We start from the raw sequence: 121,825 nt of genomic DNA, 5'->3' as shown, positions 1-121,825 counted from the left end.
ATTCCTTTATTGTATTGGCTAGCTAACGTCCTGTCCTTGTTAGTTAGATCTACGAAATGCTGTGGTGTTTGTCAAAGAAAAAACTAAAAGTATTTTCATTTAAAATGATGGTTAGAAGGAATGTTGACCAGCGTAATAATTTGAGTTTACAGCTTGTCCAAAGTCATTCATTTTTAATACTATTAGTAATATCTTCAGTAAAGACTTTGATGCATAAAATATTTGTATAATTCAAATATTTATGATAAAGGTAGGTTGTGTACTTTTGTCCAATTGAGCAATCTTGCTTTCATAAAATACACCAACTTTTTAATGACTGATGATTAACATGCTGTAATACACAGTTTATATTTAAAAGCTCAAATGCTGTACATGAGAGGTTAAGCTGTATTGGCTCCTCCTGGTGGTTTTATAAGGTGATTCCGGATACTTTCCGGCATGACGTCAAATTACGCGATATACCGCGTGATACTGCGTTTTGATGCGACAGGCCCACCGGGGTAAATCGCAAAATATTGAATGGCTGCATCTGCAAGATGGCAGAAATGGAAGGGAGGGAGGCTCCAATGATGTCTTCAGCTTTTTTCATAGTTGCAGGGCCTTGCTGTCTAAAGCCTTGCAATTCCTAAACCAAACAGTGATACAGCTGGTCAAGGTGCTCTCAGTGGTGCTTCTGTAGAATGTGGTAGGAATGAGCAGTAGAAGGTTTGCCCTCCTCAGTCACCGCAGGAAATAGAGAATCTGCTGTGCTTTCTTGGAGGTGGTAGTGAGTTACCAAGTGAAGTCATCTGTAATGTGTACATCAAGAAACTTGGTGGTTCTAACTGTCTCCACAGGGGAGCTGTTGATGTACAGTGGGGAGTGATCAGCACAGGCTCTCCTGAAGTCAATGATTATCAACCTATCTTTATTTACATTCAAATAGGTTGTTGTTTGTGCACGAATCCACTAGTTGCTTCACCTCCTCTCTGTATGTTGCCTCACCGTTGTTGCTAATGAGGCCCACCACTGTCGTGTCATCAGCAAATCTGATGATGTGATTTGAACTGTGCTTGGCAGTGCAGTCATGAGTCATCAATTTGAACAGCAGAGGGCTGAGCACACAGCCCCAGGGGGTCCTGGTGCTCATTGTGATGGTGCTGGAGATGTTATTACCAATCCAGACTTTCTGAGGTCTCCCGGTCAGAAAGTCCAGAATCCAGATACAGAGGGAGGTCTTGAGGTTCAGCAAGCTCAATTTTTCTATCAGCTTCTGCAGAATGATTGTATTAATGCTGAACTGAAGTCAATGAAAAACACTCTTAAATAAGAATCTTTCTTATCCAGGTGGGACAGGGCCAGGTGAAGGGCAAGAGATACGGCATCATTATTAGACCGGTTGGGGTGGTATGCAAACTGAAGGGGGTCCAGAGGGGTAGGGAGTCGGACTTTATGTGGCTCATGACTAACCTCTCTAAGTACTTCATGATAATTGGTGTGAGTGCCACAGGGTGTCAATTGTTGAGGCAGGACATGGTTGACTTCTTTGGCACTTGTATAAAAGTGGTGAATTTGATTTGAAGCATACAGGGATGACCACCTGTTACAAGGAGATATTAAACATATCTGTGAGTTGTTCTGCGCATTCCTGGAGCACACGACCAGATAGATGATCAGGTCCAGCAGCCTTACATGGATTAACTTTGGCTAGTGTCCTCCTCACATCAGCTGCGGGCAGGCAAAGCACCTGATCATCGGGAGGAGGTGTGGTTTTCCTCACAGACACAACGTTCATTGCTTCAAACCGTCCATAGAAGTTATTCAGCACATCCGGGAGGGAGGCATCACCGTCGCTGCGACATGGGGTGTTCCTGTAATCAGTAATGGTCTGGATGCCCTGCCACATGCGCCCGTATCTCTGGGGTCCAGGAAGTGGCCATAGATTTTCATAGGTGAAACCTATCACCTGATCTGAATGCAGCATCACGGGTTCTTAGCAGTGTACGGACCTCTGCAGTCAGCCATGGCTTCTGGTTGGCCTGTGTGATGGTGGGTTTGGAGACGACGGTGAGGTCGTCTATACGCTTACTGATGTAGCCAGTCACAGATGCTGCATACTCCTCTAAGTTGATGAAATAATCATAGGTAGCAGCCTCCCTGAACATATTCCAGTCTGTGAGCTCCAAAAAGTCCTGCAATGCTAAGATGGCTCCATTTGGCCATATTCTGATCTGTTTCAGAACTGGTTTGGCACGTTTGAGCAGTGGTCTGTATGCTGGGATTAGCATAACAGAGATGTGGTCAAAGTAGCCCATGTGGGGGCAGGGAACAGCCTTGTCTGCATCATGGATGTTTGTATTAAGCAAGTCTGGTGTGTTCAACCCTTTGGTTGCAAAGGTAACATATTGATTAAATTTAGGGAAAACTGACTTAAGTGCGCGTGATTGAAGTCGCCGGCAACAATGACAAAGCCATTGGGATGAGAAGTTTGCAGATCGTTGATGGTCCCGTAAAGGACTCGTAGCGCCTCTTTGGAGTCAGCACTGGGCGGGATGTACTTAGCCACAATAATAACCATATTAAATTCCCTTGGTAAATAGTAGTGCTGTTTACCATAGTGTTTAATATCATAAATAGTAAAATATTGCATGCTGCTAACAACATAACATAAAATCAAATTCCATTAGTGATGAGCAGAAACTAGAGACAACAACAGCATTTTTGCACCATTTTTTGTTTAAATAAACACACAAACCACCTCCGTGAGACTTGCCGGTCACTGAAACTTTCTTGTCCACGTGGAAGGAGGTCAGTCCATCTAGCTGAATGGACGTATCCAAAATATTGTAATTTAGCCATGTTTCAGTAAAAATAAAAATGCAGCGCTCCTTAAACTCTCACTGAGCAGCCAATTGCAATATTATATAATCCATCTTGTTTTCCAGGGAACAGACATTGGTAAGAAAAATTGATGGGAGAGCCAGTCTGTTAGGGTTAGCTTTTAACCTGGCATGGATCCCAGACCTCCTGCCTCGTTTGTGTCTCCTTTCATACTGATTTTAGCGCCTCCTCATTCGGACACCTGCAACAGGTTGCACTGCTCTCCCAGGACCTGATTCTCACAGTAAGCCAAGGCTACTTAGCTTCTCTGTCAGCTTCTTCATCAGAATACTAAGTGGGTAGTCCTTGCATCATTTTTCAATTTCCAGCATGGTCAGGCAATCGGAAACGTTTGAAAAAATTGGACAAGAGACAACATTTCCTCACCAACAAATAAATAAGGCACTTTAATGTGCCAGGCCAGATACTTGCATGTGAATAAAGTTCACCAATGTCCATTCTCTGTCCATACAGTAACTACAGTATACCTGCTGTATATGCTACCATCCATTGTTAATTACCCCTGGTCCTGGAGGGCCTCTTATGGCTTTTTTTATCTTTGATTCCTATTGACTGATGATAAGATGCTCTTCCACTTAATTATGACTAAAGACACTCAATAAACAGCGCTTTTCTCATTAAGATTTATGTGTTCACTATAAATTAACTGCAGCCCTCCTAGACCATGAGAGAATATCACTGCCTCCATCACTTTGACCACTGGGTGTTTCATATCATGAATAGTAAAATATTGAATGCTGCTAACAACATAAGATAAAATCATCTTTGTAATTGAGACAGGTTGGACCAGCATCTATAGGATCATCCATAATAAAATGCTTTCCATCTAAACTCCATCGCAGTTTCAAATCTTCAAAAAGAGGTATGCCACCATTTGCACAGCCTAAGAAGGTGCAGACCCATAATCTCTAATGCATTCCCTAAAACAACAAAATTAAACAAATAACCTACATAAACTATGATTAGGAGCTCAGTGACTGTAATATAATAAAAGTAATTGGATTCCAATAAAAGTGACAATGTATCAGTTTTCTTTCCTTGCAAGCTTATGCAATCTATATAATAGTGTAAGTCAGTAATACAGTAGTAAGTCTGTCTGTGGTAGTGGGTGCAGGAAGATTAAAGTATATCCCAGCCTTTTGAAATATATTTTGCAATGATGATGTATAAATGAATAAGAAGAAAAAAACAAAGGACACACAATACATATACCAGAAGGAGAAGAATATAAGAACCCCCTGGAAAACTTCCTTTTTTTGATAACACATCACATCCACTTTAGCTTAAGGTGAAAGTCAAACTCCATTTTTCAACTGTTGGAATGCCATGTCTACACAGTGTTCAGAAGATATGATATACTGTATTGTAATCTGTATTTTATTTCCTACAAAACAGTTGGAATCATGCAAATGATACTGGTACATTTTGATTAAGAAAACGGTTGGAATGGTAATATCTGGAGATTTGAATATGTCTTCAGGGAACATAGCCATACTGCCAGGCTACGACAACAGAGTGATTCACATAAAAGAGGTAAGGAATGACAGGGTAGAGACAACCTTACAGGTTGTCTGACAGTTTTTACTGCCTGTTTCATTACAATGTGGCATGATAATCACAGAGGCAGAGAAAGAAAGTGCAGGCATCCACTGGATGCAGGGGAGAGATTCATATTAATTTTATCAGATTACTAAAGGTTTGTGATTACTTGATTATTATCATTTAAATTAACTGAAAGTAAATGAATTAGTACTTTAATTATCATACTTATCTTTTAACCATACATATGTAGCGGTGAGGCTTATTAATAAGGCAGAATTAAGTGTTTCTGAGCTTTCCCAAATGAGGCCCCATTTCTCTGTTCATCTCTGTGGTGCAGCCACAGAGAAACTATTCATGCAGGCTGATTTAAGGTTTGATCAGGACAGCTCCCAAAGGGGGATGCACTTAGCTAAGCCTGGCTATCATGATCAATTGTCATCCATTGGCGCCTATCTGTCTAGGGAGTGCCAGATGGACATCTGGACTGCATTCCTAAGTGTCAGGAGTAAGTGACTCATATCTCACCTTGATCAACCAATCAGGGACTGGTAGGGCCGAGTAACCCACGTGGGACTCTGATGCCCATGGAACTTTCAGCCAATAAACGAGCTGAAGTTCCTCCAGGTAAAAACAGGCAACACAGAGAGCCTGGGAGATTCAGAAAGGGAGATTCAGTAAGATTCAGTAAGATTCTGGAGAGGATTCTGTGGACTGTTCTAAAGGGAATTCAAAGGAGAATTCCAGGGCAGGACGGCCCAGGAGCAGAAGGCTCCCAAGGGCAGGACATTCTCGCAGCGCGCCTCCTGACCATCCTGAGACTCAGCCCGGACAACCACGGAACGGCCAGTGTGTCCGAGTGCCAGAACTTTCCTTTGTTCTAAGAGTCGAGAGCGGAGGTTGCCAGAGAGTAACCAGAGGATCCACCCGAGGTTAGCACCAGCAGCAGGCCTCGTGAACAGGTCGGAACTGTGGACAGCTGAATCACTATTCAGAACTAGCTCTTCACCAGGAATGAACCGGTCCTCTTCCTGACTTGCTGGGACCCACAGTCATCTTTTCTCCTGTGCACAAACTTTGCTAGTTAAAGCCAACACTAACTAGCCGGTCAGTGACCATCAGCAGCGCACCGTTGCAAACCGCACAGCACAGCCTGGCACCGAGCCAGAGAGCACGGATTGGACAGCAACAGCCTGCAACTGTTTCTTTGTGTCCGCAGGAGATCTGAATCCCCAGAGATTGGATGAGTATTCAACTTCAATGCATTACTGCTCGAGAATTCAATTGTTATCCCAACCAGTTGATATCAATTTAATTCCTAAGAGTTATGTACTTGTTTTGAGTATCTAATGTAGAAGTTATAACCAGTAACGGTCTTAATGAATGATATACTGAACGTATGTCCTCTTGATGTGTAACTCTTTGTAACTGACTAAATATATACCTTTTGTATTCTGATAACCCTCTCGATAAGATCTGTTAGGTTTATATGCATATTTTATTTATTTATAAATGTATCCTCGCGTATTAGTACCTGTGTGTGTGCGTTGTTTGAGTTATGTCGCATGGTTGGATTCTAAAGCCATCAAAAGAATCAACTTTGTGATTTACTGTTACAATTAATAATTGTAAACCCTACAGAACTGGTGCCTTCAGAGAGCCACTACATTTACATTTTGGCTACGGCAACATTACAACTGTTATCATCTAGGTTAAAGTATTTTTTCTTTCAGGAAATCAATGTGATGCACAGATGTACAGAAGAAAACAGATGAAAAATGCAGTCCAATCCTTGTAAAAATATATGTTTAGTACTCCCCTTGAGAATATATTGTTTTCAGAAGAGAACAGGGAGCTCATCAATCCTTCAAATACACTCTGCTGCAAGGAACATCTGTGCCATGCAAATACAAACTACAACACAAAATTAAAAACTAATACATTTCTGAATACATTTTAATAAATAATACATTATATTTATTGAAAAACATAAGAAAAATGTTTATGATTTAGTCACATTTAATGTTAATTTACAATAATATTTGACTTTCTACTGCCAATTCTTGTTGAAACAACATGTACAGAGTGAGGGGCAAAATAATAGACATATAATAATAGAGATATGGGCCCAAGGTATGGAAAAGTTTATACCTTTTGCATCTGTGTTGTATCTTGGTACCAAAAATAAAAGTACCAAGAAACTATGGGGCAGTTGATAATGGCACAATTGATAAGGTCACTGAGTTGATTCAGTACAACTGTTTTCCATTTTCACTAAGGGCCTGTACATAAAATGTTAAATTGTATTAAATAAATGATTTAAAAAAAATTAAATAAATGATAATTATTATTAATAATAATTGCTTACTCTTATACAGCACTTTTCTTGATACTACACTCAAAGTGCTTTACAAGTAATGGGGACTCCCCTCCTCCACCACCAATGTGCAGCCCCACCTGTATGATGCGGCAGAAGCTATAGTGCACCAGAAGGCTCACCACACATCAGCTACTAGTGTAGAGGAGAAGAGAATAATGAAGCCAATTCATAGATGAGGTTTATTAGGAGGCCATGATTGGTATGGGCCAATGGGAAATTTGGCCAAATAATAAGAAAACCCTGGGTGTCTGGTTAAGTAGGACTTGCAGAGCATGCCATGAAGAAACTTCACTGGGAGTCAGGCATTTGTTTTTCCCTTTTGTTCAATTACTATTTCCAGTCTGGTATTTTGTTGAATTAAATGTCGTGAAGAAACCTCAGAGACTTGAGTCCTACTGTAATTCTTCTTTTGTGTTCAAGGACAAGTGAAAGAACGTGCCTGCAGTAACGAGCTACCTCAAGTCAACAGATACTTTATACATACATGTAAATGCAATAATAACATTTTAATAACTGATGGAGCAATACACAAATAAGAAATGCTGTGACTAAAGTTTTGTCAGTTTTAAAAACTTTGCTGACCTCAGTATGTGATTTTCAGATGAAAGAATCACCTTTAAAAAAGTTATTGCAAGCTTTGTTCAGTATTATATACAAAATGTCAGTGAAATATATTTGCCTACTTCTTCATAAACAAACAATAATATGAAAGTGTTCTATGATCAGTATTTGAAGACATTAATCCAAAAACTGTATATAAAACAGAGACTCACAAAACAAATAAGCAAACATTACAGTTGCATTCAACAATATTTTTAATGCTACATGTAATACACAGAAGCATGAGGACATTTTTATCCATACTTGCCAAAAATGCCATTAATAATGTCCTCAAAAAAATTCAATTCACCAATAGTAATACCTTTGTATAAAATACAATTACTGAGGGCAACCAAATGCCTTGATTTCCAATGTAACTTCTTTAATGTTTTCACATGTGGATTGAAATTGTGCCTTTTGACACTCATCATCGGATGGCCACCACTCCAACCACGTTCCACCACCAAGAAGGTAGAGCCACCTGTGACAAAGGGGAGAACAGAAACAGACTTTTGTTTTGACTTTAAATTGAACAATTCTACTAGAAATGCTCCCCTGGGTCTGATTGTTTTTTTTTATATTCATCTGTAGTATAAAATACCAAGTTAAAAACATAATACATCTCAAAGGAGTGCAGGTATAGAACCTTTTCACTTTTTTCCCATATTGCTCTGAAGAAGAGTTCAACAAAAAAAATACCCAGTAGATGTAAGACGTACATTGAAAACAGCTTGTGTTAGGATGCTTCTCTGACCATTCTATTTAGAATGCCAATATTTTAGACCTCTATTTGGGTTTCCAAATTCTTCCCATTTGCAGAGAAGTGAAAGTATTTTAATTTTGGCAAAGCAAACTGAAAAACACACTTTATCCCTTCTGCAGAAAGGAAACTTCATATGTATAATCATGTAAGGTGTGAAGGTCTAACATACATTATATACATGCAAACTTCCCATTAACTATGCTACTTTGGTCCAGAGCTATAAGAAAATATTGCATCTCTTTGTTTACTGTAAGGAAGCCATACACCTTTTTCTTCGACCATTAAATCCAGGAGGATGTGACTTAATAAAGCTGGTTGCACAACCCATTTGACATTGAAGTATTGCTTGAAGGCATTTCAAACATAACCTTTACTTATCAAGTTCCAAAACAATTAGACACTGCACTACAATTTTCAAAATCAAACAGGATCCATACTGTATGTGTGTTCTAGAAAAAGCAATTAGTCAAAAATAGGCAGTGAAAAGTTTTACTATCCTGAAGTAAGAGACAAGATGTAAAAAGGGTTAACTTAAGTCAGTTCTGCCTGAAAATTAGACTTCTAAGCAACAGGGGTTTATGGCAGGAAAGGGGGTTAACTGATAAGGATTCCAGATGCGAGCTAGGAACCCCGTGGGGGCGTAATCTTAAACTGACCATTTGGCCAGGGTCTTTTAACTGGCCAAATCCCATGACTCCCCCCCCCTACCATAATACCGAATGATGTCTGAAGCAGCACGCAAGGACTATATAACCTAAAAGTTTGTACCGGCACATCGAACAATACTTTGGTTTTGTTGTTTCTTGCGGGAAACAAGACTTCGGCTTTATTGTTCCTTGCATGCAATAAACTCATCTGTTTTACTTCATCTCGGGATCCAGAACCTTATTCTTTCTGTTACAACAATCCTTTTCTGCATCTTACTTGTGAAATAGATTTTTATAGCAGTGTCATCACAAAAATTAATCTTTGATGCCAACTACAACCAGAGCATGTCTTAAGATGCAGGTTTGTACAAACACAACAAATGCACAACCATGGTTTGAACAACTTTTAAAGATTGTGCAAAGTCAAATGAATATTTACATGAATACATTGATTACTGCTTTAGTATTCTGCTTTTTGTTCTAATATTTGTGCTTTTACAGTACAAAACTATTGTATACCATCAACTAATAAACTGATTATTAATACAATGTTTATTATTATTGATTATTTCCCTAGTGATTATATTCAAATATTCATAGTCAAAATAATATACTTACATTTTAGACAACAGTAAAGTAAAAGAAAATTATTTGAAAACTGACCAGCTGCTGCCTCCCAAACTTAATCTGGGTCCAGACTGAAAAGGGTTAATATTACAACCAAAATTGTTAAGCACCTCATTACAACAAGGAAAAAAGGAAAACTCTCTGTATTGAACCTGTACTGTACTGTATATGACCCCTTGAGAAACTCACCCATTTGATGTTTTCATTAGGTCATTAATTTTTCCCATGATAAGATATGTTTTACTCTTTTCAAAACTTGAGGATCTTCTGCAGTTGGAAGGGGCAACAAATTGCCTCCTCTTTCCTTGGACTCCTTCGTCTGTTCCTAAAAAACGAACATCTCAGGGGTAGTGGAGTAAACTGCTAAGTTGTGAGGATGACATAGCACTACATACAGTACTTGAAAAAAATACTACATTAACTCAGGTAAAGAATACTTCCCTTTAATTACTATGGCTAATTTAACTACAGTTTAATCATTAATATTAAAGTCTTATTACAGTGACTAAATAATTGTTTAGAAAAAAGTGATAAGAGATACAACCTTAAAAATCAAAACTGCCAGAATACTTAAAAGAGCACTCTCAAATTTGTGTCTAGGTCCACACCAGCTCATAGATAATGCAAAAGCTAGAAAGATTGACTCATCAATTATGTATTGTCTTTGATGTCCTTTAGAATAAGATTTCTACCTAGAAAAAGTTAAAAGGATTTTGAATTCAGAAATTATCATAGAAACAGCTGGTAGAGAGCTACAAACACATTTACAGATTAATCTTGAGAAGCATTATTCAAAACATAATTGCAAAGCGAGGCTCAGGTTTTATAAATATAAAGCATAATGTAAAATCTTAATTATGTTACACTTATGTTAGTGACAATCTTTAAAGTGTCACTAAAAAGTTAATAAAAATTAAAGGACATTTTTACCTTCTTTGATCACATCCTCAATGAGCATGGTGTACTGGTCATAAACAGCAGTTAGGGAAGAATCAATCAGCTTGGCTTTATAAACTACAGGAAAAAAAATCCAGTCAATAGAGAACAGGATTATTCCAAGACTTGCTTTTTGATCAGGATGTGATTAAAAAGCAAAGATCATTCTAAAATACCCATAGTAAATTCCTTTGTTTTTAAAAGTTGATTATTTCCAAATTTTCCCTTTCAATCAGTTTTAGTTAGTTGTACAATATTAGCTATTTTAAATTGAAAATATATTTACCATAATCCATGCCAGCCTCACATGCTTTCTCAAAGCGAATATTTTGGTCTATATCAGGATTGTTTTGTTTCAGGATATAGCAGTTGTCTGTGAATGAAAAACAAATTATTAGGTTTTTATTATCTACTTGTATATTTTACAGTAGACTACAGGGTAACAGGTAACAGATCTTTAGTCCAGGCCCAGACCCTAGGTAACGTTATGCATTTTCTATAGATCATCCGATTTCCTTCCACTGTCCAAAGACATGCTGTCTAGTCTGTCATCTCTACAATGTCTCCCATGTGTGTGCCTGAGTGAATGTGTGTGTTATGTGTAATGTACTGAGGTTTTTTTCAGGGGAGTGTCTTGCCTTGTGCCAATTGTGTGAGGCTCCAACTTTCAACAACAAGAAAAGAGCATGTCCAAATGTCAGAGGTGCTTCCGAAGAAAACAAAACATACAAAATATTGTACTGGTCGATTGGTCGTAGTCCATATACAGCCAAAATGTTTCAGCACAAAAGTTTTGACAAATGTACTTGGATCACTAAGAATCCACTTTATATAGAAATTCCACAAGCATCAACATTTCATGTGAGAGGGGAATGCCCCCTTTTTAAATTTAAACAACCATAATGAATAAATAGACCTACAGATACTGCCATTCAAAGTGCGCGGCACAAACAGGTACCACAGGCATTTGGCTACGTCATAACGCGTCATACCGCGGTATGTGATTGGTTGACACATAGGGGCACTCGTGGTGCGTTGGTCGGTCGTGGAGAGATTTAAATGTCTTTATTGTGCACATTTTAGTATTGAATATTTATATGGAATTTTACTACTGAAGGGAAATTTTAGTAGCTGAGCATAAAAAGAATAGGAGCATAACGCGTGTGAAAGCCAAAAACGATATTAATTTTGGAACATAAACAAACAGTGTTATGTAAACTGTATATGGCTGGTCTCGGTACTTTAAAGAAAAAATACACACCAGTATTCCATTTCTCCCTAAACATTTTAAGCATCAATGTCTATAACCAACATGTGAAATAACATGTGTATAAAAAGTGGTAGTTTTAAGCTTTTCTGCGAATAGGCTTGATACCGGAGTAAACAAGCATACTTTTAGAATTTGATTAATAGGGAATATAATATGGAATCGCGTATCTAAAGAAATTAATAACGATATAATTATATTCATGTACTGCAACACAAACAGTAGTAAACAGTAGTAAAACAGTAGTAAAAGAGAATTAGCTCACTGATACTATAGTTTTCTGTTGAGGCTGTGAACATTCTCACAAGTTGTGGTCTGCACCAAGCACATGTTTTAAAGAAGATGGGACTTTTTTAAATACATTTCAGAAAAGTGTAATCTATACTGAAAAGCTGTATTTATTCAATTCAAGCATGGTAAAAAAAAGTGGCTTAAAAACGACAGTGGAGGCTGAGATGTAATTGAGATGTACTTGTCACATGACTGCCTCCGTGGCATGCTCACTTAAGTGACTGACTTATATACCTGAGGCTGAGCATTCAAACCCAGCTATCGCCATCAGTTTTCTTTTAACAAATAAACTTAAAAAAATAAAATAGCTAATATTATTGGCATTATATTGACATTTTTTATATTTCTAAATATCACAACATGTTATTGTTGTTTTTATCCTGTAAAGTGCTTTGGGAAGCCACCTTTAAAGGTGCTATATAAAGGTGCTGATTCTTATGGAATGTGTTTTCTTTCTTTTTTTTTTCAGCATTGAATAAACCTATTACTTGATTCTTATGGAAACCCGGTTCCGCCAGGGATTTAAAAAAACACCACATCTCCTCCCGTTAAAAAGAGGAAACACTAACTCTTCGGTTCACAGCGAAATTTCACCAGAGCCACCCACTAATAGTTTATGCTAACACCTAACTTTCTTAACACATGGTGCCCCCAGGGGGGGTTCCAATTAGTGCTTGATTATGCATCAGTGAAAAACCGGAGGTTTAAAAAAGAGAACTAGCTCACTGATAGTTTTCAGTGAGGTTTCGTGAAAAAGCTACAGGCAAAGTCATCTATACAAAAAAGTTGCACTTAATACCACTCAACAGCCGGCTGGCTGTGCCAAAAAAAGATAAAAATTGGTTTAACAGCTCTGTTGTTTTTATCCCGTAAAGCGCTTTGAGAATCAATCTTTAAAGGAGCTATATAAAGGCATGTATGGCTGATCATGGTACTGTATTTTAAAGAAAAAATACACACCAGTATTCCATTCCTCCCTAAACATTTCTTACATGTGGTTATTTTGGAAACGTTTTACATGCCCCTTGCTCCTTCTGACCATGTCACTGCGCATTTAAAAGCATACTTTTAGAATTTGATTAATAGGGAATATAATATAAAAATAAAATACTAAAAATAAGATACACTCTACAGACATTCACAACAGCGACTGTCAGAAGACAGGACTCAGCGACTCAGACACCCGTTGAATGGAAAAGGGCACTTTAATTTTCTGTACAGCTAGTACAGCACCCCACCATGCCCGCACGCCAGCAGAGAGAGACACACACACAGTTTTTCATTAATACGGTATTATATGGTAACTTGAGTTACACCGCGACAAGCACTTGTCAAAAAGTGATTGTTTTTACTTTGTCAGCACCCAGACAAATCCAAACGCGTTTTTAATAAAATGCTTTTATTCATTCTTAATTTGATTCACATAACTCACATTCCCGAAGTTATGTGAGTTAGATTATGAATGAATAAAAGCATTTGATTAAAAACACATTTGCGTTTGTTTGGGTGCTAAAAGGTAAGACGTAAAGGTCTTAGTCTCCATACTATGGTCGCTTAACGCAAGCTTTTTTAAACCTTTTCACTGATGCGTACAGTGTGCGTATACAGTACTACTGTTTCTGTTGCAGTACATGAATATAATTATATCGTTATTAATTTCTTTAGATACGCGATTCCATATTATATTCCCTATTAATCAAATTCTAAAAGTATGCTTGTTTACTCTGGTATCGAGCGTATTTGCAGAAAAGCTTAAAACTACCACTTTTTATACACGTTATTTCACATGTTAGTTAAAGACATTGATGCTTAAAATGTTTAGGGAGAAATGGAATACTGGTGTGTATTTTTTCTTTAAAGTACCGAGACCAGCTATATACAGCTTACATAACATTGTTTGTTTATGTTCCAAAATTAATATCGTTTATGGCCTTCACACGTGTTATGCTCCTATTCTTTTTATGCTCAGTTAGTAAAATTTCCCTTCAGTGGTAAAATTCCATATAAATATTCAATAATAAAACATGCACAATAAGGAGCTATATAAAAAATAAAATATTTTTGTTTACAAAGACGGTTACAAAGAATGTGGACCAGGGCAATACTAGTTTACAGCTTGTCCAGGGTCATTCATTATTAATACTATTAGTAATATCTTCAGTAAAGACTTTGATGGCGACAGCTCAAACATGAGGGGTTGAGCTTTAATAGCTCCACCTTGCGGTAATTCTGAATACTATTATTTTACTTGCGGTACCATGCGGTATTATGCGAGAATATACGGTATTAATACGGTATTATATGGTAACTTGAGTTACACCGCGACAAGCACACCGCATAATAACACGGTATCGCCCGCTTGTTTTGAATGGCTGCATCTGTATCTCCTTTCCATCCACCCGTTTTCTATCCACTTTTTCCAATACAGGGTCACAGGGGTGCCAGGAGCCACGAATGCCCTGGATGAGATGCCAGTCCATCACAAAACAGATGGACAGAAACACAAACATGCACTGACACCAAGGACAATTTCTCCAGAATCCAATTAATATATCAGTCTTTGAACTGCCGAGGAAATTGGAGAACCCAACAGAAACTGACATGAACATGAGACAATATTTAAATCCCATGGAAATAGTATCTCAGTAACTGAATCCAGCATTGCAGTACTATTAGACAGCAATGCTAACCAGTGCACCACTATGCCATCCAGTACAAATTCATCCGTCCATTTTATAACCTCTTTTTCTAATTTAGGAACTAGAGCCTATCGCAGCAAGCACTGGATAGAAGGGACACCCTGAACGGGACACCAGTCTATCACAGGGCAGACACACATACATGCACAATTTCCCAGAAGTCAATTAACCAACCAGTATGATTTTGAACTGTGGAAGGAAACTGGAGCACCTAAAGGAAACCCATGGGAACACAGGGAGAATATACAAACTCAACACAAATAGCACCTTAGGTCCAAAATTGTTTTATTAAGATGTTAAATGAATGGATAGTGATTGAATTTCTCATTCAGGGAACCAAGGGTTTGTTTGTTTTTTGGTTTATTGTTGTCTTGCAGTGTGCTGAACTCTGTAAAACAAAAATGGATGCTATTTTTGTTTTTTTGACTATTTGCTGTGAATGGCACTACTGTATATGGAAATACATCAAATTAAATTGATTTTTTTGTTTGCTAGAAAGACGTACGTGTGCACATAGGTTCATGTAAAATGTATGTATAGCAAATAGACATCCATCAGCATCAATGTCATGAAATTGATTTAACCTAACAGTTTGGGAACTGTTAAAATTGGTACATTTTTAATTTACCAATAATGTAAACAAATTTGTTTAATTTGTAAATATTCAAGTGAAGAATACATAAAGAAACTGTTACTTCAGTTATAAATAATATTGTAGCACCCTCGCCAAGTGCCTTAGCGGAAGCGCACCCAGAAAATGAATACATCACAATGCATGCTGGGAATCGCCACCAGGCCACTAGCTGACCCTGGTTATGTAAATGTAAACAGCGTGTTGTTGTTGGCCCTGTTTTTCCTGAGGGTTGTGTCCACCCTAAACCTGTGTACAGGTTCCTATTGCTGCCAATATTGCTGCCAATAGTGTAATCAAGCCTCTGTTGGTTGGAGATAATTTGATTATTGCTGCCTCGTTGTGGCTGGACTGAGTGCTGGGAATAAAGAGGATGTGTGTAACTGGTCGTGGTCCTTTTTTTTTTCCTGTAGAACCCCCATGGCTGGTTAATAGGTAACATACTAATGTATAGTAAACAGATAAAAAAAGTATGGTAAAAAGTAAATGGATTACTATGAGTATATTTTTATAACAAACTGCAGATATTGCAAATGATCTGTGGTTTTTAACATTGAGCCTCAATGTCAAAATCAGGTATGAATGATCTATTTTGTGTTTTCAGGGCATTTAAAAAAAATTAAATTCTTGTTAGTGTACGTGTTATGCCAATGTGTGTTGGTAATATGTGTTATATGTTCATGTATATGCACTCTGTAAATGTGGTTTATTAAAAGAACATTTCAAGTTTTGTGGTATAATGCAAGTTTGGAAGGGGATTGTCTTAAATAATAGAGCTAGAATGTGATAGACACTTGAAGTGATGTCATTTCCTGCCATCCAGTGAGGCTTTCCATTGGTCAGTTGGCTGGTAGATTTCTTGTTTAAAGCTACATAATTGTTGTTGGAATCTGACAAAATATGCATTGTGTACTACTTGTACAGTCTTTCAGTTTAAAAGACAGCAAAATTTGACACTGAACCCTGCTTGCTGGGTCATTGAAAAGGAAACTAGGGCCAATTATACGACTAGAAAGTGTCCTCTATATAATATTACACAAAAATGCTTTGGAAGAATGAAAAAAAGAACTAATAATGACAGAAATGTTTTCTTTCTATAAAACCTTTTGAAATGATGATCATGATTAACACAATATTTTGTTGAAAAGAAGCTTGCTGTATTTGAGTGAATGCATTATGAACGCAGCCTTTTTGTAAATACAAACTGTTTCACAGTATATACGTACCTTCTGCACATTTGCACACATCCCCATGGCAGATTTTATTGAGCGTTCCAGTTTCTTTTTCTGGATGGTAGAATTTCACACAGTGGTTCTCTGGAAGTACAAGAGATTTTGATAATTAAAGATGACAACCTCACACCATAGAAATAGGACAGGAGACATATTAAGACATCCAAGAAAAAACAGATCATATTTTTGTTACCAGATAGAAGTTGATGTGACCTTAGATAGAACATATCAAATCCATTGCTTGGTTCAACTTATCTATTAAAAAGAGTAGAATAAGAAACCAAAATCCACACTGACATGGATAAGCTGTAAGATATGTATCACTTTTCATGAAATCATGTTGGGCTTAACTAGTAGTAAGTGTGACCACCTTGCCCCATGGCACATGAATCAAGTATGATGGTCTAGTATGTTGCTGTTGAACATGCTAACCAAACCTTTTTGAATGTTCATTTGGGTTCCTATTTGGTGAATGTGAAAATCTATGCAACACTGAAGGAATGCCCATATGATCCCATATGTAGACAATAGTACCTATAGTGTGTATGACTAAAGGTAGAGCATTGTTCTTTTTTAGCCATTAGTCAGCAGCCATATCACCCTGCAACTCACTGCAACTGGCAACCTGCTAAAGCTAAGCAAGTGTGAGCCTGGTCCAGTACCTTGATGGGAGATCTCCTGGGAAAAACTAAGGTTGGTGCTGGAAGAGGTGTTAGTGAGGCCAGTAGGGGGAACTCACTCTGCAGTCAATCAATCACAGTTTAGTTATCAAACGTACAACAATACAATATGCAGCTGTAATTGCTGGCCATGAAATGACTTTTCTGCAAGCTCACCAGGGGGAAATAAAATTAAAAATCACAAAATTAAAAGTTACAGAATAAAGTTACATAAAAACAGTCCAGAAAATGAATAAAAAAAAACTCAATATAAATAGAACTGCTACAGATCCAGGGTGTTTGCAATACATTATGTTCAAATAGTGCAATATGCACTGTGCCACATATAATGGAAAACTGTACGTCCATGTAACCTGAACGTTTAACAAGGACCATTAGGTTGGTTGCTGAAGGTAACTGCAGTCTGTGTAGGTCCTAATGCTCCAGTATGGGACAGGGACACTATACTGTAAAAAGGTGTCATTCTTCGAATGAAACGTAAAAACCAAGGTCCTGACTCTCTGAGGTCATTAAAAATCCCAGGGGGTTTCTCGAAAAGAATAGGGGTGTTACCCCGGTGTCCTGGCCAAATTTCCCATCACCAATCATGGCCACCTAATAATTCCCATCTATGAATTGAATTAATTTCTCTTTTCTCCTCCCAATAGACAGCTGGTACTTGTGCACTATGACTGCCTCCACATTGTCCAGGTGGATGCTGCACTTTAGTGGTGGTGGAGGAGAGTCCCCATTACCTGTTCAATGGAGTGTCCCAAAAAGCGCTTATAAGTGTAAGGAATTATTATTATTAATACATAATCAATGTATCCACCAGGCTTCACAGTGGAAAAGGGACTGGTTGCAAGTTTTTGATCACATAGTACAAGATCTGATTGGAATTTGTCGAGTGCAGAAAACTCAACTACTTGTCCGTCACTAAAATTATCATTTGCCGTAATGCAGTTATTTGCACATAAATCTCCATTGAAATTGTAGACCCAGCAGGAGGTGTCTGATTCTAAGTATTATCTTGCTATAGAAGATAGGGCTGTAATGGAGTGGTATGTGGGACCTCCAAAGTCTGCCATAACAGTTCTTATTTGCACAGTATCTGTAACCATAAACCAGCTGACACTCTTTCCATTACCTGAACAGGAATTGAAGTGACAGAGCATTGACATTTTAACCTTTGTTAATTTAAAGCCAAAACAGTGAATCCCAGAGTTAAATCTGTTTATGGCATCAAATCATCTTATAGCCTTGTTTCACATATTAACAACTAAGTCTTTTCATTCTTCAAAAAATTACAAAAGATTAGTGTAACAATATTTGTTACTCTTGAACTGAAAACTAGTCTAAATTAGACAATTATTTTGTATGTTGAGCAGCATACAGTAGTTAATTAGCATTTAGTTCAATAAACAAACTGTAAAAAAAAAACTTTAGAAAGTAACTTTTCTAAAATGCATTTCTTAAAGACTATAATGTTTGGAAAATGTCAACAGACATTGTGTTAGGTAAGGTAAATCTGCTCTTCCAGCCTAATACTGTCTAACAGTCTAATACTGTCCAAATTGTTGACTATGCCTTTTTGCAAATTAAATATATTTAAGTGTTCCTTTTTTATTGGTTTTATTTATTTTATTTAATATTGTACCATTACCATTTGCATAGTATTCATAGATTGTCACAGCAGCAGGCTGCATTAAACCAACTTCATTGATCTTGTGGACTTTGAAAGCAATTCTATCGGGGATCTTGTGAGAGACCTGCACAAAGAGAAAACATTTCATGAGAAAATATTGTAACTCAAAAGACTTAAATGGTTATAACTTTAAACTTTAATTTACATTCCTGTTTACATTTGTAATTTTAGGTTATTTCATCCTAGTCTTAAAATATAACATAGAACTTCAAAAGAGCCTTTGGAGGCTATAAAATATGTTAAGACTGAGGAGACAGTAAAGATGCTAATCATGTATTTTTGTCAAAATGGCTTGTCGGTAGAAGTAAGTTTCACTAAGCATTTACTAATGTTACATCCATTCTCATAAGACTCTGAAAGCCACGTCTCTTTAACACCTATGATGACATAGTGTTACAGTATATCAGCTTCCAATTTGTTAGTGGCCATTTTGGGGAGATTAGTCATCCTGTCTACTCTGTTCCAAAAAACATGCATCAAAGTTCAGCAGCTAGCCTCTACTGTGTTGCAATACTTGATTGTTTTCTACAAGACTGTTGTGATACATTTTGCTCTCATTCTTTATTATGGAAGCTGTCTAATAGAGTGTAAAAACTAACTTTACCCAAGACACTGAGTTCAGAATGGTTGAGACCTTTCAAAAGAACTCAGGAAGCAGTGAGAGCTGAATGTCAAAAGGTGAAAGCAGACTGTGTGGACTAGTCTAGGTCCTAAGGGGAGTTATGTCAAACCAGCAACATTGAAGTTGTATAATCTGGTGTATGTATATCATAAGGCTATTGTGCCATTGTATAGGCATTGTGTAGTGTGCCTCAAACACTTCAGGAACATTAAAGAGGCCATCTCGGTGGTGTCTATGACCAAGTGAGCTGTGCTACTTTGACAGTTCTTCTCGGTGCGTGTACTCCTGGCGAAATTTCCAAATTTGGCATCCTGGCCAAATTTCCCATTAGCCCTTACCAATCATGGCTTCCTAGTAATCCCCATCTATGAATTGGCTTCATTACTCTGCTCCCCACTGATAGCTGATGTATGGTGAGCGTTCTGGTGCACTATGGCTGCCATTGCATCATCCAGGTGGATGCTGCACATTGGTGGTGGTGGAGGGGAGTCCCCATTACCTGTAGAGCGCTTTGAGTGGAGTGTCCAGAAAAGTGCTATATTAGTGTAAGCAATTATTATTATTATTATTAGTAGTAGTAGTAGTAGTAGTAGTAGTAGTAGTAGTAGTAGTAGTAGTAGTAGTAGTAGTAGTAGTAGTAGTAGTAGTAATACTATAAAGCAGATAAACAGGTCTCAGGTGGAGATACGGGGAGTGTAGAAGCTCTCCGCAAGTTGGCACTACAAGAGTGCCACATTCCTTTTTCCAACTGACTCCCCAGCTGGACATGGAGACATGTGCTTAGTGGTGCACAAGGCACATCTCCTGTGAGCGATATAGAATTTTCCTCCTTTTGGTGAGTTTCAAGGTGTGATGATGGTGCTCTGTACTCTGACTGCAGAAACCGTAGCTCAGTTACACCTATAATCAACAGTTAATAGCAGACCCAGCAGAATTATATACAGTATGAGCCAGCTACTCTTGTATATATTGAATATACAGTATGCCCTTAGTATTCTACAATAAGTGTACAAAAAATGTATAATAATATGTAATAATTTGTCTACAAAAATAAAATTAATGCTATCTTATTACTGGAAATGTTTTGCACTTGTAAAACCTTCTGTAATTTGTTTATCAAATCAAGAATGATTTGTTTATTGGAAATCAAGAATATACCTTGTCTAGGTAAAGTATGAGGGAGCCTTTATCAGACAGTGCTTTATCCATCTCGTACTTCTGAATGTACTGGTCCACTCCATTGGATAACTATTGAAATAAAAATACAAGATTATAATGAAAATTAACAAAACTCCTGCAAATGTTACTTAGGAATTTTCAAAATAGTCTTCATATTACCCTTTTAAGATCACCTGCATCAGGGATAAATCCACTTAGCATGGTAATGTCGAGTATGGACATGGTTGCATCTCTGTCACTTAAATATCTGAAAAGACATTTAGGTTTCCAGTACACTTATTAATAAAAACAACTGAGTGGATACATCAAGGATGCCAATGTAAGAAAGGCTCATTTAGTCAGGGTAACAGCTTCAACAACATGACTGGACAGCTTGTTCAAAATTCCTACAACCCTCCTGTTCTTAAGTATTAAATGCACATCAATGTGGTCTGGTTCATGTTTCACTTGAACTTGAACTTTATTGCCATATGTAACCGGTACTGGTACAATGGAATTCTTACTTACAGAAAGTCTCTCGATTGTAAAACAAGTGTAAAAAACAAAACAAAGTGCAAACAGTGCATCAAGACAATGTACAAAAAAACAATAGACAATGTGCAAGTAAACATGTAGACAGTTTGAATGTAAACAATACAGACGTGTAAACAATGACTGGAGATGTGCAATAGATAAGAAATCATAAAGAGGTAGATGGTGATGGTGTAGGTGTGGTCCGAGGGGGATGGCTAAATGTGTTCGCCAGTCTCACTGCTTGTGGATAGAAGCTATTGAAGAATCTAGTGGTAAGTGTCCGTATGCTCTTATATCTCTTGCCTGAGGGCAGTGGGGTGAAGAGCTCATGCCCGGGGTGATGACTGTCCTCTGTGATGGCCAGAATTCTACCATGGCAGCAGTCCTCATAGAGCTGTTTAATCTCGGTGAGACCGCAGCCGATGATCTTCTGGGCCATATTGACCATTCTCTGCAGTGCCTTTATTTCTCGCGAAGAGGTGTTGCCATACCACACGGTGATCCCGTTGGTGAGGACGCTCTCGATAGTGCAGCGGTAGAAGTTCACCAACATATGTATTGGCATCCCCCATTGCTTGAGGCACCACAAGAAATAAAGGTGCTGCTGAGCCTTCTTAATGATAGAGTCAGTGTTCACAGTCCAGGTTAGATCTTTAGAGATGTGAATTCCCAAAAACCTAAAGGTGACTGTTTCCACTTACGTTCCATCAATACTGAGTGGGCTGTGAGTGTATGGCCTGTGTCTCCAAAAGTCCACTATTAGCTCTTTCTTTTTTTTTATGTTCAAGTCCAGGTTATTGCTATGACACCACCTAAGCAGCTGTACAACTTCATCCCTGTCGGTGGACTCGTCATCATTACTGATCAGTCCTATTATAGTGGTGTCATCGGCAAACTTAATGATGCGGTTGTTGCTGTGTCTTGCTGTGCAGTCGTGAGTAAATAGGGAGTACAACCTCGGACTCAGACAGCAGCCTTGTGGGGTTCCAGTGCTTTCACTGCTGATCAACAGCTATCCATATGGTATCTATTTTGAATTCATGTATGAGATTCTCTAATAGTATTCTCTGCTTAAGATTTAAAAAGGTCTTTTAACTTGTGTGTGTAGGATATTCCTTTGAGTACTGCTTTCTAGACTGATTACAGAGTGAGAAGATTTAATTTATGGTGTAACAACAACTTTTGTGTAATCTAAATGGAGTCTTATTAGTGCATAGCAATTCTAACATAGCATCCCTTGATTTAAATTCAAGGGATGCTTTTAACTGTAAGTTCTAATGTTACTTTCCTTTTTACTTACTACCTCACATTGTCTAAAAGATGTTAATTTAGAAAAACGTGTATAGTATTTTTTTCATTATCTTCGTCAAACTTAGTGTTTTGTATTTTGTATCTACAGTTTATTACCATCTGCATGTACTGTATCATGCTGCACCTGTCTTGAACAATAAATGTCATCTAAAAATTGATTCTGTCTTGAAGATTGAGTCTTGAAGTCTAAATTATTTTGATTTTTAATTGCTGCTTCTATAGTGTTTGACACATTTTTGTATTTTCTTCATAGTTCCTAAATTTAAAAACTGTACCAGGATATAGATCATTGATATGAATTAGGCACAACAGTTTCGTATCCATTACCAAGAGATCAATACATGTGCATACATTATTTTATATATCTACATATACAGTATTTTATACAGTATTTCCTTAGATATGATTGGTAGAATACCACCAAGCCCTGAATAATTGTTAATCTGAATTGCTCCTAGTATCTGCTTTTGTCCTGCTACTATGGTAATATTAATAAAAATGTATTTTTTAATACTGCTATATCCCTTTCTACACATTTCTCAATAGTATCCCAAATACATTTCTTTATTATTTACTATACTTTTCCTGTTGTAACACTAAAATAAGGCTTTATTTTGAATTTTAGTCCCTTTAATCTCAATATTACCTTCTATCTCTCGCTTAGCTTTTCTGATATCCTTTTTATACCTATGCTGGTGATTCATCATATTCTTTAACTGTATCCTGTTCTTTTTAAGCATTTAAAATTAACTTTGATTTAAAACAAGTAAAAGTAAAAGAATGTAAATTATGTCCTGAAGTTTATTTTAAATGTTTCTGCCTGTGTATGTGGCTTTGAGCTGGATTTCTTATGTGTAGGTATAATTGGACAAATAAATATTTTACAGCAAAACTGTTGTATTTTTAGTTGATTTTAACTTTATCCATCATTAATTTGGAAAATTATGTTCTTAGATACATTATTTAATTTCACATGTGAGGCCAGTAATGTGCTAGAGAATTAAAATGTTTGATGATTTATAACACTTTCTTATTTCTTATGATTCATTTGGTGTTTTTGAAAACCACCACAAACTTCAACCTAACATAACAATATGCAGTTTAATGGCAGGAATTAAGATCCAATAAACCATGTTGATATAACAGTAAGTTTTACTTACTTTGTTTCAATTGTGATTTTAAATGTGTCTTGTGCACCTAGAGGCCTCCTGACTAGAAAACATGATAAAGCAATATGTTAAAAATTGTCCACTTTTTCAATTAAGACCATAAATTGCAGATACAGAAAAAAATGCTACAGGAGTGTGTAAAATTAAAAAGAGAATTTTCTATTGATTCAGCTCTTATTTTATAGAAAAAAATCAATAACATTTTAAGAGTCACAATCTCAAATACAACTAACACAATCACAAACATGCATATGTTAACACTGGGGCCAATTTTCTGAGAAGCCAATTAACCCCCTAGTATATCTTTGGACTGTAGGAGAAAACCCACGCAAACATTCAAACTCCATACAGATAGCACCCTAGGAATTGAACCCAGGGCTACAGTGCTTCAAGGTAGCAATGCTTTATGCTTCCCAAAAAGAACGAATGTGTTTCTTTAATATCTAACAGTTAAACTTGTTGTATTATTATTAATAAACTATCTGTAAAATGCAGCAAAACAATATTTACTTGGTCTTAATTACCACCAAAATATTATGCAAAGTTTCATTAATTAATCCCATTTCTTTCAGCCAAAATTGACAAAACTCTTTTTTTTGTCCTCCTCCTAAAAACAAAAGAGACATTAGAAGTTATTATTTAAAACACATACCGACTGGCACCCTCTCGATTTTCACATCCAACGTAAAGGTCTTACACTCTCCATTCTCCTCTGGCAGAACATTATACAGAGCCATTATCTAAGAAACAGTAACAAACAGTTAAATGTAAGATGAAGTGAGTCAAACATTTTTTCCTGTTTAAGGTAGGTTTTAAACATGTTGGAGATTTTTTTCTTTTGATTACTGCAATTGATAAATATCCCCAGCTTTTGGGAAGAAAAAAATATCTTCAAATGTTCAATTCAATCAGCTTGTTAGACCAATTAAGATGTTCAATTAAGCTGCTAAATTAAGTACCAAATGTTGTTTCAGGCTAACAATCTTAATTATGAGGCTGTTTACTGCCAGCTGAGGCATATTATATTTCAATACATGTTTGCTGATGTCTTGTGGTTTTAACATACAGTGTGAAATTCAACTTTTGTCCTTTTGCTTTAATAGCCATTTGGAAGCTGTACTTTCTGAAGTGACATTACCCAGGTCAGTTGTTACCTTAAGCAATGCAGCAGATGTATATGTCTTCTTGCTTTTCACAATCTTGCTTTTGTGAAGCTACTCATTTTCAGATACTGTACTGCAGGAAAATACTATAGTATACTATAAAGCATAAAATGTATTTAAAATGTATACTTCTGATTCTCATTAGCAACATTGTGACACAATGTTTTGGCTGTGGAGCCTTCTTTGGGTGTCACGTTGGGAGCCAGGGAGAATACACCCTGGACAGGATTCCATCACAGGAAACTCACAGACATGCACACACTATCACACCAGGGCCAATTTTCCAAGAAGCTCATTAACCTATTGGTATGTCTTTGGACTGTGGTAGGAAATCAGATCAAATGGCAAGTACCCATACAAACATAGCAAGAACATGCAAACTCCAAACAGATAGCATGCCAAGTCTAGAACTGAACCCAGGGACCCAGTGCTGCAAGGCAGCGATGTTAATCAGTGTATCACTGCACCACCCTTTAATTCATAATCTACCATTACAATATCATATAATGTGTTTTAGATTTTTGTAAGGTTCAATTATAGGGACAAAATGCTTAAATTGGCTTTCTTGTTAATACTGAGGGAATATAATAATAATAATTGCTTACACTTATATAGCACTTTTCTGGACACTCCACTCAAAGCGCTTTACAGGTAATGGGGACTCCCCTGCACCTGGATGATGCAACGGCAGCCAAAGTGCGCCAGAACGCTCATCATACATCAGTGGGGAGGAGAGCAGAGTAATGAAGCCAATTCAAAGAGGGGATTATTAGGAGGCCATGATTGATAAAGGCCGATGGGAAATTTGGCCAGGACACCGGGGTACACCCCTACTCTTTTCGAGAAACACCCTGCGATTTTTAATGACCACAGAGAGTCAGGACCTCGGTTTTACATCTCATCCGGAGGACAGCGCCTGTTTACAGTATAGTGTCCCCGTCATTACACTGGGGCATTAGGACCCACATGGACCGCAGGGTGAGCGCCCCCTGCTGGCCCCACTAACACCTCTTACAGCAGCAACCTTAGTTTTACCCAGGAGGTCTCCCATCCAGGTACTGACCAGGCTCACACCTGCTTAGCTTCATATACTAAAATGTTTCACTAAAGGTTTGTATTATATCTTGTAAAACTATATCTTTTCACTTATATTTCACTAAATCTGTCCCAGGATGTCTGGTCTCCAAAAATAACATAGCCACATAGGGTGCATAGTTCTCAGGGAAATGACCGAGTGACCTCTCCTGGAATAAATGGTCTATTCAGCAGAAGGGGCTGCTTGTCACGCAAGCTGGCAGTAAAGAATATATATGTATTTGTCAGCTTTCTAGAATGACCATATATAGCCACAATGCAAGTAAAGAGTCATGTGGGAGTGTATCTTGTATCGTTTGTTTAACTGTATAAAAGAGCACTGTAAGCATTGTCTTTTAAGTCTTGTGTTCAAAAGCAAGACTTCCACATGCATATGAAATAAAGACAGCTTTCAACACACAAACTCTCAGCTGATGCCTTTTGTTCGGCACAACAATTTAATACATCAATGTGTTCTGAGTTATCGTAAAAATAATTATTTTGTGCCATAATGGAAATAAAATATTTATTTTCCAATAAAAAACTAAATTTATAATTAAAATTTTAATTGCATTTAAAAGTTTTATTTTTTGTACAGACAAGTTTAAAAAAGATTCTTTCCTCACTAATTTAAAAATTATTTCCTGTGTAGATATAGAAATGCATTCATGTCAGTCAGCTTTTAAGACTGAAGCAGATCTGTGAAACTGAAGTTAATGAGAAATGCAAAACCAATATTCTTAATGAATGCAAAACTAGAAGAAGTAACAAGAGTACATCAGCCGTCTGTCCTATGGAAAAATCTTTTACTGTCCTACAGGCTTCTTGAATTATAAGACACAGCACATGAGCTTGTCCATTTCTATTTTTTTGGATTTGAAGGGTTACTTTTATGGAACAAACTGTACAAGTCTCTAATGTTAATAAAACACACACAACATTTTTAGGAATAACATCCTAAAAGTGTGCCATAATGATACATATGTCTATAGTTCACTTATAGCCATTCACTTATGATTATTTTTAATATAGGAGGTATATTAGACTACTAGCAAAGGCTCACAGCAAATAAAATCAAGTTTCTGGTTTGATCGGTTCTGTACTTTCAGAAAAGCTATCAGCTTTTATGTCTAGAAATATTTTGAATTCTGAAGTGTGAAGTCCAGATCAAAACACTTACCGACAAAGTGCCCTGGCCTTTTCCTCTAGCAATGACTGTAAAGTTATTATTAATTGAGCCCTGTAGCAATGAAAAAGAAACATGAGTGCCTCAAATGAACATAATATAACAAACTGCAAAAAGTGTCACTTAAAGGCTTTTTTTGTGGTTAGATGGGGACAAAAATGTTCTTTTTGTCAAAATGCAAGTTGTTGCGACTGGCACAAACCTAGTAAAGTGTATAAGCCAGTGAACATCACATCTACTGTAAGGCATGGTGGTAGCAGCATTATGTTAATAGGGAGCTTTGTATCCGTAAGAATTGTTTTGATCAGGGAAAATGGCTGGAGCCATTTTGGAGCCAATATTGGCAGGTATTAGAAATCCTGCCTCCATCTGGTAATGACCTAAAACTGGGAAATAAATTTTACTTTCTAACATGACAATATTCCAAAGATAAAGGTCAAAGCTAAAATGGGCTGATTTAAGAATAAGAAAGTGAATGCCCACCATTGCCCAAAAACTTAAATCCTATTGAGAATCTGACAACTGGTGTCCATAAGTAATCCCCAACATGAAAGTGCTTAAGCAAATCTACAAATAAGAACTGGCAAAATTTGCACCAGGTGAGCAATGTTAGTAGACGTTTACCAAAATAGACTTGCAGCTGTAATTGTTGACAGAAAGAATTCCACCAAGTACTGTACATTGATTACACATATGTCTTCAACATGATTCTGTTTTGTTTTTGCTGGCTTTAACTGTAGCTTATCTTACACTTATATGTCTTCAGTCTGAATGTTCAGGTTTTTAATAATATATTAATTAATGTTCATTGATCATTTGTAATTTCTCAAAATGGAAAGGAACGCACTGCATACTTTTGCAATACACTCAGCAGCAGAATTCTTAGCAGTCATGCTAAGACAGAAGATAGTCTGCATTACTTACCCTTTCTGATCTGCTAACATAGGCATTACTGGTGTCAAACCTCCACTTAATTGGATTTCTACGACCAGACAGAGAGATTTCTACATCCAGATCTATTTCATTTAAAACAGATGCTTGTATCATGTATTCTGCCAATGCCTGGAACACCATGATCGTGGCCTAAAAGAGCAACACAATTTTTAGGGAATATTTTCAGTTACAGATAACAACAAAATGTATTCATATCTACAATGTCAAAAAGAAATCCTGAATGTTGTCACCTGTGTAGATCCGTAACCTCCTCCATAGAACCTTTGCTCAATCAGCCATTTTGCTGTAGCTCTAGATTTGTCAATGTCTTTGTATTTCAACAGGGACAAAAGTGCATAAGCTGTAGCTTCCAAGGTAAATAGATTAGATCTGGGCACTGGCCAGTGGGTTTTGTCTAAAAAATAAAAAAGAGCCAAAATACTGTACATACAATGTATACATACAGTGTACTTCAACAATAGTGTATTAACTGAGTTCAACAAAACTGACAAAGCTGAACAACTCATTTTATAGTAACCTTTGTACATGGATTGACAGTTTAGACTGCTCTCCTCTTACAATTTAATCAGATTGTGTGTCAAATATCTAAAATGATCAACTCTAGTCACAGGTTTCTCCGAAATTAGGCATGTCTCATTTTTTAGCATTAATTGTGTGGCTTCAGACAGCCCTATCAGCTTCAAGAGTTTGGAGTTTGTTTTCCATAATAATAGTATAGCATTTTCCTGGTTGTGTGAGGAAATGATTGTCTGGCCCTGGGGATGAGGGTATCAGGAAGAAGACCAAAGCAGTGATTGCAGGGAAATTGAGAGTTTACTAATTGTGTTTGTAGCTGGGTGCTGCCAACACTTGAGTGTTGGATTTTTTTTAACTTCTTTGAATTTCTTTATACCATTAATTTATCAATAACAACTTGGCATAATTTTATGTGTATATTTCTCTCTAGACAATCTGGTTAATCTTTTCCTGCTTTTTCACCCTATAAAAAGGTGGGTACCCTGCTATTTCTTTTTTGTTTTGTGATTCCTGAAGTACAGTACCTAACTCTTTCTTCTCACCCCTTTGCTGTTCAACCTTCATGATTAGCATGCCCAGACACCAGAAATAAGGCCAATACAATTTCCCCTATGAGCCAGTCAAATAGTCAAGCTTGACTCCATGCTTCCAAAAACTGTTACAGAGACCCTCATAACAACATATTATGACAAATATTGAGAAAATGATTCATTAAGACTTTTTATATGTTCTATAAGTTAATAAACATACCAGATACAAAAGAATTGTGATATCTTAAATTGATTTAGTGGAATGTCAAACCATTGAATGATTAGAATAAGTTGTTTGTTTCAAACCAACCTTTAAAATAAACACAAGTATAAATCCTTCTAACTCATCAAGATCTGGAAAAAAGAACTAAGTGACATTTCTGTAAACCAATAAATCTCTGGATTTTTGGTATCCAGGATCAACAAAAGCAATTACCACTAACCTGCAGAAGCAAATTTCAGTAGAGTTTCTATGTGATTTTTGTGTTCCACGGATAAAGCATAGGCTGTCAGTACCGCTGCATAGGGATTTTTCAGAGTAGCAATGCGCTTGTCGAGGAACCTAACTGCTTTATCTTTACTGTCTTGCAAGCTCTGGAAAAAAAAATATTACAAAAAGTCCAAATTAAAGGTGTTACAAAAGAAGTATATATACTGATGGAAAAAAGAAACGCAACACCTCATCCTCCACACTCTGGCCCTCCCGTCTGCACGGAACAGGCTGAAGAGTGACTCATCCATGAAGAGGACCTGATGACACTGCTGATGAGTCCATCCCAGCCTTTGTCTGGCCCAAGTCAGTCGGTTGTGACATCTAGGAGGTGTGAGCAGAGGGCCTTTGACAGGTCGCCTTGCTCTACGGCCAGTAGCATGGACCCTCACTGTCCTGTCACGGATGCAGGCATTGTGTCTACAGCAGTAAAGGTGGCAGATCTGAAATGATCTCTCAAATGGACCAGTCTGATGCTCTGGTGTGGTCACTGGAGGGTGACCAGATCTTGGACATTCATATGTCCTGCAGGTCTGCTTAAACCTTCTCTGCAGTTGGAACACAGTGGAGCTGCTCACTCCATAATGTCTGGCAACACTAGCACATGAGATGCCTGCCTGCAACATGCCAATGGCCCTCTCAATTGTTTTTGGTGACATTTGAAGCATTGTGGAATGCACAGAAAACTGATTAAGTGTGGCCTTTTTCTTGCACTGACCTGATCTTTGAATAAAGGCCTTTTTAAAGGTGACCGATCAGCCATTGTTCCACCTGGACCTCGTTGGGTAACCTGCACCTAACAAGCTTTTGTGTCATTGCCAAGTTGCAATGCCTCACTGCACAAGCTGTATTGCTAGTCAGAGGTCTTAAAACAAATTGACAACTTTTTGTGAAAGTACGTAAGCTATAATTCACGAGGAATGACAACGCCCCAAAATCAAAGCGTGGCAAACTATTGTGGAGTGAATATTTGGCTTAACCCGCTTGCCTGAGGGCTGACCTCCTGGCCATAGGACAAGGAGGCCAGGACCCCCATGCAAGGTAACCAAGGGGCAGCTGCAGAGGTGGAGTTGGGGTGGAGGTGGGATGCAAAAGTCACACGCGAGGGAGAGGGAGATATCGCATTTGGTATTTATAGCATTCGGTGGAGCTGGGGATGAATGAGCGTGGTTGTTATCATCCCTCCCAAACTTTAGTTAAATAAACTCCATTTCATGAGGAATGACAACGCCCCAAAATCAAAGCGTGGCGAACTATTGTGGACTGAATATTTGGCTTAACCCGCTTGGCTGAGGGCCAACCTCCTGGCCATAGGATGAGGATGCCAGGACCCCCAAAAGAACCAAGCGGGACCCCAAACCACCAATACAGAATTTGGAAGAGCTTGAAGAAGGAAAAAAAGCGTGACCTGTGGCGCATAGATTGAGCAGCAGTTGGGCAGTCGGAGTGCCTGTCTGCGTTCTGTATAGGACCCTGGGGCAAGGAGATGGCCACGGTAGCAGCAGAAATGAATCTAATAGGTCCGGGGCCAAATTGGAGGCCGGGGATAGGGAAAACGAGACGCGGATTTGGGAACACACGCTTTCGAGACAAAGGACCGACTTCATGGAACACTGGAGGATTCGGACAACAAGACAAGGACACGAAACATAAGGGTTGGGTTGGACGGAACACGAATAGGACAAGGACGCAAGACACAGGACAACTGCTGGCTGGGCCGGAGATAGGACGGTGGGCAGGCGCGTCACCGAGGAGGTGGCTGCAGTAGCAGCGGAGGGGGGAACCCAGGGCTAGATTGAACGCCGGGTGCAGGGAGCAGGGACATGAGACAGGGCGACTGCTGGCTGGGCCGGAGGTAGGACGCCGGACAGGATGGCGGGGTGCTGCGGGGGATGGTGGAGATGTAGCAGGGCGGCGCCCGAGTTTAGAGAGGAAGGTGGGTAAGAGCGGGGTGTGGGCCTGACTAGCACTCTCCCAGTGTTCGTCCTGGGGGAGGAGGCAGTGGTGGCTGTCGTGAGTGATGAGGAGGGCTCCCTGTAAAAGCTGTGTAAGATGGAGGGCAAGGGCAACGGCCGGGGGGTAGACAATGAGCTGGAGCGCCTCTCCCTGGATTCATATGCTTCCGATGAGTGATCCAAAGAGGATGGGTACCCGACGGTGTGTTTGGGCTTGGACGCCGTTGACAGCAGGTTTGCAGGATCGGACTGCCATTGCCTGGTGAAGGCGGGACACAGACGGCAGTGTAGCGGGACGAGATGATGGACGAGAGGCATGGGCAGCTTAGATTTTTTTTTGCGTATTAACGTTTCGTTCTCTTTCCTCCCCCTTTCTGTTGTGAAAGCGGGTGTTTTTAAATGGCTGCGAACCCTTTCATTGATGAACCCATATAAAACTGGGTTAATGAAAGAAGCCAACTAGCTGTCTCCAGTCTGGGCTAGACAACGGTTGCGCGGATGATGTCAGCAGGGGGCGCTGGAAAATTTGGAAGCCTTTCTTTTAACCGGACTGTCATAAGCCTTCAGATCGCAACATCAGGTCTGTAATCTGAAAAGGAGGAGTGGATATGCGCGACTGTGGTGGTAACGTTTACATATGAGGCAGGGGCTGCTTGGAGAATTCGCTGCGGAGGAAGGAGAGCTGGCTTCATGGTGAGGCTGGGGCGATAATTGCAGAATGTGAACTGGAGCGAGGAGTTGAGTCTTGAGAGAGCTGGCTGGAGATGAGAGCTGCTGGTAGGAAGGCAGGCTGGTCGAGGAGTGTAGGGGAATCCTCTGTGCTGCCGAAGTTTCTTAGTTGGAGCAGAAAATCTGCGGGACCAAGGGCGATTGAAACGCAAGAGAAAAAGTACGGGCTTGTGCAACGCGAAAGACGCGCCCAAATTGTCATCCCTCCCGAACTTTAGTTAAATAAACTCCATCTATAGTTTTTCATTCCAGAAAATGTTGTCTTTCTGTTTTCCATCAGTATATATTGAGGTGTTAATAATAAAATATATATTAACGATTCAAGGGCTTTAGGCTACTTTGAATATTGAATGACTTTGTGTATGTTTAAACCATTTGACTGAGAAAATAAGTGATGCAGGAGGGATTAGAGAGACGAACACAAGAGAAGCTCTATGGCTTTATTTTATAAACAACTGATTGTGCCGGGGTTTAGTTCTCCACCTTCAGTAATAAACTCTGTCTGAATGTTTAGGGCTAAACCTAGACCTCAAAGTTTTGTGTGAGCAATCTGATTCATATTTTTCTTTGATCTTGTAACATTTAAATACAATTTCTGATATATATATATAAAGAATAATGCTTTGAACTTATTTGAGAAAAAAAACTAAATTAAAACAAGGAAACAAGGACACTGAATCATTTACAATGGTTAAAAAAGACAAACTACTGTAAATTCATATGGAAAGATAATTCTGCCACTGCAGGAAAATTAATTTAAATAATTTAACTCACAGTTATTTGTCGATTGCATATTTCCTCTGATTCCTGCATTGCTATCAAGACAAAAGCTGTTAGTGAGGCATCTGAATCATTTCCCTTCACACCTCCCTGAAAAATTAAAATTTTAAAATTAAAATTCACAACTTTTAAAACATTACAGAGTAAAGGTACACCTGTACTGCAGTGTCAAGGCAGAAACTCAGTAACTAATACTAAATTAATTATCAAGTACAGCCTTCATTTAATAATACTGTATTTTTGTTTTGGGAGCTTTGTGAAACCCTTCATATTAACAAAAATATATTTTTTCAAGAGAAAGAATAAATATCATTTTAATGAAAGTAATGTAATGACATTACAGTCGAATAAGGAGACAGTTTCTAGTGCTATGACACAAAGAGAGCTATCTTTCACATTTTCATGAAAGTTAGAACTTAAGAACATTTCCAAATTGAGGAGACATTTTGACCTCTCAGACTTGTTTGTTTTACAGAGTATCTTTTTCGATATTCCCAATTAGAGGGTAGAGATATGTTTGCAAGTGTAAAGGAAGCCATAACACAGAAAAGTGTTTCTTAAAAATGCACATAATAGCTAACCATTCTGCTAGCATTCAATTTTAATTGTTTTCAACTTCTCTCAGTACAGTAGTTATTTCTAAGAAAAGCACTATTCTTTTAACAGTGCTTTTCTACATTTTCTGTATTATAAGAAGTTGAATATTTAAGTGAATTGTTAAGGGGTTTGAATAAAATGTCAATTCTGCAAAAATCAGGTCACATTAGAGCAATTACAACAGTGTACAATATCATATTTACTAACTGAAATTAAAATGAAACATATTACTAAAAATTATTCATACCATCATCTCTCCATGATAAACTGGGGCATCTTCTTTAAAGATTCCATTAGGCTGTTGCTTGTTAAGAATCAGCCATTTTATTGCTCCACACAGCACACTGTCATTCATATCAATAAGACTGTAAGCCATTGCAAAAACTTTGGCCACATATGCTGTTAGCCTGGACATAGAAAAATATAGTGCGTCATGGTAATGAATTCATTGTGTCACAAATTCATCTCAGCAATTACAGATGAGGGTCCTTGACCTTTAAGGTTCAAGAATTAATGATAATAATAGGTAGATTTTAAAAAAGATGTCTTATAATAATTCAAGTAGATAGCTACATCAGCATGCAAACAGTAGGCTGCAAAGGAACAATTAAAGGTTTATTACACAGCTTCACAGACAAAACTTTGTGTTTCTTTTCTTCTTTTCAGCGTGGAATTAAACCTTTATTTGTTCCTTTGCATATTAATGTATGCCATTGTCTCATAACATAAAAACTGGTGAGTTGGAGAGCTGTAATGATTTGTAGTGGGTTTACAAATCAATTTTAAAAGTAAACCTAAGGTATAAATGACAATTGGGGGTTATGAATTGTACCATGGCTACAGTAAAATGTCCTGCAAGTATAATGGGTGCAAATGGGTGCAAATGTATCAATATTGAAAAGCCTATATAATCTAATTTCACTACAATATAGAGAAACAAAGTAAACTGGTGCTAAAAGTCATACCAGGTACTGCTTGGTCTATTTTTCCAGGCTGCAAACGAACCATCTGTTTTGCGGAAGGCTAGTTGCTGAGTATAACCTGGAAATATAGCCAAATATTAAACTTTAAATTAAGAACAGCAATAGCAAAACTTAAAAAGCAAAAATAACAAAAAAAAGAGATTCAAATTATTAGTAAAAAGCAAGACATTTAACCAATATTGAGCACCTCAAATCTCAGTAAAGCAAATGTTGGTCATTATGATCATGTCTTAGTAATAGCAACCTCTGACATGGTTTGAAATTCCTGCATACCATCTTAATAACCCTTGTGAAAGTGTTGGCTCTGAGAAGGAGCTGCCTGAGTACCGGCAGAAAGAGTTATTTCTGTGGGGTGTGCCGGTGTGTACTCGTCTGCAGATGTTTCTGTTCTCCGGTAAAGGAGAGATTCCTTTCTTGAATGAGGAGAACAGATCCTCTTTTAGATCGGAGCAATTGTTTGTGTCGCCGGATTGGGAACACCGTCTGCGGGCGAGTGGGGATCTTAAAATGCAGCCCTGATTAGTGTCAGGTGTAGTAGCTGCGCAGTCCCACGAGCTGCAGAGCGGGGAGTGCAGTGGGAGGTGTGTTCCACAGTCACACCATCTTAAATTTACTCAGGCATACACAAATTATTCTTGTATTTCATTACTGTGATCCATCCACGCATTTTTCAACAGTTTCTTCCAATAGAGGTCTGAGGTGGAGCCGGAGTCTATCCCAGGAAGCAATGGGCGCAAGGCAAGGTACACACTGGATGAGGTGTCAGTCCATTGCAGGGCTGACACAGACACAAGTCTCAGAGACCAATTAACCTGCCAATATGTCTTTGGACTGTGGCAGGAAACTGGAAACACCTGGAGGAAGCACATGCGATATCTGGAGTACATGCAGACTCCATGCAGATAGCACTATAGGCCAGGAATTGAACCCAGGGCTCAAGCATGGAGAGGCAGCAATGCTAATCACTGCGCCAGAGTGTCACCTATTACTGTAATAAAATCACTTATTGTGCCATTAGTGTATTTTGTCTTGTGTGACAATATTGCAACAAAAACAGAAAAAGCAATGAATTAAAGATATTTTCAGTGCTCTAAATTTCTTACCTAACTTAATGTATTTAATTGCCTCAGACCGACGGTGCAATCCCAATTTTTCCCACTGCCCAGAGGTGTCCAAGTAGTGGGTGGCGATAAAAGAGGTGGTCATATGAATCATATTCTGTTCTCCACACCCCTTAGGTTGTTTAATGAGCTTTCCCAGGGGATCAGCACTAATGGCACTCTCAATAGTTTCACTCAAAGGCTCACCTGTTCGGATAAATCAATTACATACTGTATATCAGACCCATAGTAGTGATTCTTAACATTACTAGACAAATAATTCACAGACGCCCTTTAGTGCCACTAGAGTATTAATCAATTTTACAACTTTGAAACCATTAAATACTGTAAGTTGTCCCACTGTAATTTATTTACAGTAAATACATACAAACAGAGCCGGATGAATAATCCTTTCAGTGAAGTGCTAGTTTTGTTAATTGTTCATTAAAGTAAGATCAAACTATTAATTTTCCTAGACTTTTAACTCTCACCACACTATTAAACCAGTTTTTCTCCAAGCAAAATATTAAAAGTTTCTTGATGTCTATTTTAAAATGCTGATTTGTTGGTTCAAAAGATTTTATAAGTTAAATAAATTTAAAAGCAAAACGTTTTTTTTTTTAAAACTTGTAACCAGGAAAGTGCCTAAGTGACATGTAGCAACTGTCACCTTTTTACAAGGTTATGGATGACCTTTTATTCTTTAAAACAATCAATAACCACATAAGATGAGGTGGGAGCTGGGCAGAATAGCCTACTCTACATTGTACCCTTTCTTGTGTTCTTTCAAAACAAGCCTGGCTGGTCCTCGAGTCATTTGATTACTAACTTCCTTACCTTGAAGAGCTCTTACAGGCCCAACAGATAAAAATGAAAACACTGTAATTGCACCCATAATGCAGTGAACTTGTGGTGAAAGTATGTAGATGTACATTAATTACTATGCTGAACAATAAAACAATCTATTGAAGAAAGAGACAAGATGTAAAAAGGGTTAACTTAAGTCAGTTCTTCCTGAAAATTAGACTTCTAAGCAACAGGGGTTTATGCAGGAAAGGGGGTTAACTGATAAGGATTCCAGATGCGAGCTAGGAACCCCCTGGGGGCGTAATCTTAAACTGACCATTTGGCCAGGGTCTTTTAACTGGCCAAATACCATGACCCCCTCCCCTTACCATAACACTGAATGACATCTGAAGCAGCAAGCAAGGACTACATAACCTAAAAGTTTGTACCAGCACATCGAACAATACTTCGGTTTTGTTGTTTCTTGCGGGAAACAAGACTTCGGCTTTATTGTTCCTTGCATGCAATAAACACATCTGTTTTACTTCATCTCTGGATCCAGAACCTTATTCTTTCTGTTACAACACTATCTTAATTGAGTAGTATGCTCACTAGAAAATTATATTAATATTATACTTATTATAATTATAATGCAATTATATACCATTTATATTTTTTATTATATATGCATATTTAATGTTTTTGTAAGAGCAGACGCAGTCCTGTTATTTCATACCTGTCACAGTGATGAAAACATGAGCATCTGTGTTTGGTACAATGGATTTTGGGTAAATATTCTCAACCCTTTCAGCTTGATAACCACCTGCAAGGAAAACATTAAAATAATTATATGTGGAAATATTTTATGAAACTGTGCTTCATTTAAAAGCATTTTCCTAAGACCCTATAATCAGCTTGCCATTGGTTGATGTCATTAGAATTCTTGATATAACCTGGGATGTAAGTCCCCAATCAGAAACCAATTAATGAAAATAAATATAGGAATTTTATGATGCTTATAGATAGTAATTCTCAGAACACTTCCTTTTTAATTACCTCTGAGAATTCAGGTTATCTTTTTGCTTGAATTGCCGGTAAAAGTAGTGAGAAGCAAAGCTCAACAAAACCTTAAAGAAAAGCCCAAAAAGAACAAAACTGGCTAGGCTCTAAAAACTCTAAACTTTTGATTCAGAATGTTTCCATTTCTGAATTACGTATATCAGTGAATGTTGCAATATAGTAGCGAAACTCTACAATCATGATGTAGTTAAAATTTTGAATTACTTTAAATATTGAATTGCCTATTTTTAGTTTTATTGCCCTCAGGTTGGACCTGTCTTTCTCATCAATCATTTGCATCCTGGCTTTACAGATGCAATGTCTCTACAAAATGGAAATAATAAAGAGTCTAAGACAAGCCCATATGTCAGTGCCATTCATTTTTTGACAAGCGCCCAGGATAAAAAAGTGCCTTACAGGAGAGTTACTGTTGTAACTCACTCTAACGTTACTGTATTTCTAGTTTGAAGGCACCTTGTAGCATGTCTCAGCAGAGTCAGTAGACAGCAATGTGGAATGCTGAATGAACCTTGCTCATTTAATATCCATCCTACAGGAGTGGTAGCACTAAATGAACAGTGTTTCAATATTTGAGGTGTTCATGTAAAAGCTGGCTCATGTTATTTCTTTTAGATAATATTTAAATCTGTGATCATATGTTGATGGCTGCAGTACTACAATTCTAAACCTGTACAGGCATCAGGTACATTTGTTTTTCAATTAGACTTTTAATGTTACTTTTGACTCAGTACCATAAACCTTGAGAGAAAAAAACAACAACAACAACAACAATCGAACAAGATAGATGGATATTCTAACAGCTTTTTCCAATTCAGAGTCAAAGGAGAGCCAGAGCCAAAAGGCAGAGTATACCCTGGACAGGATGCCAGTTCTTCACAGGGCAGACAACCTCAAACATAGACACACAAACTCACACCATAAATAATTTAGTAGTAGTCAATTAACCTATGAGTATGGTTTGTAAGAAAAAGAAGAAGAAAAGGGTAGATGGGTGATGTGATTAATGCTATGATGTGATATGGATCTGATTTGTTATGCTTATGTTGATAATTGGAGGGAATTGGTATTAGTATAATGTTGTTATTGTATAAGTTAACATTTTGATTATTGAATTGTGTGCTTGAGGGGAGAAGTTGTGATGAGGGTGGGTTTGTGTTTGCATAAGGGGTGGGGCTATGCTAAGAAGGTCACTCTGAGAAGAGAAATTGTTGATTAAGCTGTGTAATGGTTTTGTTTTTTGTTCTGTTATTTAAGTTTTGAGAATTATGGATTTTTTTGTATTATTGTAATAAAATAAAAAAATAAAAAAATGAGTATGCTTTGTACTGTGGTATGAAACCTGAACACCCTGCAGAAACCCAGACAAGCACACAGAGAACATAAAAACTCAGCACAGGTAGCAACCCAGATCTGGCCTTGGACCCAGTGCTGCGAGGCAGAAATCCTAACCTCTTTGGATGTTGATCATGGATAAAAATACACTACTTACCTTTAGTAGTTTTATTAGTAATTTAAAATGATGAAAGGAAAAAGTCTACAAACATCAGAAAAACTGATGTTTTAAGAGTTTTTAAAAACTATGATAAAGCTGTAGTGAAAATTGCATTGCAATTGTGTACTGTTTGTGTCCTAGCAAACTGTAGGAGGCATTTCCAGAAGGAATCTCACCGTGAGCAGCTGGATTCAATAATGCAGTTTTTATAGTCTTGCTTATTTTCACACCCTCTGCCTGTGGAAACAAACCCATCACAATGCATGAGCCTCTGCCATTCAGAACTGTGCAGGGGAGTAAGGCCAGAACTTTCATAATATTGTAGGATCCTCATCATGTCCAGGACGTGAAAAGTTACAGATTTCTATTAATCTTATGAGAATTAGCTTTCATACTGTAGCTTGTCAGTAAAAGGCTTCTTATTTGAGTTTTTCTAAAATGACTCTATACATGGTACCTAATTGCAGTGATCAGCCTTAAGACTAAATTTTGACAATTTTTATTTAATGTTAAACAAATAATCAAACTTTATTTAATAACCATTTAATTACCATTATACATTTTTATGTGAAGGTTACCAATTTCTCTGCATTTTCTTAGACTGATACAATCTAACCTAGCACAACAGTAAACATTTAAAAAATGGCCTTTTGTCTCCAATCATTTGTGTCAAAACCATTGCATGTATCAGCGGTTGGCTATTTTTTGTCATCAAAATATGTTTTGTATTTTTCTTTAGATAGTCTTTCATTTCGCTCACTTGAAGAATGGGGCTCTCAGCTGATGTCAGGTATTTATTATAAATTGTTTTGTTGTTAAATAAACTGCAGTATATCTTTACCTATCATAATATTTTTACAGATGCTATGATGTAAATGTTTTTTTAATCTTCTTTCCCAGTGCAAATAATGTCTTCTTCTGTACTAAAATTGTCAACCTGAAATTCCACAAAGAGGAGCAAAAAAAGTTAATTGTTTTCTAGTCAGAAGTCCTATTTGCATCTTACCAAAACATGCACATGCAACATAGTAATAAAAGTATCATGCATCAAAGGACTAACATATAAAAACATATGTAACTACAGTACATGTAACGTGTAGCTACATATTTTCCCTGGTTACGTACAATTTAAAAGTTAATTTTATTGCTTAAAAAAACAACAATTACAGCTCTAAAAAATATTCAAATGTTCTATTACTTTTCACACCAGTTACTTACCACAACTCGAAGCCGTTTCTTTACACCGTCAGAAAGTGACAACCCAAATACTGCAGCTTTAACTTCGACATCCAGCTCTCCTGTGTGCATGGGGATGATGACAAAGGGCACGGCTCGAGATGATAACGGATCTACCATCACTTCCACTCTGTGTTTTCTCTTCTTACTGGCTGCGCTGCATATCTGCTCATTCTCCATCAGCTCCACACGAACCTTAGACATACAGTTATGAGTGATGAGTTACTTTCTTGAGAATTCTGAAGAAAACTGATGCTCACTTTCAAATACTTAGTTGATGCACACACTTAGACATGAAGAACTGAAAAAATATATAAACAAAAGGAGTCCATTCAGCTAGAACAGTAGGTCAATGATTCAAACGTCTTATCAAATAATTTTTAAAAGGATCCCATTGTATCCTTCACCTTCAAGAACATGTTCTGAAACAGATCCGCATAGTTTTGTAGACTGTGATGTTATTCATTTCTTTCATTGTTTTTAACTCTCTCCAAATGTTAATCATTTAAATGTACTAAATGGTTCTGTCTATAATTTAAAAAGTATCTTTTTGACTACAGGTTGCCAGCTCTAGTACTCATGCTCTACAATCCATCAATATTCTCTTTAACAGAACTTTACAGGTGGAATTAGGGTTAAGATGATCTCAATGAAAGTTTAAGGTGACAATTGTATACTGTACCTTTTCCACAGTTTTGAGCTCTTTACTATTAAAGGTTAGTTGCATAAGAACATAACAATTAACTAACAAGTCCCTTAATCCAATTTAGCTCATTTGGTTTGCTAATAGCTAAATAATATGAATATATCATTTAGCAGTTTTTTGTAACAAGATAAGGTTTGAGATTTGACATCATGGCTTGGTTCAGAGGTCCCTGCTATTCTTGGTTTTAAATGCACTTCAAGATAGTTTTTACTATCTTCTCTATGTCTCATGCCTGATTCTGAAAACATCCACTAGAGTGACTTTGTCAATGTCTTTGAGCAGTTCAAAAATTAAATTATTATTTTTTTTTCTGTTGTTAAAATGGTTTTCAGTTCTTAAATCTTTCAGAGTGTCATGTAGAAAAGAGAAGGGAGGTGTGGCTCTGAACAGGTTGGAAAGCCAAGATGTACGTTATGAGCTCTTGACAAATAATTCCATGAAAAAGTAAGTGAATAACCTGATGCTAATAAAAGGAAAATCTATATTAAGAACATGAAAATTCTATATGGATGTTAATCCACTCACTTGTGATACAGGAAATGTGATACAGGAAAAAGTTGTATTGGGATTGAAATTGTAGTATATTTGTTTCTACCAAAAGGAACTGGGAGATCTTAAGGAATCAGACTATCTTTGGATGAGTCCAGATCCTCTCTCTCTCCTTAAGATTCTTCTGAGTGCATTCTGAAAGCCTTAGTGAAAGCCACTAAATCAACACTGTGTGTCCTGACTCTGGTATTACTGCAATACCCACTCCACCCCCACCTCCTGTTTATACAGGTACCATCCATTCCAGAATAAAGCTCCATATTACATAAACTACATTGTTTGACATACATATTTAATTACATACAGTTTAGCTCAGTTGTTTCAGGGGACAAGTTTAAATTTTACTCATTGTCATTAATTATTTGTCATTTCATTCATCTTGCTCTTTTAGAAATGAATTAAGCACATGTGCTTGAAGAAAGTTTGTTAAAAGAATCTCTACTGGATTATTGATCATCATGTAGCAATGTAACCCATTTAAGTATTATGTACTAATGAGCTTTTATGAAGATTTTTTACTTGAAATGTCCTTCATAGGAAACTTAAATGGCACTTGTGATGCAATAGTGGTATCACCATTATAAATTATGATCTCCTTATAAGTGTGAGGAACATGTTCAGCAGTCAAATGCAGCATATTATTTTAAATCTTGACTTTACACTTAATAGTGCAGTTCATTTTATAGACAACAGATGTAACACTACCACAAGTAATTTGTATTTTATATCATGGTTTGTCTCTGTTTGCAGAATTACTTCAAATTCTGTATATTTGCAAACAGTATATATAAAGTGTCAAACATGAACTTACTTGTCTTTTCACATTTTCATAGTTGTACAACACAGCCTTGATCTCCACTTGTTCATTTCGCACTACAGAGTAAGGCAGCTTCAGGTCAATAAAGAAATCCTTCAACACTGTAATCTCATAGGGTTCAGCCACGCAGATACCTACTCACATCAAAATAATAAATTCCTCTGTTAGTACAATGATGTTGAATGTCATGGATAGTCTAAACATTTGAGTGATAATTTAAAAACAAAATTCTGCATTGATTTTACTTTTTTGTACTGCCAGTCACTCACATAACTTTTAAATAACATTAGAACAGTAAAATATGCATTTTGAATGTTTGCACATTGTTGTTATTAGCACTTTAACTTTTTGTTTTTTTAGAGCTTGTAGGTCCATTATTGTTCATTATGGTAAGAATTTAAAAAAATAAATAAAAGAACTGTTAAGCAAGAATTCACTTGTTCAGTACAACACAGATAAATTAGCTTGAAAGTGATGTCTTTGGGAACTGACTTACAGAAGATACAAAAGACCTTACCCTTCTCTGGAGACAGACTGATAGCTGTAATTTCCCATGTGGTAATTGAGTCTTTGAGGAAGCTCTGGACATCTTTTGTAACAAGCCTGGTAGTTAAAAAGAAGGGAACCTGCCATGAAAATAGAAATCCTAGAATCCTACAGCATCAGGTGTATTATTAATAACTTTCTGAATGTAGGACCTCATCAATATTCAACCGCTAACAATGTTGAAACATTGGCAACAGATTTATAATAATAATAATAATAATAATAATAATAATAATAATAATAATAATAAACTTTATTTTATATAGTGCCTATATAGGTGGCTTCTCAAAGTGCTTTACAGAATGAGAACAACAATAAACAAAAAGAAAACACAAGATAAAACACAACTACAATATACAGAGGAGACCGTGGACGGTGGTACTAGGAAAAGCAGAGGGGTGAAGAATGGAACCAGTTAAGTAAAGGCTCTTCTAAAGAAGAAGGTTTTGAGTCTGGATTTGAAGGAGTTTAGAGAAGGTGACTCTCTGATATCCTTGGGCAGAGAGTTCCAGAGCTTGGGGGCATAACAGGAGAAGGCCATGGCACCCATGCAATATAGACGGGCTTGGGTGACAGTTAGGAGACCAGAACTAGAAGGTTGTGAGGTGGGGAGTAAGGCGATAATAGTTCAGACAGGTACTGAGGTGCCAAGCCATGCAAAGCCTTGTAGGTTGGCATGACGATTTTAAAGTCCACACGGAATTTGACAGGAAGCCAGAGCACGGACTCCAGGATAGGAGTAATGTGATCACTTGCACTAGACCTGGTCAGGATCCTGCCTGCTGAATTTTGGACATACTGCAGTTTGTTCAAAGTAGCTGTAGATACTCCAATGAGTAGATCATTACAGTAGTCAATTCGAGAGAACACAGATGTGTTGATCAGCTTTTCAGCCAGTTAGTGATAGCATAGGGCGTAGTCTAGCAATATTTCTGAGGTGGAAAAAAAAGACAATATTTTGACAATATGCTGCACATGTGGGTCGAAAGTTAAGCCAGAACCGAACATCACCCCAAGGTTTTTCAATTTAAACTGAAGCTCAAGTGCAGAACCATCTACAGATAGGGTTACAGGACTGGCTTTACGAAGTTGATGGGGGGTGCCAATAAGCATGACTCTTCACAGTCTTGTCACAGTTAAGATGAAGGACATTTTGAGTCATCCAAGTTTTAATGTCAGAGATGGAATTAGATAGAATAGAGACAGCCACATCAGTGTCAGGTTTGGGATGGATGTATATTTGAGTATCATCAGCTGAGGCCATGTGATCTTAAAAGCTGACCAAGTGGAAACATATAAATGCTGAAGAGCAAGGGGCCCAGTATTGAGCCAGTATTGAGCCCTGAGGAACACCAGACTTAACAAGACCAATGTCAGACCTATTAAGAGACAAAGTGACAGTGATCAGTGAGATAAGACTTGAACCATTTGAGAGCAGTGTCAGAAACTCCAAACAGAAATGAGAAACGAGACGAGAAAGTAAGATGTCATGGTCAACAGTGTCAAAAGTAGCACTGAGATCAAGAAGGATGAGTATAGAAAGAGAACCAGAATCAGAAGGTATTAGAAGATCGTTAGTGACTTTGATCAGGGCAGTTTCTGTGCTGTGAAGTTGATGGAAGCCAGATTGGAGTGGTGTGAAATTATTATTTGTCATGAGGTGGTTATGTAACTGAAATGTGACAACACGTTCTAGAATTTTTGCAATAAAGGGTAAGTTGGAGATGGGGCAAAAATTGTTAAGATTGTTAAGAGCCATGTTAGGTTTTCTTGGCACTTGCCAGTGCTCAAGGATTCATTTATAATATTGAGGACAATGGGACAGAGAGAAGAGAAACAGGACTGGAATAAAGTGGTGGGAATGGGATCTAAAGTAGATGTGGAGGGTTTCATGTGTTTAACTAGTTTATTGAGGGATGCTGTGTCAAGAAGAGAGAAGCTGGAGAGAAGGGAACCAGAAATCTTTGATAAGGAGGTACGGAAATGATATGCGTAGTGGAGAGAATGTGATGCCGGATGTTGTTGATCTTGGAGCTAAAGAAATCTAAGAATGTGTTGCACAGTTGCGATGAGGCAGGTAATTTGGTGGGGCACTTTGGCTTTAGCAAGCTGTTGATGGTGGAGAAAAGATGTCTGGGGGTGTTATGGTGATTTTTAATGGTGTGAGAGAAGTAGTTGGATCTAGAAGACTCTATTGTAACCTTATATTCAAACAAGTAATCTCTCCAAGCCTGATAATGTACATTTAGGCCAGAAAGACACCACCTACACTCAAGTTTGCAGGAGGCTACCTTCATAGACCGCAGATGGTCATTGTACCAGGGGCCAGGACGAGAGAATGACATGTTTTGAGTTTTTAAAGGAGCAAAGGTGTCGAGGGTAGATAAAAGAGCACTATCAAGTAACTGTATTTTGTCCTCTAGAGGGTCAGAGGTAGAGAAACAAGACAAGGAGGACAAAACAGAGTTTGCAAACCTTGGGTGATCAATTGATCGCCAGTTGCAGAAATTTACAGAGCATGAGGGTGAAGTGTTAGAAACAGGTAATTCCAGATTGAAAAGAATAGCTGGTCAGAGAGGCTTAGATCAAGGGAAGAGCAGTGGGAGACAAAAGAATAATTGGCAATGAATACATCTAGGGTGTGTCCTTTGTTATGTGTAAAGGGGTAAAGACAAACTGAGTAAGATCAAAGCATCCCAATAAAGAAATGAAGTCTTTAGCCAGACTACAAGACCTTGAGTCAATGTGTATATTAAAAACCCCTAGAATAAGGATTCTTTTAAACTTAAGACTGTAGCGGCGAGGCTTATTAATAAGGCAGAATTAAGTGTTTCTGAGCTTTCCCAAATTAGGCCTCATTTCTCTGTTCATCTCTGTGGTGCAGTCACAGAGAAACCATTCATGCAAGGTGATTTAAGGTCCAAGGACAGCTCCCAAAGGGGGATGCACTTAGCTAAGCCTGGCTATCATGATCAATGGTCATCCATTGGTGCCTATCTGTCTAGGGAGTGCGAGTTGGACATCTGGATTGCATTCCTAAGTGTCAGGACTAAGTGACTCATATCTCACCTTGATCAACCAATCAGGGACTGGTAGGGCCGAGTAACCCACGTGGGACTCTGATGCCCATGGAACTTTCAGCCAATCAATGAGCTGAAGTTCCTCCAGGTAAAAACAGGCAACACAGAGAGCCTGGGAGATTCAACGAGATTCAGATTCAGATTCAACAAGATTCAGACAAGATTCTAAAGGGAATTCAAAGGAGAATTCCAGGGCAGGACGGCCCAGGAGCAGAAGGCTCCCAAGGGCAGGACATTCTCGCAGCGCGCCTCCTGACCATCCTGAGACTCAGCCCGGACAACCACGGAACGGCCAGTGTGTCCGAGTGCCAGAACTTTCCTTTGTTCTAAGAGTCTAGAGTGGAGGTTGCCAGAGAGTAACCAGCAGCAGGCCTCGTGAACAGGTCGGAACTGTGGACAGCTGAATCACTATTCAGAACTAGCTCTTCATCAGGAACGAACCGGTCCTCTTCCTGACTTGCTGGGACCCACAGTCATCTTTTCTCCTGTGCACAAACTTTGCTAGTTAAAGCCAACAATGAGCATCAGCAGCGCACCGTCGCAAGCCGCACAGCACAGCCTGGCACCGAGCCAGAGAGCGCGGATTGGACAGCAACAGCCTGCAACTGTTTCTTTGTGCCCGCAGGAGATCTGAATCCCCAGAGATTGGATGAGTATTCAACTTCAATGCATTACAGCTCGAGAATTCAATTGTTATCCCAACCAGTTGATATCAATTTAATTCCTAAGAGTTATGTACTTGTTTGAGTATCTAATGTAGAAGTTGTAACCAAGTTCACTTTACGAAACGGTCTTAATGAATGATATACTGAACGTATGTCCTCTTGATGTGTAACTCTTTGTAACTGATTGAATATATATCTTTTGTATTCTGATAACCCTCTCGATAAGATCTGTTAGGTTTATATGCATATTCTATGTATTAATAAATGTATCCTCGTGTATTAGTACCTGTGTGTGCGCGTTGTTTGAGTCATGTCGCATGGTTGGATTCTAAAGCCATCAAAAGAATCAACTTTGTGATTTACTGCTACAATTAATAATTGTCTCAGTAAATGCCCAAACCCTACAGAACTGGTGCCTTCAGAGAGCCACTATAATCTACGTTATTTGGCGTCCCTGAACCGGTTTTCTCTACAAGACATATAAATGAGAGTTAATCAGCAAACTCACATAAGAAGGCTTCTCTGGGTTTGGGTGGTCTATAAACTGTGGCAATGATAGTAGATTGGGGGATAGAGACATTTAAAACAAGGCACTCAAAAGAAGATGGAGGAGGTATAGTAATAGGACTTAAATTGTAAAAAAGGTTGTAAATAACAATGATGCCCCCACCTCTGCCTGAGAGATCACGCACTGAAACTAAGCAGGTGTGAGCCTGGTCAGTAACTGGATGGGAGACCTCCTGGGGAAAAAGGTTACTGCTGGAAGAGGTGTTAGTGGGGCCAGCAGGGGGTGTTCACCCTGCAGTCCATGTGGGTCCTAATGCCCCAGTATAGTGATAGGGACACTATACTGTAAAAACAGGCAGCGCCCTTCAGATGAGATGTAAAACCAAGGTCCTGACTCTGTGGTCATTAAAAATCCCAGGGCGTTTCTCGAAAAAGAGCAGTGGTATAACCGCGGTGTCCTGGCCAAATTTCAAATTGGCCCTTACCAATCATGGCCTCCTAATAATCCTTTGAATAATCTATGAATTGGCTTCATTACTCTGCTCTCCTCCCCACTGATAGCTGATGTATGGTGAGCGTTCTGGCGCACTATGGCTGCTGTTGCATCATCCAGGTGGATGCTGCACATTGGTGGTGGTAGTGGAGGGGAGTCCCCATTACCTGTAAAGCGCTTTGAGTGGAGTTTCCAGAAAAAAGTGTTTTATAAGTGTAAGCAATTATTATTAAGTACAAAAGGTCCAGTTTTTTTTCTTTGATAATGTCACGTAAAAGAAGAGCCTTGTTGTTTATGGAGCGGGTATTGAGTAGCACTGATCTGGCGATCTCAGTGAGAAAAGATTTTTTAGGTCAGTGCCTGTACGGGATGGACTTAGGGTCGTGCGCAGAAAGGTAGGGATAGAGACTCCGCTGACAGACGAATGAAAGAAACAGCATCCTGTCGTAAAATCCCAGTAATGCGGCAATAAACAAATGTGTCTTTTCCCAGAAAGTAGTTTTGTTGTAGTTAAAGAAGTTGCAGTGCGGTATACCTCAGAGACATGATCGATGAATCCAAGATGGTGCAACAAGATGGGAAGGAAAACCAGAGTAGCAGGTGGTGAGCAATTTCACAATGCAAGTGGAAGTCACATATGTAAATTGCAATGTGGAGCGGATAACATGAAGTGGATACAAATAAATAATTAGAAACCAGAGTTGCTGAGAAAAAAAAAGGAATAAATACGTAGATAAAAAATGAAAAACTGGTGAGAGGAGTGGCAGCCAAACGTGCTAGCTTTCCCTTTTGACTGGAACCGGAACATTTGGTTATGTAAACATAAATTGAGCCCTACATACAAATTACCAACCCCTTGCTATACAGTGTAGAAATATGTAGAGTACATGAGTAGTAATGCATTTGAAAATTTGCTGTACCCATCATTGTTTACAGGTTCTATTGGCAAGTCCTCCATTTGCCACAGCCAGCTTTCTGGAAATTCAGTTCGTATTACAATGTCATCGTCACCTAAGAAATCATTATCTTCTTCACCTAAAAAGAAGACAAGGAATAGTGAAACTTACAATTTCTACATTTCAATAACATGTTTAGTTATTCTGCTTAGACAAATATTAGCTCTTTACAGACATTTACTCCATACTGGGAAAGACCTTGGATTAAAGGCACAGAATGAGTGACAGCAGAGTTTCTCTCTCAGCAGTACACTCTGAAGTGTTCTGTTGAAAATGTCCAGCCCATTAAAGCTGACCTTTGGTACATTTGGCAGCACTGTTTTGACTATACATTTCTATACAGTGTTCTACTGTTGTAGCCTGCCAGATGGAACTGTGTAATATTCAAATTCAAGTTCAAGAATATTGGAGAGCAATCACTTTAACTCGACCACTTCTTTAATATCCTGAATTATGTATTTAGTTTGTCTCAGTAATCAGAACATGCATGAAATGTGGGCACCATCTGACCAGGCTGCTCCTGTCATGTCAAACAAATGCACAGTACTCACAGACAGCAATTTTATTTAAATGGATAAATGGAAAGTAATATTTTTGGATTCTTTTTCTATTCAATATGGTTGAATCAGTGGAGTCATATAGAGTTATTGATCATAGCTTGTTTAAATAAAATTGATATTTTTACTTGTGACAAGAATTAAAGAATTGATGTTTTTCACCTGTGCATTGTTTTCAAAAATAAATAAAAAAAACTCACTCCGTGCAAGAATTAACATTTCCTCCTGTCTTTCTTTGTGCTTTTTGGAAATCTCTGTACAGCAGTGCAGGAAAGCAGCAATACATTCTTTGCTTTCAATTATGTATTGGGACCTCCTTTCACAGGTATAATCCATACTATTTTCAACCATTCCATCCCTGCAACACTTTCGTAGGGGTCCCGTGTAATTGCTTGCTAGATCAGAATAAAGAAATATTATCACAGTCTGAACTCCTAATTAAACAAATTCACAGTCCACCAATAGATCATAGTGTGAATTAGGAATTACAATTTTACAATCACAATTACAAAGATATAAAACTCCATCCACCATTATATTTTACGTTAAACACATGTTGATAATGTATTACTATAGTGACTGGTTTAGCTTCATAAGAATGCATGATTTGCAGATTTAGCAATAATGCTTACAGGATTGTCTAAAAAATAATTAATCTATCTATTATGGATACACCAGAAGTTCAATTAAAATCTCACCCAAAGTTGTCCTGATCTCACTCAAGTTCAATGAGCGGCTTCTTCTCTGTGGAGGCTCTGGACATTTGGGATCTGGAATACAATTTTGGATGTGTTACACACAGCAGATGGAAAGGATATGTTATCTAAGATGTAAAATAATTCTCAGAAGAACCTTGGTTTGTTTGTATGCAATAAAGGTACCAGTGATTTTAACAATACAGCTCTGCAATAAAGTGCTGACTGCAAAACATACATTTAGCTTTGGATTTCTAAAATGTATTCCATGTTCATTGTGCAACTCCATACTTATTTTTGGCTAAAATCATACATCACTGCAGCTAACATCTACATAAGCACCACACACACACTCATCTGTGGTATTTCATACCAGACAAAGACTAGAAGACTTTCACTAAACAGCATTATTATACTATTGCGTGGTATTTACAAGTTATACAATATGCAAAAAATAAGTAATTTTTACTATATTCACTAAGGCAAGCATACAGTATACTGTTTGATAGTTTCAACATTAAGCCATAGACAACAGCACACTGTTTGCAGATAAAGTGCAGATCCACATTACATGGCCTGAGAACCATTCAATAACGTACATTACATTACTTAAAATAAAAGTACAAATATAAAAAATAAATATATAAAAATGAATCATTGTTGGCTACATAATGTTTTAATTATATACATACTGTATATTTAATATTTAAATATGTATATAAGGTGACTTTAAGAGTGCATAGTACAGCAAAATAAGTTGGATAAAGCTATACTGAATTAACAATACTGGCAAAGAAATAAGGTACCTTTTAAGAGCAACATTTTTTTCTTAAACATGTTGTGATCATAAGACAAAATTAAGAGCTGATGCAGGACAAACTGAAAAGTGAATTAAAAAGGCAATTGTCTTATTGTCTTACATAAGAAAGACAAAGCACAAAAAATCACCGATAGACACATAAATTATCATATCCCATAAAAATTCAGTTTTACAAAATAAATGCAGAAAACAGAATTACAGAAGTTCTAAACATTAATCTAACTGTTGTCTTAGACAAATGATTTCCATGATGCAGATATTTCCATTTAAATTTAAAACAAATTTGTGTTTACATCAACAACCTGAATAATACCAGTTTCACAAGTTAATACCTATACAACAGAACATTAACTGGAGCAATTTCATTAAAAAAAATACTAGCAATCACCATCATCCCACATACAAAAGGAATAGAAGTCACAGCCTTCAACATACACAGTATCGACTGTATACACTCCATTGTTAACTATCCCTTCCTACTGCTGTCTGCCTTTTTTGACTCTGTGAACGTTTGAGAATCTCAAAAACCTTTTATTAGGTTAATCTCTTTTGGCTATTGTATTTCATTATAGTTTTAAAGTGTTACCATTAAAATGTAAAAAAAAAATCAACGATATCATCAATTTTCATTTTGTTAATATCCTATTTCTTACAAGGTTATCAATGCAAAATTACACAAAACAGGTAGCCCATTCAAAGCTTCAGTCTGAGATTGTCAGATAGAAAGATAGAAATATATAAGACCTGATCATTTCCATTTTCAAGAGAAAGAATAACAAAAGTCACGGCTGAAGCTGACAGCATTTTTTTCAAAACCAATGTACTGTAGAAAAACATGTGTCATCACAAATAGGCAATATATAAATCCTGTTCACTCAAAACATACTAATCCTGCTATGATTTCAAATAAAGTTTATGATAAATCTGAATACCTGTTCTTGATTTCGTGCTAAGTTGAATGTTTGATTCAAACATAAGGCCGGCATCATAAAAGACATCCATGTTGTCACTTCCACTTCCTGCTGTGCAGCCAATATCATTCTTCTCTACAATGTTCCAGATCTAAGACAGGATAAGCACACATTTAGAAAAGTTGAATGTTGAATTATTCTCTATAAGATATGTTTCTGACAGAATGGCATAATTGATCAGAGCCTGCCTGAACCTACCATACTGGCTGTTAGGATACCATTATGCCAAACTTGTATTGATCGGACGCCATGCTATGCTGTACCAAGACAAAATTTACTTAAACTTTCTAGTATTAAAAAATCATAATTGTAATTATTGAATTGTAGTAATATTGTATTATTGTGTTTCACTGGATTATCCTTACCTTGGATTGTGAGAGTCTATTTTTGCTGTTTAAAACATAGACACCTTTATCAACAGCAACAAGCCCAACCTTCGCTCCTGGGTCTCCTGTGAGCGTAAAACTAAAGGACTTGCGTGGTTCATATACTCCCTTGTCTCTGTCAGTGGTTGGGGTCACAGTAAGCTTTGGGTAAAAATAAAACAAATAACTGTAATAGCAATAGCAGAGGTCAAAAGATAAGTTCAAGCTTTTTATTTGTCTTTGAAGCTTTTGCTGACATAAAACATCTTTTACCATACAGGTTTTTATTTTGAGGGTCCAATTAAAATATTCACTTTAAAAAGTCTGTGTATAAATAATTGGTTATTTAGGAAAAATGGGATGTCTTTGGTGGGGGCTCAATATGTTTACAAGGCACTTAACTGTATATCAAAGTACAAAAAAATCACATCAAGGTGTCAATAATATTATTTAATGAATCTGAAACCAAACTATATACTGTATATATTTTTTGTTGCTAAGCTGGAGCTAATTTCAGCACTTTGGGTACTGACAATATACTTTAAATGTTAATGGTTTATGTTTTTCATTAGCAAACTAATTAAAATGGCTTTATAGCAATGTGACTTAAAGTGTTATAGACAAAATACATACTGTTCCTATACATGTGCTTTTTCCATCCACCAAAATCGAATCGGCCACAACTTCGATTTTTCCACCTTTTCTGAGGTAATAGTATGCCACAAACCGGAAGGAGGGAATCATTTCTTTCTCAATAGGTAGTGACAGTGTCACCAGGTACTGTCCAGATAGTCTATTCTGCCTCCCAGCTCTAACAATCTGCCCTTTGTTAACAATCTGTTGAAGTTCAACAAAGACATGATTCATCATTTGCAGTAAAGAATCAAAAAGCTAGATTTAACATCCTTAACCCAATTGATGTCTATGGAAAGCTTAAAATCAAAATTAGTCCAAATGAGATAATAGGTGTGCTCCATGACTTCTAGGCAAAGTAGATGAAGAATGTACATTTTCAGTGACATTTGAAAAAGATGGAAGAAGAGGACCAAGAAACAATGTTCAGAAGTATGAGTAGTATGTACAGTATGTTTATGGGATGTATAATTAAATAGCACATGGAAGTTGAACAAATCAACTTTTATGGTTTACACAGCGAGACAAAACCTTCTGCCACATTATTCTACTGAAAAGAAACAAGTAAAGGTTTATTCCCTGACGAAAAGAAAATAAACAGTTTCGGTTGTGGAGTCTTCTTCGGGTGAAACACTCAAGGAAGACTCTACAGACGAAACATAGTGTTTCTTTTCTTCTCTTTTCAGCATGGAATAAAACTTTACTTGTTCCTTTGCAGCCTATGCATGCTGATGCAGTTAGTGTATCTATTTGAATTTATTGTACTGAATACGTACCAGATATGAAAAGTATTTAATCTGGTCCTGAACTCCTTGGTCTTTGCCAAGATTCAGATTAATATTCATTATATTTTCAAATTTCTGGACTCCAATATGGAGGTAGTTGAGAGAATTATTTTGTGTCCTGTATGGCTGAATAACTAGCTTCTTTGTAGCCTGGCGGTCTTGACTGAGACCAGGAACATTAGTTTTCACCTGTTAAAAAGCAGAACACAACAGAGCTTTAAGACAAGCTGTACATTAATAACAATAACCTATGGAATATTAGTGCATTGAAAAGATAGAAGTTTCAAAGTTGTGTATAGTACACTGAACAAAAATGTTTATTTTAAAACATCAATTTGGTGTTATATAACTGGAAGAAACAAAAATAGAAGTTTATGTGAATTCATAATTTTCTACATTTAGACTGTCCGAGGGAAGATTTTTTTAAATGTAAAATGTTACAATATGAATGTGAATTAAGAATTTTACAAAACCCCTACATTTCTGCAGGAATTTCATGCACAGCAAAAATACACAGGGATTTTGTGAAATCATTAGTTTCACGTTTTAACTGTAATACACAATTTATATGGACACACAAGAGTAAGATTTAAATATAGAGGATTATAGGAATATAGAGGAGTCAAAAGTATCAAATTTAGTAGACTCAATATTCTGAATATTATTTTCAGTGATGATCCCCACACTAAAATGTAGTGTTAAGTGTTGGTTACACTGCTACAAAGATATTCCTTCTAAAGAGATAGTATAAAAGAAAACACCTGGGCTAATTTTTGATTAAAAAAAAATATCAGATTAAGATAACTGAGTTCTTTTCACACAGGACCGCTGAAAAAAATTAAACATTTGATTCAGGTATTCAGAATCCTAAGAAGAATGCTTAGCCAATCAATCTATCTTCAACTAAACAAGGACTGTGCAACACAAGTATTAATTGTACAGTCCATTTAGTAGCATTCAGAAAAGAAAACCAGAGTTTTGTTTTTTTTATAGAATGTTATGCACATGTGGGGCACAAATCCCAGTCTCTCTTTCAAAGCTGACACTGCGGATTCTTGAATGATTAAGTTACCACAAAATGGGAAAGATCTCTCTTCTGTAATCTTTCTTTTGTCCTAATAATATCAACAAAAAACAAAAATATTATTTTATTGCTTCTTATCTTTACAAAATAAAAAAAACATGCAGAACATACACTGATTAGTAGACTAGTAGCATCTGCTTGTGTATTTATAGTCATCTGTGCTGTCCCATGGTCATGGGTTTTGCCAGAGGTTTCTCCAGGAGTTATCTTAACAGGGATCTTACTGGCTGGTGAGCCATCAGGATTGGTCACCAAAACCTTAAATATCAAATCAAATGACAGGATTCTTGGTTATGATCTACGGATCAAAAGCAGACATCAAAAACTGCAGAACACTCTTATATGTATCATTAAGTAAAGGGCTCCACTTAGAATATAGGATGTATATAAAATGTATATATAATTTTAATTTTATAAATTTTGTATTCTTTCATCATTCTCTATTTTATCATCATTTATTTTCACAATAAATCAACAATTATCAAATATAGGTTCTCACAGTGATGCACCTTCTTTCAGAATATTCCAGATGAAAATGACTAGTAGGAGTATTAGTGTTATTTTAACTGCCAAGTGCCATAAATATATAATGGGAATATTTGATAATGTATTATATGTGATCTATAAAAAAGCAATCATAAAACATAAAAAAATGCTGAATGTGTAAAATTACCATGAAATTAAATGGCATTCCAGGCTTGAAGTATTTGGGGGTCTTCGTAAAATGAATGGTGTAAGGAGACTGAACAATTTGGATGCCTCTCTTCTCTGCCTCCACCATATCACTGCCTGAAAGTGAAGGTAATGTTATATGAAATTAAATTGTATTAAAATTGTAATGATTTAGTATTCAAACCAATACAATTAACACCTCTCAGTTTCCACAGAAAATGCACTAAAACAAAACATGAAAAATGAAAGGACGCCATTTCACTCATGCTGATGTTGCTTTTTGTGATCTTAGTGGCTTCATGATCAACCGCAATGTTCTCAAATCAAAAAAGATTGACTCAAAACATTTTCAGCCATCTGCATCCTTATTATACTTTGTGATAACGCCCCCCCCCCTTATAGAGTGAAGTCATTTCTTTTTTCATTTCATGATTTTTTTCCATTTGTATATTCAGATGTAAATGTAATAATAAGAATGAATGTTTGATATTTACATTAAAACAATACAACAGCTAGGAACTGCCTAGCTTGATGACAGTGTGGCATTGTAGCATGCATTAACTTAAAACCAAAAGTATGTACAGTGTACAGTTTGTGATGTCACCAAGGGCAGAACCTCTAGGAGTTGTATGTCTCTGAATCATCTCATTGTGTATGGGAGTTTTTTTCTATTGTCTAAAATTATGATTGAAGCTGCCAGTAATTACTGGAGCCCAAGCAGTTGTGCCCCCTGCTCCAGTTCTGATAAATGGGTCACTGAACAAGAATAGAGGATGGAGAGAGACTAAAGCCAGCAAAAAGGTAGGTCAGCAGAAAACAAGCTTAAAAGTAGGGAAGCCACACAAGCCTTCTTGCTACCGCACAGGTCATTCTGCTATACCAGGACCTGCTGAATTACAGTATAAATCAATGGGGTGAATATAAACTGCTGTATAATCACACAAACCACTTTACTACACCAGGAACTGTTGCACTACAATTCAAGCTGCTACAATATACTACAAGCCACTTAGCTAAAATACTATACTAGAATAATATAACAGTAATGGTGTTACTGCCATACTGGATCAAAAGCTGGCAATATAAATATATCACTGTCAAGTTCACATTGGATTTCAGAATTGAATTGTGTTGTGTCTTTGGGGAACCACATTGTGTCCCTGCTGTGAGCTGCCCCATGCAGCATCACAAGCCATAAATATCATTATTACATTTCAGTCTCCTTACACTTGGTAGCTCAGACAGCTCCTGACTAGAAGGTCCTGGGCTCAATCCCAGGTAGGGGCAAGTGATGTAGCTTGCTCTAACTCCTTCTAGACAGCTCCCAGGCCCACTCAGCCTGTTTTCCAAATGAGTACCTGGGGGTAAATACTTCCAGGGGTAATAGGCCAGCCTGAGCGTGATGCGGACCACATCACCTCCACTTCCAATGTCTGATGGTTGAGGGAAAATGGTGGCCCTTGCCCCCCATTCCCCCATGGGCCTTTATGGCCTGAAAAGGGGACCTACCTACTTACACTAAGTGCTTTTTTTCCATTTTAATAATTCCACACTTGATCATACTTGAACTTGTTCTAACCTCTGCATTTCAAGTCTGCCTTTGTATCCCAATGTTTCATTAGCAGCAAGTCCGAATTATGCATAAATCTGTATTTCCTACTTAGCTGGTACATATTCCCCATGTACATGGTAAAATAGCAACTTATAGGAATGGCAAAAATAGTGATTCCTTTAATAGTGATATTAATATATGCTCACTTAATTTTTTAAACAAATACAAATTCAGAAAACAGTTTCAAACAACATTTTAAACAAATGACTGTTTAAAAATAAATGTAGGCACATTGCTTAATACTTTTTTATTTCATTTGTCTTCAGCATTTTTAACACACTGCTGCTTGTATTCAGATGTAAGAGAAAGAGTAATGATCTTAACACTCTTATAAGAAAGTACTTACCAGTTGCTGTTAAAACAGTTGCAGATACATAGATAGATTTTTTATGAACCTCCTGTATTTTTGGGAATATTTTTGTAATGTGTTCTCTTCTTAACGTGGCTGTTCCCTTTCCATCAATAATCTGAAATACACAAAACAGGCTGAATTTAAAAAATAATCAAAGTGGATTAAATATACAATGTATTTATTATAAATTCCAACATTAAGCAAATTAAAATTTAAGAAACACACTGGCTGTAAAAGGTCAGGTGCTCCTAAATCAAATTGAGTGCACTAGAAAAACAGTATGTTACGACCCCAAGTGTCTAGGGGTAAAGGGGTGTAACATTTAGGATAATTCTTTTGGAAGCAGGTGGGTTTTGGTGAGGGACTAGGAAGCGTGATAACAAGGGTAAGGAACTAGAGTGGTGCCAAAGGAAAGAAAATAAACAAAATGGAGCTGGCTAGGACAGTGAGGGAAAGCTAATCCGACTACAGAAGAAAACCCGAAACACAAGGTCTTCGGCGTCTTCAACACCCTAGCTAACCTGCACTGACTACCCAAAACCATACAAGACAAATGGCACTCACCCGTACTGAACTAGTGTACTAACACAAAATCAACTAAGTGTGTTAAGTGTACCCAACAACCTAAACTAACCTTATATACAAAAGTTCAAACAAAAACACAAGTGAACCAGGAATACCAATAAGGGAAAACAAGAGTAATCAACAGGAGCAGGGTACAAAAGAACACAAAAGTTGAACATGTAACACTGAGGCAAGGTAATGGCAAAACAAGGATGAACACACAAACAAACTAAAGTACAAAGAAACTAACAAAAAACCAACAAAACAACAAAGCCAAAGCTATACAAAAATACACAAACACACACAAAGCAAAACAAACCAACATTTGAAGCTGAAGCAATAACCAGAAGCAATAACCAAAATCAAACAGGACCAAAGTCAAACAAAAGGCCTCTCTTTGCTGAAAACCTCCATGTTATATACTGAATAAGATGTGTTCTGATTGGCTGAGAGCTAATTGATGATGACCTCATACTGAAAGTGTGGTGTAATGGTGGGCCAATGGGGAAGGGAGAACAATCAAGGGTCAGCAGTGTGGACATAACAGAAAAAACACATACAGAACACACAGTGGGATGTAACACAGTAAAAGCAGAGAATTTTTGTGACACAGCTACAATTTTGTCACACAGCTACAATAGCCCCACTACTGAATTAATTGTAGCAACTTCTGCAATGGTGGCATAAAAAAACTGACAACTGTAATGGCATCAACTGTGTCAATTGAAACAACAAGTGATGCAGATATACAAAAGAGACACAACTGTAACAACAGCAGCTGAAACTGCTTGTATTCTTGTACTGTAAATGCCTAGTTTTCTTACATAAGCATGTTTAGCCCTGCAGATTAATTAAAACACAGGAATTGTTTGTGTGATTTTAGAGAACTACGTAATGAAGAATGTCTTCTTGAATTTTACTTGGTATGCCAATGTTTTCCTGTTTTTTTATTTCTCTGTAGTATCACTCTGTAATATGCCTCTTCTTAAGTGGTGCTTGATTCTTACTTCTACTCGTTGTAGGGAGTCTGGGAAGCTCTTCTTTTCATCCTTGTCTAAGACAACCCCAAATACCACATATGCAGACCCCACAACATTGCTTCCATACAAGAATCTATTGGGAACAAGGGAGAGCATATAAAAAGTACACTTCCTCAGAAGTCTATAAAATATTCTGTAATCAGACAAATCAATCTGTTATCATATACCATATGTTCTGTCTTAGAGTAAGCATTGTAAAATTTAGGGAAAATAGTCCCTGGATATCTGACACTTTGTTTTCCCCACAATTAATAATGTTCCTAGTGTAATACTCTTCATGCACAATAAATCACAATGAAATTTTTCCAAGTTCTTAAAAGTCTTGATTTAACAAATTCTAGGCAGTAAGATGCACATTTTATTTCTTGATAATTAAAAAGACTATGATTATAGAGATATTCAGAGACTTTAATATATTTGTACCATTCCCCCGATCAGTATTTTTAAATGACTCTATCCCTAACATGCTTAGAAAAGTTAAATTCACTCCTGACCAAGAAAAATTTACAGAAAATGTTTTATGATAAAATCATAATCAAAATCGGGGACAGCGGTTAATCAGCTAATCAGCTACTTGTGTGGTTTGTTATGGTAATTTTCTGCACTTAAGTTAATTTAGGTTTTCCACGGCAAAGGATTTGAATATTTGGGTTTGAATGCAATCTTGACTTTTCCACATTTCTTTCAAATTTATTAGCTATTTTGTTTCTTTCTTTTTTGCTTCAAATGTGTGTTGTATGTACTGTATGTAACAGCTATTTCAAAGTGACATGACTGCAAGATTTAATGTAACAAAAAATGTAATGTTCAGGTGTAGATATCTATAATATGTTATTCAATTATGTACTGTTTGGTTTAGTTCAAGCAATATGCTAGATCCTAGAAAACTAAAATCAGCATTCAAGACCCAAGTATACAATTAACAAAACAAAAATCTCCAGAAGAACACACCCTACCTGGCAGTTATTTTGACAGAAAGTTCTTTGCCATCAATGTAGAAAAATGGTTGTTGTGGCTCCAACTTAACTTCAAAGCTCGGCAGTACTGTAAGTGCCAGATAAAAGAGGGAAAAATATGGTATTTAAAACCTTTGTCTAAATTAGTTGACGATGAGACATCAATATGAAGTGATGATTTAAACTCTGTATAGCATTTCGAAGAATTTTATTAGAAGTATAGAAAAATGCAGGTCTCAAGGCCCAGAATCCTGTTGGTTTCACAACTAATTTACACATAACTTCCTATTTGAATGATTAGTTCAATTAAATAAATAAAAACAAGAGTAGAAAGAAATATAAGAATACATTTTTTTCTGGAGATTTTGAGTTACATGTAGCTTGTTTTGTTTTTATGCCTTTCTGGACTTGGAGAAGGCATATAACCGTGTGCCCAGAGAGGTGGTGTATTGGTGCTTGAGGAAGAAAGGAGTACCAGAAAGGTTAGTTAGTTCAAGCAACCTATAGAGATGCAACTACAAAGGTGGTAACACAACAGGGAGGGACAAAAGAGTTTGAAATCACAGTTGTAGTACACCAAGGATCAGCACAAAGTCCTGAAGAAAGATGTGAAGACGGGGGTTTGAATTTAATCCTTTCTGTAGGGGGTTTAGACTTCCAAGTCACAAGCAGGGGTTTATGGCAGGAAAGGGGGTTAACTGATAAGGATTGCAGATGCCAGCTAGGAACCCCCCTGGGTGTAATGTTAAACTGACCATTTGCCCAGAACATCGTAAACTGGCCAAATACCATGAACCCCCCTCTTTACCATCATACCGAGTGACGTCAGAAACGGAGAAGAAAACACTATATAACCCAAAAGTTTGTAACAGTACGTTGAACAATACTTCGGTTTTGTTGTTTCTTGCGGGAAACAAGACTTCGGCTTTATTGTTCCTTGCATGCAATAAACTCATCTGTTTTACTTCATCTCGGGATCAAGAACCTTATTTCTTCTGTTACAACAAATTTGGCGTAGTCGGCGGATGCTCCAGAAGGCGCAGGACTTCCCATCGGCAGGAGAGACGGTCAGCGCGCACATAACTAAGAGGTAAGGACTCCTCTTTTATTTAAAAGTCCCGACTCTCTCTGACCGATTGGGAAATCTCTGCTCCCTGCGAGAATCGCCCAAGATGACGGAGTAAACGTGAGTTTCTGAATTCCTCTGGCCCGGGGAAGGCACCGGTGTATGTAATGGGTTGTTTGCTGTAAGCCCAGAATTTGGTCTGGCAGGGGGTCCGCGGTATTGTGTACAGGCGTTCGAAGCTGGTGTATGCCTTAATTGCGCGTGGAGTTTTGAACGGGTTTTGGACCCTTACCGTGAAGTTCAGGACTGGTGTGGGTCTTAATTGCACCCGGAGTTCTGAAGGTCAGAACTGGTTTGGGTCTTAATTGCACCCGGAGTTCTGAGGCTCAGAATCGGTGTGGGCCTTAATTGCGCCCGGGGTTCTAGAGCAAGTGGTGCATTAAATGCACGTAGTTCAGGACTGGTGTGGGTCTTAATTGCACCCGGAGTTCTGAAGGTCAGAACTGGTTTGGATCTTAATTGCACCCGGAGTTCTGTGGCTCGGGATCGGTGTGGGCCTTAATTGCGCCCGGGGTTCTGGAGCTGAGTGGTGCATTAAATGCACGTATAATTCAGGACTGGTGTGGGTCTTAATTGCACCCGGAGTTCTGAAGGTCAGAACTGGTTTGGGTCTTAATTGCACCCGGAGTTCTGTGGCTCGGGATCGGTGTGGGCCTTAATTGCGCCCGGGGTTCTGGAGCTGAGTGGTGCATTAAATGCACGTATAATCCAGGATTGGTGTGGGCTTTAATTACGCCCGGGGTCCTGAGATTAGCTACGCCTTGATCGTGCACAGATTGGAGTGGCGTGGTTTCTGGCGTGGCGTGGTTTTTTTTTTTGTTTTAAAGGAAGCAGGAGTAGAAGAGATATATGTATGTATGTTTTTGGTGTTTTCCTTGTTTGTGAAATACATATACACACGCACGACACTAACATAAACACACCTCATAATAAAAGAGCAAAGCATTAAGTGGCAGGATTTGGGGGACGTTGAGACCCGGGAATGGCCCTGATTGAGCTCAGTGCGTAAGTCCACCCCGGGGCAAAAGCAGCGATGCTGGCGTTCTGGGGATGGTGAATTACTGATCAAGAAAGGGGGTTTTCGAGGTCTCGTTTCTTACCTGTGAACAGTGCGGTGTAAGTCCTCTCTAAAGTCTCGGAGAGGCATTTAGATCTGGAGGTAACAGACGCCCTTGGCTGAATGAGTGCAGTAATGCACAGGTTTTTCCAAGTGAAAGCATCCCCTTACTGAATGAGCTGTTACCTCACACACGACAAAAGTAAATCTTAAAGAGACCGAACATGTGCGCTAACTGATGGTTTGAGAAAGTGGTGGAAGGGTCCGTTTAAATATCGGAAAAGTGTAAGTTGACGGAAAAGAAGGAGAAAAATATGGAAAAAGCTGAGTTTGTCAGGGGGAATTTGGGGCGAAGACGCCTGTAAAGAAAGCATATATGAGTATTGATTGGCAAAAGCACAAGCATGTAGCTCCCACCCTGGTGCACGGCCGGCACCAGTGGTGGCAGATACATGACGAAAAAGAAAGAAATTGGGATGTGACTTAAAAGTGTGTTTACGGGGAAAATAAAAACCCGGAAAAAAAATATACTTTACTCACTACGAAAGAGTATAGGAAAAAAAGCTAGAAGAGGCAGTACAGGAGAATGAGAAACTAAAGAAGGAATTAACTCCTGGTCACGCTGCACTGGTTAATGTGCTGCAGCCAGCGACTAAGTTATATCCTGCTCTCCCACAGGGGAACAAACAGGCAGGAAACGAAAATAATTGGGATCAATTCCCTCAGTGGCCATATGGAGAAGGGGGGTCTGATTGGGATAACACTTGGTATGAGTGTGATAAAAACGGATCAGGGTCTCCCCTGTTAGAGGGAGGGCGCCCGCAGATCTGTACTCTCACTCGAAGTGGGAAAGGACTTGATGTAGCAGGGGCTGGCGCCGTTGATGACAGCGCCACTCTAACACTGTCTCGCACCCCGTCGAGGGGGGTCTGCAATCGCACCTACCTTCCCTGATTTCCCCCATACGATCAAATCCAAAACCGTAAGATATTGACCGGTGGGCTAAAGTACCGCACCCGAAATTAGAAATGCAGCGAACCTGGAGTGCGCTTCAGGAATTAAAAGGATTCATGTAAAAGTAAAACAAGAATACAGCACATTGTATTACGAAGAGAAAAATATATTCTCGATGTGTATGTGTGTTTTATGAATTTGTGTGCCGGCATGTATGTGTGTAACTGTGAGTTTTGGTCTACTAAATGACGGTGTGAGTGTGTTTAGCCAGCGGGACTGGCTAGAGACGTAACTAAAGAGACTTGACGAAAATCAACTTAAGGAGATTGGAAAATATAAGAGCGTCTGAAACGTATAAGTACAGTACAGGTGGACGTAAAAGTAGTTAAACAGTTTTTGTATTATTATAAATTATTATAAATTGTAATTTATACAATTAGTTGCAATAGTGGAAACAATTTGGTTTTATTCGAATGTCTCGAAACCAGACATGCTGAAACGCTGTAGGTTTAGAATCGAGACTGGGGAGAATAACGTCTTGTGAGAAAATCTGTTTACCTAACGATTAGATCCTGTAAATCCCTTGTAGCCTCCCTAAGTCTGTCCCAGTCCAGTGGATAAAAATGTACTGTTAATGGAGTGTTGGTTTTTCTGTAGGGGATACTGGAGCACTACTGTCCTGCTTGTTTCACTCCTCTGTTCAACAGTGTACTATAGAGCAATGTATATGGGAAGATGGCAGGAGGCCACAGGAGTATTGGGACAGCAAGTTTTACTTGCCGAGTACCAGATTTTAATGGGTGGTTTGATCCCAGATCTATTGGGTTGAAATATTATGCATTACAAAGAATGACTATGCAGAACAGGGTATCACGTGGCTTCAACTGGCTGTGATCACTCAGTATGTTGATGGTATTCTGAGTGCTTCCCCTGACGAGGAAACCCACAAGTCTGAGTTGCTTCAGCTTTAGAGTGTCTAATAGAAGCAGTTATGATAAGGCCCTTTTGTGTCTAGCATTGTGGAATTTTAACAGGGCCTGGGTAATATGTTTTTTACAGGGTGAGCACAACTCTTAACAGATCTGCTTAAGGGGGGAGTGCAGTACAAGGACAAGATTGCCTTGGTTCCTGCAGCAAAAGATGCCTTTAATAATTTGAAACAAGTTCTCTTACAGGTGCTGAGACTGGGGTTTCCTCAGAGGGATCAACCATTCCTTTGTATTATTGCAAGTAGCTGACAGAGGCCACCCAAGGAGCCCGCGAGCAGGTCCTGGAGGCGTGGGGACCACCACCTGAAGGAGGGCACAACCTCATCCCAGGAAAGTGGGTGTGGATCAGGAAATTTCCTTCACAGGTTCTCCAGCCCAGGTGGGATCCAGATCCTGTTGACAACCGAGTCTGCGGTTCGAGTGGAAGGAAAAGATCGCTGGATCCACGCGCCACACTGCCGACGAGCCTCATCCCCATTTACAGACTCAGAATGAAATCATTTCTGTCAATAATGATAATTGTTGCTGTAGAACTATGTTCCGCAGGGATTAATGATCATCTCTCCCACAAAGGAGAACATGGAATTAATTCCTTTTTAGGCCTCTCCTATCTGACAGCTAAGAAAACCAACCAAAGTGCCTGCTGGGTGTGTGCAGCATTACCCAAATATGTACAGGGAGGACTTCCTATGGGAGCCATTTCTTGGCGTCTCGAGGAAGTCATAGGCATGATCATTTGGAGGGATAATTTAGGAGATTTTAATATGACAAACTATGGGGGGTTGCCATAACACGACTTTAACCTGCACAACATTACAATATCTACAGGAGCGAGGCTTAGAGCCTACGAGTTTCACAGGCTCTTACGCTCCTAAATATAACAGAAGCCATACACCACCATACCTGACTCTCAATAAGGAACGTGAGGGAAACATATGTTTTCAGCACACTAATGGTCTGCACTTGGTTGGATGGAGTCGTTGCCAACTTACCATCGCTGCAAATATATCCACCTCTACCTTCCAAATTCCAGGATGGGATCGGCACACCCCACAATTCGGTATAAGTTTCTTATTTTCAGAGGCATGGGGAGCGCCAAACGGAACATATTTCATTTGTGGAAAACGAGCCTACCCATGGTTGCCAGCCCAGTGGTCTGGCTCATGTTATTTAGGATATGGGGTTCCTCATATCCGTGTTCAAACCCACAGCCCCTTCGGACCTAACCACAGACCACAAAGAAAATTGGCTGATTGGGAATATTATTTAGGTATAATATTTCCACAAGCCGGCATGAACTTTCTGAGTCGAGAGTTAATTCAAATGGCCTCGACTTTAGAAGAATTAGCAAATTCTACCTCATCTAGTCTGAAGGCTGTTAATGATGAGATGGTAGCCCTCAGAACAGTGGCCATGCAGAACCTACTAGCTTTAGATTATGTACTGGCGGCCCAAGGAGGAACTTGTGCAGTAATTGGCACTGAATGCTGCACATATATTCCTGATAATTCTGAGCACATCTCAGATCTGGCCCAACACATTTACAATGAGGGACAGAAATATCAGGACTATTATACTGAAAATTGGGGAATTGGGTCTTGGGTAAAGTCTGTGTTTGGGGCCTGGGGTGGAACCTTTTTATAGTATTTATCTGTAGGAGTAGTATTGTTTATATGTATAATTGTAATCATCACATTCACAAAAACATGTATCACATCTTGCTATAACCGTGGAACGTACAATGTCATGGCAATACATACCTGTTCGCCAAGAAAGGAAAGATCTGCCCTGACATTGTATGTATAAAAATAGGCTACACTGACGTATGCCATATTTTATAAGGGGGGAATGAAGAAAGATGTGAAGACGGGGGTTTGAATTTAATCCTTTCTGTAGGGGGTTTAGACTTCCAAGTCACAAGCAGGGGTTTATGGCAGGAAAGGGGGTTAACTGATAAGGATTGCAGATGCCAGCTAGGAACCCCCCTGGGTGTAATGTTAAACTGACCATTTGCCCAGAACATCGTAAACTGGCCAAATACCATGAACCCCCCTCTTTACCATCATACCGAGTGACGTCAGAAACGGAGAAGAAAACACTATATAACCCAAAAGTTTGTAACAGTACGTTGAACAATACTTCGGTTTTGTTGTTTCTTGCGGGAAACAAGACTTCGGCTTTATTGTTCCTTGCATGCAATAAACTCATCTGTTTTACTTCATCTCGGGATCAAGAACCTTATTTCTTCTGTTACAACAGTCCTTTCCTTTTTATAAACATTATTTACACACTGACAGAGGAGGTAAGAACAGAAGTGCCTTGGAAACTCATTTTTGCTGATGATGTGGCACTGATGGCAGATTCAGAAGTAGAACTACAGGAGTTCAAATGGCAGAGGAGTCTGGAAAAGGGTGGACTGAAAATGAATGCAGAAAAATCTGAAATAATGGTAATGGAGAGAAGAGGAGATACTATGACCAATGTTGAGGAGACAAATGGAGGAAAACTGAAACAGGTTGATGGCTTTAAATACCGTGGATCAAAACTGGTAAAGGGAGGAGAAACACTGGAGGCAGTAAAACAAAGAGTGAAAGCTGGAACAAGTGGAGAGAAATAACTGGAATAATCTGTGACAGGAAAATTCCTAGAAAGTTAAAGTGCAAAATGTACAAGACTGTGATTAGACCTGTACTACTATATGGAGCTGAATGCTTGGCAGTTGGAAAGATGGAAGAGAACTTGATGAGAAGAACTGAAATGAGGATGTTGAGATGGATTCTGCAGATTTCAATGAAGGATAAGATCAGAAATGAAGAAATCCGTAGACGATGTAGGGTGGTGGATGTAGTTGAGAAGATGTGAGAAGTGAGGTTATGGTGGTATGGACATATCATGAGGAGGGACATTGAGGAAGTAACAAAGAGGGTAATGGAATTTGAGGTGGAAGGTAACAGGGGAAGAGGCAGGCCTAGAAAGAGATGGATAGATTATGTGAGAAAAGATATGGAGGTATGTGAAGTGAGTGAGGAAGATGTGCTCGACAGAGACAAGTGGAGAAGAGCAACCAAAGCAGCTGACCCCAGGACAGTCTGGACTAAGACTGTGAAAAAGAAGAAGAAGAAGTAGCTTGTTTTCATGTTTCAATGGTCTAAAGCAAAATTATTATAATTATAATTATTATTATTTTGGTATTATATTATTTTCTATTATTATTAATATTATTTTGGAAAAATTGTGTATAAATTGGACATAGCTAGAAAAGAAGAAACTGTTTGAAATACATATTTGTATAACAAAATACATATTGTATGCTAAAAATAAATGTGCATGACAACAAAAATAATATTCTGGTATTTGTGTTTATGAAAGAGATTCTTACCATACTCCTTTACTTCAAAATCAGTAGTAAATTCTTTTTGAGGTGTCTTTTCATGTTTTGTGACAATCTTCCATGTTCCAAAACTACAGAAAAGCAAACAAAAAACATTCACTTGTGTCAGGAGGATGAAACATTATGGAATCCTAACTCTCATCAAATCTGTCTCTGGCACCTTAACATATTTTCCTGTTCAACATGGATGTCTGTGGTGTTTACACTACAGAGTGTCTCCCCTACAATTCTGAATATGCTGAAGAATGGCTCAAATGCCACTTTCACAGCTGTTAGGGAGTGTTAATGGAGCACCTAGATTTGGAGTGTCAGTAGTTTAGGCCACTACAGGGTGGTGTAGAGAAAGAGAGAGAGGTAAATATGGTTCTACAAGGTGTCAAGAAGAATTGACTACAACTGTCTGCAAGCTAATTGCTCTCGAGTCAACCCTCTATAAAGGTTATCTGCTCTGATATCAGATTAAAACAGCAATTTCTGTAGTAAGACAGTACTCCGTAGTAAAAAAAAAAGTCCAGTCATGTGGTGAGACAAAAAACAACAAGGTTAAGAACATAAAATAACAAACCAAATACTTCTGTGTCAGAAGTATTGGTGTGGCCTATTTGTAATATGTCCCTTGACAAAAAGGATTAGTTGGTTATACTAAGTTAATTCAACAAGGAAACAGAAAGACCAGTGCTTTTCAGACCAGGTTAAGTTTGGGTAGGTAGAAAACAGGTTTTGAAAAGAATTTGCATTCTTATTGATGCCATTCCATGCAACTAAACTCAGTCTTCTCCAGCTAAGCTCACACCTTATTTCATGATGCGTCTAGTCATGACCTCTTGGGTACATCAACTTCCATTTTACATTATTTTGCAATACTTAATATATAAGTATTATATATTTTATTATTTTGAAATGAAATGGACAAACATTCAAAAATGTCATTTTGTCTTGAATGACTTGTTTCTTTCACACCTTGTGCCTGTAATGTAACTGTGTTCTGCGAACTTACGGAACAATTTCTGGAAGACTATAAGACTTTGAAATAATCCCATTGCTTGGAAAGAAGACATCTCTCTGTACTACAATACCATCAGGATTCTGTAAAAGGAGGAAAAAAATAGTTTTATTTTCAGGAAAGAACTGGTGAATAATTGTGCACTAATTTGCACAACTAATGCAATATTTGTGAAAGATAGTTTTACTGTATATCCCCCTGAAACTGATTCTTAATTGAAAGCTTTTAATAGATGCAAATGTCTGTTGAAATGTTTTTATATATTTTGTAATTAAAGCCTTAGAAAGAGCATACATGCTTCTGGAACCCATTGAATTATACAAATGATTTTCAAGGAGGCTGAACACAAGGAAGGTAAAAAAGTAAGGTGAAGTATCTAAGACTTGAAATTCGATTAGAACAGCAGTGTGTTGTGGTGAGTTAAGTGTAAATCAGGAGATTTCTACGCGTAGGTCCTCCAATGCCATGATACCCATTCCTGCCAAACCTGGTTGTAGTATATTCATAGAACCAACTTCTCATGACCAAGATAATGAAAGAAATGCAAGTCCACTGTACAATTCAGTGCTCTAAATCCAAGGACACTAAAGATGAGCCCATTTCTGACAATTCTGTTGACAAAGGGTTATTTAATTACCTCATAGATACTGTATATTGTTTTCTTTGTGAGTGTATAATATATATTTTAAGTTAAGCACTTGGAGTGCTCAAATATACAAAATACATCTATGATGCCTGAATCTTAGAATTGTCTACTGTAAATAAGTAAAGGTTTTACAAACACAACTGTGAAAATATGTTTTCCGAGTATGTTTGCTTACATTGGTTGCATTAAGTTGAAATAAGTACTGTATATACATTACCATAATTTCAATAGAAACTGAAGTTTGACAAGGAATCATGCGGCTGGTCAGGGCAAAGACCCTATAGAGAACTGACAAACAAAAAATGTAAAAATATATTTCTGATATGTATTCTGATAGTGTAGTAATACACTCTTAAATTATGTTAATCATACTGCAAAAATCATACTTCTGCTCTCAAAAGAGTAAAAATAAGATACATGCAATAATGTAATCCAATGATATGATACAGGTGCAGCACCTCAAAATTCTTGGGGTATTTTGCAATGTACTGCAAAGAACATGCTGCGGTACATTGAAAGGTACCACCAAAACTCTTTTTATTTTTTCAAATAATATTATGCAGGACAGTTCTACTCTGTAAAACTGTTAGGTACCACAGTGACTCCTTAACGTGCAGTGTATTTAACAGACAGTAAATCTTATTTTAATAATACAAATTAAATGTAAATTAACCCACTAGAGTTTTCCTAGTTATACTGTACAGTAACACATATTGTTTTTCATTTTTTAATTAAATACAATATTCAGAATTATTAGTAATTATATATAACAATTAGAAAACATCATTTTATTTTGGGTTTTGATTGTAACATATATTATACATATAGTAAAATGTATTATACTGAAAACATCGTATTTACAAATACAGATGCAGCCATTCAACCCCATACAGCGCAAAATTAACTGCAGCTCACAACGTTGTACTGCAGTACGTGACTGGCTGGCCAAAATGACTAACAGGGGCACTCGTGGTGCATAGGTTGTTAGTGAAACGATTTAATCATTTAATCTCTTTACTGTGCCTCAGCTTAATATTGAATATTTATATGGAATTATAAGGAATTTTTACAACTAAAGGAGCATAATGCATCTAAAGGTCATAAATGATATTAATTTAGGAACATAAACGTATTATGGAAACTGCATATGGTGGGTATTGGTAGTTTAAATAAAAAATACACACCGGTATTCCACTTTCTTCCTAAACATTTTAAGCATCAAAGTCTTTCATTCAGTTACATACTGTGGTTATGTTGGAAAAGTTTCAATGTGCTTCTTCTGACTATATTAAGTTTATATACTTCATAAAAAGTTATAATGTTTTAACCTTTCCTATGAATATATGCACTCGTTATCACAGTAAAGAAATGCATACTTTTTAGAATTTGATTAATAGGAATATAATATGGAATTGTGTATCTAAAAAAATGTATAATGATATAATTCTATTCATATAGCTCAAATTATCACAGTAGTATACTTTCTTTTTAAATGTCTGCATCAATTTATGTGAACATCTGCACTCATGGTTATGTGTATGGTGTAATGGCTTAGGTGTGTCCCTTGCATAGTGGATGTTGGGGGTTCAAAACCAGCTGTCACTATGCATTTTCTTTTAACAAATAAACAGTTCTTTGAAAAACTAAAATAGCAAATATTATGGAGACTATATTGACATTTTTGATATTTCTAAATATCACAACATGTTCGAAGCTAAGTGATTTATTAATGACAATTAATAATTTCAAATGGCTACTGTACTGCCACTACAGTATAGCTTGTGGGAAATACATTTATTCGCCCTGCATCAAAGTTTAACTCGTTCAGAGTGCCCTACATTACAAACTCCAAGCGTTTCATTTTGTCTATTGCTACAATATCGACAGCAATGTATTTAAAAGGAACGTTCAAAATGTTTCCAAAATAACCACAAGTAAATGAGTTGAGGGATTTGATAACAGAGAAATCATAACAATGTCCCTGTGTTGCTAATCATGCATACCCAACTGAAAGAAGGGCATACTTCTTAGAATGGTGGTTTAACAAGGTGCTTCTGTATACTATTATCATATCCTGTGGTATATTGCATTATGATGCGCCACGCCTACCACATTTTGATGCAGCGTACTTTGTGCATTTTTAAATGGCTGGATCTGTAAATAAAAAACAAAAATGAAGCCAGTAGTGACTTGCATGATTTATGGTCATGTACTGTAAAATAAATTGCACTATACAGTACATTACAAGGCTGCACTATATAAACAGTTTTCTATCAGGTAACCACAACACCACAACACCACAACAATGCTGCAATAATTACATCAGCACGTTTTTTATTTATAATATGCTGTTTTTAGTGTGTTTCTTGGTAATTTACTGCAAGTTTTCATCCAGCATTTTTCATTTATGTACTGCTGATTCATTTAGAGAGACTTGAAATAAAAAAAACAACTTCTGGTTCACTTGATTTTACTTTCCCTGCAAGTAATTATAACATAAGAAATTCTAATTGTGTTTTTTATACAGTATATATTATGTGTAATGCTTATATGAAATGCAATACAAAATAGAAAAAAATTAAGTTTTAAATGTAGGTTGTTCAAGCAGAGTGATGCTTTAGTTCAGTGGTTCTTGCCTGCCATGTTACCTACAGTATGTTACTGTAAAAAGACATCATTCTTCAGATGAGATGTAAAACTATTGTCCTGACTCTCTGTGGTCATTAAAAATCCCATGGCCTTTCTCGAAAATTGACCAATATTGGCCTCCTAAAAATCTCCATCTATGAATTTGTTACATCACTCTATTCATCTCACCATTGGTGTACTATGGCTGTTGTTGCATCATCCATGTGGGTGCTGCACAATGGTGGTGGAGGGGAGTCCCCATGACCTGTAAAGCGCTTTGAGTGGATTGTCCAGAAAAGTGCCAAATAAGTGTAAGTAATAATAATAAAGCATTATTGCTATGTTTGTCCCCGCCGCTTTCATTTCCAAGATATAGCACTTTCATTTTGGGGGTTGTGAAGTCACTCAGCCCCCCTTGCAACAATGCAGGAGAACCAAACTGGTCTCAATTGTTAGTGGAGCATTTGTGCTGATTTGTGCTATTAAAAGTAGCTTTCCAGTTACACTTTCACTTATCACTCTGCAGGGGTCCCAGGGTCCTCATAATCAAAGGGGATAAGAGTGGGAAGAAGGGAGATGTAATCACATTATTTCATAACATCACTGATCTTACGTCTGTAATTTATTGCCTTAATGAATACTACCTTTTTATTTTAAACTTTTTATTATAATATTTATTCTATATTGTGGCTTTATTGATTAGTGTTTAAAAGCAAATATGCATGGAAAAATCTCAGTTCTGTTTAAGGGCACCTTTAAATTCTTTTACTCTCTCAGAACAACCTTTTTGGTCTACTGATAGAAGTGTTTTTTTACTCCTGACATTTTTATTTTAAGATTTAACATGCTGTAATATGTAAAAATAACAAAAATGCCAATAAAGTACACATAGTATTTATTATACTATATTATACTATTATACTATATTCAATTAATAATTGCTTACACTTATATAGCGCTTTTCTGGACACTCCACTCAAAGCACTTTACAGGTAATGGGGACTCCCCTCCACCAATGTGCAGCATCCACCTGGATGATGCAACGGCAGCAAAGAGTGCACCAGAAAGCTCACCACACATCAGCTATCAGTGGGGAGGAGAGCAGAGTAAAGTAGCCAATTCATAGAGGCGAAATATTAGGAGGCCATGATTGATAAGGGCTAATGGGAAATTTGGCCAGGACGCCCTACTCTTTTCGAGAAACTCCTTGGGATTTTTAATGACCACAGAAAGTCAGGACCTCGGTTTTACATCTCATCTGAAGGATGGTGCCTGTTTATAGTATAGTGTCCCCGTCACTATACTGGGGCATTAGCCCACTAACACCTCTTCCAGCAGCAACCTTAGTTTTTCCCAGGAGGTCTCCCATCCAGGTACTCACACCTGCTTAGCTTCAGTGGGTTGCCAGATGTGAGTTGCAGGGTGATATGGCTGCTGACTGATTTTACTACTGCATTAAAGAAAATCTTTGTTAAAATCTTTGTATTTGTTAAAAGTACAACTGGCACATTGGTCAGGAATCAAGCCTGGGACCTTCTAGCTGGTTTGGACAAGTTAGATCAAATACCACAAGAGCTACCTTTTCCCATTTCTACAAGAGTTTCAGTTAAACTACAAATGTTTCATGGTCCATTGCAACAATGAAGACAGCAAAATGTTTTTAAAACAAGTATGTGAAAATGTTTCCAAACTAACAAGTGACCAAATTAAAGAAATGGATGAAGATAGTTTAATACACTACTACAACCAGCTATATAAATATATTAATATTCATAAATTAATATTATTAATGATGTTCCAATGAAGTTAACATTTTCACTAACATCTAAAGCACCACAAGTGACACCTACTGTATCGATCATTTATCCTTGCCCATTGAAGATTCTTTGGTCAGTATAGCACTCAACTGCTGCACGACAAAGTCATTTTACAGTGATTTTGTAGAACTTTACAGTACTTTCTAGAACACATTGCGACAGTTTTTATTGTCAAACCTTTATTGTCTGTTTCTGCTGTGATTTTAATTTTGACATAGACTTACACGTTCTGAATGCTGTAATGTTGTCTTACCTGTGTCTGTGGGAGTGTAAATGGATTTGTCCGTCTGTACAAATATGTATCCAGAGAGAAAAGAAACCAGAACAATTTTCTCCAATACTTCTCCTTCAAATCTTGCTTGGAGAATTACATACTGGTTGGAACTGGATTCTTTTTTAAATGAATTATCAGGGATCTAGCCAAAGAAAAGGTATAGTATGTGACCAGATGACACATTCACGTTCATTTTGACTAAACCTCTGTATATTTAGTACATAAAATTTGTTAAAAGTGTATGGTTTAAGAATAGGAAAATAATTAATTGATGAACAAATAGCTTTATTAAACTCATGCATGTGGAAGTAATTCTGTTTTTGTTTTTTTTAATTTTATAGTTGCATTATTTCTCTTGCGATATGTTACTATGGTTGTTGTTGACTAGCTGTGATTTAAAAGTTTTTTAGAGGCAATGAGAAGTAGTCAATTTTATAGATGTATAGTGTGTTTATTACTGTTATTATAGTTGTTTATTTTGTATTATTTCTATACTTATTGTCTCACACAGTGTCTGCAGCAGGGGACTTGAATCCATAACCTGTCATGGCTCTGTAATGAATTCTGAATGACACACTGCTCTCTGCTCTCCCCACTATGGCTAACTTTACATGTCTGAAGCAGAGACTAGGCAAGATCATGCCTGTTTTTTTTTCTTTTGCACTAGTTATTTCATAGTCATAGGAGCTCAGTCTTGGAACATATATCATGTGAAGTTTTAACAGCTGAGTAATATACAACAATAATTAAATGTTTGACTATTGAACGTGGCACTGACCTTTATTTTGTGTAAAGCCTGGAACTGGTTTCCTGCATGTAGAGTAACATGGCTCTTATGGAGCTGTTGCCTTTTTCTCTGGAAATCAAGCACAAGAATGTCCACTTTTAGGCTTCCTCCACTGTAGTCATGAGCTTCAACCATAATATTTTCTTCACTTGACACCCGTAGGACATTAGGGGCAGTTAGAACATAACTGATAAAAGAAAAAATATATAAATAAAATCTTGAGATATTTGACAATGTTAAGTTAAACATTAAAATGGAACAACAATAAAATTAGACAATTTAAGGACATAAGAAATTTAGCAATCAAAAGGTATCCATTCTAAAATTTCATCCAACAATTCCTTAATGAAAACAGTTGGTTTTTCGATTACCTGGTTGGGATAGCTTTTACATATATCTACAACTCTTGGGGTAAAAAAAAAATGTTTCATAGTATCTTGTTTTGTAAATTATATTATAAAAATAATTTCTGGTTGTGTCCCCATGTCCTTGATTCACTATTGAGTGTGAAATAGCCTTCCTGGTTGACCCTCTCTACACCCCAAATCTGTTCTCACTTTACCACCTAGCCCAATCTCTCTCTGAAGAGATTTAAGTGTTTTAATGTCCTTAAAAGACAATCCCAAAAGAACAACACTCATTCTTTTTTAAACTCATTTTAAGGATATAATATTTTTGTTATGATAATCACAACAGAACACAATATTCAGAACAAGAACACAGAACACAAGTTGATATTATAGTTTTGCACTACATAGTTGCTGACCAACATGAAAGTTCAATCCAATCCACCCATTTTCTAGCCACTTATCCACATTAGGGTCACAGTGGCCCAGAGCCTATACCAGCAAGCAAGCACCTTGGACAGGATGCCTGTATACAGAAATACAAACACGCACACACTCACATCTAGACAGTTTTCCCAGAAGCCAATTAACCTGTCATTGTACTGTGGGAGGAAATCAGAGTACCCAGATGAAACCCATGCAAATACAGGGAGAATATACAAAACTCCACACACATAGCACCACAGGTCAGAGATTGAACCCAGAGCTCCAGCACTCAAGGATAGCAATGCTAACCACTCCAACACCATGCCACCTATGAAGGCTTCTTTAATACAACATATTGACAATAGTTCTTATAGTCCTTAGTTCTTTAAACCATTAGCTAATGTCTTGTCTAAGTTCTGGTGAGCCTTAAATGTTTCCGACTATACTTTTAACAATTATTTAATTGCACTATATGAATAGAACTTTCTGATGCAAGGAATGGGTACTGTCTTGTGGCAAAAGGAATTATTTTATACTTTGCTTCATCATCTATCCACAGATGTACCTGCTAGACTTACAGTATATCAGACTACAGAAAATATCACTGAGCCAACTGGAGTAAACAAGATACTAAAACAGTATTAAAGCTTTGTCTTTGCTCGTGACAACATTCCAAAGCATTGCTTGTTCCTCTTATTGGACTATTTAACAGAATATTAACTCTCTATGCTGAGGTCATAGTCTTTCAACATGACAATATTGTATGAGAAACATATGCATATAATATACAGTATATACAGTATGCATTCTGGATCTATTGACTTATTTTTTAACAACTGCATTCAACACAGACGATGAAAATTATTCCTGTGTATTTACTTTTTTGAATATTAAAAAAAATGAAGCTCTTCATTTATTGTGTCATAAATATAACCCATAAAATTCACTAAAGCATATAAAACACAAACACCCATTATAAGCTAGTGACCTACTCCTATACGACACTGTTGATATTCAGAATTTTAAAACCATGAAGCATAACCATCTTGTTTTGTTATCTGTGCAGTTTACAGAGCCTTTTTTATATTTTCTTAGTTTTTTAGTATATTTTTTAATTTATTGCTCTTTAAGAAATCTAAAGCTTACAAAAGTAAAATCGAAAGTGCCTGCTCCTATATGGCAGCATCAATATCCATGCCATTCATGACATATTTCAAAGTGCATGCACAAAAGGTGTTAATTATTGTTTTATTATATTTTCCCACAAACTACTACTTTTATGGACATTGTCAGTTTTTGCAGGGAAAGTCTGGTATTTCTGGTTTTAAAGACAAAATTTCCCTTTAGCAGATCTAGTCCTTTAAACATGAAGTCAGTTAAACTGACAGCTTACTGTCAAAAATATCATATGCTCTGTTTGTACCCATCAATGTTTTTTTTGCAAAGTTATTTTAACAAAATCCAAGAACCACAGACACTCCAAACAGACCAACTCCAAATCCTCCAAAATCTCAAAATCCTGTTGTTAGTCCTAATTAGTGTCTTCATAATTTACTTTAGTATATTTGGTAGAAGAATATTATTAGAATTGTCTGGATGATATGAAGTTGAACATTTGAAAATTTAAGTAAAGTTTAATTGTTCAAAATCGTGTAATATGTACTATTAAGAAAAAATGTACGATTAAGAAAAAAAAATGAAAGCAAACATTAATTTTAAAAGTGCAAAAAACATTTTGAATATAAACAGTTTTCAGTAATTTGTTTTCTACATGTGTGTACCTTTCGTATATTCAAATGTATCTTGAGACAATTTTTATATGTATGGTAAATTTAATCGAAGCAATACTTACAGGGGTTTACAGCTGGCAAGAGTTGGGTAGGAGAAAGCCAACAGAGTGAGAAAGACAACCACAGGCATCCTGCTAAAATTAGTATATCTTACCCCTTCTATCAGAAGGGAGCCTTTAAATATTATTGCATGCGCACTGAAAATCTGGCAAGAAGAATTTAACCTTTAGACTGAAAGGTAGTTTCCAATTATCTGCAACTAAATTCTTTCTAAAATCTCTTATGAAAGACATGTTCAAAGAAATACTGGAAAGAAATTACAGAATTTTACAGGAAATCAGACTATGAAACAACCCTGTATAATCAAATATTTAAATTGCACAATAATCATTCATTACTCTGCAGAGACTAGAGCTGTGGCACGATATATACGATCCATATGACAGATCCCAGCCTAAAGGATCAAAGGTTTAAGGTATAAAAACTCAAGAGGTCTTCAAAACCGTAGTGAAAGGGGTTTTAATTCTAGGAAAAGGTTCCTACATACACCAACTCTTACTTATAACGAAGCTCCAAGTGAAAATACTATCCACTCAGTAACAGTTATATACACCTACACACTAATTTAACTCAGGGCAGAGTGGTGGCTCTGTGGTAAGCATCTGTGCCTACAGCTAGAAGGTTGCCAGTTCAAATCCTGTAGCTGGCATTGGAATCCTACTCTGGTGGGCCCTTAACTCTAACTGCTCTAGGGGTGCCATACAATGGCAGACCCTGTGCTCTGACCCCAGGCTGTCTCCCTGTCTGTGTGTCTCATGGAGAGTAAGCTGGGATATGTAAAAAGATCATTTGTAATGTGAGATTATTGGCTTAATAAAGTGATGTTATTTTATTATTATAACCCCATGTGAGAATGTAACCATCTGTGATTATTCCAAGTAAACTGTATAACAAATCAATACTAAGGCCCTAGACAATTAACTCTAGATAAGATTACTTTCTTATCCATATACAATTTCCTGCATTAAGAAATCACATTTTCACATACCCCAACTTGCTCTCCATGAGACAAAGGCACACAGACAGGGAGACAAGTTCAGGGTCAGAGCAGAGGGTCAGCCATTGTACAGCACCCCCAGAGCAGTTGGGGTTAAGGGCCTCACTGAGCAGGATTACTCTGCAACACATGGGATTCAAACCAGCAACCTTCCAGCTATAGGCACAGATCCCTAGCCACAGTGCCACCACTCTGCTCCTAGCAGACCCGCTGTAATTGAGTCCTTAATGGACTACTATGCCACATTTCCTCCTTTTAAACAATATCCGACAGGTAGGTCTCTCTTTTCACCAAAGGTCATAGGAGAACAACAAAACTCATTTTAGAGATTCTGGGATATGTGTCACCTTTTTTTTTTTCATTTTAATGGAACTGCTGATTTTTCCCTTCATTTTGGGGAACTTCTGGAATGCAAGAAATTCCTCCTTCACCTTGGGGAACTCTTGGAGCACTTAACAGATTAAAAACGTATAGGACTCTAGAAGCACAGTAAAAGAGTCTTGATTATAGGAGATGTTCCCATATACAAATAATCCACCTTTAACCTGAACTACCAACCACTCACAAATTCCATTATATATACCAAACTCACTAATTGAACCCCATATGCGCATTTCACACATTATATATTACATTTGAGATTGTGATCCTTTTGACCTTTCATCAAGGTTAATTTATATATCACTAGCTTGCAAAAAAGATTTAGTTTTCTGTTTGTGAGGTGGCTTTGCCTGGCCAAGAGTATTTTTGCTCTTTTACCATAATGAAATTTTACATTTGTGACCTAAAAACGAACTTCTGTGCCTGGCACAGATATCTGGCAGCAATGCTATCAATTCCCAGTAGTGTGTTTTGATATGTTGTGTTTAAATAACCTTGTCATTACAACATTCAGTTAAAAGAAACATAATGCATATGCACCAAGAAAATTCCAAAAGATTTAGTAATGTAATAAATAATGAAAAAAACATGTACTTATTATCCCCTAAACAACTAATTTAGTTATATAAAGAGTACATTTTGGAAATTAAGTTGTACAAATAAATGTATATAAGAGTCTCATTTAAAATAACCTGAGCATAACAATAAACTGAACACTGTATCTGTTTATTAAAAAAAATACAATGAGTTTTGGATATACTGTAGATTAAATATTTTGGTATCATTTTTATTACTTGATTATTCATGACCTTGAGATAAAATAGCCTTTTATTTTAAAAGTAAAGGATCTAGTTAATAAAAAAGATGGCTTAAAACAAATTATTACACTTGTTGAATTTTATGTCTGGTAAAAATAACAAAATAAACACAGACTAAGCAGCCAATATTCTCAACATTATTAAGTGAACAATGTTCCTTTGTATCATCATTATGCATTTAGAAAAAAAATTGTGTACTCCTGCTTGCCTTTTCGTATGTTCACAGTTGGCAATTCATAACCTGGAAAGATATTACAACCAAACTGAGCCTTCATTACTATTACTTTACTACTTTACTATAACATTACTTTAACATCGTCCCAGGATGTAACTAGAGCTGCAAAGGAGGCACAACGGCACCATTACTTCCTCAGACAGTTGAATAAATTTGGTCTAATTTTCAACTATCCTTACTACATTTTGCAGCTGTGTTATTGAGAGTGTGCTCCATGTGGTATTACAGTGTGGTTTGGCAGCAGCTTGTAACACTCAGAGGTGATCAGGTCAGTCCAGATTATTGTACAATAGAGTACAGCTCCCCTCTATTGTAGACATTTTTACAACTCGCCGTGTCAGGAAGGCTTTAAGTATTGCTAAGGACAATAATCATCCTGTGGGTTTCTCACTTATCTTTCCCCTTCCCTCTGGTAAGTGTTATAGGAGCATAATGGCATGAACCTCCAGATTCAGAGACAGTTTCTTCCTGTAAACTGTCAGATTACAGAACTCTACCCCTATCATTGATTTACACTGATGTTTATTTTTCTCATAGTGCTTGTCAGATTTGTTGTTTTTTTTCAATTTGTATGTTAATTAACTTGTTGTTGCTGCTGCTGTTCTGTGTTTATTTTTGTGGTGATCCCTTATTGTCTTTGTATTGGAGCATACTGCATTTCATTGCACTTGTGCATATGACAAATAAACTGAGCTGCTCATGTACAGATGCAGCCATTTAAAACAAGCGGGCGATACTGCATTATTTTGTGGTGCGCTTTACGCAGTCTACCGCGAGTTACCGTAAATTCTCCTATAGTACCACAAGTAAAATTATAGTATCTGGAATTTCCGCAAGGTGGAGCTAATAAAGCTCAACCTCTCATGTTTGAGATGTCGCCATCAAAGTCTTTACGAAGATAGTACTAATAGTATTAATAATGAATGACCTTGGACAAGCTGTAAACTCAAAGTATTGCCCTGGTCCACATTCTTTTTTTCATTGACCGTCTTTGTAGAAGTAACACCACAGCATTTCTCAATCACGCATTTGTTTCCAATCATGCACAGTAATTTTTGAGAATCTCAGATTCACCATGCCTTTCACATGCTCATAAAAGAGATTGATTTAGGAACATAAACATATTACTGTATGCAAACTGTACTGTATACAGTATATATATGTATATTTAATGTCTTTACTGTGCCTGTTTAAGTATTGAATATTTATATGGAATTTTACCACTGAAGGGAAATCTTAGTACCTGAGCATAAAAAGAATAGGAGCATACTGTAACACATGTGAAGGCCATAAACGATCTTAATTTTGGAACATAAACCAAATATATGGCTGGTCTCGGTACTTTAAAGAAAACATACATACCAGTATTCCATTTCTCCCTAAACATTTTAAGCTTCGAAGTCTTTAACTAACGTGATACCAGAGTCAACAAGCAAACTTTTAGAATTTGATTAAAAGGGAATATAATATGGACTCGCGTATCTAAATAAATTAATAATGATATAATCATATTCATGTACCGCAACACAAGAATAGTACACGATGTACATTGTCTGTTGATAATGTTTCTGTAGTGCTTTTTCAGCAATCTGCATGTGACCTTGCCAGTGACGCTGTGGGTTAGGTTCCTAACTCCCCACCTTACATGCTCTGTGTTCAAATCCCACTGGAGCCATGACTTTCTTTAACAAACATTTCTTTGAAAAAATGAAATGTTTTCCTGGGTCAGAGATTAAATAAAACCTCACTCGCACCAAACAAATTTATATTTCTAAATATCACAACATGAACGAATTTAAGTCATTTTAATAACAATGAATAGTCACCTAGGCGTTACAATATATACATTTATATTGATTTAAATCGCGTTTAAATCGCCTTTACAGCAGCACAATGCACAATGCAACATAAATCGCTTTCTCTTTGTCTTCTGCATAATAATGTTCACCTCTCTGTCCAGCAAATTAACAATAGTAATAATAATGAACTTTGTTGTATATGGCGCCTTTAAAGCTGGCTCCTCAAAGCGCTTTACAGGATAAAAACAATAACAACAATACTGTTAGGCTGGGCAAATGATTTTTTTTTAAGAAATACAAAATGAGATATAATGATGTGTTCCGGCTTAGACATTAGGGCATAAAACGTGGGCAGCCAGCAGGAGTGCTGGCTGTGACGAATTAAATCGGTTTCACAGGCATTTTCAGAGTAGAAGGGGGCGAGATTTCCAGCGAAAGACACCTCCCCCCTCCAAAACCAAGGAAGTACAGAACTTACTAGTTAAGAAAGCTAGGCTCCTCAATGAAATCGCTTTAACATGCTAATGCGTTGGTGTAACAGTCCAGACGTGGCAAGCTTCTAATGTCAACTCGACTACGGCGAAAGGAACCCTTCTTTCATTGGAATTCAATGAACATATTCTAGCCCTAAATGAATTAATAGCAAACATGGTTTACATAAAAGACATTTTTCCAAGAAAGTTTAGCCTTTGTCACTAATGAAACCACTAAATAAAGACATAAATAAAGAAATCTTAAGATTTTTAAAATACATGACTTTGCTAAAATTTATTTAAAACTAAAAACAATTACAAACTCCAGCAGAGAGAGAGAACAGGGGAGGGATGTTGGTTTTGCATACGGGGCGGGGTTATGGAAATTAGGTCTATTTGGGAATGTGGAGTTACATGTTCTGGCTGTTTGTGAATTATCGTTGTTGAGTATGGAGTGTTGAGGCAAAATGCAATTTAGCGCTTTCTGGCAAGAGCAGACCCCCAAATTAATAATGTAACATGCTATTGTTTGTGCATGAACGTAGTTAGTGTATACTGTTATTTCTTTAGATACGCGATTCCATGTCATTTTTTAATCCCTGGCAGGACTGGGAGTCCATAAGAATAGAGTAATAGGTTTCATTGCGCTTTGACAGATCATCTTTAAATCAATTGTTGATTTAAAGGTTGACAGTAAATGTTTATATTGTAACGCATACTGTACTGCCTATTTTTCTCTATTTAAATCTAAAAGATATTAGATATTAAGAGAGAGCGTCTGCATTTATAACTTAGTTTTTAAAATTAGTCAAGCAATATGAAGCATCTCCTTTTACTTTTAAGTCCCTTAATTATCATTGAGCATAGCTTTCTCACCAATTAGACTAGAGAGAGAGCGTAGAGAGAGCGTAAAACCTGGGCGTAACAGCTGTTCCTTTTTCTGATCACTCACTCTCTGGATACACGTCTCATCTGTCCTGTTCTTTGTTTTCCTAATTTGCTGATTATGCCTGCCATGATCCACTCCTGCCCTCACACCTAAAGAAGACTATTTTAAATTTCTTTGCGCGGTCCATTGTGCAATTAACCCTTGTATGTGCTGTCCTTAAGGTGATATAACATAAAGGTGATATGTAAAATAATGTTTTTTATTATTGTTATAGAGAAACATGATCAGATTTTCCCCAGTTCAGAAAAAAGATCTAAACTATACTAGTTTGTCACTACAGTCTTTCCTGTGCTCTTGAGGATCCTTGTGATATTTCGAGCTCTGGTTGAATGATAAGTGTCGCAGTTTAAATAATTTTCATAGTTAGAAATTATGAAACGCTCTGTTAAAAGCAAGGGAGTTTTTATGTCCATTACAGTAAAAGAAAATGGCTGACAAAGTAGGGCTTGGACAGATTCCAAGTGCATTTTTGCAATTTACGTTGCATTGTGCATTGTGCTGCTGTAATACAGTTTAAAATAATTAGAAGTCTAAACAGTATCAGCTTTATTTATGGGTTGCAATTTTAAAAAAAGTCAAAAACCGCACTACAAATGCAATTTAGAGCTTTCTGGCAAGAGGAGACACCCAAATTAATAATGTAACATGCCACTGTTTGTGCATGAACAAGGTTATACTGCTATTTCCTTAGATACGCGATGCCTGTCTCTCTCAATTCAATTCAATTCAAGGTGCTTTATTAGCATGACAGATGGGTACAATCAGTGTTGGGTATTTACTTTGCTTTGATACAGTATGCCACTTTTAAAGGTGATATATAAAATCAAGGCTTTAACTTGCTTAAACTCCGCAAGTCTGAGTTCTGGTGTCTGTCCTATCCGAACCCGAAAGTATTACAATATGTATCTTTATAGCAGGTGGTGTACAGCGTTTTAGTATAGATTACACTTTTCTAAAATGTATTTAAAAAATAAAAACGATTACAATCTAATCTTTCCATGTTTGATCCCAAGATCCCAAGAAAAATAAATCTGAATGGGGAGAAAGCTATGCTGAAAGTTTATGTAGATACTTAGATTGTGAATTGTGATTGTGAATCAAAAAACACATATATTTAAGCCCGCGTTTGCGATTTAAATCAAAACGCAATTTAAATCAATATAAATGTTTATATTGTAATGCCTAGGTGACTATTCATTGTTATTAAAATGACTTAAATTCAATCATGTTGTGATATTTAGAAATATAAATTTGTTTGGTGCGAGTGAGGTTTTATTTAATCTCTGACCCAGGGAAACGTTTCATTTTTTCAAAGAAATGTTTGTTAAAAAAAAAGTCATGGCTCCATTGGGATTTGAACACAGAGCATGTAAGGTGGGAGTCAGGAACCTAACCCACAGCACCACCAGCAAGGCCGCATGGAGAGTGCTGAAAAAGCACTACAGAAACATTATCAACAGACAATGTACAGCGTGTACTATTCATGTGTTGCGGTACATGAATATAATTATATCGTTATTAATCTCTTTAGATACGCGATTCCATATTATATTCCCTTTTAATCAAATTCTAAAAGTATGCTTGTTGACTCCGGTATCACGTTAGTTAAAGACTTCGAAGCTTAAAATGTTTAGGGAGAAATGGAATACTGGTGTGTATTTTTTCTTTAAAGTACCGAGACCAGCCATATACTGTATGTTTATGTTACAAAATTAATATCGTTTATGGCCTTCACACGCGTTACAGTATGCTCCTATTCTTTTTTATGCTCAGCTACTAAGATTTCCCTTCAGTGGTAAAATTCCATATAAATATTCAATGCTAAAATGGGCACAGTAAAGACATTTACTGTAAATCTTTCTACGATCGACCAACGGACCACGAGTGCCCCTGTCGGTCAACCAATCATGTACCGCGTCATCACGCGTCACGATGCGCGACGCCGTAGCCAATTACCTCCGGTACGTGTCTGTACCGGGCACTTTCAATGGCTGCATCTGTAACTACTTTTCCTGTTATATGAGAATGTTATGCATCGTATACCTTACTCTTCAGACTTGAGTCCCAATGAATATCTGTGAGATGAATTGAAGTGATGTGACATCTAGAGCTCAAAGACTAGAGAACGGGTGCTTGTATTGTACTCTCTCTTTTGTTCTCCTATGCTTTATTAATCTGCTAGTACCCTCTCTTTCTCCTACCTGAAGAAAGCTCTACAGCTGAAATGTTGTGTCTCTTTCTTTTCCTTTAAGCTTGGAATACAGTAAACCTTTACCTGTCCCATTGATTGTTTTGGTTCTATAAGTGAAATGGGGCAAGACAGTGTCTATAGCACCCCTGGGCAAACTATGTCACAAAGGCCAGATCTGGCCCACCAGACAGTTTTAACAGGCCCTTGAGGTAAAAAATAAATTAGTCAATATTTGCCATTCTGAAAAGAGAAGAAAGAAAACACAACATTTTGGCAGTGGAGCCTTCTTCAGGTGTGAGAAAGACGGGGCAGTAAGCAAAGGTAATGTAGCATAGGAGAACTAAAGCTGGGAGAGAGAACGGGCGGGAGCTGGGAGCAGGGTGACAGAGAGACAGAGTGGCCAATCAGGTAGTGTGAAGTCAGGATTGGGTTGAGAGGTGTGAAATGAAACCAATAGAGAGAATTTAGAAGAGAATTAGTCTGTCATTGAGAGAAGGGGAAAGGTGTGATCCTAGCTACAGGATAATTTTAGTTTCTGTAGTCTTTCTGATGTGGGAGAAAACCATCTTTGAGAACACAGACAGAGAGATTAGTGTGATCATGGCCATCAGCGGTGAAACAATAGGCTTGGAGAAATCTTTCATCTTCACAGTGCTAACATGTTCTCTGAAGCGGTCTCCGAGTCTCCTTCCTGTTTCCTCAATGTAGATGGCTGGGCATTTACTGCAAGAGATACAGTAAATAAGGTTGCTGGAGGTACAAGATGTCATCTGAGTGATCCGGAATTGTCCTGAGGTGCCTTGAATGAGTGTGGTGTTAGATATGTACTCGCAGGTGATAAAAAACTACATAAACTGCAAATACAATACTGAGGCAAAGCCCTCAGTTTTTGTACCAGTTCCTAGGAAGCTGGACATGCGGCAGACCCAAGTCGACCTCAATCGCTTTTACAACAGGATCTGGCTCATAACACATTTTGCTGACAATTTCTCCTCACAGGCAAGCTGACAACAATCCGGTTATTGATGTCATTAACAATATTAATTCCAAACAGAGTTGTTGCACTCCCCACTCCGGCGTTTTCCACCAGTCGATTATTTCATTAATCAATACACCAATCAAGCTCCCAAGACACTCTCTATACCCAGTAAACACAGGTCTAATCTCACCCAAGGAGACATTCAGGCACTCCAGTCTCTCCGCAACAGGGATGATATCGTCATCAAACCGGCGGACAAAGGAGGCGCTGTTGTGGTGTGGAGTAAGAAGTCCACCATCTTCCTTCTTATCAGCAGTAAGGAGCTCCTCCAGGAGGCGAACCGGCTCATCATTGAACATCCCTAGGGATCTCAATTTTACCTCCCCCCAAAATCCACAAACCAGACACTCCTGGACGCCCCATCAGCATGTAACTGTCTGACTACAGACTGCTGGTTGAAGGTCTTCCCTCATACATCAAGGACACCAACCACGCGCTCCAACTTTTTAATGATTTCCAATTTCAGGGCCTCAGGTTAACAGGTTAGTGGACTCGCCATGGGCACCAGAACTATGCCAATATTTTTGTCGACTGGGTAGAAGAACGCTTCTTTGCTTCCTACACTGGCTTTGTCCCTAACCTCTACAAGCGATACATTGATGACTGCATTGGTACTGCCACATGCTCTAACGACCAGCTTGAGTACTTTCTACATCATTTTACCAACTTCCACCTCTCCCTCAGATATAGTTAACATATCTTCCACTACTCTTCCATTTCTAGACATCAAGTTCTCCATTAACTACCCCCGACTCTCTACTTTGGTCTATTACAAACCCACTGATTTACACAACTATCTCCTGTATAGCTCATTTCAACCCAAACACACTAAAAACTCTATCCCAATGATTCTGCAGCGACTATATCGGTTTTCAGAACCAAGCCCTCATACTGTACTCTTTTTTCATCAACAGAGGATACCCTGTTATTGTCTGGTTGTATTGACCGAATGAAGCTACAGTGGAGCAAATTAGTAAATGATACCACAGATGGATCTCCGAATCTAACCAGGAAAAGTGCTGGACTACTGAAGAGAATATAGGACAAAGTGAAAGAAAATGACCCTGAGGCGGAGATAATATTTCTCCACTGCATCATTCATCAGGAAGCCTTGTGCAAAACTGAGCTGGGTCTTGATCATGTAATGAAAGCTGTTGTGAAACTTGTGAACTTTGTACGTGGGAGAGAACTTAATCATCATCAGTTTATTCAGGTGGGTAGCTGCGTCAGCATGCGTAGGCTGCAAAGGAACAAGTAATAGGTTTATTCCATGCTGAAAAGAGAAGAAAGAAAACACAACATTTCTGCCATGGAGCCTTCTTCAGGTGTGAGAAAGACAGGGCAGTAAGCCAGTTTATTCAGCTTCTTGAAGATATTGGCACAGATCATCATGACTTACAGTATTCTATAATTCAAATGTTCATTGGCTCTGCTTGGGAAAAATATTCAAGCGAGTGTGGGAGCTGAGAGGTGAGATCGACTCCTTTTTGGAGAATCTGGGAAAAGCCATGGATTTCCCCAAACTCAGAGATTCAGACTGGCTCTGCGACTTTGTGTTCGCTGTGGACATTTTCACTCACTTGAATGAGCTTAACATGAAACTGCAAGGAAAAGGTGTCTTTGTTCCAGAATTATACTCGAATGTGAATACATTCAGAGCTGAGCTCATCTTATCCTCCAGACAGATGATCAGCCGCTCATTCGCACATTTCTCCACTCTTGGGACACTAGACATGTCACACACTCAAGCACTAAGGTTCAACAAGTCCCTCACAGACTTGCATGGAGAATTTTCCCATCACTTTTCTGACCTTAATAAAATTGAGAGGTCTCTAACGTTGGTGTCATAGCTTTCAACTACGAGAAGTCAGCACAATTGCAGCTGGAACTGATCGATCTGTAGTGTGACATAACTCTGAAGGAAAAGTTTCATTCTGTAAAGCTGGATGAATTTTATGCATCACTGAACGAGGCCAAGTTTCCCCATATTCGACAAGCAGCACAAAAGATACTGGTGTTATTCAGATCTTCTTACGTGTGTGACCAAACATTCAGCTTGATGAACATCAACAGATAACGTCACAAATCACAGCTGAGTGACCACCACTTCAGCTGTATATTACGGATTGCCACAACACAACTGTCAACGGATTGTGATGCTCTTGCAAAAAGAGGTGATCACCTGCACAGCTCTCATTAATCAGGAAGAATTTTGGGTGAGTTTATTTCTCCCAGGTTGTCATTAACATTGAACTGATATGTCTATGTTGGATTTTAAACTTACATAGGGCATAAGTTATCTGTAATAGCAGCCTGAAGTGGCCGCTATACAGTTTCAGAATGTAATGTGGCCCTTGGGCCAAAAAAGTTTGCTCACCCCTGATCTATAGCCTGGTGTAAAGTATAGGTCACTAATGTACAGCTTTTATTGTTTCCAAGAGTAGCCCTATGTTACTAGCCTGTGACTTTCACAGAAGCCCTCCTGTTTATCAATCTTGTTAATGAAAAATATTAATTAACAGAATGAATTTACTTATGTCTGTTTAATAAAATCTATATTTATCTCATACAATAAAAATACTTTCCCCTGAAAAGAAAAAAACTTTCTTTTGGGTCAGAGTGGTTTATTGTGGCATTCAATATAAACAAAGGTATGGGGATGAATCAAAACGTCTCTACAGTCAAGCAATCTGTTTTTGTGACCAAGTGTTTAATAAATGCTAAGTACAATATACATTTTAATTTTGAAGAACTCCAAAAAAAGAAATCTTACCAAATATCTCCTTGCTCTGAAGCTCCTGAGAATTGAAAATGTTGACACTAGCCAGGCATTATCCATTGTATCTAGATTCTTAAAGACACATCAATAGTTACTTATAATACCCCACAACAATAAACATAATCTTGTATCCCAGCACTAACACAACAATTTAATTAAGGTGTTATTTAGACAATTAAACATTTTGCTGTGGCTCAACCAACTGTATATGTTCAGAAGTTAGGTTAGTGGGGGAGGAGTGGTGGCACTGTGGCTAAAGATCTGTGCCTCTTGCTGGAAGGTTGCTGGCTCAAATCCTGTGGCTAGCAGAGGAATCCTACTCATGTGGGCCCCTGAGCAATGCCCTTAACCCCAGCTGCTCCAAGGGTGCTGTACAATGGCTGACCCTGTGCTCTGCCCCCAAGCTTCTCTCCCTGTCTGTGTCTCATGGAGAGCAAGCTGGGGTATGTGAAAAGATGAATTCCTAATGCAAGAAATTATATATGGCCAATTAAGTGATTTATCTTTGTACAGTAGATAGAATATAACTTAATTCTTTAAGATAACTCATCCACCTTTTGGACTTAGTTGGAACAAGCCTGAAATGATGACAGCTACAGTATGTGATGAAGTTCGGGACTAACCGCTGTACATGAGAGACCTTTATAAAAACATTTTGATTTCATTTTACCAAAATGGTGCTACCATGGCTGTTTTGTTTGAAACCTGAACTTATAATTTTAACACAGCCTGTAACAGCATCATTTTATAATTTCACAAAATAGGACACCATTTTGCAAAACACTATTATATGAATCCATTTTTGAATCCTACTAAAGACTCCATCAGTTACATCACCCATTGTACACTTTGGTAGTTTTCATCTGTTTTTTTTTCCTCACAGCAATTTAAAAAAAAAGCTCCAGAAGGCATCTATCTGCCATTCACAAATGATTGAACAATGTGGCAAGCACCACTCTACAGTCGTCAGTATTGCTAACATTATATTATAGCCTATCTACACCATGTTAACCAGAAACAATGACATGAAAATTAAAAAAAAATAAAAGCATAGAAGAAGCTGACAAAAAGTTATTACTTTGTTCTAAAAGCATGGGCAATATGGTGGTACAGTGGTTAACATTGCTACCTTACAACACCAGCACCCTGGGTTCAATTCTGGATCTGGGGTGCTACCTGTTTTTGCAGGGGGTTTTGTCAGGTGCTCTGGTTTTCACCCTCAGTTCAAAAACATAGTTAGGTTAATTAGCTTCTGGAAAAAAGTGGCACTGGTGTGAGTGTGTATGTGGTTGTGCCTGTCTGTCCTGTGATGGATTGGTGTCTTGCCCAGGGTGTACCAAAAGAGATCTTTTTATGTCTAGTTTTCAGCACACCAACACACCATAAAAAATACAAACAAAACATGTAGTCTCAGGTATGTTGTCTTTTATTGTAATTGCCAAAATGCCACTAATCTATTTATTTATCCACTTTTATTACTGCTGAGAAAATAGAGTATACAGATGAGAGAAGGCTACTTGGCTCATCTAACCCATTTGCTGATATTTAGATAGTTGACATAAAGATCTCATCTTTACATTTCGTTAAAAAAATCAGGGTCTCAACCTCAACAAAATATCTGTTTCCTACTCCCACAATACTTTGTGTAAAGATGTGCATTTTGTTCTTAGATTTAAATGTATGTAGTATCTATTTGTGACTTATGGTTTACGCTTTACAGATATAATAGATGTATACTATAAGTATTATCAATGACTTTGAGGATTTTGAAGACCTCTTAGTCACCTCTGTTTTGAGATTAAAATGTTTCCTTTTTTTAATCTTTAGTATTAAACAGTTTAACTTTTTCAGTTCCCTATAGAGAAAGTTCCTTTCAGATTTTAAATATAACATGGTCGAGTAAGTAAAACAAATCAAAATCAAGATATTTCCAGGATGATTTCAAGATTTATGTCTTACACTAAAGGTTTTTCCTTGATGTGATGCTTATCCACTAAAGAAATGTACACTTGTACACACATGCCAACTGGCCAGCTCAGGTCAAGGTGGGGTTTATGGGTAGAATAATCTGTGACTGAAGTAGCCCATTGCATTTAGTGACCTGCCACCATAATGTTTATCACTAAGAAAAGTCTAATGAGCCACATCACATATTAGGCCTTGAAGAGATTCTATTCACAATATGGGGGAGTGTCTACATTTGTCTTATGCATGCCTTTAACATGATGTTCTGTGTGTTTATCATATTCAGTGTGAAAACTATTAAAATTTAAATTATTATTAAATTCAATATGGACAATTAAAAACTCCTATTATTCTCAGTAACAAGCATGTTGCTCCTAGAGCAGTTTGTTAGAATCCTTGAACCATACGGTGGCGCCAATTAAGCACAATTTTATTTTCTATTCAAACATCGGAATATTTTGATGCAGTTTTTCTCAAATAAATTATTATAATTTGTAGGACTTTCAAGATTATCTATTATCTATTAAAAAATAAATCACAATGTATCTGTAAAAACTGGGACTGTAAAGTAAAAATGAGTCAGAATACCTCATCAGATTCATTAATACTGAAGTTGTTAAAGTTGTTAGAAAATGGATGGACATTACATTGGAAAATGATAGACTTGGCACTTTGTGTGGATTCATTTGTTGCCATACTCCAACTTGTGGAGTTCAGTGACCATATACTTGCAGTCCTAGGAGAGCTCTTTGACCTTAACTATGATGATGTTGCTTCTACTCCATGCTTTACATGTGTTACCTCCTTTTATAGACCACAGAAACAGGAAAACTGCAGAAGGCTCTACAGTATATAGTTCTGGAAGCTTCCACTGCACTTCTAAACAGTAGAGCAGTTTTCACTCTGCAACTCATAACTAGCAACCCACTGATGCTAAGCAGGTGTGAGCCTGGTCAGTACCTGGATGGGAGACCTCCTGGGAAAAACTAAGGTTGCTACCTGGAAGAGGTGGTAGTGGGGCCAGCAGGGGGTACTTACCCTGCGGTCCATGTGGATCCTAATGCCCTAGTAGAGTGATAGGGGCACTATACTATAAACAGGTGCTGTCCTTTGGGTGACATGTAAAACTGAGGTCTTGACTCTGTGTGGTCATTAAAAATGCCTGGGTGTTTCTTGAAAAGAGTAGGAGTGTAACCTTGGTGTCCTGCCCAAATTTCCAATTGGCCCTTACCACTCATGACCTCCTAATAATCCCCATCTATGAATTGGCTTCATTAATCTGCTCTCCTCCCCACTGATAGCTGAGGTGTGGTAAGCGTTCTGGTGCACTATGGCTGCCATGGATGCTGCACGGTGGTGGTGGAGGGGAGTCCCCATTATCTGTAAAGCACTTTGAAAAGTTCTATATAAGTGTAAGCAACTATTATTATTAGAATATTATTTGTTTTTTTGTTAGATTTTATTTAACAGAATTCTCAGAAATTTGAATAAATATGACCTTTGTGTTTTCTAAAATTCAATTTATGATAAATATGGCCTTACTTTGTGCAATGACTTTTAAAAAAAACAGCATGACATTGTCAGAATTTAGAATAAGCAAAACAAATTATCTAAATCTGTCATCCAAAGGTCAGGCTGTAACCACAATACTTAGTGATTTCTTGCTTGTGTGAGTGCCAGATTTCTAAAATGAACTATAGTCCAAAGAAAACAGTGGTACATTCACTTAAAATACTGATATGGTAAAAGTGTTAATAAAACATTCACATTTAATTTAATCTGGCTTGTCCTATTTTACATGTTGTATTCATTGTACCGAAGAGTAGAACAATCACAGAATTACATGGTAATTACAAGTCATGAGTAATCTTTGATCTGATATGCACTGTACACATGCAATATTGATACTACATACAGTGCCTTGCGAAAGTATTCGGCCCCCTTGAACTTTTCAACCTTTTGCCACATTTCAGGCTTCAAACATAAAGATATAAATTTTTTATTTTATGTGAAGAATCACCAACAAGTGGGACACAATTGTGAAGTGGAACGAAATCTATTGGATTTTTGAAACTTTTTTAACTAATAAAAAAATGAAAAGTGGGGCGTGCAAAATTATTCGGCCCCTTTACTTTCAGTGCAGCAAACTCACTCCAGAAGTTCAGCGAGGATCTCTGAATGATCCAATGTTGTCCTAAATGACTGATGGTGATAAATAGAATCCACCTGTGTGTAATCAAGTCTCTGTATAAATGCACCTGCTCTGTGATAGTCTCAAGGTTCTGTTGAAAGCGCAGAGAGCATCATGAAGACCAAGGAACACACCAGGCAGGTCCGTAATACTGTTGTGGAGAAGTTTAAAGCCGGATTTGGATACAAAAAGATTTCCCAAGCTTCAAACATCCCAAGGAGCACTGTGCAAGCTATCATCTTGAAATGGAAGGAGTATCAGACCACTGCAAATCTACCAAGACCTGGCCGTCCCTCTAAACTTTCAGCTCAGACAAGGAGAAGACTGATCAGAGATGCAGCCAAGAGGCCCATGATCACTCTGGATGAACTGCAGAGAACTACAGCTGAGGTGGGAGAGTCTGTCCATAGGACAACAATCAGTCTTACACTGCACAAATCTGGCCTTTATGGAAGAGTGGCAAGAAGAAAGCCATTTTTCAAAGATATCCATAAAAAGTCTCGTCTAAAGTTTGCCACAAGCCACCTGGGAGACACCCCAAACATGTGGAAGAAGGTGCTCTGGTCAGATGAAACCAAAATCGAATTTTTTGGCCACAATGCAAAACGATATGTTTGGCGTAAAAGCAACACAGCTCATCACCCTCAACACACCATCCCCACTGTCAAACATGGTGGCGGCAGCATCATGGTTTGGGCCTGCTTTTCTTCAGCAGGGACAGGGAAGATGGTTAAAATTGAGGGGAAGATGGATGCAGCCAAATACAGGACCATTCTGGATGAAAACCTGTTGGAGTCTGCAAAAGACCTGAAACTGGGACGGAGATTTATCTTCCAACAAGACAATGATCCCAAACATACAGCAAAATCTACAAAGGAATGGTTCACAAATAAACGTATCCAGGTGTTTGAATGGCCAAGTCAAAGTCCAGACCTGAATCCAATCGAGAATCTGTGGAAAGAGCTGAAAACTGCTGTTCACAAACGCTCTCCATCCAACCTCACTGAGCTCGAGCTGTTTTGCAAGGAAGAATGGGCAAGAATTTCAGTCTCTCGATGTGCAAAACTGATAGAGACATACCCCAAGCGACTTGCAGCTGTAATCGCAGCAAAAGGTGGCTCTACAAAGTATTAACGCAAGGGGGCCGAATAATTTTGCACGCCCCACTTTTCATTTTTTTATTAGTTAAAAAAGTTTCAAAAATCCAATAGATTTCGTTCCACTTCACAATTGTGTCCCACTTGTTGGTGATTCTTCACATAAAATAAAAAATTTATATCTTTATGTTTGAAGCCTGAAATGTGGCAAAAGGTTGAAAAGTTCAAGGGGGCCGAATACTTTCGCAAGGCACTATATGTAGTATCAATATGTAAACACCTGTTAACCATCCTATTATAAAGATTACTGTCTACAACAGAGCATGTCCCATTAAATATTAGTTTTATAATTAAATTAATATAATCCATATATAACTAACAAGTGTTCAATGGTTCTCAAATCAAGCATTTCCATTTCCATGATTATTAATATATTTATGTGCTTGTATTCTAATTGTGATGACAGAGTCACATAAACATTACAAAAAAGAAACAAACAAACAAAAAACATACTCATTTGAATCCCAAATCTCATATTGTTACATGATTCGTTGCTGCAGACGAGCATAAAGGAATAGAGGAGTTAACAGACACAATCGAAAGTGACATAAACAAAAAATACCCATTCATCCTATTTTGTCTCACCTTTGATATCCTGATTAGGAGCGTTTTGTGTTGGAATTACAAATCTTCTCTTGCTTTAGGTTTAAATATTAAAAAGTGAATGTTTTTAGTGGTGAACATGTGAGAGCTGGTGGACATTTAAATTGAAGGTGACAGTGGATCGTTCAATTGGTGTGAAAACTCAGTATGTTAAGTTTATCATACATTAAATTGCTTTTAAATAACTTTACCTATATTTTGGGAATTGTGAAGTTGCTTTGCATAATGTAATAATGTTATATATGCCAAATTCTATGTAACTGTCATATAATTTAAATAATAATATCATTCTTTAAAAGGGACACATTTTCCCTTTAAAACATTAAATTGAAATTATTACATTATAAAATAATGAAAAAATCTGATAAATATGCAAGTGTGAATTTTGTTTATCAGTAGAAATCCTTCATCATATTTTTTCAGTTCCTTCAAATTCTTGAAGAGCAACATACTGTACGGCAACTTTTCAGAGGAACTGAACCCAGAGTGCTAGCCCTGCGAATTATCAATGTTAAGCACTTTACCAATGTGTTGCCTAATAGCTTTTAAATACTGCCTTAATAAAATATTGTTAAGTAGTAGAAGATTAGGTATTTATATGAAATATATTCATCTCTATATATTACTTTTCAAAATTCCTAAACCTCATTTTAATTCTTCCTTGCATGTCCTTTTATAGATCCTGTGTTGCTTTTAGCATTGTTACTCGCTAATTACAGTGAGTTCCTGGAAATGTTGGGTTGACAGGTGTATGCTGCAATACACACCCTGCCCAGGCTTGGTCATGAGGTCACAGATAGTGTTACATCTGAATAGTTTTTTTTTACTTCACATTCTTTGAAAGCGTCCCCATGCTACCCTGTGAGTTTTATTTTCCTTTTAGGAACTTTATGTTATGTTAATCTCAAACACACTTCAGGTGAAAACAGCCTTAAGTGGTCTTTTGAGCCATGACTGGAGAAAAGTGGAGATTTTTCTGTCCTAAATAATCTGAAAAAGCAGGGGGTCAGGTGTAAGTCAAAGGGAATCTATTAAAAAGTAAAATAGAGATCTAGCTGGAACCATGTACCATTTTATGTACAGCCAGTCTCTATTTTAAACAAGACTAGGCTCCTGAATGAGTCACTACCAGTAATTTGCATTCTGTATTTGCAAGACTTTGTACAGAAAATCACTGTCACGGACGTCCAAAGGGACTAACCGTGGGGAGCAGGAGAGCAGAAAAAGACCCATATGCATAGCGGCGAGATGGGAAAAAGGCCCGGGCTCATTAGTGCAAAGAGTTCAGAAATGCCTAATAGAAACCTATGCCGTCAGGGAGCGGACGTGGGGCGCCCTGGTGCTAGGCGGGTCTCAGGACATCCGAACGTCAATGCTGAGCCAGGACAGGGAGCAAGACCCGGAAATATATAGCCCAAGGGAAAGAGAGGGACAGGAAGGACAGCAGACCAGAAACTAGGGACAGGACAGAGAAGGAGCGCCCTCTGGCTGCAGAGGGCGTGACAATCACATGAGGTCCCAATCATCAAAACTCATTGTAAAAGCTGTTATAGAAATAACATTCATGTTAACATATATTATGTGAAAGAATAAATCCAATTGGTTTGATTGCTAGTCATAAGATTTGAACTGACAACCTTCCAGCCACAGCCACAGAGCCACCGCTCCACCCCTTGTAATACAGTAAGATCTAAAAATGGGAGACTATAACAAAAGTGGTTCAGCTGGTTTAATCAAATACATTATTACAGTAGCTCTTGTGAGAAAATACCTCAAATTTCTTGCAGGTTCCTTTAATAATAATAATAATAATAATAATAATAATAATAATTCCTCACAGTTCTATAGCTCTTTTCTGGACACTTCACTCAAAGCACTTCATAGGTAAAGGGGACTCCCCTCCACCACCACCAATGTGCAGCCCCCACCTAGATCATGTGACAGTAGCTATTGTATACACCACACATCATCTATCAGTGGGGAGCAGAACAGAGTGATGAAACCAATCTAAAAATAAGAATCTAAGAATAAACATCTTGTGTGTATTTGTTTTTTCTTGTTTTTAATTTAAAAAAAAGAAAAAAGACTAAACCTCTTAGAAATGTTTGAACAACATTAAAACTAAGGAAAAAGTGTAAAAGCTCTGGGTATTTAGTGGGGTAGTTAGACCTAGGAGACGTCAAAACCTTTGGGTAAAACCATTATTCATTACATGGACAGTGATATGGAAGCACTGCAAATGCTTCAGTTCTTTCTCAGGTGGTATGATTAGGACCTTTTTTGTATTTTCTAATTGAAATAGGTTACATTAACATGTACCTAAAGTGTATATTGGATTCAATAGCTTTTTACTGCAATTCACCAAAATTCTCATGTGAAATACCTATAGCAATTATTCATTTTATGGATTGATATACAGTTATAGTGACACTACAAAACAACTTCATTGGTGCCTTCCTGAACTTTCTCCTGCTTTGTTTGCTTTGCAAACAATAAAATGCTTTGCAATTTATGTTGTAATGAGATCACTAAACCCTTGCCCTCAGTTCTCGGAAACCCAAGCATCCAACCACACACAATAATTGGTAATGTAGTGAGGTTGTTAGCATTTTCATGTGCTTTCAGAAATTGCAAAGCTGGCTGACCCAACAGGGACAACACAGACATATTCATTTAACATTGATAGACTCCAACTGGACACAGACAGGTTTTACAGACAGGAAACTTGACCTCAGTATAGAAACTTCAGAAGACGTGAATAGAACAGAAACCAAGAAAACTTGTTCTAATTCAAGTATCATGCAAAACACAGGAAAAACTAGACATGCCAGATTGTCAATAAGTTTCCATTTAAAAAAGATTGTGATCACAAACATACAGTTTGTAATTTTTTTTCTTCCTTAACCACATGGGTATACCACTGGTATTTATTTTTTTCCAGTGCACCTCAGTGTCAAAAGTCCTGAGTGTTTCTACTAAAACCAGCACAGTTTTCAGCTCTGAGGTAATAGAGTTTACTATGTCACACCTGATGAGTTTCCATTTAGATAAGTGGAAATATCTTTACATAATTTGTAGATGCAATGTTTCTGTTTTGTGTTGTATTTGTGTCACTATATAATAGTGAATCCAACTAAAGGAAGAAGCAAAACAACAAAGTCACCTTTTAAATTAACCTATACTGATACACCCCCCATTTAAAGTAGTAACCAAAATCGTGCTATGCATCAGCAGCTCCAGGTTTTCTTTTTAACAGGCATCCCCGTCTCTGATAAAGCCATCCAATAGGAATTGCAAACATTGAGTTAACTCTCTTGAACCACACTGACAAACACCACCTTCAAATAAAGCAATTTACTTTTTATATTTTAGAATTTAGGTATATTTAGTATTACAATGAATTGCTAGTAAACCATCTTTCATTTTGTGATAAGGCACTGTTTAATTAATATTAACAACAATTTATTTTTTAATAAATCATGTTTTTTTATAGAACAGAATATATTTTTTCTATGAACCATGTCTCTGTGATGAAAAATATGGAAACAAATGTTAGAAAATCCATACTTTGAATAAAGACACTTCATTGGCTCTCAATATCCTTAAAGACAACAAACAAAAGAGGAAGTCAAGTAGTGTTCCTTCCCACTGACCCTATAATTTTAATATATATATATAACTGTTTTCAGTTATATCAAAGAAAGATTGTAAAACTTAGACTTGCCTTAAACTAAACTTTATAAATCAGATCATAACGTTTTAATAAAAGACTCATCTAAGCTTAAACTGGTGATTCTCAATACATAACTGCATTCAAACTAAAATTGTTAGGATGCATTTTGACCACAGTTACAGTGTAGGTATCCATGTTAGTCATATCAGAGAAAATTCAATGGAAACATGGGCATCCTTAGCTGCAACTCAGGCATCTGGCCCAGCTCAGTTTTGGCACTTGTCTGAAGTCAGCTTGGAGACTGATTTCTCCTATTAGAGACACATTTTCAAGACAAACTAGTTTAATGAATTTACAAGTTATGCAATCACTGTTAGAGGCATTGCATTGAAATACACCCATACTGCTACAGTATGTAATTATCTGGGATTTCTACTGCCAGTATTATTATGCAGATGCACTGCCTTTTTAAATCTGTCTGTTTTCCTTATGCTGTACCTTCCTCTATTCTTTTTGTCTTGTGCTTTTAAACATTGAACAATCAGGGCAGCTGGCTAGCTTCTTTAGCTCAGCTGGCAAGACCTGTGTTTGAGCCCATGCAGTGTGGCACGAACCTGAGTGGGAGTGGCGAGGGCACAAGCCCTAGAACCCGAATCCGTTACAATAACAAAAGGATATACAATGAAATGTGGGCTATTTCGAAGATGCAAATGTGAGCTAAAAAGTCTCAGTTATGAGATAAAAAAGTAGCAATTCTGATATTCTAAGTCCTAATTCTGAGTTTTTAAGTCGTAATTCTGAGATACAAAGCGAGATACCGTTGCGTTTTTTTAACTCCATGGCTGAAACGGGCTTCCATAGAAAACAATGTGATTATGAAATATGTAAATATATCAGTGTTTCTTATATCAGTATTCTTATAAAAGAAAACATGCTCAATTCCAATGGATTATTTAGCTCGTTTTCCTGTTGAATGAAAATGAAATATTTTTTAAGTCTATAATGCGAAGAATGTGCCTCTTCTTGTAACTTTATGTGGACAGGCGAGTCTCAGTTTTGCCCACGCCACAGGTTGGGCAAGGCACAGGTAGTGTAATGTGAAACTGTTGGGCACGTGATCAGGAAAGGCGGAACAGAAGAGAAATGTTTAAAGAAGAGACAGGTAGGGTTAAGGTATTAAGCAACACCAATTAGAAGTGAGTGCGAGGCACAGAGACGTTCATTTTTTTTGTTAGAGGCGTCCAAATATCTGTGATACAGGGAAATATCATTAATCGTGTTTTTTTTTTTCCCAAGGAGGGGGGGCTGATAACCAGTTTCGTTTTGATTACTTAATTAGGTGAGGCGGAAGCGACCTGTGTGGTTCTCGGAAGGAATTTTGTGTATTTGTGTGCAACAGTGAAACTGTATACAGTATAGTGGACAGGTAAGCCTACTTTACCTTTAATTAGGTTGGCTATCTTTTCTTTTTAATGCTGTTAAAAGATACAAAGCAACTGTGATATTTTGTTTAAAATATGAACCTTAAAAATGATGGGCTCTGCTGTCTGTTTCAGTTGTAAGTGCTTGGAAAGATATGGCGTAACGCTGGCTGAAACTTACTAGGTTCTTGTTAGCGAAAGAAGCGAGATAATTTGACGGTCAGATAAACTTTTCCGAGGAAATGTCGATATTTTTGTTACAAAGCTTACCGAAGGTTTTACGCTTCTTTTAGTTTTACCAGCTGTTTCTACTACTGTAACATGTAAAATTTCATTAGTTGATAAATTACAACATGTTTAGGTGTATCAATTGCTTCATCATAACCACTTAAATGAAGATAGTTTTTTACTTTGTAAAGTACATACTTTGCATTAATGTAAATGCACTTTTAAATAGATATTGCATTTCACGATAGCATTGCTGGCAAAAAGGTATTTGTTGTAGAGGGTACACCTGAATATATAATCATATATATAAAAAATCACATCAAGTATTATAAATGATACCACGTTTGGTTGAAACAAATTAAATCAGGTCCTAAAACTGGGCATTTACTTCCACTGTTATATTGCAAAAACACATTTCCCTTTTATAATATGCTATATAAAATAAATTATTTTAAAAGATCTAGAATCCCATAGAGAATACATGACAAAGTACATAAACTACATAGTGTCAGGGGTTTGAAAGATTTTCTCTGACAATTGTGATGGGTGTGAGATAACTGCATGTTCAATGCATGATGTAGTGTCATGAAATGCACTGACTCATTTATGCTGTATTATATACCATGGAAGAACAAACTGAAAATAATTATTTGAGTAATGGCCATGTCTTTCTCACCTGGCAAGAATAAATATTAGAGAATCAATGGGAAAAGCCCACTGCGTCAAAGTATTGTGACTATACTTGTACATTAAAAGTCGTTAAAACAAATTAAATTGGTTTATATGTGCTTATTACAGTCTATTTGCTATAGCCATCAACAGAGCCTAAATATGACCTTTCACGCATCTCTTAAATGGCTTGAAGCTGTTTTGGCTTTTATATTGATTTGATAATGTATTCATATGTAATGTGGTTTTATTATTCCACCCACCACATAAAGTGCACAACTTGCTAATATTGCCTTTTATACACAGCTACTTGACAAAGAGAAAAGTGTTCTGAGGATTAGTGACTAAGTCTTAGGAGTGTCAGAAGGTTGTTGTTTTCATCCCTTAAAGAAGACTTCCAAAATAAAGACACTGTTGCAGACAGAATGTGTTTCAGCTTGTCTCAAAAAGGAAGTTAGTCAAGATCCTTCAGAAGGGTCGAGATAATTGAAGTTATGAAGTTCTTTCTGGAATTACATCTCTATGGTTTTAGATCCTAAATAGAGGTGTTTGAATCCTTCATTAAAGATGCACCCTATGTGAGCAAACAGTTGGATTTGATTCAAGCACAAGGCAAATTAAGAGAGGTGAGCCCAGTTTGATGCTACAAAATCTAACATAAAACATACTGCTTATATCTCACAAACACTGCTGTTACTGTTCAGTCAAAATTAAAGAAATATGAAGCATGCATATAGCTAGTCATATAATGATTGAATTTCAAGAACCCAAGATTGAGATTCATGTGGATGTGAACTTTTTTAGTTATACTTTTGAATAACTTTTTTTTTTATTTTTATGCAGTTGCTTTTAGCTCAAGATCAGTAAGTGTGATGATTTATTTAATAGAATAAAATTAAAGAATAAAATAATTTAAAGAATAAAATTAAATCTGAGTAGTGTACACATAGACCTAGCACAACCTATGCTATCAGTTAATAGTAAATTTGTTTCATTTTTTAATTTTGTAGGAATGCATGAAGACCACAGATGTACCTCTGGATTTTTATTGTCTTGACACAATTGGTATTTTGAGATTATATTTTTTAATTTTCATTTTGTGTTTTAAATGAGTAACCTGGGCAGAGAGCAGTAACCTAATGATAATATAATTTTTTTTATTTTTAAATGCTATGCATACTGAAATGGCATGGACGTCACACTGAAATACTGCCTTTTGTGACTAACGTTTGCATTGGTAGAAAAATATTGCAAAAAAATTAAAAAGACTCAAAACCTGGCAGTCCTGTTCTTCAGTCACTTGGAACAGCCATCATGCAGGGTAAGTATCGACTATTGTTTTCCTTTCTGGTGATAATAGAACTACAAGTAACTTTATAATCTTACCTAAAAAATGGAACCAAAGGGTTTAAAAAAATGGCCTAATTAAATTGTTGAACTAAGTCACGTTCTGATAAACATAAAAAGCCAAATGGACTTTTAAGTGTTAACAATATGTAAAGTCTGTACAAAGAAGATAACTTTTTTTCTGTAGTTTGTTCATAAAGAGGTGCAGAATAATTTCCCCAAGATTACAAGTACAGTTTTTGCCTTTTATATTTACATATACAAAATATTCCCCTCTGCAGTATTGCCATAAGCAGTTTGCCACTATTTCAGTTTTCAGCATTTCAACACCAAAAAGATTAGCATAGTTCACTGTATTAAAATATCTAATGTAGCAGGAGAGAGAACTATTTGACTCCTTAAACTGGGAGCCCAACCTATTATCTCTGTGTATGCCATAAACAGCAATACAAAATGTCACAAGGAGAACACATTATTGATATGTGAAAGAATAAAAGCATTGCATTTGTATCAGATGAGCCAATTAGTCTGTGAAACACTCAGTTCTCTTGCTTTGCACACAGTTGTATGGGCAAGACAATGGTTTTTGAGTTTAGGGTGACAATTTGTGTCTCCTTTTTGTTGATCCTTTGGAAACTGCTGTGCAGAGCTTTCTATCAGTCGCTAACTGAGACTGAAGTTTGAAATGGATTTAAATGAATTGTTTATACTTGTGATTTAAGTGATTACTACTTTAGACTTAACTGTATGTTCTTTGGAACATTTTAATTCATAGTACCCAAGTACAGTGGTGAGAAAAAGTTTGTGAATTCTTTGAAATGTATACCTGGAGTCATTGCTCCTAAAATGTGACCTAAACTTTATCTCTATCATAATAATAGATAAAAACAACTGATGAAACAAGCAACACACAAACAATTGTACATTTTCATGTCTGTATTTTACATGTTGTTTAAACATTCACTGTCACTGACAAGAAAAAGTACAATTGTTTGTGTGTTGTTTATTCAGATTGTGTTTATCTATTATTATGACTGAGATGAAGATCAGATCACACTTTAGAAGCAATTAATGCAGGAGTTCAGAAACTTTACATGTCCCCTACAACATTTTCAAGTGCTTTTTGTACATTAGCATCACCCATGTGTTAGTGTTTAGAAATGATTACATTCTGTGCCTTAGTCTCTTAAAATGAGATCAACAAGCTGATGCAGCATTTCTGTGATATGACATGCTTTCTGTTTAGGAAGTAATCTCTAAATACTATAGACTCCATAAACTAAAATGATAGGCTTAACTCCTAAATACAGGGAATTAGTAAGTGTACAGTAACTCAAATAGCCATTTCTATATGAAAGAAGAATGTGAATGTTTATAATTTCAGGACAGCAAATTGTATTTAGTTATCATTTGTTAACAGTGGTAATATCATGTTTTACTGATGTTTACTGTTGGCAAAAAGGTAAAACAGGGTGATGTAGCACAGGTAAATTAATTTCAGTTAGTTACAGCTCTATGCATTTTATAAAAAAGATTAGTGATGCACTCAGATTAAGATTAGGGGATTAATTGAAGACATCAGATGAATCTTAAAATCCACCTCCAAATAAATAAAAAGACCAAACCCTGATTACATGAGGGCAATGTATATTCTTGTTTCTCTTAACTTTTTCATCTTCACTAATCTTTATTTAATTTAATTCATTCAATCCTTTTGAATACTTACAGTAGTTAGTGGCATGTGAGACCCTGAACTTTTCTGATTTTTTGTGAATCAACTTCCTCAACACAGTTTAGTTCATTCCAGACACCTAAAACTCTCGGCAACTTTAGTTTAGCATTTGGAAATAGCACTTAATAAATTAAATATGAACTATTAATTCTAATTTGTCCTTTATGTACAAGAACAATCTATGCTGTGCTGAATTCTTTACCTAAGGTGTGACCCATAATAATAACGTATTATCAATGGCAATATAATTGGTTTAAAAAAATATTACTGTACATGGTTCAGGTTATAGTCAGGAATTGGGATTTGTTCCAAATGTTTAATTTATTTATAGTATATAGTGCCGCGAAAAAGTATTTTCCTGATTTTCTCTATTATTGCATATTTGTCACACTGGATGTTTTCAGATCTTTAGACAAAATCTAATATTAAATAAAGTGAACCCGGGTGAACAAATAACACTTTTATTTTTATTTAATAAACAAAGTTATCCGACCCATACCCCCTGTGTGAAAAAGTCATTGATAACTGGTTGCGCCACCTTTAGCTGCAATGACTGCAACCAAACGCTTCCTATAATTCAATATTTGTCTTTCACATCACTGTGGAGGAATTGTAGCCCACTCTTCCTCACAGAACTGCTTTAATTTAGTAACATTGGTAGGTTTTTGAGCATGAACTGCTTGTTTCAGGTCCTACCATAGCATCTTTGGGTTTAGGCCTGGACTTTGACTAGGCTACTCCAAAACTTAAATTTTACTTCTTTTTAGCCGTTCTGATGTGGACTTGCTTTTGTGTTTTGGATCATTGTCTTGCTGCATGACCCAACTACACTTCAGCTTCAGCTTATGGATGGATGACCATCTAAAATAGCGTAAGGTGTTACTTTTGAGTGACTTGAATCTATTGTGAAAGATTACATTTTATAGATTAAATAGAGATGTAAAATTGTGGGCTAAACAGGTTTAAAAAGGCAGTGACCCTTATGCCAGTTTTTTGGGTAACTAACCACATAGCTATTGTTAATTCATTGCTGTTAGCAAGTCAAGGATGGAGTGGAGTAAATTAATATATGAGACATTTTGTCTTTAATTTCCACCAGTTGCTTGCTTCCAAAGCTTGAAACTGTAAATGATGAGTTAACATTGTTTTTTTGTTCCTTATTATGAATGAATTATTCATATGAATGAATGACTGGACTGGTTGTATTTAGATATCAATATTTAGTGACCCATTATACCTAGTTTCACCACTTGTTATTGCCAAGGAGGACAGTGGTTCTGTTCATTAAAATGTATGAAAAAAGACCTAGGTGCTTTGATTTTTTTGCTTTTCCCATCCAGGCTGGGTGAGAAAGCAATAAAAAAGATGGTCAAATGCTTGAAATTGTTCAAAGTACTCACTGGAATTTATCTTGCAAAGTTAGGATATCTATGATGGGAAAAAGATACTGCTACTCTCAGGACACTGCACATGAAAGCATTCATGCTAATTTATGCTGTGCAAGGAATGCCAAACTACAGGGACCTATGGAGATATGCCTAGATGTCCTCAACTTAATTTCTTCCTAAGACACAAAATGCTTCCATAAACGGAGAATTGAGTTAGCATGGAACCAACTGTTCAAATGTGTTGTTAAAGATGATTGTGGTGTCCTTTAAGAAACTGCCCTATATCAGTATTGGCTCATTAGGCTACTAGCAACCAAATAAGCCCAGGTATTCCTAAGAAACTGCCCTATATCAGTATTGGATCATTAGGCTACTAGCAACCAAATAAGCCCAGGTACTGTATGCCTAATGCTTTCATCTTCATTACTACCTTTATGTTCTTGCTTTCAAAGGGAATCTAGTGTATTATTAACACACTTTAGGTTCCAGCCTATTAAAACTGTTTTAGTTTGTTTACTTTTTCTTATGTTAAGTGTACTTTTGTCCTTGGTGGGTTTTGTTTATATAGTTCAATGATTAACAATGAAACCACCCTAGTTTCAGTTTTAAAGTTGAGAGGTTTGGCCTTGAAACTGTATGGTAAACTGTGGATATTAAATTTAAACATTCTTGGAAAAGTTTCATATTGCTTTAAGAATGCAAACTAACACATTTGCAGAGCAGTAAAACTGAAAATTGGTCATCTGTAAAAAGAAGAAACAATAGTATTGTGTCATTTTTTAAAAGGTCTTTTACCATTTTTCAATAGAAACACGATATAAGTACTTGCAGAAAAATATGAACCTACAAAAAATAATAATAATAATAATGTTTGACATTTTCAGGATAAGCTCTGGAAAAGAAAGATAAAAATGGTTGTATGGAACTAACTAACAAGGTGGAACATAGATTGATGCATAGACCATGGCTATCAAAAGTATTTATTCCCCTTGTGACTTTTTCACATTTAGGTGAAACCCCTTATAATGTCAAAGTGAGAAGAAAATTCTACAGATATTCCTAACTTATTTATAAATATAAAACAGAAAATAAGTGATTGAATAAGTAATCACCCCCTTTACTAAGGCACAGCTAAAAAGGCTCTGGTGCAGCCAAATTTCTTTAGATTTGATTTGTTGAACGGAGTCCATATGTATGCAGTTATGGTGTTTCACATGAGTTAATGATAAATACACTTATCTTTGGGAGGTCTCTCAGGAGATTAGTACAGCTCCCAACAAGAACTACATCATGAAGACAAAGAAGCTTTCAAAGTAAATCTGGGATAGGGTTATTGGAAAAACACTTAGAGGAAGGGTATATGAAAATTTCGGAGGCATTACATACATGCAGGGGAGGTGCTGTGGCTTTGTGACAAAGGATATGCGCCTGTGGCTTGAAGGTTGCCAGTTCGTATCCTGTGGCTGGCAGGGGAATCCTACTCCCTTGGGCCCTTAACCCCAACTGCTCTGGGGGTGCCGTATAAATGGTTGATTCTGCGCACAGACCCCAAGCTTCTCTCCCTGTCTGTGTCTCATGGAGAGCTAGGTGGGGTATGTGAAAAGACAAATTCCTAATACAAGAAATTGTATATGGCCAATAAAGTGATCTTAATCCATAATCTTATATCCACAATGCTCAGTAACGAAATTTAGAAAATATGGCACCACTGTGAAGAATAGCATGTCCTCTGAGTATCCAGATGAGAAGAGCGCTAGCCAAAAAGCCCAGTTCTAAATGAATTAGTCTTTCATGGCTGAGATAAGATAAACTGTGCATCTGACAATTGTCTCCATGCTTCACAAATTGGGCTTCATGGGAGAGGGACAAAAAACTCACTCTTGACTACATGCTGAGACTCCGAGACCAAGCGGAAGAAGATTCTATGGTCTAACAAGCTAAAAAATGACCTTTTTGGCCTCAATGGTAAGTATTATGTTTGGCACAAGCATAACCATGAACACCATCCTTACTGTGAAGTATGGTGGTGGTGGTCTTATCATCCTGCTGCATCAGGCCCTGGAAGACTTGTGAAGATAGAAGGCATACACTACAATATAGAGAATTCCTGGAGCAAAACCTGATGCAGTCTGCAACAGACATAAGGCTTTGGAGAAGATTCATCTTACAGTAGGATAATGACCTAAAACAATCAGCTTAAGCCACACTGGAGTGAAAGAAAGACAAAATGTTCTAGGGTGGCCCAGTAAAAGCCCGGACCTCAATCCAGTCAAGACTGGATTTAAAAATTACTGTTCACCACCTTTTCCTGACCAGCATGAGGGAGGTTGAGTAATTTTGCAATGAAAAATGGGCAAAAATGCAGTGTCTAAATGTGCAAAGTTGGTCGAAAATCCAAGAAGATTATAATTTCTCCCAAACGTGCCTCTACCAAATATTGAGTCAATGGATGTGGATACTTATGCAATTGGTTATTTTCCGTTTTATAATTATAATTAATATCTGTAGGATTTTGTTTTCACTTTGACAATATATGGTGTTTCTATTAATGACAAAAACTCCCAGTTAAATACATTATGATTTCTTATTCTAAAAAAAAGTATATAAAAAAAGTCCAAGGGAGTTGAATGCTTTTGATATCCACTGTATGTGGGTGTATATAACAGTTGGCTTTAAAGTCTGTATACAAAAGGCGAAAATCTTTTACATGCACATAATGCACGTTTCCACACATCCCTATTTTCTTTTTTAATGTGGTGCTTGCTCCAAGATACAATTCAGAATGAATACTCTTAAGTGATAAGCTTCTGATAACTGTGACATCAGATATGCATTACTGAATGCAGGTTGTCCAAAAATAGCACCTCGAATGACCCCCTTGACAGAGGTAAACCTGGATTTTCCTCACTCCACACTACAGGAGAAAAATATGTAGTTGTTAAAGTTATGGGGCTCTGGATCAGAAAATTGAAGGTTCTGTAAATTTAACAAACATGCATGGACTCAAAACCTCAGAATTTTTGTAGCACATACTTGTGTAGGATTTGTAAACTTTCAACTTTCTTTCTCTATTCTACAGTTTTACCGATTTCTTGATTCAGGTTGCCATACAGTATAAATGACCAAACATACTGCATAGAATAATGCAACTTTGTTCTATTTTTACAGAAAATGTGACTGTGAAAACCAACGCCAGTGATTTCACCACTGCGAAGGTCAGTGAATATTTAATATTTTTTTGGTATAAGAGTAGGAAAACAAGTGTCAATCATGGACTCTGTGGGTCTTAATGTTGTGTTTTGTCCTCAATGCTAATAATGTCTCAAGTGCTCAATCCTAAATGCTTCTGAAAATCATGTGTTTGTAATTGAATTTTAAACCACCTCCATTTCATATTTTCAGATATTTTGACTTTAATGACATTACTGAGCAGATTATTCCAGTCTCCAACAACCCTAGATGTGAAAATAATGTCTACTATTCTCAGTTTAAATACATTTCCCTGTAGTATAAACATCTGATGTCTAGTTTGTTTTTCATTGTTGATTCTGAAAACATCTAGTAGTCTGTATTGGTCAAGAGATTCAAGTCTTTTACATAAATAAGTCTGACCCCCTTGTAGCCCCTAATACAGGGATTTCCCAAGTCCAGCCCTGGAGGGTTATCTCCCCTATTGCTCCTCTGTTGGATAACTCTTTTATACATCTCTTACTAAAGACCAAGAAAAGATGGTAATTAAGTAAATGCATTCACATTTCCACACTTGTATAGTATATGTATTTGAAAAACACTGACATATGACATTTGTCACAGAGCATCATATTTGATTAGTTCATATGTGAATAGCATGCATTTTATACATCACTAGTGCCCAAGCTAACTCTGATAACATTTAGTGGCCAGAATATGCAAAACTTCAGAAAATCTAAAGAAGCCACATTCTTTTTCATGGAACTGTAGTTTATTGTTCTTTATCATTTTTTTTGTCAGTATGTATCATGCCATATACCTATGCCATGCAAAGTTATGTTCTTCAGAAGTTACTCTCTAATAAAAAATCTAGTAGATTTAATTAAGCACAGGCTACCATGTCTGTGTCTGCCCAGATGATTTCTAGAAGGCAGTTTTCATTTTAGTGCTCCTTGAATTTTGATTTTTTTATGAGGTTATCAGGTTGATTGGTACAGTATATAATTCCCTGTGCTATTTTTGCATAAAAACAAAGCACAGAGAACACTAGGCTTACTCCATGCAGATCTGATTGCACTGTATGATAAGGTATCAATATAACTGTCTGGGATGAGTGGTCTATAGTACAGTTCAATCACAAATTTAATCCTTCTTGAGTTTATTCTTGAGTTGGATCTGTAAAGATTCATAATCACTCCAGGTCTGTTTTAAAATATTCTTCCTCAGCAATTGTTTATATACATTCCTACTCTTGTTCCACCTATGACATTAAACTCATTGTTGCATACTGTACTGTCAAATGCGCAGACTTGTTTTGAGAATTAACTGTTACAGGGGAATGTGTTCTTAAAACTATGTATTAATAGGCCATATAAAGATAAATGATCATTTGTTGCCATTTGCCTTATAAATGGACTTGAGGGTTAATTCTGTTTATATCTTACAGCCTGTCAACATAGCTGCTATTGTGGCACCGAGTGTAATTGGAAGTATACTGGTAATCTTGGGTATTGCCCTCTTCATCTTCTTCTGCATCATAAGAAAGAAAAGGCAGACAGAAGGAACATATCGACCGAGCTCTGAAGAACAGACTGGAGCACGTGTGCATACAAGCGACGCTCTCAAACTGCCAAAGGAGGAACGCCTTATATGACTTTTCATGGGAATTCATTGAACTTCTGACCAAGAATCAAATGTAGAATTGTGTTTAGATCAGCCTTCAAGATCATGCTGCTATTCAGATGTTTGAAGAACCATAAGTTGTGGCTGGGTTTTTTGAATGTCAGCGATCTTCTAGATGAGGAATTGTCTGCTAAGTGTCAACCTGATTGCATTGGAAATATCTTTACCAGCTTGTAATTAAAGTCAGTGAGTGTTCTGCTGAGAAGATACAACATGTCTGAGTAATGAGATCTTAATACCACCTCCCATCTTTTTTCCAGTGTGCAGTAATAGGGCTCTATATTGGAATCTGGTGGTGGTTTAGGAATTTGTAGTTTCCAGTCATCCCAAAGCTGTATTTTTCACAGTTTTGTATGGAATCTTACTAACATTTTGAGATTGATAAAAACTTTGAAATGGTTGGGAAAACACTTAACATTTTTAAATAATTAAGGTATTATGTTTTCTGCCATGACAAGTATGTGTATTATTTTGTCAAAAATCTTAATTTTATGGTATAAATGCTTAATTGTGTTTATTGAAGTGCTTTAATTTGTAAATTTTAGACATTATAATAGGATTTGTCTTCCACCCCAAGCTTGTTTACTTTGATACCATTATAAATTAACAGAAGCCAATACTTAGTTTTTAAGTTTTTGGAAAGGCTGAACTATACATATGAACAACTACTGAAATTTAACTTAGCACTTTACTGTAGTTATTTTTAGTTATATCATTATACCAATGGTATTCAGAGTTTTGTATCTTATCAGTGATTTTTTTAGAATTATGTGGTATTGTTTTGAGCAATAAAACATTCTGAAAGCAAAATGCTGTTGTTAAAAGTTTATGCTTTAAAGGTTTGACAAAGAATGACTTTGTAATTATTTTAAGTGATCCTATTCCACATGAACAGAATGAATTTTAGCTGCTATGATTTTCTATAACAATTTTCCGTCTGTATATTATACCCCAGGAATGCTTTGTAATGATTATTCCAGATAGTACTTTTACACTGCAGAACAATTTTCTAGGAATACTTCTCTCTTGAGCAAAATGACTTCCTTGCATTCGTGGTATATTTACTTTTTGAATGTCCTGTTGGTTAAATCTTGCAGTGAAAAACAAGTGATTGGTGGTGATGGCATAAAATACATTAAATGAGGCGAATTAAATTATTTTTAATGAGAGCTGTGAAATGATGTCATTTGTTTTGTGTCAGGACACTGGCAATGGCAAAATAAATGGTTTGAAGAGTGAGACATTGTTGTTTCTACTTCAACTGTGGGGTTGTTGAGCCTGCTAAGATTCTTCCTGTCCTCTGTGTAGTCAGGCAAAAAGAATCTTTTACATGGAAGTGTTTATATAAGTGACTACATTTTTAAAACTGGGTGTACCAGTGTCTTATTTGTTATTCATATTCTTTATTTTTGGTGGATGCTGCACATTGGTGGAGGTGGAGGGGAGTCCCCATTACTTTCAGTGGAGTGTCCAGAAAAGCACTATAGAAGTGTAAGGAATTATTATTCAATATTATGTATTTAAGGGACTTCAAAGCAAGTCTGCAACTATAGCTTTGACATCTATAGAGTTTGCCCTGGTTTTTTCACTTGTATTTCATTGTGCAGATTAATATTATTTAGTAAGACTCCATGTTACCATTTTGCTGTGCAGGTTCTAGATGGAAGTAACAGTGAAGAAGCAATGAAAAGTGGTGGAAGCCAGTGGTTTTATCTTATTTTCTGATGGAGTGAAATGGTTTGTAACCATGATATAAAATGAATTGAGCATTTTATACCAATGGCAAAATAACACCTATTTAAGACCTTGTATTAGGATGACACGGTGGCTCAGAGATTAGCATTGCTGCCACACAACAATGCAAGAGGACCTGGGTTAAATTTCACACCTGCAGTACTGCCAAGTGGGTTTCTTCTGGGTGCTCTGGTTTACTCCCATAGTCCAAAAACATACTGGTAGGTAATGGGGTTCTGGGAAAATTAAATCTGGTGTCAGTTTGTGCATTTCAGTGTTTGTGTCTGTCAGATCCAAGATAGACTGGTGCACCGTCCAAGATGTACCCTACCTTGTGCCCGTTGCTTTCAGGAATAGACTGGGTTGGTAGAATTTTGGTAGAAAATTGTATATGTAACATGTTACATACAGTGTATATAACAGATGTACCCTATTTGTTGTCCAAATAGGCTATGTGAATCTTTTGTTATAGTTTTGAGAGGTTTTAATGGCTGAGGAACAATTTAATTTAGCGAAGGACTACACTGGTAATACAGTTAATACACAGTAGTTGAAACAATTTTTAAAGCAAGTGTTTTCTAGACCTTTCCCACGTTTTGTCAGTCATCTGTCTAATAATTGCCCAGTTGAGATCTACAGTATGAATGGACACAAATTAATCCCAATAAAGTTATCGTTAGTGAACTGTTGCTGCCACACTTAATTTAACTTTACACTAGCATCTTTTTCACCCCTGAAAGGAAAATAGTATAAAAAGCTAAGTCACAAATCTTATTGGGTACTAATTAAAGAGTTAAACATATTTTGTATATTCTTTTTTGGAAAAAAAGGGAGGTAACATGAATAAAGGAGCACACAGTGTTTTAAGATCTAGATAAACTGTTCACACAATTGTTTAAACATTAAAATATTTTTGGAATGCCGATGTGTCAAATTCAGCTAGCAGTTTATAGGTTACTATCAGGAGTTCTTTGATTTGAAGTATTAAAGATTTTATGTCACACTTTAAGGTCAGAGTAATTTAAGCTAAGGTACTGTACAACCTACTGTATGTTTATTAAGAGCCCAGATCATGAGCCATACAATGTTTTATTAGTGCATTTAATGTTTTGTCTTCTAGAACAATGTTCATGAAATGTTGTCCACTGGGGGCCTCTTGCACATACACGTCTCTTGTTACTATAATTTATTTCTAATTCTGTCATTTGAATCTAATTTTGGTTTCAATAACAAAATTTGGGGAACTGCAGGAATACTAGATTAATGATATATGTGTAACACAGTTATTGATATCTGTTCTGTAAAAGTATTAAGATTTCTCATAAAACTGCATTTATGTTTATCAGTACACACAGGGTCTTAATATTACTGTCACTTCAGGACACAAATGTGCACCCTGTACAAATTTTAAAAAAGTGATGGTACTCATTGCTCCAGTGTGCATATCAGTGTACTTTTCAAGGATGATCCCACCTTGCATATCTGACAGGAGGTATCTTTTGTCAACTTTACATGGAGATTATACAGTATATACTTGTTTAAACCTGCCCTCTAAGAAAATCAAGTATTGAGAAAAGTGTTTTCCCGGAGTTTTGGTTGATAACCTTCAGTATGAAGGACAATACCATATAATCTAGCAGATGAACTGATAGTAGGGAAGGTAAAAGCTACATCAGGCTGCTACTAGTACTGCTACTGTTAAACCACATTTTGAGTTTAGCTATAATTGCTGTGGTCTATGAATTTCATGAAGTGGTGGTAGAATCTCTACAGATGCTTATCATAATTTGAATTCCTTTCCACAAAGACTACTTTGTTCGGGTTTCGACTAGATACTTGGCTCGAATTCTAGAATACCTATTTGATGACTGCATATGTTAAGGATTTCTTGGAAATGAGAGTTTTTGCAGAAAATGTTTCCACTTGACCAATAAAACAAATAGCAGTAAGTACTATATGAAATGAGTACATTACATCACAGTTTTTATGAACTGTATTAAATGATGTAACATTCTAAATAAAAGGCTCAGTTGTAACTTGACTGGTTCATTGGTGAGCATTAGTGATAGTCTTCCTAGTAACAATGTTTGCTAAGTCTCTTTCACATCGGCCTTTTTGCAAATTAATAACATTGTTAAAACAATGCAAAGAATTATTTTAACGTTAAAATCTGTATCACACTATTGTATTGTGTTCCCCAGTAGTCAGGATATCATTTTCTTGTTTTTTAACATGCAATTTAAAATAGATTAAAGTTTCATTGCTTTTTTTTATTGATCACATCATGTTACTTTCAATAATAGGGAACCTGTGATGGGGTGCAGTGAGCAGAAGGCAGGATACACCCTGGAGGAGACACCCATCCATCACAAGGCACACATAGACACCAACAGACACCAGGTCCAATTTTACAGAAGCCACTTAACCAAGTCTTTGGATTGTGGGAGGAAACTGGAGCACCCAGAGTAGATTTCCATGCGCAAGGGGAGAACCCAAGGAATTGAACCCAGGGCAACCGTGCAGCAATGCCAACCCCTATTCGACCATGCCACATTTTCATTGATGAAAGATATATTTATAACTAGGTCCCATTATTTCTACTTTTGAACATCCCCTTTTTAGGTAGGTTGATGCTCAGCTGCAATTTTGTTCTTGGTATTCTTCACCCATATTTTTGGCATTTTTGATGCATCCTCATTAAACACTTAATTAAAGTATTTTGCTTGTATTCTGTGTCTTTTATATATATAAGATAACTTTATTGGCCATATACAATTTCTTGTATTAGGAATTTGTCTTTTCACATACTCCAATTTGCTCTCCATGAGACACAGACAGGGATAGAAGCTTGGGGACAGTGCGCAGGGTCAGCTTTTTTTCTGGCACCCCTGGAGCAGTTGGGGTTAAGGGCCTTGCTCAGGGGCCCAACAGAGTAGGATTCCTCTGCCAGCCACAGGATACGAACCGGTAGCCTTCCAGCCACAAGCACAGAGCCACTGCACCACCCCATATATGGTTATAGTACAGAACCATTGTAACCTAATCTCATTAGATTGCAGAAGGTAAGTACATTTGACCTATGCCAGTACCGGTGTGGGTAACCTGTTGAAAAAGGGCATTGCTACTCTTAAGTGGTGCTCTTCCTCACTTGTACCAGAATTTCCAATCTATGGAGAGTTTTGTTGACCAGGGACACTGCTGTAGGAGCTGCCATCCTTCTAATGAAACTTTAAAATGAGGTTTACTTATTTAGAATAAGTTACCCAGCCATAATGTTTAAGTTGATAACCTGGCGTTTGGACACGCTACTAAAACCCAAATTAAATGGAATATTTTATTCATTTTATTCATTCTTATGTTCTTCTGACTTGACTAATCTTTCCTCAGTTCTGTTTTAATGATTTTGCATTATCTTTCTCCTTATACTCCATCCTACTACTACTTTGTTCACTGTTTTTTTTAGATGCATCATTTTCTAAATTGCAGTGATTTGGGTGTACTAGCGTCAGCTAAATGGTGTACCGACTGTCACCCAAGCACCCAATTTACCTATGCAATTACAGCAGAGTATAGAGTATAAAAGCTGACTCGCTTCTTGTTAATCTGTCTGATGTTTTTTTTTTTTGCTATATGCTTACTTACTGTAAATCACTAACATGAAGTCTGTTGCTCCCTGTCTGTAGACAAACATGACCCATCATTGAACAGGTCACTCTACTAATTATTTGAATTAATATTCCCATTTCTCCTTTTCTTCTTTGGCTAATATTGCCATAGAAGGTATGATATTTACAGGTATTACATTGTTAAAACCAGTGTATTATACTTTATTTACTAATGCCGTGCAAAGTACTGTACTAAACAACAAAAAATCAATTAGAGTAAACACCACGTCAGAATAAGGCTGATGTCGGCTCACAACAGGTCAGTGTGCCAACTGTTACGTTTTCATTCTTACGGAAATGTGGCTCCACGAAAACATCCATGATTGGCTTTTGAGCTGGATGGACGGTTTACTTTCCGGGCGGACAGAAATGTTTCAACTGGGAAGACCAGAGGAGGTGGTCTGTGCATCTACAATAATTAAAGTTGGTGAACAAACGTTATGTCCATTTCTAGTCATTGTTTGCCAGCAGCTGAATTTTTAACAACTAAATGCTGACCTCACTACCTGCCAAGGGAATTTAATGTTGTTATCATTTTTGCTGTGTACATCCCCCTGAGCGCTAAAATCAGAGATGCACTTGGCGAACTGTACAGCACTATTAGCCTGCAACAAAACACACACCCGGTCTTTTCAATGTCACTGGCGATTTCAACCAGGCAAACCTCAGGACAGTTCTACTGAAATTCTATCAGCACGTTCATTGTTCTAACAGGAGGGAAAACACCCTGGATCTTGTTTACACGAACATCTGCAATGTGTACAACACTTCCCCTTGCCCCCATCTGGGACAGCCTGACCACATCTCCCTGCTGCTGATCCCTATATACAAGCCGCTCCTGAAAAGACCCAAACCAGTCAGCAAAGAAATAAAAGTGTGGCCTGCAGGAGCGATCTGAAAGCTACAGGACTGTTTTGAGTTCCGTTTGCTGCTGAAGGTTTAAAAAGCTGCATTTAAATCTGGCGACAGAGCGGTACTCAAAGCACCTAGGGCCAGTTTAATCAGTGGTATCAGGAAAGCCAATTCAGTTTATGTCCTGAGGATTCAGGAGCATTTTGTGGACAAGGACCGAGGCGGATGTGGCAGGGCATACAGATCATCACTGACTGCAAGAGAATAAACAGTGTTGATTATGGAATGTCCCTGCCCAATGTGCTGAATGATTTCTATGCCTGGTTTGAGGCACTCAACACAACCCCAGCCTTGAAAGGAGCGCCTCCTCCAGGAGACCAGGTACTGTCTGTCTCCCTAGCTAATGTGAGGACTCTGGCAAGAGAGAATACACAGAAAGCCGCAGGACCAGACGGCATCCCCAGTTGTGTGTTAAGAGAGTGCGCTAGTGAACTAGCGGAGGTCTTCACCAACATCTTTAACACCTCCTTGGCTCAGGTAGTTGTCCCAAAATGCTTTAAATCCACCATCATCACGCCAATCTCCAGAAATCACCAGTATCCAGCCTCAATGACTATTGCCCCGTCGCATTCACCCCGGTCATTATGAAATGCTTCAAGAGACTAGTCATGTTATACATCAAGGCCTCTATCTCACCAACATTAGACCCACACCAGTATGCCTATCACAACAACAGATCCACTGAAGATGCCACTGCTGCTGCAGTACATCTGGCCCTGACCCATCTGGAGGATAAAGACTGTTACGTCAGAATGTTCGTAGACTTCAGTTCAGCATTCAATACCATCATCCCCCATTAATTGGTACACGAGTTGTCCTCACTGGGTCTGAACACTCCACTGTGCAACTGGATCCTGGAATTCCTGACCAACAGGCCCCAGGCTCTGAGGATCCATGGTAACACTTCCCACACCATCATTCTGAACACTGGTGCACTGCAAGGCTGTGTGCTTAGCCCACTGCTGTATTCCCTGCTGACCCATGACTGTGTTGCCGAATACAGCATCAATCATATCATCAAGTATGCTGATGACATCACGGTTGTGGGCCTCATCACTAACAGCAATGAATCAGCCGACAGGGATGATGTGGAGCTGCTTGCAGCCTGGTGTAAGGCCAACAATCTGTCTTTCAATGTCGACAAGACCAAGGAGATGATTGTCAACCTCAGAAGGACTCAGGCCGTCCACACTCCCCTGTGTATCAATGGTTCAGTGGTGGAGTTAGTGCACAGCTTCAAGCTTCTGGGGGACCTCTCTTGGACTCACAGTACATCACACTTAGTCAAAAAGGCACAACAACGTCTCCACGCCTTGAGGGGACTGAAAAGAGCCGCTCTTCCTCCCCACATCCTCACCAGTTTCTTAAGGTGCGCTATCGCGAGCACCCTGACATGCTGCATCACCATCTGGTATGGGAACTGCACTGTCTCTCACCAGGGAGCTCTGCAGCGTGTGGTGAAGACAGCCCAGTCCATCACCAGGACTTCACTGCCCACCACGCAGAGCATCAACAACAAACGGTGTGTCAGGTACTGCTGTACCATCACCACCATCTCACTGTCGTGTCATGTTATGACTATGACCTGCACTTGTCTCCCGCTCCCCCACCACCCCTGTATTCCAGATTGTTAATTTGCACATTACTTGTTACACTACTGTAAATACCCATTTATTTATTTACTCTTTACATTGTTTTATTTTTACTCATATACAAGTACCAATGCTACCTCAATAGCTGCTAATGATTCTCGGTCCTCCCTTGTGTGTTTTCTTTTGTGTTGTACTGTGACATTATGCTAATTGTTTCTAGTGTATTGTGGACCTTGTCAGTGTATTGTCAGTCCTTTGTAAATGTCTTATGTCCATGTAGTCTTCTGAGAATGAAGATGGCAGGGGCAGACATGATGACAGTTCTGACCTGAACTGCAATCTCCAGAAAGCTGTGGCTAGCCAACCTCAGGCACTTGAACAGTTGCTAAAAGTCAATTGGTGAGGTGATGCTTTAAAACTTGGAAGCTAAGCTAAGCTATGTTTTCCTGTGATGTGTTCATTGCTTGCTAGGGAAGGATGTGGTTCCCCCATGTTTCTGAATTGGATGAAGTGGTTAGAAAATGAACGGATGGAAGTTGAGTTTTAATTTTAAGAAGAGTACATTTTTTCTTTGCAGGTTTTTTCTGATATTTAACTTCTTCATTGTATTCATTGTGAACATTTAACAAAAAGGGACATCATTGGACAGCTGTATACTGTATATTATTTATGTTAAAATAGATATTATAGCTTCTTAGTCTTTATTTGTATCTAGATTTGATCTAATATTCAGTTGTTCAAATACTGTAAAATTGTAGTGTTGTGATCTTTTGTTTCAAACATAAAAACCTGTGAGACTCAAAATTTCCTTCATTTAAACTGTGACAAGACAGAAGTCATGTGTCACGCCCTCTGCAGCCAGAGGGCGCTCCTTCTCTGTCCTGTCCCTAGTTTCCAGTCTGCTGTCCTTCCTGTCCCTCTCTTTCCCTTGGGCTATATATTTCCGGGTCTTGCACTCTGTCCTCGCTCATCATTGACGTTTGGATGTCCTGAGACCTGCCTAGCACCAGGGCGCCCCACGTCCGCTCCCTGAGGGCATAGGTTTCTATACGGCATTCCTGAACTCTTTGCACTAATGAGCCCGGGCCTTTTTCCCGTCTCGCCGCTACGCATATGGGTCTTTTTCTGCTCTCCTGCTCCCCACGGTTAGTCCCTTTGGACGTCCGTGACAGAATGCTGAGCCACCTACTGACCCCGCGAGCGGCGCCTTTTTTTTGTCTTGCCGCAGTTTTTTTTTTCTTGTTCTCTGGGCTGTTTTTTTTTTCAGTTCCTCTATTCTAATCACTGGATATCACTCCGATCTTCCGTGCCTGTGAGCGGGTCCTGCACCTGGCTTTCCTCGGGTAGATCACTCCGATATCAGTGATTGAATGTTGAGCTGGCTTGCCTATTCTTATTACTGGATATCACTCCGAGCTTCTGTGTCTGGAGCAGGTTCTCTTGCCTGGCTCTTCCTGGTCTTGCTCTCTCCGATATCAGTGATAGAATGGTAAGCTTTCTGCCGTTCCTCCATGCCTTTCGCTGGATATCACTCCGGGCATCTGTGTCTGTGAGCGGACTTCGGTCTGGCTTTCCTCAGGTTGTCCATTCCGATATCAGCGTTAGGATGTGAACGTGCCCATTTGCCGTTCCTCCATTCTTTTCGCTGGATATCACTCCGGGCATCTGTGTCTGTGAGCGGACTTCGGTCTGGCTTTCCTCGGGTTGTCCACTCCGATATCAGCGTTAGAATGTGAACGTGCCATTTGCCCAGTCTGCGGTATTTTTCCCCGGGGTTTTTGTGGTTTTTTTTTTTGCCTTTTGTTTGGATTTTTTTCTTCCTGGTTTCCCCTCCTTTTTGGTCCCCCCTGCTCTCTGTGTCTCGGAACTTTGGTTCCTATCTGTTTTTGGATCCTTTTTTTGTGGTTTGTCTCCCTGGTCTTTCCCAGGTTTTTGTCTGTTGTGTTTGTGCTTGTGTACTTTTTTGTTTTAAGTCTCCGGAGCTCTACTCTACCCCCCCTTCCTCCACCCAATAAAGGTTTATACCCCGGAGGAAGGGGTAGCTCTCAGCCGTGGATTCCCGGAGGTTTCCTTTCAGTTAAATGAGGTTTTTCCTCCCCCCAGTGCTGTGCAGCTTATTTATTTGTTTGGGCGTCGGGAGCCGCCCATGAAGGGGGGGGTACTGTCACGCCCTCTGCAGCCAGAGGGCGCTCCTTCTCTGTCCTGTCCCTAGTTTCCGGTCTGCTGTCCTTCCTGTCCCTCTCTTTCCCTTGGGCTATATATTTCCGGGTCTTGCACTCTGTCCTCGCTCAGCATTGACATTTGGATGTCCTGAGACCCGCCTAGCACCAGGGCGCCCCACGTCCGCTCCCTGAGGGCATAGGTTTCTATACGGCATTCCTGAACTCTTTGCACTAATGAGCCTGGGCCTTTTTCCCGTCTCGCCACTACGCATATGGGTCTTTTTCTGCTCTCCTGCTCCCCACGGTTAGTCCCTTTGGACGTCCGTGACATCATGCTTGTCCACACATCTCATCATCTATGTAAAGCCAATGCAGTAACAAGTATTTGTGGATAGCACTACTTGAATTTTAATCTAAATTGAAGAACTTAAGGGTTACATTTGATCCAGGCCTGATGTTTGACTCGTATGTATAAAATATTGGGAAAAAATTTTTTTTCATCTCAGAAATATTGCTAGACTACGTTCTGTAGTTGAAAGCTGGGGAACTCATTCATTTTTTGTAGAATTATTGCACTACTCTACTTGCTGGGGTATCTAAATCCACACTGAACAAATTTCAGTATGTCCAGAATTCGGAATCTTCCCTGAACACTTTCAAATCCAGACTCAATACCTTCGTCCTTGAGAAATTTTAATTACTGTCTGTGTCTGCCTCTTGCATTCTCTACTGCATTCTAATTCCTTTTTTTTAATTGTGATAATTTTATCCTCCTTTTCTTCTAAAGTTTTTTCTTCTAACTGTAAAGCACTTAAATAAACTACTTTTAAAGGTGCTACTTAAAATATATGTTTTTATTATATAATGTGCTGAGCATACTGGTGCACTTTAGCTGTCGTTGCATCATCCAGGTGGGTGCTTCACATTTGTGGTGGAAAGGAGTCTCCATTGACTGTAAAGTGCTTTGAGTGGAGTGTCCATAAAAGTGCTGCAAGTGTAAGGGATTATTATTAATTATTATAAACACACACTGAATGAACTACATTATTTGAGGTAGCTTAAAACTAAATTCACAAGTGAAAATAAAAAGCTAATTAGCTGACAGTTACCATTGTAAGTGGAAAACCTCTCCATTCTCTGGTCAGACTAAACAAACAATCAGCAGTGAAAGTCAATAAATTATTAAAATAGTTGAATAAATTATTTTGGAGCCGTGGTGCCTCAGAAGGCAAGGGTGTCTAGCTCCTGACCAGAAGGTCCCGGGTGCAATCCCAGGTGGGGGCAAGTGATACAGTTTGCCCTGATTCCTTCCAGATGGCTCCCAGGTCCACTCAGCCTGCTTTTCAAATGTGTTAATCCTTCCAGAGGTAATAGGTGGTCCGGAGTTGTTTTGCTGACCACATCACCTCCACTTCCAGTGTTGGATGGTTGAGAAAAATGGTTGCCCTTGCTCCCAATTCCCCCATGGGCCTTAATGGCCTGAAAAGGGGACCTTAGCTACCTATAAATCATTTTAAAAGTTAATTTTTCAACTGTGTATTTTCAAAAGTGTATTTTGTGTGTGGCAAATTACAAATTTCAAAAGGTACAAAACCTGTTCATTATATACTGTATGTATTTTGCTTGTGTAGCACTTTAAACAGAAGTTAATGCAATTCAATTTTTATGTTTCAGTTAAAATTATTACCTCCACTGCATTTAAAATGTATGTATTTATACTGTTTTCAAGAATGAATTGTGCATGTGAAACTTAGACATGCAATTGTAAAAATACTTTTCATTAATTAAAAATTTAATTCCATAGTATGATATTTCTGAGAGAACATTTTTCA

General features: G+C 37.4%; 1 protein-coding gene across 3 annotated transcripts; it reads right to left on the bottom strand.

Annotated features, from left to right (window-relative positions):
- Positions 1-7,596: 7,596 nt before the first annotated feature.
- Positions 7,597-77,109, bottom strand: LOC102688099 (complement C3-like). 3 transcript variants are annotated; one of them, XM_015349018.2, is made up of 41 exons: positions 77,024-77,109; positions 74,390-74,585; positions 73,591-73,753; positions 69,110-69,180; positions 68,241-68,329; positions 67,232-67,314; positions 59,727-59,814; positions 58,738-58,843; positions 57,161-57,281; positions 55,204-55,319; positions 54,642-54,788; positions 53,438-53,635; positions 52,662-52,865; positions 52,029-52,190; positions 51,625-51,754; positions 49,876-49,947; positions 49,378-49,572; positions 48,585-48,699; positions 42,891-42,976; positions 42,368-42,507; positions 40,284-40,496; positions 39,242-39,302; positions 37,230-37,316; positions 35,711-35,914; positions 34,590-34,665; positions 33,872-34,031; positions 33,022-33,117; positions 29,517-29,667; positions 28,258-28,421; positions 27,998-28,156; positions 27,068-27,127; positions 24,303-24,390; positions 23,642-23,693; positions 20,817-20,904; positions 20,637-20,726; positions 18,815-18,920; positions 16,487-16,576; positions 10,659-10,745; positions 10,367-10,450; positions 9,626-9,761; positions 7,597-7,880 (listed from the first exon to the last, which is right to left on the bottom strand). In XM_015349018.2, exons 1-41 carry the CDS (start codon positions 77,089-77,091, stop codon positions 7,739-7,741), a joined length of 4,944 nt encoding a protein of 1,647 aa, XP_015204504.2. In that variant the 5' UTR covers positions 77,092-77,109; the 3' UTR covers positions 7,597-7,738. The 3 variants fall into 3 exon arrangements, with proteins under 3 accessions (XP_015204504.2, XP_015204505.2, XP_015204506.2); XM_015349019.2 differs by having other exon boundaries at positions 42,368-42,429; XM_015349020.2 differs by lacking the exons at positions 7,597-7,880; positions 9,626-9,761; positions 10,367-10,450; positions 10,659-10,745; positions 16,487-16,576 and having other exon boundaries at positions 18,833-18,920; positions 20,831-20,904.
- Positions 77,110-121,825: the final 44,716 nt, after the last annotated feature.

The sequence above is a fragment of the Lepisosteus oculatus genome, chromosome 11 (genome assembly GCF_040954835.1).
Source record: "Lepisosteus oculatus isolate fLepOcu1 chromosome 11, fLepOcu1.hap2, whole genome shotgun sequence".
Classification (NCBI taxonomy): Eukaryota; Metazoa; Chordata; class Actinopteri; order Semionotiformes; family Lepisosteidae; genus Lepisosteus; species Lepisosteus oculatus.
Note: the sequence above shows the minus strand (reverse complement) of the source record. Positions and strands in the feature narration are given on the sequence as shown.

What these genes read in the sequence shown, in the direction of transcription:
- LOC102688099 (XM_015349018.2), bottom strand. Translation starts at nt 77,091, where the DNA reads ATGCCTGTGGTTGTCTTTCTCACTCTGTTGGCTTTCTCCTACCCAACT. An exon ending in AGTCTTCCAGAAATTGTTCC is followed by an intron (nt 67,315 to 68,240) that starts GTAAGTTCGCAG and finishes GCTTTTCTGTAG; the next exon opens with TTTTGGAACATGGAAGATTG. An exon ending in ATGCAGGTGATCTTAAAAGG is followed by an intron (nt 20,727 to 20,816) that starts GTAATATGAAGA and finishes TTATTTCAATAG; the next exon opens with TTATCCAATGGAGTGGACCA.